Source organism: Pseudonaja textilis, chromosome 2, assembly GCF_049901715.1.
Source record: "Pseudonaja textilis isolate UNSWEBS1 chromosome 2, rPseTex1.2, whole genome shotgun sequence".
Classification (NCBI taxonomy): Eukaryota; Metazoa; Chordata; class Lepidosauria; order Squamata; family Elapidae; genus Pseudonaja; species Pseudonaja textilis.
In genome coordinates, this window is record NC_141991.1 from 82,264,488 (window position 1) to 82,369,824 (window position 105,337).

Consider the following 105,337-nt stretch of genomic DNA (forward strand, 5'->3'; position numbering starts at 1 on the left):
AAGGTAAAGGCAGCTTATTTTAAAGACGGTTGAAATACTGCAGTATAACTTCTCCAGATGAAAGCAAAAAAATAACAAATCAATATTTTAATTCTTCTTTTAAAATCTACAGCATGGGTGTCAAAACCGTGACATCACGTTGTTGTCACATGATGTATCGTGGCTTCCTCCCCCCCCTTCGTTAAACTGGGAATGGAGGTGGCCAGCATGTAACACATCCAGCCCGCAAGTTTGACACCCCGGATTTATAGTGTTCATTTTTTTTTATGCAATGAATGAAAATGGCAGTGGAAACACTGAAAAAAAAGAAACACATAGCTGGCCTGCTTACAAGTCAGCCTCCATCCCCATACACGATGAAGAATCATGATATCATTTGCAACATGATCTGTGATGTGGCCATTTAAATATAGATCTCTTGCATTCCTTATGAGGCATTTTTATGAGAGAAAGATGGCATATATGCGAGGTAGTGCTTTTTCTTTAAGAGGGAACAAATCGATTAGTTAAGCAGATGAATAATATGGCCTATATTATCAAATCATATCTAACCCATTAGTTCTTCACAACTGGTTTTTAAAATATAGACTACACATAATTTAAAAGAACCATGGTGGTGCAGTGATTTGAATGCAGTACTGCAGGCTACTTCTGCTGACCGCCAGCTGCCTGCAGTTTGGCAGTTCAATTCTCACCAGGCTCAAGCTTGACTCAGCCTTCCATTCTTCAAGGTAGGTAAAATGAGGACCCAGATTGTTGGGGGCAATATGCTGACTCTGTAAACTGCTTAGAGAGGGCTGTGAGGTATTGTGAAGTAGTATATAAGTCTAGGTGGTATTGCTATTGCTATGCACCAATCATGTATTGTAGTGGTATGTAGAAATTACCTTGGGATGAAGAGTCGCAGCCAGGGCAATGGTTGGTTTAAAAAGGCAGCTTAGCCCACAGCAAGAATGTGAGTGTGGCAAATGTCATCGAAGGGACCTTTCCTAATTTCTTGGGCTGCAAATGCGGGGGGGGGGGGAGGGGAAGAGAAATTTAGTTTCAGATTTGCAAGTCTGTTAATGTAACCTCACAGTAGAGTTAATTCACCTGAGTGTGCTTCTTGTCCAGACTATTTCCATGAGGCTGATATATATCAAGTTTAATATTCTACTTTTATTTGGGGGGAGGGAGGAATTACCTTCGAGTCAGCGTTGATTCCTGGAAAAACTCTCTGGATAAAACTTGGTTTTCTTGGCAAGATTTCCTTCCTAGGGCTGTGAGAAGATGACTGGCCTAAGGTCACCATGTTGGCTTTATACTTACATCAAAACTAGAACTCATGGTCTCTGGTTTTCTATCCTAGTGCTGTAATCATTGCGCCAAATTAGTTCCAGTATTTTATTATATTAAAATAATTTATATCAAGTTTAACATTTTATTAGATATATTGTATTTAACATTGGCTTCATAAGTTTAAAATAAGGTGTGACATAGCTTGGTTATTCTGATGAGGCCTTAGAGGCTGGAAATCTATGATTGTGTTCTCTCTGGCATTAGGATTTTTTTGGGGGGGTGGAGGGTGGAGGCAGAGGGTTAAATTAATGATAGTTACTGGTATTATAGATAGGTTGTCCAATATTTTATTTTTATTTATTACATTTATATGCCTCAATTTATATTACTGATTTCCTTTAATTATATTGTTTTCAGGCTAGATTATGAACATTGAGATTAGAATACCCTTATATATCCACTCTTTTAAAAAAATATCAGAGTGCATATGCACAAACGACAGAAATGAGGCTTACACACTCATTCAGTGCTTTTCTATGTGAAACAAGCAATCCAAGAGGAGAAGAACTGATTTTGTTTGATATATTTAATATTAGGTATGTGCTTCCACTCAGGTTTGATGTCTCCTCCCGACTCTTTGATTTGCACCAAAATATTATAGATCATATGAATTGAAGATGCATGACGGACTTCATACAAAGCTAGATTTGACAAATGTTACTGATTTTTTATTATTATCTTGCACTGTTTGTCTGTTGAAAATCCTCTCCTAATGACGATATTTGGTATGATTCTGAAGTGATATTCAGCCATGAGAAGTGTAAGAATATCCTTAAAGATTTCATGCTTTTGTTCTGGAACTGCTGAGAGCATTCAGCTGGCCTACAAGGCAGAGCATATTTTTTAAAAAATTAGGCATTTCATTCTTTGGGGAATTCTGTTTTCTCAATTAAATGGGATTGCCATGATCAGTTTCACACACCATGCCTCTTTCAAGATTATTGTAAAGCTGTCATTGTTGAGAGTCAAATAATTATTTTACATCCTTAAACATATGTTTGAATTTTTCTGCTGTTCTGGAGAAAAGAAATGGCAGAGTTTGCTCACAAGTTCCTCGATTTTTCCCTTGCTCCCATGATTAAGAAAAGATACAAGTGAGGTCACTGGGGCCATAAAGTGAAATTTTTTATCTACCCTGGAGAGGCAGAACCTCTTCAATTTATACCAATTATTGTACTGCTACAGTGCCAGACTGCCTTCACCCTTAGAACTGAAGTCTCTGTGTGTGCAGTTTTGTAGACAACTGTGAAGATTAAAAGAAAAAAAAATGCCACTGAAGTTCTGCACTCAATAGACCAGGCAGCCCAGGATTAAAGTTAATTTGGGAGAGGAAGTTAATAGAATAGAAAGAAGTTAATAAGCTTAGATTCAGCATTCTGCACAAGAGGAAAAAAAGCCACTTCAAAAGTGTTTGAACATGTAATGAAAAAGCAGAATTTTATTGTCATTTTGTCCATTGTTCAGCATTGCTGTAAATGGCTTACATTTACGGCAGCTTCTATACAGAGTGTGGCTTTGAATTACCAGAACAGCAAAATTTAAAATGAAAATAAATGCTTAACAATTCCACACAAGATTTTACAGTCCAACATTTTCACTGATTATGTTGAAAGACACTGTTACTACAGTTATTCGGCATGAATAAAAAACTACAACTTTTGTTTTAAGACAGGAGTCACTTGTTTTAATTCTTTTTACACTGTTCAAAATTACTGTGATAAAAATAATGAAAAAAGCTTTTTTTTATTAATGCCATACACCAGCTTATATCATTTGTCCCCATTATATATTTTTGTATAGTATACAAAATAGAATGTTGACAAACTGTTGAATCCGTGCTATTAACTTTGTTGGGTGGAGTGGGTGGGAGGTGACAATTTTCATATATGTGGTCTTTTATCAGAATAGCCTCAGAGGGTTCTTTAATTTAAAAAAAAAAACGCTCAATATGAGGCTCTGCCTTGCCTGAAAGTATTTTTCAATGTAACAGGGATAGCATAAGAGCCTAGTTCACTTCAGTGTGAACCAGGCGGTAGGTGAGGCTTGCATATGAAAGAGGGTGAAAATTCTGGTCCCCTTTCTATAAAATACTCAAGTGCATACTTCAAATTAAAGTGGCTTGGCCACCAGGGCCTTGCCACCCCTTCTCAAAAATTATTGGTCTTAACCCTATTACACTCAGAGGTATCTCAACAGACGTTGAAGAACCATGAAGAAAATATATTTCCATCCCTGCTGTTTCAGCTCCATGCGTTTAATACAATAAATCTAGTATTTTTGTGATCTGATTCTCTTCTGTGTGTATGAGAGGAGGGAGGGGGGGCGGGAGGGGAGGGAGAGATAGATTTTTAAAAGGTTATTAGAATGATAAGGGCAGAACATGAAGGAAATGTACAATATTTACTTTATGAAACTGCACTACTAATTAGGCCTACATGTTTTTAAAATGAATGAATTTGGGTGGCTCTTCAGAACAGAGAGGAAATGAAAATAGTCACTGGTTCAGTTTTGCAAAGGTTTATACACAAGTACAAAAGGAAGCATGCATGCAGCGGTCTAAAGGGCAATTTCTACAGCCTTCTTGGCTTCTACTGTACTTATGCAAGGGGAAAAAAAATCTTTGGACTGTTTCACTTTCCTTTGGCACAAAAGGAGCACCTTCTGCAGATAAAATGATACTTCTAAATCCAACATTGTTTGATAAGAATATGTGCATTTTTCTCTGCAGTTCCTAGTCTTCAGGAAAATCTACAGGAATTATAAACACAAGATACCGTGCCTGCATAATTCACTCCTACGTATATAAATAAAGTCATACCATTTTGTACTTTTGTTGTGTGAGATCTATTTGATTCAAAGTAGGTCACCAAAGCTCATTCCCTCCCCAGAGTATAGAAGGATTAAATTCTTTGCATCATAATGTTGGACTCTTTACCACCATGGAGAATTAAGATCTGACAAACTTTTTGAACCCTAAACAAATTGTATGATTCTGGTGTTCCTAGGCAATGCCCATCACTTCAAATTCTATTCATAGAGATTATAACAACACATCTTATTTCTCCATTCTCTGACTTATCCTTCCTCCTTGTCCTAATACGAAATTATGAAGCTTAGGAGTTTTTAAAGGTAGGTTGGCACTTGTTTCTGTATTTGTGTTCATTTTGTATTTCTCTGGTTTTTTTTCCTATCAAATGAACTTTTAGTTTAATCTGACTGGCAAGATTAGCATACTAATCATAGACACATTTTCTTAGGAATTACTTCAACAGGTAGTAAAAGTTAAAATAAGGATATTAGCCAAATAAGCTCTTCCTTACTTTAGCATTTCATCTCTCCAATGCCTGAATATATTCTATGAAAGATTATTCCTACCAATGACCTTGTGAAATGTTAGCATACCACATTCATATTTAGTGCTATCCAAATCATTTCCAGGTCATCATGATGTGACAAGGCACTGAAGAGACAGAAGTCATAATTTTCCCTGTTTATTTGCAGTGCTGATTTCCCACAGCACAAAAAAAAAGCCAAACAAAATCACATTTTGTTAAATGCTTATATATTTAAATGGCTTTTGTTTAAAATCATTTAGCACATTTAAACTGAAATTTTCTAAAATCAGCATTTCTGTTTAAGAAATTCATAAATTCAACAAATATTTTACATAGAATAAAAGCCTCTTTTCAACCCAGACTCTTTTTCTTCACAGACACAGGATACCTCACTTGTGTTGGTAAATCATCACCTCACACACACATATTTGTTAATCACACATTCCTAGCTTTCTTAAACTTTGCAGTGGGGGTGAAAAAATTTAATACATGTCACTTTCCAAGTATAATTTCTGGTATCCTCGTGTGTTATCTTTCCAGGAGCATTTTTGAAAGTAAATACTGAAACCTGTTAGTGTTAACCAAACACAGTCAAAATAGATTTTCAATAGTTTGCATACTATTGTTAAACTATTCACGGATGCTTAAGTAAATGGCTAAACATGTAAATCTTTACAAGCTTATTCAGTAGCACAGACGATGTGCCGGTTTCTGGTAAATTGTCACTTGAGCAGTAATACTTGAAACTGCTACGTGAATAGCACCTGAAGAGAAAATCATGCAGAATGCTGGCTTTACACAAAATGCTATTCCAACATGTGGTTTCTCTGTGGCTTAGTAGGCTTTGTAAACCCATACAGGGATATCAAGGAAACATGGCTTGGTTTTGCTATGTGAACCAAGCAAACTCTGATCTATTCAATAAACCATGGTTAAGCAACTGGTGATGGAGAAAGCTATTTTCCCTGTGTGACAGTCAGAAGAGGATTATGTGAAACGGGCATCTCTTTTGCTTTGTTTATGGTTTGTGCAACTGCATGTCAGGGTTATCCAGCTGTTTTGAGAAAATTCACAGCAGCTGTTCACAGTTCTTAATTCTGGAACTGCACAGATACCATAAAGAAATCTTTCCTTTCATTACATTTTCTATTTTACTCCCAAGTACTGAATACAGCACTCAGGAGATTTTCATGTATAAGCCTCACATTTTAAAAGAGGATTAAGACAAGACAAAAATAGCTCAGGTAAACCTCTTGTTTTACAAGGAGCAATTTTGTTGAATAATTAGAAATGTACTTGACTTTGTTCAAACTATGATCTATATTTACATATTGCTGGTACCTATATGCATTTTATTGCAAAATTGGTCTGTTTTGCTATGCTCAAAGAGAGAATATTTAAAAGCAATCACACAGGTTGGTGGTGTGAACGTATATAGGCTAAGGCATACATGAGCCCACTATTTCATTTTTTTCCTTCTGTGTGTTTTGTCTGTAAAAGTGTGTGTTTGTGTGTGTGTAGGGCTTTCATAAACCCACCCAGATTCTGCAGATTAAATTGGGGAATGTGGGGGACCAAACACATAGGTTGGATTATCATATTTAATTTCCAACCCTTTTTTCTCTACAATGATCTAATGGATTTACATTTCTGCCCCAGGAGCTTCCATTGAATATGGGTAAGTTCATTTAGAACGATAAGGAAAAGAGAAATAACAGAAATGCATAATAAAATTAGAGTACCTCTTAGATACTTCAGCACAATGCTGTGAAGACTAATACTTCCAGACAAACCACATTTTTATGGGTTATCATATCAACACATTTGTGACCCATAGAAAAAATATACGTGTCATGATAAAGCAATCTGTCATCTAAAAACCTTTCTTATGATACACTATACAAGCTATTATACAATAAGTTGATAAACTGCATTTAAAGCTGTATTAGCCCTTCCTTTTTTCTTCAAACACTATCAGATTATATACATTTGAAAGTATTAAACAAAATTGTATTAGTAACATATCATGTTATGATTGTTAATTTTTGTTAAGCATTTATACTTCTTGCTTTATTTTGGCCACTTAAAATATTTTTTGTTTTGTTTTTAATGTTTAGAGTGGCATAGTATTTTAAATTTACTGGAACTTCTTAAGGTGCTCAGAGGATGGGCTACTACAGCTTACAAACTGTTTAAAACAACAAGGAAAAAAAGCACAAGACATACATGGTTGTTTTATGGCACACTAGGAGTTTGATAGAGAAGGACTGGAGCTGTACAGAGACCAAGTACTATTCTAAAGCACAAAATCAGCCATGGAATCTTGGTGTTCTCCAGATTGGTTCACTTGAGCAAGAGAGTGAAAAACGGAAGTGAAGCCATATACAAGTTTGGATTTTAATTTTCCATAAAATTTTTTTCTTCTTCTTGTAGTTTGGTCTATTTTCTTTTCTGGATAAAGCTAAAAATCTTATTCGAATTAAAATCTTTTAAGAACCATTAGAAACATATACAGGGTAGAGGTACAATTATTTTGTAAATCCTGGTTTATATATATATGTGTGTGTGTGTGTGTGTGTATTCCTATATAATGTATGTATATGTGTTTGTGCGTGCATGTATGTATATGTATGCGTGTATGTGTGTATACCACCCATACATGTACAGAGAAATGTAGTCATCAATTTCTAACTTAAAATGGAGTCAGGTTTTGTATACATTTGCCTTCAATCCAGTGTGCAATCTAACAACAGAAACTGGCTTTTTTCAGCTTGCTGAACTGCTTTATTGGGAATCAACATAGCTATACTGCAAGAATAGGTGGGGTTTAGACTCCAGGGGACCTAATCCACTGGATATGCACTGCCCATCATATTAAGTCTGAAACTTTTCACCCTACTTTCCAGCAGTTCTGATCACATTTGAGGGAAAATATTTCCCTTTGGAATCTACCAATTCTGAGATCCCAAGAGGTAAATTTGTTATTTGTTCTGAAAAATATGAATAGGCTACCAATACTGTTTTTTTCCTACATACATACTTTAAAAGAACAGGTTCTGCTATGTCTGAGTGTCCAATGAGAACAGATATGCCAATTTCTGTGCACATTGATTTTGGTATGCACGTTATAGCTGCTCTGGATTGTGGCCATTGTATATATAATATACACTGATACACATTGGAGTACACACTTATATGGCAATAATTGTGTATGGAAAAATTTAATTTCTCCATGTATAAGTAAACTTTTAAACAATAATGCATATTTTCCTGAAAAGTTTCCTGATGGGCAATCAAGACTGATATTTTTAATGTCAATCCAGCCCAAGATTCTTACAATTATGGCTATTGCATTAAATGCAAATATCTAGGCTGCTTTAAAAAATGTTTGTGTTCATTAACACTTGTTTAAGACAAAGCTAGTTTTCTAGTAGCTCACAGAACATGCATGACCAATATCAAAAAATAAGCAATTCCAGTGTTCAGATTAGATTTGGAATACATTTCAATTCCCATTCCCCACTGAAGAAGGCTGAATTATAGACCAAATTTAGAAGGGTTATTAGGACAGTCATATTAGACAAGCCACCTTATATTCATATGATTATACTTGAAGTTCATTATCTAGAAGTCATTAAGCTATGAGCTGCCCCACTTTAAAAACAGCTGTACAATAGGCATCTTGAAGTTTTACAAAAATTATGTAAGAAAAAATGAGCAAGCTAGTCCACTGTATATAAAGGTAAAGGAAATTGCTAAAACCAGACAGTAATAGCTATAAAAGGCACAACTTCCCTTTTCTGATATACAGTTGTAAACTTTCCTCATGTTACATGCATAAATCAAAAATGCTACTTTAACTATACAAAACAATCTATACCAAAACAAAAATCTAGAAAAATTTAACCAGCCAACTGCAGAAACTCCTAGCAGAATGTTGACAATGCAGATTCCAAATTTGACAATGCTGCTTTTGATGCATTCTATACTGCCAGCATGATGGTATATATAGAGGAAAAATTCCAAGCCATACTTCTTTCTTTTTCTTTCTTGTATTCATTCGGTTGAGGTGTCTTCTGAAAGCTAGATCTTGGCCCTCTGTAAACCACATGTAGTGCATAATTACAAAACAAAAACAAAAATACCTAATATAGGTACAATAACAAAATTAACAAGTCTCTTAGTTTATAAAAAAGAAGTTATAATTTGACTTTTTTTTTTTCTTAAGGCAACCTTTCTGTATTAAGGCAGTCACTTCTGATGAAATAAGAGCTTCTTGATATTCCCATTTGAATATTTTGGTAACTGATTGCTGATGATTTCTGCCAACATTTCTGGAAACTCAATACTCATGGATTTATCCAAAAATGTTTGGAAGCAAAAAGTTAGAAGATTTTCAACCACCTGTAAATGATAAGAAGGAAGGATGAAGCCAGCTTTTTTCTGATATTACTGTTGTACTCTAAAATATTTTAAACATATTTTTAATACAACAAATATGTTTTGCTAGGCTTGAGTGCTTATGTAAAAGACAGTATTTGATGTACACACATATTCACATGTGCACACATACAGAATAATAGCAAATAAGAAATGTATTTATACTGAGATATTACCTCAAACACAAAGCCCATTAAATAGCAAAAGTCTGGACTGAACAGATTCATTATTTGTCTGCATTCTATTCTGCATTCCATGTTCTCTGGGGCAGTACATCAAGAATAGGGCAATTATTTAGGCATCATGTAACAATAATCAGAACAACATGGTTTATCAATCTACTTTGGTATCCAATAAACTGGAAACCTTTATTTGAAATGCAAATGGTAAAATATAATAAATTCAGTTCAATATAATGGTCGTAAGAAAATTCAAGTAATGTGCTTTTCTACACATCCTAGCTTGTTATATTGAGAAGCAGAATAACATGCAATCTAAATATATATATAAATAGCCTGCAGCTGGTGTTCAACTTCTCAGCAGGGAACTGCTGTTCAATAAGGATTACAATAGCTGGGATCAATAAATGTAAGTCTTATAGCTATGCTACATTCACCAATGCTATGCATTTTAATTATTTTTATACTCGCTGAAACAATTAACAAAGGATATGACCTTCCTATTCTTCCTTCAAATAATTCAAACATCAATGCATACACATTATCTTAGTTAAAATTTTCCTATTACATTAAAACATTATCCTTATTGGTGAACCAATTCTCTCCACATTTTTACTGACTACACTGAAACAATAAATAAGTACATATGAATAAATCTTACATCATGCATGGAGTCCAAAAGTTTCGTCAGTTGGTAAAATCGTTGCCAGTTCTGACTAGAGTTTCCTTCTCTCTTCACAATGGCTTTCCCCAACTCTTTGATGTATGTCATACGAATTTCATCAAAGAGAGCCTGACTCCTCAAGCCCTCCTTAGGAACTGGATTAAGATGACAGAATATTCGATTACACGTTACCATTTTACATTCACAATAACCAATGCAACACAAAAATGCTCTGACCTGTGCTCAATCATCATCAGTGAACACATGGATCATACATGCATAGTAGATTCAATCTCTGCCTAAAAAAACCGCGTACTATTGACCAACATATATCATTAAATACTCTGTAGCAATCTGTTTCCAAATATAAATAGTTATTGGTTCTTTCATTTTTATTCCTTCATTCATTGAAATTTATGTTTCTACTGTATTTTGAAAAAATGAATCTCTTTTTCAAAGAATCTCTACAAAGTAGCTTCATTGTGGACAGATTTTGTCAGGTTCAATTAAATTATGCATTTATTTACAAAAGGAATGGGAAACTTATATTCAGTAAGATACTGTTGGTCTTCTCCTGACCCATGACCTCTGGGCTCAGACGAGTGGGTCAGATAATTTATTTTGAATTTTTTGTGCAATATAACAATTTGTCTAATCAATATGAAATATATTATATATACTGGCCATAGTCGAAATTCCACTTACAACAAAACTAGAGTCATCTTAACAACCAAGCACTTTAATAATTTCTGAAAGTAAAATATTTTCTGTCTGGCAGAACTTCTGCAACCTTAATCATCAATCATAAAATAAAGAATTTCAATATTCTAGGAAATATATTTATAACGGATTCATTACTCATTCCTACTGATTATCTTTAGACTTGTAAGGATTGAGCAGTAATAGAGAAAAAGCACAGCAACACTTATTTGGATTGAAACTAGGTTTCATATTTCCCAGATCGCTGTTCAAAGATGAAGATGGAGTCGCAATTTGCAAAATAGACCAAGATTTTTTAAAAAAAGCAGTAAAGGCAGAAATAACCACTTACTTGTAGAGAGAAGGAGCAATGTCTTCATGCAGAGATATTCTTCATAGGAAACCTGAAGCCGGGCTAACTCATTAGTAACCATCAGTAAACGTTTGCATTGATCATACATGCATGGGAGATTCATTCTCTGCCTGAAGAAAGAGCACACATACACATTTGTATGGTTTGTAAAAAGAAACTGATAGATGTCATGAATAATTCAGAAAGTTGAATAAGTTATATATCTTCAACCTTAATATTTTTTGAACAAAATAGGACATATGGCAATGTGCCAATACTCTCAAAAGAGACTGTTGTTCAACTAGTTTGGCCGCCAACTATTTACCATGTTTATAAGCTGTATTTACAAAGGCCTCAAATAGGACTTAAGAGTAAATGTTTTAAATGGACTTTGGACAGCAACTTATATCAACTGGAACTTCTGGACTGCTATCAAGAGCAAGCTCACATCAAGCATCTTACAGTAATCTAAACTTGAAATGGCTGGAAGATTTAGTAACTGCAGCAAAAATAGACCAAAAAAGGTTCCTGCTGGCATACCAAATGAATCTGGGAAAAGAACTCTCATTTGTTTCTTAAGGTGCTAAACTGGGAGTGATCCCTAAGGAAGTAAACTTCAGAGGGAGTACAGATAATCTCATCCAGAACAAAGTGATTGCTCTACTTAGATTGCCCTTCCCCCCTCTCAACAATACTTCCATTTTGTCTGAATATTCAGAACAAAAAGATTCTGCCAGACTGTGAGGAGCCTGGATCAGAGTAAAAGCTAGAAAGAAAGATTCGTATCATATTTCAATTAGGTTACCTCTTCCAAACATTACAGCATCACACATGTACTCTAAACAGAACATGACATAGCTGGAATTTCTCCATTTCTCAAAAGTGCCTTCCAGTTCTTTGAAATACTGACCACTGGTAGTCCTCAGTTACCAACTGCCTTGTTTAGCAATTATTCAAAGTTACAACGGTTGAAAAAAAGAAAAGAAAACCCAACTCTCCTATTTATAGCCACTGCAGTGTCCCCATGTTCCTGTGATCGACAACTGGGTTTTTTTTTAAAACGAGGTGGTATTTTAACGGTCACAGCAGAGAAGCCAGCAGTAAAATCGCACGTCGTGGTTACACAATGACCACTCTTAATGTATTTGCTTAATGACAGTAGCAGAACTGGCACTGTAAGTACAGTGCAGTCACATGAACTTTCACTTAGTGACCACTGCCTTTAGCACTGGAGTTGCCAGTCCCAATTGTTGTTGGTAAGTGAGGACTACCTGAATAGTAATGGAGGAAGCAAGGGGAGGGACCGAGGCACACAATGTGCTGAGCTTTCTTAGTGCCTAGGCAGGTGGAAACTGCTGATGTATCTCTCAACTCTGAAGAATGGCAGCCCCTGAATGAGTAGCCCATTTGTTCTTCTCATCTATCTTGAAAGAGCATCCAACACTTTCACCTGAAACACAGCATCCCAAGTGAAAGAGGATTGTTAGATACCCTTAGGGTAATCTAGAATAAAGGGGGTAACAGCGTGTGTTCTATTTCCTCACAATAAATGTTTTAAATTATTTTTGCTTCCTTATATTTTAGTATGGAGAAAATCAACAAGTAAGGAAATTTTTTTTCTATCTTCTTTTCAAACTAAACTTGACGCAGTTAAAATGTTTACTCATTGCTGGTAAAATTGTTTTATGACTATAAGATTACAGATGTTTACTGAAAAAAAATCTGCATTATCAGTAAGTAAGTAATTTCACTTTAAAAAGAATTACTGAAATATATTCTAAGCTTTAGTCTCCATTTGTAAATTGTTCCAACATAGCTTATGACTTGGTCAGAGAAGAGTAAATTTGATTCCTTTCTTTATTATCCATTTTTTTTGCCAATTACACTGCCAAATCTGCAATGTCATTACAATTTCCCTTTTCCTTTTTTTCTACATATATTTGTTACTATATTAAAATAATACCAGATTTTCATGAAAACAACCATTAGGAACAATATTCAAACCTGTTTGACCAACTTTTATCTTCCTTAAGAATCCCTAGTTTGTATTTATTTAAAGTGTTTACCTGCCTCTATTTGAGGCAGTTTACAGATTCAATATATTATCACAAAAACCATGAAATGGGAAGTGACAAGCTATCCCTGGAAGTAGAAAAGATTGAAATAAGACACCCATTAAGTTAAACCTCAGAGTGGCTGTTTGTCCAGATCTTTCTAATTCAAATTTTATGCAGTATGCCACTCTGATTCCTTACCTATTCATATAGGCTATTGTATTACCTCCTTTTAGCAGAATTTCTGTTTCTCTAGTAAAACATTATTTTAACTAGCAGTCTATATGCAGTTCTGTGCCTTTTATAGTATAAGTTAATTACCTGAAAAATTATTTGACTAAGTAACAGTTTTCAAAGTGCCAAGAAAACTAAAAATCAAATTGGTATTTGTTTTAAAGATAGCCAACTGTATCCTTTTCTTCATGGAACTTCCTTTAAAGACTATTTGAAAGTTGTAATTAGTTACAGCAGCCTTCTGTCAGGAAGCAAAAGCCATTACAGCCACGTACACTGCTTTTGTAAGCATTGCATTAGCTTCCAAGTACAATTCAAAATGTTGCAAAGCATTTCATGGCTCAAGACCAGGTATCTCCAGGATGAGTTTTTGGAAATTTATAGATACGGACAAGGAGTTAAGTGCTGACTCACTGCAAGATACGCATGATGCTTGTGTTCCTGTCTGGGGAACACAAGCACTGTGCGTATCTTTTTTTTTTTTAAAGAAACAGTTTTATTAATTTTAACAACAAACAAAAACACATAAAACATAAAAACATCATCCTTTCCTTCATGAGTTTACAGACAGTGTATCGGTTGGTTTACCACTTTGTTTTGTGCATCCATTTCATAGTCTCCATTGTAGTTATATTACATAATAGCTCATATTGTCAATCAACAATTATATAGCCTGATATCATTATTAAACAATCATTTGACTATAATTTTATTGATTCATACTTTAAGCACTGTGCGTATCTTGTAGGTTAACTTCAACTACATTTGTACAAAAGTGTAAAGTCATTGTGCTACTAGAGAGGAATGTGGAGGGCTTGGAGGCACATTCAACCATATTAAGATTCTTCATGAAAAACAAACAGTTTATGAGAAAGGCAAAGGGATGTCTATAAAAAGAACACAGGAAAGAAGGTGGAAGGAGGGGCCTGGGAAAGGAAGGATGACAACTTGTAATATGGATGACCAAGAAAACCAAGAGGTGGTGCCTGTCACTGGCAAATCAATTCAGTCCTTCCCCTGAGGGATGATTCATTTCTGAAGGTTTACAATCAACATTCAAGCAAAAAGGAAGGAAAGACGCTTGGGTTTCCATAGATATGAGGAAACTAATGTCTGTTCTGAAGAGAAAAAGGTGTGTGGTGGTGATAAATGTCTCAATGTTGAGAGGAATGGAGGTAGCAATTGTAGGAGAGATACTGAATCAGGGAGAAGGGTCAAATAGGGACAGTCTAGAATCCCTACACGGGCACGAGACAGCTTGACACTACCCCCCCCCCACCCACCCAATGCAATTGAACCTTATCTGGTCTTACTCAGGTGCAAACCATTAGCCTGAAAACATTCCTGTGTATAGGCTTGAGCAACAAATCAGCTAACTGAATTCTTCATGCGTAGACCTGGTTGTTTCGTGCCTGAAAGCAATCTGCAAATCAAACATGACATCAAAAGAAGAGTGTCTTTTCTCAGATCTAGGATATGATGAAGAGGTGAACCCAATTAATTAAACTACTGATGGATCCCATCCTTCTGTTTCATGTTGGAATAAATCATACTTAAGAAAGAGGCTGATATGACACAAGTTGTAACTGTGCAAGTTATATGGAGGACTGGCCTGTTTGAGTCACTTTTCAAACAGCTGAGATGGTCATATCCTCTTGAAACTTTGGCATGGCTATCTTAATGATCTTCTTAGTTTATCTGCAGGCACAAAAAACCATTTAGCAAAAAAAAAAAAAAAGACAGGATAAACTCTTTGCCACCAATTTTTTTGAATGTCTTCTAGGAAAGTATAGAGACCTGAAAAGTATTTATGGCAAATCTTTAGGAAAAGGTGACTACCTCAAAAGGATTAAGGTTTGCTTATGCTTCACTATACTTTTGCACAGACTACTTATTTTCTTTTGAGTAAAAAGAACAAATTCAAAGCATGCTATATGATAGAGAACCAATTAACAGTCTTTAAGAAATTACAATTTAAATAATGCTTTATGCAAATATACATGGGTAGTGATAAGGAAATATTAAGGGAATTCCCGATTTAATCCAGCCTTTTTTATTTCACAATTTAAAACAACTTGATTTAAATGGATTTATCCTGATTTTTTTTTTTTTGAAAGTATTTAAGCTGTGCAGTTACTCAAGGGGCTGAGTGGTATAGGTAGCAAAGAATGTCTGTTGTGGAAGAGCTTGATCTTACCATAGAAAACTTAGCTTCCAGAATGCAACTGTTTTCACAATATATTAAAACACACACAAACTCATATACTATGTTTAGGATCTTTACATTTTTATTATTTTAATATTAGCACTATTTAACATCTGCTGCTTTGTCTTTCATTTTTAAATTTTATTTTATTTTATTTAAAATTTTATTTTATTTTGGGGTTGAAAGGAAAGTCAGTCAAATAAATAAAGATCTGCACGTTATTTCTGTTTTAAAACATTTTTTAAACTTGGTAACATTCCTAAAGCCCCATACTCTGTTACTCTGTTTCAGTTAGCAATATTAAAGGTGCTACTAATAATTATATTAAACTTTATTTATTGTGGGACTTAGAAAGCAACAGTTTATTGAGGAAAGGCATGGAAATTCAAGACTCTTCACTACAATGAAAATAAGAGTTGAAAGATGTTAAAGTAGGATAAACATGTCTACTGTAGAAACGGATGAATCGGGTTAATTTTAGTTTCACTCAATATTTTCAAGGAGTTTTTCCCCATCCCATTTCTATGTTTTTTATTTATTTATTTATTCTTTTAAAGACTATACAGAAGTCCAACACAATTTTTAGAATTCGGAGAAGAGCAAATTCCTTAATACCCAAGACTGCAACACCTTCTTCTAGCAGTTGTGGCTATCATCTACTAGGATAGACTGCCACATTTTGAACCAGTTGCAGTTTCTGAGTAATCTTCAAAAATGACCTGTTGAAAAAGCACTTGTAGGGGGGCTTGGAGCTCGCATTAACAGGTGCTTGACCTTATCTAAAGGGCACTCCACCCCCTTCAACCAAATCCATAGGCTGAAATAAATTCCATTTCACATGGCAAGACATTTCCCAATTACCACTTCAGAATTTTTCCATAAAGAAATAAGGCTTGAGTGAATTAGAACAACTTCATTAGTGCAGCATTGTGCAAACATGTCACAGAGGCATGTGGGCAGATTTTTCTGTTCATCTTTCCATAGGAGGGAATGTGCCTCCTTGAATGGCACTGCAGGATAAGCCATTGATGTGCAGAGGGGAGAAAAGTATGTACACATACAGTATATGGATGTTTTTATATACAGATGGTTCTCTCTTAATAGTGGCCACTAAGTGAATGGTGTGTGTATGTGTGTTTGTGACGGGGGGGAGGGAGGGAGGGAGAAGCTGCGAAGATTACTGGTTCCTGCCATTCCATTCAGATGAAGTTTTCTTGTTCAGTGTCTCAAGCCTAACCCACCCACCCCCCTTTTACCCCCTGTAGAGCAGATTGCTTAACAAGTTATCTCTCCCTGAGCTTCTTTTCTCCAGAGCAGTGATTTCCTAAAAATGTACTAACAAGATAATAAACTCAGCTCTGTGAACCTAATGAACTGACTAGAATAGCAGGCTCAAAACAGCTGCCTGAAACTGACCAGACCTTAATCAGGTTGGTCCTGGAGGCTTTTGTTGTAGTAAATGCACTCACTAGTCTGAAAATATTTTTAATTACTATTAATTACTATTGTACAGCTGTGTGAAAAAGTCCTGCACGCTTTCAGTTTTAAGCTGTATTTACATGTTTAATCAACTTTTCACTCAGAAACCATGCAAAATTAGTACTTTGATGAAAATTTCTGTAGTTGGATTGAGATGCATACTTTTTATTAATATAACCAAAGTCTTTTAAAGGTTTTGAGCGAGTTTATGTGCTAAAACAAACACAACTTGCATTTTTGAGAATGTTAGGATTGAAAATAGCCAATCAGCAGTGAAGTTTGGCTGACCAATCAAAATGCACAGAGGCTAAATCTATGAGCCAATCAATGTTGTCGTACTCTCTGACCATAAATAGGCATGAAAAGCATCGAGAAATTTAATTTAGCTCTGGCTGCGGGCAAGGATGAAGGCCTTTGCTTTCACCAGTACTGAGCAGCAGCATTGCATCATTGTGTTTCATGAAGAGGGTTACTCCTGCACAGAAATAGCCAAGAGAGTGAAATGCCATCGCACAACAGTGAGCAGAGTGGTTGAAAAATATCAAATAACTGGTTCAGTTGATGATAGGCTCTGCTCTGGAAGACCAAGAAAGTTGACAAAATGGCAAGATTGGACTCTGCAACACATTTCGATGGCTGACAGGAAGCTCACCTCACCTCAGATTACAAGAATTTGGGGTGAAACGTGATGTAAAAGTGTGCACAAGCACAGTGCATTGCAGACTGATTGCCAGAGGGCTCAAAGGCTGCAGGGCTCGAAGTAAACCTTTGCTCACAGACGCTCACTGCTCTCATTGACGTGCGTGGACCAAGAAGTATGCCAGGTGGACCAACGAACAGTGAGCCAAGGTCATCTTCAGTGACGAGAGCAATTTCTACTTGACTGGGAATCAGTGCAATAAGTATGTCAGAAGATTTCCAGATGAAGAATTTAGGCCGTACTGCCTGAATCTATCTGTGAAGCATCCATTGCATGTGATGGTCTGGGTCTGTATCGCTACTTCTGGGATTGATCGGATACAAATCATGCAGGGAATCATGAATCCCAAGCAGCATGTTGAAGTCCTGGAAAAGACCATGCTTCCTTCAGCTCAGCAACTTGTAGGGAAGGACTTTTACTTCCAGGATGAGAATGCTCCTCGTCATTGAGTCTGTCCAGCAGTGGATGAAGAAGGATGGTGTTCAACTCCTGGATTGGCCAGCTCAGAGCCTGGATTTGAACCCAACTGAGAACTTCTGGGCCAAGATTGGTTACGAAATAATCAAAAAGCATCCGAAGATCAAGCAGGAGCTGATTGTATCCATTATTGCAGCCTGGCACCACGTTGTCACCAAAGATCACCTGCAAAGGCTTATACAGTCTATGCTGAAGCGATGCCGCCTGATGATAAGCAATAAGGGCTGGCCAATTTCATATTAGTAACAATGTTTGGTTACCTAAACGGTCCTTTTCAGAGCCACAAACAATAAAAACGTTAACAAAACACTAGCATCAGCCTTAGTAATTGCAACATGTATGCCACTGGGTATGCACCAGTTAATCTCTTTTCATAGTCATGTAAGCATGCATTGTAAGCATGCAAGAAAATTCACAATCTCCATCCAAACAGCACAATTGTAAAACAATTGTAAAAAGCTTATGCTTTTCACTTAAAAACCACCAGTATTTATTTAAATATAACAATATTTGTATAGCAGTTAGCATAAAATATCATAGAATCAATGGCCTATCAAAAAAATGTCATAAACCGTAAAGCGTACAGAACTTTTTCACACAGCTATATTTGTGAACAGTAGCTATCTGAGGCACTTGCTAAATGGGGATTACCTGTATTTTTTGTGTACAAAACTACCCAATCAACACAAGAATCTAAGGGGCTAACAGTCAACAGAACAAAAACAATAACACATTAAAACAAATGTAGTAATGCATCATAATGTGCCTGGAAAGATCCCATAAAATTCACATCTGATCATCACACCAAGATTAATTAGTGCAGCATCCTGATCCAGTATGTGGCGGAGAAGTTTCCTGTCCTCTAAATAAGGGGTGACAAAAACTCCAAATAGGAAGTGACAAAAGCATGAGTGACAATATGTATTTATCTCCCTTAGCTTCATGGTTTAAACTGTGTAGCTGTTTTAGGTGACCAAAAAAGAAGGTTCAAGCTCAAGAAGACCTAAACTATCAGACAATTGCAGCTCACATGCTAGTACGGAGGTCTGCAACCTGTGGCTCTGGAGCCACATGCAGCTCTTTCGGCCCTCTACTGCAGCTCCGTGTTGGCTGATACTACCACTAGCTGGCCCCTCCCCGCTCTGTCACTCCTCCCTGGCCTGAGAAGATAAGGGTGATGGTGGGGGAGGAGATTTGTTCCATATTCCAGAGCAGGTGGTGACTGGGTGGGATTGAGTGACATCACGTTGGCCATGTCCACACAGTCACACTGGTTGTTAAATTATTGGCTCCTGGTGTTTTCTTTTCTGTGGGAAATGAGTCCAAATGGTTCTTTGACTGTTTAAGGTTGCAGACCCTTGTGCTAGTAAGATAAAGTCCAAGATTCTGTCATCCAAATTTCACCAAAACATGCAGCAAGAACTACCAGATGTACAAATTAGTTTCTAAAGAAGTAGAAGCATCCAAAGCCACATGATGAACATCCAACAGTAAAAGTAATGATCATCAATGTCAGAAGCAGAATTCAAGTTATTATTGACCAAATTCTGGAAAATGGTGGCCACTAGTTAGAAGTAATTAAACATCACCTAATTAAAATAAACACAAAGTATTTTTATTGATATTATATTACTTACTCATTAATGATCAAATCTGGAGCAAAACACAGTAGACTTCCATTAGACTGTTTATATGATCGCCATCCTAGAGCAAAAGCCATCAGAAACATCCACGAATACTGCAGTAGAGTCATCTGGTCATCTAGATGCAAGTTTCTGAAGCCTGTTTGAAAATAAAAGTGGATCCTCTGGACATTATAACTGAAGTGCTGCTTACCCAAAGTATTTTTTTTTCATATTCATAATGGTTTCTTGAGAAATTACTTGTTTAAAGGTTTGTTTAAAAACCAAAAGTGGGGAACCTGCTGCAGTCTTTTAACTATTTTCAAACGTCCATTGAATAGACAAAGAATGAATTCAGCCTTTTAAATAAGAGCAATTATTCCTCTGATTTTTTGGGAGAAAGAAGGAAAGAAAGAAGTGTCATGAGGTTCCCATAGATTATCTTCAAGGTAATGCAAACTATGCCAAAAGCAAACGAAGTCACTCCTCCCCCCATCAACTCTATAGTAGGGATGGTATCACTTACCTGGTATTGCCTTTGCCCATTTCACTGCAGCAACCACTTGTCTTCCACCTAACATATTGAGAGTTGACATTATGCGCCAAGTTGTGTCTGGTATTGTGCTGTCATAGCCTGAAAACATCACTTCTGGCTCAATGACTTCCAGTAGGGAAACTAGGGTAGGAGTCAGCTGTGGCAGTGAGGCAGGAACTATAGCTTTGTTTGTGGGATTTTCAGCAGTATCCCTTCCTGCAGGCACGCTGGATTGTTGAATTCCTTTTATTTTCTTTTTTGTCTTTCGTGCTAGAATGTTATTAGAAAAAAAAAATAGAAATGCAAAAACATAAAAAATATTGTTTCAACACCAAGGACATTCAATTAAACTTAAAGTTTCATTTGTATGAACAAAAGATGAAACCAGCAATTATATTTTTTTAAAAAAAACACTGCATGGGGAGAATTAACGAAGCAAGAAACGAATAAAAATATTTTGTGTCTAGCAGTTACAATAAGCTCTTCTAATAATAAATAATTATGAAACAAAATGTAAGAGACAGCATAATCTAACAACATATATGCTGGGCATCTTTTATTAAAGAATAAAAATTTGAAACATGAATTATACAAAACTGAAGACTGACTGCTGTACAGTTGGACCAAAACTCAAAATGTTCTTGTCAATTCATAATACTTTACTTAAACCATGGATAAAATGTGCTAGATATAACTGCTTAAATTATCGCCTCACGAATAGTGGTCAGTAATTTGTAAAGCAATTATTTCATCAGTATGACTTTTCACTTTTTATATACATAATACTAAAAACAGAATATTAATGCATGAAACAGCCATCTCTCACTAAACAATTAGATAGGAAGACAGAGATCCAATTTTTTTAATATATGGTGATGTAAATTATATCACAGGAATCACACACTGGTATGCACATTTCCCTGATCTAATTATTTCTTTTACCTGGTTATCTGCCAAGTAACAAATACAAAAGGCAAAGAGATGGCCTTTATGTAGTTCCTGTTATTATTCATCATAAAAGGATCTGTTATTTATTATGTAATACCAAGAGCACAAAGTACAAAAGGTCCAACCAATCATCATTACCATTATTAGTTAGATGCCACTCATTCAGGTTCAGCTTTTTCTCTGCATGAAAATACGATTACCATCTTGACCTCTCTTCAGAAATACTTTGATTTTCTTACAAAAATGTTCCAATAATATCTTTGATGGCACACACCCTTTTTATTCAGATTCAATGTTGTCTTCTTCCCTGAGATTTGACAATTGCATTTTTTCTACTTATCATTTGATTATGGTGCATATTCAAGGCACATAAGTTTCTTCTTGCAGAGAAGAGTCAATCTTTATTTGGTTCAGGGCTGCCTGTCAAGAGTTTTCTTTTCATCCATGGTATTCTTACTCTCCAAATACAGATCCTTAATTTGAAAATACCTCGTTCTTTCTCTTACTCTTCTTCAGGGTCCACCTTTCACAATTGTACATTTCTACTGGAAAGATCATTCTTTAATTATTCTCATCTCTTGGAACATTTTCCTTTCGTGATCTTACCTAAATTTGTCACTGCCTTCCTTTTAAGATTAATTTCTCTGCTTTCCAGCATGCAGTTCCTTTCTTCTTGAGGACAAGAAAATTAAAGCTAGTACTGTGCCTACCTTCTCTTCTTTGTTGTAGACACTGTCACTAAGCATACAGTATATTATTTTTTGTCATTTCATGTTTAATATTATTGTGATTTTTCACTTTTCAACAAGTCGTTCCAGTCTTATTATTTTCAACTAATAAAGTAGTGTCTGCATATCCCCATTCTTATTGTTTTAAACCAGCAGTTCCCTATTCTCTCTGGCAATTTCTTCTGAACCCATTCTTGTAATTTATTCTCTGTGTGAGTTAAATAAATATGAAGAAAATATGCATCTTTGTTTCACTCCCACTCCTAATTCAAACCATTTCTCCAAATTAAGTACTTATGGTAGCTTCTTGTTTATTGTAAATATTCCTCACAAAAAATATAAGTGAATTTTGCCACACTCATTAGTCTTAAAACATTCTAAATTATGGCTTCATCGACATAGTTAGGGGATGTGCTATAGTAAGTAAATCTATTATCCATGTTAAATTAGCTCTATTATCCATGTTAAGTTAGCTAAGGCGGTCCTACATTTTCTGAAACCTGTTCATTTATTATTTATGTATCAAATGTCTACATCAAGGGTGTCAAACTGGTGGCCCATGGGCCGGATGCGTATATGTGCAAGCCATGCCCACCCCAGTTCCACGAAGGGAAAAAACATTGCAAAACATCACGTGACGGCAACATGACACAAGTTTGACACCTGTGGTCAACATTGTCCACCTCACCTAAGTGGCCGGTTTACAATTAGCTTTTCTTTCTTCACATCTGGTTCTATTATTTAAGAGTTTACAAGTTTCCTTATGTTAGGAATTAGTATAATGGTGCAGTAATTTGTGCATTTCTTACATCTCTCTTCTTTAGTATAGCTGTACACACTGAATTTTCCCAGTTGTTAGGCCACACAGTCTTGCTCCTTGTTAATATGAAACTGCTTCTTTTGTAACTTTAAACTATTCAATGGGAAATTTTATCTATTCTTGCAACCTTCCTATTTGACAATAGGCTCACTGCTTATTATATTTCACTTTTAGTAGAAGTTATCCCTGACTATATTGTTTCACTATTTATAAATGTTACTAACATTCAATATTCCTATCTGGAAAGGCTTTCAATCTTTCCATCTTTCTTTATTCCCATTTGCCTCTATTGGTTAACTTCCATGATTACTCTTCAATATTTTTTATCTTAATTTTTTGAATGTTTTTTCTTTGTATTTCTGTATTTTATATTTTGATAAATTAATAAAAAATTGAAAGTTATTTTTCCAATCTCCTTTCATTATTTGTTGACATTTTTGATATTATTGTTTGTTATTTGAGAATGGAAACTTGCATCCACTCACAATGCATTTTTATTGCACTAGCTTGTGTTCTGTCCTATTCTGATTATGAAAACAGCTTGTTAAAGCCACTTGGATCTTTTTTGTTTTGAAATTTTGGATTCCTCTCTCATCCTTCATTTTTCATATTTTTAAGGCATATTATGTGTGTGTTTGAGGGGGCAGAAGGGGAGACTGAGTACTGAAGTTGAAATGGAGAAACAGTCCTGCCTTAGGCATGAAAACTGGCTGGCTGACCTTGGACCAGTTACTCTGTCTCAGCCTATCATATCAGGCTCAGGTGACAAGCTGGTTAGTCAATTCTTGGGGCAGTCAATGGATCAATGCCTGGTTGATCCAAAAAAGTTGACCTCACATTTGCAGAAAAAAAATGCTAGGAAGAACGAAAGTACTGGTTTATTTTTATCCTTGTAGCCTATATTCTCCATGGAGTATCTTGCTGACACATCTACTTTACTGTATTTAATTAACAAGTTTAATCCATACATCTGACATCAACAATTCATGGTCTGTTCCAAAATTGGAAGAGGTTTTGCTAAGTGGATTGCATTTTTCCATCATCTGTTTCCTATTATGTAGTCTGTTTGAGTCCAACATTGCCCATGCAGTGACAATGTATTGTGTGTTTTGTCTGTAAGCTAAGGCAAATGTGTATAGTGTATAGTCTACGTAATCCGAGGCAAATGTGTATAGTGTAGTCAATGTAATCTGAGGCAAATGTTGATAATAAACAAAAAATTCTTTTTAATAAAATTCTATTCTCCCCTACATCAGAGCTAGCCAACCTTTTGGACCTCAGGGACCACCAAATGCATAATTCTAAATCCCAGGGACCACTAACTGGTTATGTGAGCGTGGCCTAATTTATGGGTGTGGCTTGGTGGTCATGTGACTGGCTGGGCATGGCTTGTATGTAAATATTATAAATATTTATATAAATATTGAATGTTTTATATAAAAAAGAGCAACTTTTACCCAAAATCAGGCAAAGAAGGCAGGCAGATTGAGTTGCTCACAAAATCACAGATTCATTTAGAAATCTATCTATCTGCCATTGGCTAGCTCAAGCAAACTCAGAAAACTAACTCACAACACACCATGTATGTAAATATTGATTTTTTTATAAAAAAGCAACTTTTATCCAAAATCAGGCAAAGCAGGCAGATTGAATTGCTCACAGAATCATTGAGTGATCTATCTAACTGCCATCGGCTAGTTCAGTTTCTCAAATTTACTTGTCATGAGTCTGCACTGAATTTGCTTGCAAGCAAACCTTCAGTCCTAAGGGGGGTTCAGCTGTCCTTAGCTAGAAAGCAAGAAATCCAACCATTTCCTGCTTCCTAGCTAATCTAAATCTCCCAGCACAACAGAACAGCTGATGGTCGGAAAAAGGAAAAATATCAACTTAGCAGACAACTTTTCCGGGTAGTGAGTGAGTAGGCGGGGAGGGTTCCCGCGGGCCATGTGGGCTGAGCAGCCTTGTGTTTCTGCGCAGCCTGGATTAATTGCTTGGGGGGCGGTGCTCTGGGGGTGAGATTTCTCTGCGGCCCACCAAAATTTTCTCACAGTCCGCCAGTGGGCCACGGCCCACCGGTTGGCGACCACTGCCCTACATCATTGCATCTACTCAGCCTATTCCTTCTTTTGATTCCCCTCCTTCCACCATTTCAACCACCCATACTAGAAATAAAACAATTCCCTGAAGTTGCCTGATGTATCTCTTATAATTTGCGATAACATTTTTCAATGTCTTTCTTTTGTAGGTACATATATTTTCCAGAAATTAACATTTAATGAAATCCACTAATTTTAATACATGCAATCCTATAATTTATTAATAACTTTTAGCCAAGCATATAGCGAGTGGTGGAATGGGTCTCTCACTTGTTTAATGTATGGCTGAAAACTGTGTGTTTGACAATAGGAAGAATGTTGTCACATTTGTGTTAGAAGCACTGAGGCACTTCCAAGCTGAAAGGATTAGTCGGTGACATCACCATTGCCCAGGGGAAACTCAGTTGGGGGTTTCTTTCATGTCCCTGGCAGGAGACAGAACGAAGGACACCCCATCCCATAGCAGCACTTGGGTTCTAATGCGGACTTCCTAACTTCCAAACCAGCCTCCTGTTCATGTTAGCTACTATGCTCCTTATGAAATGTTATATTACTGTGTCCCTATAAAAAAGAGGAAAGGCAGTAAGAGTGAGTAAAGCATCTACAAGAATATTATTTTGTCTGATAATAACTCTGGCAGAATGTTGATAAAAAGGGTACCAAAATTGACAACTACCAAAATGTATCACTTAAGGAATTGATGAGGTAGATATGTGGCCTTTGTTAGGAATATGAGTCACCTAACAGCTATTTGGGTTAGAAATATATAAACCAGGATAAACATTTTAAAACTGTAACTTTAAGAAAATGCAAAACTGTAATTAGGTGTGGTTTCTCAAACGGCCATAAGATGGAGCCAGAAACCTGGTTTGTTTAGTCTTAATCTCAGAAGAGAGTGTGTCTCCGTCTCTGTTTCCTTCTGTTGGAAAGTATTGCCATTGCTCCATTTCTTCTAATTGATTATTACTGGATTTAATGTAAGTCTGATACTGAACTGTTTTTGACACTGGAATATGATATTTGGATTATCCCTGGATTGAAAACTGACTGATTTAACTTGTGAATGATTTTGGATTGCTTATTTTGGACTTTGCTCAAACCTTTCTGGAAGTAAAAACTTACATTTACTATACGGTGTATCTGTGTGCTGTGTGTGTATTATTCCAACACTACTCTCTATACGTCTCCCTGTATGCACTCATTCTTCTAACGGGGAATTACCTCAACAGCCTTGGGCATGTATTAAGCTTTTGTTTGTTGTTTTACCTGATGTTAGTCACTCAGAGTCACATTTGCAAATTGTGCAACTTTGTAAACTGACTGAAAGACCGATTAAATAAATAAAGCACAATATGATGCTGGGCAGGAAATGTGCAAATGTAACTTCTGCTCTTTAGCAAGTCACTAAAGGATGTATGGCCGTGAGAAAAAATATGCATGTTTGCTGAGTTAGAGAAAATCTATGATAAAGTGATTAAGTTAGCATTATGGATATAGTATATATAGTTATATGGGTATGGAGTTGAAGGTTGGTTATTCAATATGGTAAGACAAAAATACAGTAAGAATCAATGGAATGCCTAGCAACTGGTTCAACAATGAGCCAGGAGTAAGACGAGACTATGTGATATGCCCAGGGGTTGCTTGATGTATTTATGGAACATGTACAGTATGAGGAACAAATCTGGTGAAACTAGAAGTCTGTTTATCCATCCATTAGATTTATATAGCCACTCTCTCACAATCAAGTAGCTGTTGGTAATATGAGTGCATGTATAATCATGCTATGATTTGTAGTGACTGTGTTTGACAGAAAAGCGAACACAGCAACTTGTGCAGAACTGATGAAAAACTAGAGCAAGTTTATATTGTCTTGTACTCTAAGTTAACTAAAACTGTTCACTGAAGATGGAAAATTAGATAAATTTTAAAGTGTAAAAGTGACGTTAGATAGAGAAGTGTGTATTATGAAAACTGAGTTGGGAGGAACGTATCAGCAGAAACTAAACATTAAATGTAACAGGAATGGGATTTTTAAATATCTGTGGTAAGAGAAGAAGAGATAGGGTTAATAATGAATGAGTGCAGAATGAACATAGATTGAATATAAACATTAATTACCATGATGTTGTGGTGATGGTGGCTTTCATAGAGAAAGAGAGTATGAGGACTGAACTGCAAAATCTCTCTCCCTCTCCCTCCCTCCCCACCCCCCCTCTCTCTGTGTGAGAGAAGGAAGAGTCCATAGTCTGAGAACAAACAAAAATGTTATGGCTGGATAAGATTGATAAGATTCCTAAAAGAGAGAGAATCAAAACAGTGTTATATGAAATGGTAGAAATAAAAATGGCTTGCAAAGTCAGGAAGTTACCAGTAACGTCTACTATTTCAGATGAAATCTAGATTATAATTTTCTATTATATTTCAAATATAAAATATATAATTGCTGCATAGTTTTTTAAAGAATAAAATTACTGCACAACTAAAACATACCAACGTATAAGCATTATTTTTAGAAACCCAATCATGCCTTTAGCTTTGATCTAATAAATGTAATGAATTTGCCTTTCAGTATTTATATCATAGGACTAGATTCTAAATTTCATTCTAATAGCATATTCACTCTAAATGTTTAGCTACTCTTGAGCTTTATTTTGTTCTATGCAGCTTGTTCTTAACACAGTTAAGTATAAAGAATACAGGCCAAGATCATTAAAAGTTATTTTATGTCTTTCCTGACAGAGCAGTATTTCAGAAAAATGTAATTTGTTTTGCTATTTTAAGTTTCAAATCACTGTGTTAAATAATTAAAAGGTTAAATGATATAGAATTTGTAGTTTCATGTATATATTGTAAAAGAATTTAGCAGAACATGCAGAATTAACAGAGAATATACATGTTCCTTCCTTAGTGTGTATGTAAGTATATGTTTGTTTATTTATACCTTGATTTTCTGCTGAGATAAGACTCAAGGCAGCTAACCATTTTTAAAAAACATAATGCAAAATATTAAATTTAATTAATGCCATTCTCAACTAATATTTAAAAAGATGGTGAAAGTGCTATGTCTTCACAATTCCTTTAAACGCTGACACAACAGGCATTAAATGAATTCCTGAGAGATTGTACTGTAGGGCTTGGAAATGGTACAGGAAAGGCCATTTCCTGCACACCAGAAGAAAAAAAGTCTTAGGCAGTAAGGTCATCTTTTAAAAGGGCCTCTTCTGTAATTCTCAATGAATGGACAGGTTGGTAATGAGATAGCATACTGAGTTTTTGCACCAACTACAATTTCTAGACCCATGAAAAGTATACTGAATATTCCAAATGGACAGTCATAGATCACTCACTACCTCTAGATCTGGCTAAATCAGGAAAAATTTCTGCCAACTCATCAAATGTAATTGTGCAAAAGTGTACCACCCCAGAGTTCTCAACTGGCTTTTAATGAAGAATTCAGTAAAAATCAAAGAGTATTCCCAGACTATCTTTGGGGGGAATAAACTCTATCCAAAACAGGCTGAATCTTCACCGCCCCCTTCTAGTTTTTTATTTACCAAAAGTACCATCTTATTTAGATTTCAGTTTGTTATCTCCCATTATCAAATATAAGTAGTGTTCAGAGGTGTCAATTGCTATCTTAGAGCTAGATGGTACCCAATTCCCAAAAACTCTGAATGACACCATGACAAAACTGTAGTTTCTTAGAACTGTTCCTCATCTTTGCTTTCGTCTTACCCTTCAATCAGGACAAAACCATGTGGCTATGAAAAGCACTGCCCCATAACCTATTTTAATTGGATCTTGGCCTCCATGGGGAAGTTTAAGAGAAATGACTGGCAGAATTCCTGCCATCCTCTCCATTCATATCTGTATAAACACATAGTGAAAATGGGCAAAACACCCAGTTGCACATTCAATAGCAACCTTGGTATCTAGAATAGCTATCCAGAGCATCCATTTCATGCCAGGAATAAAGTTACGACCCTCCTGCATCACTGTGTGAAGTTTTCTGCAGTGGAGTAACTGGTAAAAGGAAGAGTGAATTGACAGTAAGTAGGCAACATTCAGGAAATAAAAAACTGAACATGAGAAGGAGGGGGAAGAGGAAGTAGGGAGATTTAATGAAATCTTAAGGTGAATCATATGGACAGACACTGAATTCGAAACGGAGCCTTTCTGCAGATTCATTAGTAATTTGGTACTTTATAGACAAAACAGAAATAGTATGACTATAAAAAAAGTGTCAGTTTGGCGTAATAGTTAAGGTGCTTGCCTTAGAAACCAGGAGACTGGTGATTTTAGTCCTGCCTAGGGAGGACAACCAGTTGGGTGACCTTAGATCAGTCACTCTTTCATCCCAACCCACCTCACAGGGTTGTTGTTGTAGAGAAAATAAGCAGAGAAAAGAATATTATTATGTATATCCACTGTTCTGAGTTACTGATAAAAATAAAGGTGGGAAAAATATAATAAATAAAAATATTTCTTGCCAAACTCCGTATAAGAAAAAATAGTGAAAAAAATAAAATAAAATTCATCATAATTTTACCTCCCAATCTGTGTAGCTTGCTTACCATACTTATACAAAAGAAACAAGTATATGCTAAAACATCTCCTGTTCTTCCACAATCTATCAACTTGAACCCTAAGTCTTTTTCAATGAAATCCCCAAATTTTAACTTCTAGAAGATGTAACATTGTGAGTAACACATTTATTTGTTCATTCAATCAGCATACGCCATACCATATGTGGAGGCTGAATGGTTTTTAGTATTAGTATCAGGACAATAAAACAAAAATCTATTAATATAACCATAAACAATTAGTCCGATGCTAATTCAAAGTAGCAATCAAAGTAGCACTATTTTGCTTGTCTCAAATATCTTTTTAACTACCCATATTTTTTGGCTCCCCAAAAGCTTAGTTGGAAGAATGAACAGGATATGGAAAGTTAAACTGTTCCAAAGGAGTGAAGTCACCATATGAGCTGAGGTCACTGAAGAGGACATTCCCTCAGTAGACCCTCTTTTCCATATTTTATTTGATAGGCAGATTCAACTTGTACCCTTCTGGTTGTAATTTAAATTGTTACCCAGAGCTAATTGTAGGATGTATTAGTGGTGTCATGTAGGTGAACTTTGTTGCACTTATTGTCTACCTGAATGGCTCCATGTGGCACCAGCTGAAACTTTCAACCACATCCCCATGTAGATTATACTTTAATAGCTGACAAAGGCATGAATAATTGTGAAGAAATGGATCTAGAAAGGTCACAGCTAGTGCAGAAGATGCAATTGTGCAAAGCACATGACCACAGCTTCCACTTGCTACTAGCTTCCACTTTGTGGCTGGAACTATGAGTCTGGAAGGAGCCTCGAGTTGCAGCTCCCATTCAGAGTAAAAATGACTCTCTCCCCAATGACTCAAATTGGTCATTCAAGAAGGAGAAGGACCACTGAAGAACAACATCTCCCTCTCCCAATTCTTGTAATCAGTCCAGGGAATACCTTGGTAAATGGTATCAAAGACCACAAAGAGTGCAAAAGAATCTGTATCCTAATCCAGCCAAAGGTCCTCAACAGGAGTCACCAATGTAGCATCAATCCTCCACTATGCTTGAAATCTAATTGAAAGGGATCCAGGTGATATATTTCATCCATAACTGTAACTATAGTCAAAACTATTTTCTCAACAACGTTCCCAAAACAAGGTAATTTACAGACCAGTCAGTGATAATCTAGAATTATCAGCAGCAAAACCAAACTAAAACATGTTAAAGCAACCATCCATCCCCACATAAAAGTGGCTGCTGTTTCTATAATTCAATTAATAATAACAAAGGGGCTGTTGCACAATTTAAGCTGAATTTGAGCTGAATTTGAGGGTCTTTCAATTAGGTTTTGTTGAATAAAACTATTTTTTAAATCACTGAATAATGTCCAAAGCTCATGGCTTGGTGCACATCTTTAACATTAGCAATTTACATATATAGAAAATCAGGCTACAATTGTTTAACATAGAAAGAGAACTTCAGTACACAATATAGAAGACAAGGAAAAGTTTAAATTATGAATGCAAAAAAATGTTCAATTCTATCAAGAATAATGCAGGCATATAATAAATACAAGCTGTAATAAATATATACCATAAGCATTAGAACACAGTGGTCATTAGTTTAAGTACCTTTCCTGCAAACAATTTTTACATCTGAATAGAGGCTAAAAACTCATGAAATGTGGCCTAACCTAACAAATATGCAGTATCCTAAAATTCAACATATGATGCATGGATGTCCGAACAATGAAAACTCAATACACATAATTCATCTAAGTGGATTTGGGGAAGAATTCATGAATAGCAACAGATACGACTAGAGCAATGTACGCAGTGCATACCTGGTTTAAAAAAAGTTAAGTAGAAAGAAAAGAGAAGCAATACCTACAATCCTACTCCTATCTGAGCAGTAACAAAAGAAAGTATTAGAATTTACCTTCAAGGTTCATCCCAGCTTGAAGACATTTCCGGTAGCGACAAGCAGGGCAGTTCTTTCTCCGAATTTTATCAATAATACAATCATTTCTTCCAGCACAGAGATAATTGTGCTGTCCTGCATTTAAAAAGAGGAGAAATTATAGTTAGAAACAAATATAAATGCTGTCAAATGAGAAAAGGGAAGAAGATGCAGCATGTATATTATCCATCCAAATAATACATTCATAAATTTCTCCAACCAAGCATTAGAAATTCAACATGTATTTTTTAAATGTTGTAATGATGTTGCTGAATGGGATCTAGCACTAAAAGTAATCTAATTTCAAGGGTAAAAATCAAAATTAAAAAAGTTAGCCATACCATAGAAACTAAGAATTTCATGTATTTCTCTCTTCTGGATCTGATCCAATAACTGAATAGAGGAAAACCCAAAGAGAACTCCTTTATATAAGGAGTTTACAATTGTAACATTCATTTGTTTATTATTTTATAAAGTTTTATAGAGATTGCCCAATATTGTTCTATATGTTCATGTAGTTCTCGAATTACAACCACAATTGGGAGTAGAATTTCTATCATGTTGTTGGATCAGTGAATCACTCCAGTCATTAATTTGAATCACAAGGTCATTAAGTGAATCCAGCTTTTCCAATGGACATTTTTGCCAGAAACTGCCAAAAACAGGCTGCAAATTGTGAACATGTGACTGCAACTGATTGCAAATGTGTGCTGATTGCCAAAGGCCTGAATTGCGATCACACGACCATAGGGCAATCAGGTTACTTTTTCATAGGTGTCACAACTTTGAACTGTCATTACATGATTGGTCATAAATTGAGAACTACCAGGATTTCTCAACAAAAGAAAATATCATTAAAATATTATATGTGATTACTTTTACTTAATATTTACATATTATTTTATATGTGATGAAAATATCAGATTATCATCATGATTATGGCTGTTTTGTGTTCCTTGCAGTACTTAGAATAGAGTTTTCTTCTATTTTCTTCTATTTATTATTAACAGATGTTCTACAAAAAAGCTTTTGTTAGCATAGAAGTTAAAAACCTTTTGCCACATACACAGAAGGACCAGCAAATTCTGTCCATATTTGGCATACCTGTATTCCTAAGTATAATATATATATATATATTCCTTTTCTTCCCATGAATGACTGCAATCTCCTTTCCCTTCATGCATACAATTAAGGAAAAGGATATATCAATAGGTAAAGTAAAACGGATTCTGCATATATCTGTCCCATCTTTCTAATCACATTCCATCTTTGACTTATGGAGCAAAGCTTTCAAGCCTACACAATGTGTTTTGTAAAACTTACTACAATATGGATCTATGGTAACCACATAAAATATATCCCCCCCCCCAAAAAAAAAACCCTGGCTCAGACATTATATCTTATTATCCATTTGCATCTTTTTCCAGTAGTGCAGATAGTGTGTCCTTTTAACATCCAGAATTCTGAAAAATAGCTTGTCCTATCTTGGAATTCTAGACTCTGCAGTCTATGAATGTGTGTGTGTGTGTGTTTGTATTTTGAGTCAGCACTGAACTTCTGGAGGCTGCAAGTGCTAGTTCCTGTAGTTTTCTTGGAAAGATTTTCAGAAAAGATTTACCGTGGCCTTCTTCCTAAGGCTGAGAAAAGTGACTTGCCCAAAGTCAACCAGTTGGCTTCATGCCCTAGGCAAGACCAGATCTCTCAGTCTTCCTGTTTCTAGCATGGTGCCTTTAACCACTACACCAAACTGTAGACAAATGAAGGCAAGACTCTCCCAAAATGAGAACACTGACCTAAGTCAGAGGCAAATAAACTATATGTATATGGCCATAAGGAACAACAGAAAAGAAGAAAAAATTGTCAGAGAGATGCAGAATGGGAATACACAAAGTACCATATTTCTCCCCTTCATCCCCTTTTGCTTTTTTAGCAGTCTAATTTAGTTGTTGCGGTGTAATATGCCTCCAGATCTCAAAATTGATTTTATTTTCACCCCACCTTTACTGATTTTATAAATAACTCAAGGCGGTGAACATATCTAACACACCTTCCTCCTGCTATTTTCCCTACAACAACCCTGTGAGATGGATTGGGCTGAGAGACAGTGACTGGTCTAAAATCACCCAGCTGTCTTTCATGGCTAAGGCAGGACTTGAACTCATGATCTCTCACTTTCTAACTTGGTGTCTTAAACACTAGACCAAACTGGCTCTATAGTTTAATACTGGTTTTATTGGAGGCTGGCAATTTAATTCTCTGAAGGATTCTTTAGGAGCAAAAGTAAAAGAACTTGGGGATTCCTCATTACTTCTTAAAAACTGGGTTTTGATTTATTGCCATGAAAAATAATTGGTTAAATAAATAATATTTAACAACTATGCATGTCCATGTTCATCCATATATACAGTATCTCACAGAAGTGAGTACACCCCCTCACATTTTGTAAATATTTAAGTATATCTTTTTATGTGACAAAACTGAAGAAATGACACTTGGCTACAATGTAAAGTAGTGAGTATACAGCTTGTATAACAGTGTAAATGTGCTGTCCCCTCAAAATAACACATCACACAGCCATTAATATTATCCCGGCAACAAAAGTGAGTACACCCCTAAGTGATAATGTCCAAATGAGGCCCAAGTAACCGTTTTCCCTCCCTGGTGGCACATGATTCGTTAGTGTTACAAGGTCTCAGATGTGAAGGGGGAGCAGGTGTGTTAAATTTGGTGTTATCACTCTCACTCTCTCAAAAAGGTCACTGGAAGTTCAACAGGGCACTTCATTGCAATGAACTCTCTGAGGATCTGAAAAAAATGAATTGTTGCTCTACATAAAGATGGCCTAGGCTATAAGAAGATTGCCAAGACCCTGAAACTGAGCTGTAGCACGGTAGCCAGGACCATACAGCAGTTTAACAGGACAGGTTCCACTCAGAACAGGCCTTGCCATGGTCAACCAAAGAAGTTGAGTGCCCATGCTCAGTGTCATATCCAGAGGTTGGCTTTGGGAAATAGACATATGAGTGCTGCCAACATTGCTGCAGAGGTTGAAGGGGTGGGGGGGTGGGGGGTCAGCCTGTCAGTGTTCAGCCCATATGCCACACACTGCATCAAATTGGTCTGCAGGGCTGTCGTCCCAGAAGGAAGCCTCTTCTAAAGATGATGCACAAGAAAGCCCGCAAACAGTTTGCTGCAGACAAGCAAACTTAAGGACATGGATTTCTGGAGCCATGTCCTGTGGTCCAAAGAGACCAATAATAAACTTGAAATTCTAGACCTAGAAAACCTAGAACTATGCCTAACTATAAAATTATATATTGCAATGTCCTACCTGTCAATGAATACTTCAGCTTCAACCATAACAATACAAGAGCACACAATAGATACAAACTCAAGATAAACTGCACCAAACTTGATTGCAGGAAATACGACTTCAGCAACAGAGTGGTCAATGTCTAGAATACTCTACCTGACTCTGTAGTTTCTTATAATCGCTTGACAAAATAAATAAAATAAAATAAATATTTGGTTCAGATGGTGTCAAGTGTGTGTGGCAGCAACTGGGTGAGTACAAAGACAAGTGTGTCTTGCCTACAGGCAAGCATGGTGGTGGGAATGTCATGGTCTGGGGCTGCATGAGTTCTGCCAGCCCTGGTGAGCTACAGTTCATTGAGGGAACCATGAATGCCAACATATACTGTGACATACTGAAACGGAGCATGATCTCTCCCTTCAGAGAGTGAGCCGCAGGGCAGTATTCCACCCTGGTAACAACTCCCAAACACACCACCAAAATGGCCACTGCCTTGCTAAAGAAGCTGAGGGTAAAGGTGATGGACTGCCCAAGCATGTCTCCAGACCCAAACACTACTGAGCATCTGTGGGGAATCCTGAAACGGAAGGTGAGGTGCGCAAGGTCTCTAACATCCACCAACTCTGTGACATCGTCATGGAGGAATAGAAGAGGACTCCAGTGGCAACCTGTGAAGCTCTGGTGAACTCTATGCCCAAGAGGGTTAAGGCAGTGCTGAAAAATTATGGTGACCACACAAAGTATTGACACTTTGGGTTCCATTTGGACATTATCACTTAGGGTGTACTCACTTTTGTTGCCAGCAGTTTAGACATTAATGGCTGTGTGTTGTGTTATTTTGAGGGCACAGCACATTTACACTATTATACAAGCTATATACTTACTGCTTTACATTGTAGCTAAGTGTCATTTCTTCAGTGTTGTCACATGAAAAGATATACTTAAATATTTACAAAATGTGAGGGGGTGTACTCACTTTTGTGAGATACTGTATGTAATTTCAACTGCTTTTTTAATAGTGCCTCTCTAATTATTAGAATAAAACCAAAAGTGTATTTTTATAACTATGGAAAATTTCAGTTTAAGATATCTATCAGTATTTTTTCCTCAGGAAAGGAATGATGCATTATGTGCATTGTTTTTAGTTTACATGAAGCTGGAAATACCACAGTAAACTACAGCAAGGCCAGTTTGAGACATCTAGTTTTGAAGTGCTGCTTTAAGATATATTGATTTTACCACTTTAAAAGAGCAGGGAGGAAACTATTTGGGTTTTGGAGTATATGAAGTGGGCAAACTAAAACCCTTGGAATTTTTATAGAACCAAAGATTCAAGTATAAGCAAATCTTGGCAGCAAACTAAATCTAACTATAGCTTTTAAAGACCAGATTCTTTCCAAATTGAATTATGCAGCAGTATTAAACATGAACAAAAATAACAAAAATAAGAGAAAGCAATGAATGAAAGCAGACCTCTTTTTATCAGGGTCAGAATAACAGAGTTGGGAGGGACCTTGGAGGTCTTCTAGTCCAATCCCTTGCTCAAGGGGGAAGTCCTATACCATGGGTGTCAAACTTGTGGCATCTTATTGCCATCATGTGATGTTTCACATTTTCCCATTCACGGAGCTGGGCTGGGTGTAGCCTGTACATGATGTGTCCGGCCCATGGGCTGCCAGTTTGATACTCCTGCCCTATATCATTTCAGACAAATGGTTGCCCAATCTCCTCTTAAAAACCTCCACTTTTGGAATACCCACAACATCTGGAGGCAAGTTTAAAACAATTAATTGTTTTCCCTATCAGGAAATTTCTTCTTAGTTCTAGGTTGGTTCTTTCGGTGATTACTTTCCATCCACTGTCACACAAACTTACGAGAAAATAATGATTTCTTAAAAATAAAGGGAGGGGGTAAGGTATTATCTCTGAACAATGAAAGCTGGTCAAGGCGATTAGGGAAAACTGACAGAGAAGGGATATTGGAGATTCTAAAATATAAAAACAAACCATTCTTTCCTGATTCAGTTTAGAGGGGTGTTGGTAAATTTATCTGTGAATGCCCTTTCTATCTATGCTGCGAGAGAGCCCAGGATGGGTTGACTCCTTCTTATAATGTCATTAAGCTGAGTCTGTACTTGTATATAAAAAGCCAGCCCCTAGGAGAATTCCCAGCTTTGGCGAAGATACTTGACAGACTGAAGAAGTGTCTCTGAAAGCAAACAATCCAATGCATTAACATGCCTTACCATCTCCGGACGAACCAAGGGAGGGGCTGGGCTCTCTCACAGCATAGATAGAAAGGGTGTTCACAGGTAAATTTACCAACGCCCATTCTCCTCCATGCTTCAGCAAGAGCCCAGGATGGGACATACCAAAGCTTGAATGTCCACGGGCAGGTCCTCGTCCGGCCAATCACTCCGATGGTGGAACCACTCGCTGAAGAACCCATCAGCCGAAGGCCACCATTGCCGAGGCAAAGGAATCCAGACGGTAGTGTCTGATGAAGGGAGGCGGGGAAGTCCATGTGGCCGCTCTGCAAATCTCTTCCAAGGATGCCTGGGTGGCCCAGGCGGGGCTGAAGTGGCCGCACTTCTGGTAGAGTGCGCCGTTAGACCACATGGTACCGGAAAAGCCACCACTTTGTAGGCTTGTGTGATGCTAGTCCTGACCCACTTGCTAATAGTAGAAGAGGCTTTGCTCCTCAAGTGAGAAGGGGAAAAGGAGACAAACATGGCTTCTGTCTTTCTAAAAAGGAAAGTGCGCTTGATGTAAATTCTAAGAGCCCTTCTGACATCTAGAGTATGCCACTTGTGCTCTAAGTCATGGTGTGGAAGGGGACAGAAGTCAGGTAACACAATGTCTTGGGACTGGTGGAACCAAGTGTTAACCTTTGGGATAAAGGAGGGGTCCAGACGGAGAACAACCCTATCATTGTGAAAGATGCAAAGATCCTGCTTGACAGAAAGGGCGGCCAGTTCTGACATGCTTCTGGCCGAAGTTATAGAAAAGAGGGAAACTACCTTTAGAGTTAGGAATTGGAGAGACACTGTTCTAAGGGGTTCAAAGGGGGGCTTCGTAAGGGCATTAAGAACCAAATGAAGGTCCCATGAAGGATACCTGTGCACTACAGGAGGGTGTAGGCTGGAAGCCCCTTTCAAAAATCTCCTGACAATGATGATGGTGATGGGACAAGGAAGGAAGCGAACCCCATGAAAGAACTGAGGAGAGCGCTACTACCTGGCGACGTAAGGTATTGGGGGCTAAACCTTTCTCCAAGCCATCCTGAAGGAATCTAAGAATCTCTGTCAATTGGGCTGAGGAAGGAGAGAGATTCTCCTTGAGGCACCATTGGGAGAAAACCCTCCAGGTGGCATCATAGAGGCGCCTCGTAGAAGGTTTGTGAGACGCCTGGATGGTAAGGATAACCCCCTCTGGGAGATTTGCCTCCCTTAGCCGCTGCCGCTCAAGCGCCACATGGTCAGTTTGAGCCACTGGGGCTCTGGATGGATCAGGGCCCCTTGGTGCAGTGAGATGAGATGGGCCGGGATCCTCCAAGGGGAAGCCAAAGACAGGTTGACCAGGTCTGCAAACCAGGGCCTCCTTGGCCAATAGGGTGCCAGGAGAATTAGCTCCGCTCGTTCTGCCAACAGCTTCCGTATGACCGCCAGAATGATGGAAAGAGGGGGAAAGGCATAGAGGAGACCCATGGGCATTTGCAACAAAGAACATTGGTTCCCTCCGCTCCCTGGCAAGGAAATCTGGTGAAGAATCTGTTGACTTGGGCATTTTGAGGAGTGAAGAAGAGATCCACCTCTGGAGTTCTGAATCTGAGGGAAAGATCCCTGAATAGGGACAGAGGAATGGACCATTCTGCCTGGTCGACTAAACTCCTGCTCAGCCAATCGGCTTGGGAATTGTCGACTCCGGAAATGTGATCCGCTGAGATCAACAGTAGGTGTTTCTCTGCCCATAACCCCAAACGTTCTGCCATATTGTCCGTCAACACGAGAACATGGGAGCCGGTCACCGAGGATCTGAAATGCTTGAGAGAGATAGCTCTGAGCTCTAACCAATTTATGGGATGGGTGCTGTCTGATCTGGACCAAACCCCTTGAGCTATCTGATCCTCCATATGGGAGCCCCAACCCAGAAGGCTGGCATCTGTGGTGATTACTAGCCTGTCTGGTTCCTTGAATTGGAGCCCCTTCCAGAGGGACGGGGAGAGCCATCAACTGAGGGACCACTGGGCCTGTTGAGAGAGCAGGACCTTGATTGATGAGTGCTTAGTTCCCACTCGTGCCCATGGGACGATGCCAATACAGGAGACCATCTTCCCCAGAAGTTTGGACAGCAGCGACAGTGGAACAATCTGCTATTGTTGAATCTGGCTGATGATCTCTGCAAGATTTTTTCCATGATCTGGAGACAGGAAAACCTGGCACAAAGTCGTGTCGATGACTGCTCCCAAGTGTAGCAGTTTGGTCGTGGGTGAGATGGCTCTTCTTGGTGTTGATGGAAAATCTGTGGCTTTGGAGGCAAGACAGGGTAATTTGTAAGTCCCGATGGGCTGATGGATGGAGGAGGACATTATCAACATGTCGTCCAAGTAGCATTGGATCCTCACTGGAACAGAACGGAGTGAAACCACCAATGCTGCTAGAATCTTTGTGAAGACCCTTGGAGCCGATGAGAGGCCGAAGGGAAGGGCTCAATACTGGAAGTGGGTATTCTGGTAACAGAAACGGAGAAACTGGCGATAATGAGGCCAGATGGGGATGTGGGGGTAAGCCTCCATGAGATCAATGGAAGAAAGGAGGTTGCCCTCATGAACGCTCTCTAAGATAGAATGCAGTGTCTGCATTTTAAATCGCCTGTATTTGACAAATTGATTGAGAAATTTTAGGTCAAGGATGGCTCACCACCCCCTGAGACTTTGGGAACAACAAAAAGATGAGAGTAAAATTCACGTCCCCATTGTACAGTGGAAACTGGCTGAATAGCCCTTATGTCGAGTAGGTGTTGAATGGCCGAATTCATAAGGGCTCTGTTTGAAGTATCCCGTGAAATGGGACAAATGAAAAAAAATTCTGGGGGTGATGATAGAAATTCCAATTGTAGCCCTGACCTAACAGTGTTGAGCACCCAGGCATCCATCATTGACTCCTCCCACTTGGAGGCAAAGAAGGCTAAGCTACCTCCGATGGGTGGGGAGAACGAGGTTTTACTTAGAGCAACGGAAGCCCCCCCCCGAAAGGGCCATTTACCAGCAGAAGGTTGTTGTCTGCCAGGTGGTTTTTGACGTTGAGAATAAGCCCTCTGTGGCTGAGGAAAGCGGGAGGTGGACTCCGCCCGAAAAGAGCTGGGCGATAGTCAGCTTTTTTCCCTGAGGAGGAAAGAATTGTATGTTTATCTCTGGTCTCGATGAGATACAGCTCTAGAGCCTAGCCAAAAAGCTTGTATCTTGCGCAGGGGGCAGAGGCCAGTTTTCATTTGTGGCGTGACTCTGCCTGCCAATTTCGGAGCCACAGAAGCCTTCTTGCCACCACCGAAGATGCCATGGCCCTTGATGCAAATTTGGCAGAATTGAGGGTGGTATCCGCAGTGAATTCCGCTGCTGCTATAATTTTGTTAAGGTCCTGATGAGATCTGAGGTCAGAGGCAGGCAATCAGTCCTGCAGTTGGTACAGCCATTCTAGAGATGCCCTCGTAAAAAATGATACAGCAGTTGAAGCCCGAACAGCCCACGCAGCTACTTGGTGGCTGCACTTGAGGGTCTGTTCGGAATGCTTGTCCTCTGGTTTAAGGACATCCTCTGGCTTGGTGGGAGTGCCAGAAGAGGAGAATGATGCCACAACCGGAGTGTCTACTTGTCTGAAGATGATGGACGAGGACCTGCTGAAGGGGAAGCACACTGTTCCTTGACCATGTCGAGAAACAAAAGGGGAGAAGGCAAAACCTCTGTGTGTACTACTGGCTTGGAGAAGAGCAAGGTGCTGCTTCCTCAGGTGACAACTTGGCAGTGACCAGGGCCTTGCTAAGTAGGGGTTTAAAGCAGGCTGGTTTAAAGACTAATGCAGAGGAGGGCTGATCTGGACAAGAGTCTTCTTCCTCTGAAATATTGCGATCACAGACTTTGCCCTCTTCACACTCTGAACGAGAGGAGCAACTGTGTTCAGATGTGGAGGCACCCTCTTCCCCTTCATACTACTCCCATTCTGCCTGTGAAGAATGGACCCTGAGGTCTTGGGGTCTGTGGAAATTTTGTTGTGGAGGTACGGAAGCTATAGACTGAGAAGGGGGAAGGGCCTGAACCCTTTCCAGAGGCTGAAGAATCTGTTGAAAACCTTCAGCCAATCCCTGCCTAATGGCTAAGGAAACAACATCTTGGATTTCCCTGGGCTTGTTATCAAAGGTAGTGGAGGGCCGAAGGCCAGCTGCAGTGGGCATGAAGGTGGCTTCCGGCCTGATTTTGGAGGACTGAACTCTGGAGGGAAGAGAGGGGGCATAGGGCCCAGAAGTTTGCTGGAAATATGGCCCAGACCTGTTGAAATCCTGAGGCTGTTCCTCAAATGCCTCAGGGGACCATATGGGGGGGGGAGGGGAGGGTGTCCAAAGCCTCCATGAACAACTTCCCCTCTCCTGGGGGGGGGTCTTCTCTGGAAACCCTGATGTTCAGCTGGCTGGGAAGCCTGTTGCAGTTGCCCTATCATTTGTTGAATAGTCTTGTTAAATTGTCTCTCTAGAGCTGCATGTCTGCGTTTCTCTGCCTTCAACTCAGCCTGGGTTGTCTTCTTAGGGGCTAGAGTCTCAGCTCTGATTTCTGCAGTCACTTCCCTCTGAGCAGTAAGTTGTCTGCATCTTTTCCTTTTAGTGGGTTGGAGGGCCTGTTCCACTGGCAGGGAAGCTCTGCATGAGCACTGTCCTGATCCATTTTAAAATAAGCAAGGCTCAAGCGTTGAGAGAATGGCTCTCAAAAGTGCTTAAGGATGGCAGAGGGTGGAACTGGGTCTTTGGAGCCCTGAAAATGGCTGCCAGGTCACTTAAAATGGCCGCTCACCTCGTGTCTGAAGAGACTGCACTTAAAGATGGCCCCTGCTCGTCGATGGCTCTGAGAAGTGAATTTCGCTCCTGAGACTACTGCAAGCCCCAAGCAATCAGATCAGCCAGAGAACGAAGAGATCGCCTCCCACGTGATCAGTTGGCTGGCTCTGTTATCAGTTTGCCGATCAGTTTTACAATTGGACAAACTGCGGCTATGGGGAAGGTCTCAGACGCTTCCCTGCTTGCCTAGTAGTGCTTGGGAAAATGTTTATCCCAACATTGCAGGAGAATGGAGCCTCGCTCTCCTGAAGTTGCAGCTGCCCGGATCCCTGGGAGCTGATTGAAGCAAGGGTAGCTTCTGTAGAAAATCAATGAATAAAACGCTAACGCTTTCAGAGACACAGCTTGTGACTTAAAGAAGCTGAGTCAAAACTGGGGATTCTCCTGGGGGGCGGCTTTTTATATACAAGTACAGACTCAGCTTAACGACATCATAAGAAGGAGTCTATCCATCCTGGACTCTCGATGTAGCATGGAGGAGAACTGGATTAGAGGGCATAAACCTGTTCAGCTTTTTCTTCAAGAACAGAAGAGGTTTCTAAACATTAGCCCTCTGAAGATTTCTGAACAAAATACCACAAACAAAGCAGCATGATAGATTCATAATTTGGAGATCCAAAACAGCAGTCAAACCTTCTCTAAATCTTCTGTATATAGCTCCACCTTGCTTCAACATTACTCCACAGAGTTGCCTTCTCTGCATCCATAAATATGACTAGAGGACTGCAGATGGGTTGCAAAGTAGATACAGGGAAGTTTTAAAGCAGCTGCATTATGCTACAGTAGTAGTGTAATTCTCCTGCATGATTTATCTTGCTACTTTTTGTTTGAACTAGAATTCTTGTCTACTTTTATAATAAGCTAGTTATTTCTCAAGAAAAAATAGTTCTGAGATTATGGATTTGGAAGAAAACACTAATTACTTACACAATAAAATCCTAGTGACTCAGAAGGTAATAATCATATTACTTCTTACCTTCCACAGCTCTTTTGAAGAACACTTTGCAGCTGCCACATGTTAGGACACCATAATGACACCCAGAAGCCTCATCTGAGCAAACAAGGCAAAGCTTGGGAGGTGGTCCCGTAGTTGATGAAGAGGTAGATGGTGAACTGCTCACATCAGATCTTACTCCGGGGCTAAAGAAATATTTCAAATAAAATTAAATTTCAAAAAGGAATCAAAACACAAGGAGAGTTATATGAATATTTCCAAAATTTAATTTTCTTTTTCATTCTGGAACCAAAAGGCAGTTCAGAAATAAGTATATAAAATAAATTTTATTTCTATTTATTTCTGAATTAGAAAGGAAATTTGCTAGGATTTTTATCTTCGCAAATACTGTTAGAATATCATCTAGAATCTACCCAAGACAGCTTTAATCTTTTAAAAGCATTGTCTTGAGGCCATTAGGAACTACAGAATTCTTCAATATGTACACATGATACTTTCAGAGAGATAAAACTACAATGTTTTCTTGAGGAAGAAAGCATTACATAATTACTGGCACAGCAACAACTGGAACTGAGCTGGCTGTTGAAGGAAGTTAGAAATTCTGATGCAATCATTTCCATTAAATGAAAGTTAACATTAAAGCTATACAGCAACCTGAGTATTTATTTCTGAGACATTTGCTCTGAGTTAGAAACCAGATTCAATGACCTTCCAATTGACACTAAGTTGTAATGGCCAAAATACTTATTGAAGCTATAGAGCATATTTGAGGAACCATGTTTTCTATGCATCTCACTCCACTTTAAATAATATGATTGAACTTACTTTAAAATACAATACTTTCATATGATTTCACATTAATCAGCAATATAAATTCTTTTTTACCTAAACCTTCCTATCCCTGCCTTAATACAGTATTACAGATCAAATATATGAGCACTATCTTCTACAGTTTATTTTTATCACAAACAAGGTCAATAAGGTTTACCTTAGCCCTCTAAAACAAGATTATGGCAGCAGCTTACAAAATATTCCCATAAATATCACCCAGAAAATCCCAAGTTTATTTCTGACATCCTAAAGTAAACTAGAAAACATTACAGGTTGTTTTTGGTTAACAACAGTAATTGGGACTAGAATTTCTGTCACTAAATGATATGGTTGCACAGTGCAACATCACCTGAATACACTGCTTAGCCATCGTAATTCCAGCAGTTCCCACTGCCATTGTTAAGCAAGGACTTCGTCCTGACTTCCTCTGGGCTTCCATTAGTCAATGAGGAATTAGGGGCTTGGGATGACTGGTACTGGAAGCAGGAGAACACATAAGCAGCTATACACTAACCTAATGCAACGCTGTACCCCCCCGAGAGCAGCATGGTATGCAAGACCAAACCACCCCAAGCCCAGCTGCACAGCGGGAAGAACCCCCTACACTCATGGATTCTGTTCCCAGAGGGGCTCTTTTTGTTCTTTGCTGTCTTCTTTTTCCTGCTGCTGCTGAGGTGTGTCCCTTTGCAAGGAAGCTACTAGTCTTTTTCCTGAGATTTCACAAGGAAACTGAAGAACCAGACCGGGCATACTACATCAACTTGTGGGAACAAGAAGATGGGGGCAATGGAGCACACGATGGAAGGACCTGTAGAGTACAGGGGGCCAAAAGGGCAGAAATGGGGGGAATTCAAAAGTGAATTGAAATGCCTCTGAATTTTGATCAGGCACACCAACTTTGGTGGACAGTGTAAATATCATTTAGCACTGTTGTAACTGCAAATTGTAGCTGAATGAATGGATGTTAAGCAAGGATCTCATGTAATTTTTAGCAGCAGTCAATTTAACAGAGAAACACACGATGCAAAATTTAGCTGTGTAGAAATGCTTAATTTATGGTCTGGTAACATGTAACATACATGATACCATCAAAATATTACAGTAAGAGAAACTGGAGTACAGACATATATACACATCAGATTTCAGGGAGTCAATGAAGAATGCTGCTTTTCCAAAGTATCACTGGAGCCACCCTTTACCACATCTCTATCAGGCCAAGACTGAGTAGTGACTGGGGCCTGGGGACTTCCTGGCCCGACAGGAAGAGGTGTAGCAAAGATTGATGACGCAGTCTCTGAGCAGAAAGGCAGATTCAACCCAATGTGTGGATTCTCCCATAGGCATGCTGGAGAATTGTCAGATCAATCAAAGCACAGGAAATTAAGAGCTTTTCAGAAATAAGATAACTGAAAGTGCAATCGCATGCTATTCTAATGAGAAGAAAAAATGGAGTGGGGCAGCTGAGAAAATAGCTGGGGATGTATAGGAAGTTCTGACTGAGTTAAAGAGTCACTTAGACGAAATGGAAGATGGGCTTATCTGTAAATAGCTAAGGAAGGGAAAAATCAGAAACACAAATTGTGTGTTTGAATTATGTCAACAGGTAAAAGAACGGATGGATCCACTATTTGGGAAGGTTAGTAAGAAAATTATACATGACAAGGAAAAAACAAAGCTCCTTTTAGTCTTTTCCTCAAAAGGCCCACGTTATCAAATCGACAAAGTAGAATAAATAACATAAGGAAAGAATGACAATCCCAAGGTAAGTAAAAAGATGGTTAGGAGTATCTGGCTGCCACAAACAATTTTAAGTTCAAGGACCAGATCAATTATATCTAAGACTCCTGAAGGTGCTTGTAAATACCATTTTAGGAGCCACTTTCTTTGCCTGAGGGTAGGCATAGCACCATAGTAATGGAAAAGCAAGTGGCAAGGAGGAGGAGAGGGGAAGAAACAGGGGATAAAAGGGCTGTACATCTCCAGAAGCACAAGGAAAGGTATAGGGTACAGAATGACAAGAAAAAATAGAACAGGAAAGGAAAGATCAATTTGAGAATATGTGGCAAATACTAAGTACTGTGAGAATTCCTCAACATGACAATACCCTACTTCAATTACAAGCTTTCAACAGAGAAAGGGTGAGGCAAAATGCACACAACTTGTATGATATAATATTTCTCTTTAATATTGGTTCCATGGCCAATGTGTATTTGATTCCCTGGAGAAATTGCCAATTTCTGCTATATGAAGGAAAACGTCAGGATAGGCAATTATAACCTCTGCCTAACAAATTTCTCAGTTTACATAGCAATGATGAACCTATAGCAGACCAGTTCAAGAAAAACATCAGATAATGCAACTGACTTTTCCAAATGGTATTCTTTGGTACCAAAAGCATCTTTCCAATGAGGAATGGATGGAAACTTTCTATGATTACTCAAGGGCAGAATCATTACATTGGACATTTAATGCCAGACCCCAACAAGCAAGCCAAATGTATTTAAATTTGCTTCATGGATCCTCAAGACAGCATAGAATTGAGAATGGGTATACTCCACAAAGATGGAAATCAATGTGAGATTGTAAAGATATTGGAGAAACAATTGTGACAATGAAACTCATACAACTGTGTCTCCTCAACTTGCATAGCTTTGAATATATACATTTTTTTCCTCTTGGAGATGATGGTTAGTATCATCAGCTTCAAATGACAAACAAGACACTAATGGCAATGCGTCACTATGCATTGAATAACAAACTCATGAGAATGAGTTTAATAACCTTCTAAGAAGAGGATGTGTATTTCAACACTACCTGGTTGACATAGCTGTTTAAGAATTAAGGTGAGAGGCTGAGTTACATGTGAATGAATCAAGCAACCTTGAGATCAACAACATACAGACACCTGACTGATGCACTGAATGATAATGATTTTAGAAACATTGGAAGGTGCATCATCCTCTCTTCAACCTTTGCTGATGGACCATAATATATGATGGAATAATGTCAAGGTGACAAGGTGTATATATGGAAATATGACAATGCTTCATTTTTTATTACAATGGCATGTAATCCAAACTGGCCAGAAATATAACAGAAACTTTTTTTTAATCAGCAGTCAAATGGTCAGCCAAAATTAATTGTAAGAATATTTTATTTGAAGAGAAAGTTGTTCACAAAGTACCTCACTGAAACATGTAAAATATTAATGTGGTTAAAAATGACATTGTCATGATTCCAAGAATTATGCCCAATATTCAGAAGGGGAAGACGTCCCTCTTCAGGGAAACAGTTTTCAATGCAGTCATGGAGAATGTGCTGATTTATCTGGAAAAAGTGGTATTCCAGCATGGTTCAGCTGTACGTAGCTTAAAGCCAAGAGGAAAAAAAAAAGCAAAAACATTACAGTATTCCTAGAGAATAGCAGATCAACTACAAATATTGTCAGTAAAAGCGTCTTTAGTAAAATAAAAAATATTTATATTGTTACACATCTTTCTTCTTTCATAAAATGCTTCCTTTATTTATTTTAAAACTAAAGCAATAGAAATCTGCCCAGTAATCATTGTTTTTCTGTTTAAATAAGGAAATATCTCTGATGATCCAACAACTCATGGATTATCCAGTAAATTTTAACAAGAATCTAGTGGCCACCTCTTATTAAAAAAATTAAAAATAGAAGTCACATTACTTCATACACATTCTATGAACTATTTTATTAGCACATTCTCAGATGCTAAGGTCTTGAAGATAATCCTCAAGATATTTATGGACAGATGGGGGTGGGGCGTGTATTTCCAAGCCATAATTTTTTAAAAAGATTTCTTTCAAATCTGAAACTATGGCTTTTGGGGAGTTTATAAACAGATTTATAATATTCTGAAAGTAAGCATTCATTGGTGCTCTTGTGTGTGCAAGAATTGAGTACTTATCAGTGAGCATATCAGCCTTTAAAATGATTTGTGAAGTGCTTAGGAATTACTATCTCTGCTAGAATAAATCAATTATATCCTGCAGTTATTAACTTTTCAAAGTGCCATATATTACAGAATGTGCTATTAAAGGTTAGTTTTGAGCATTTCCTTTACTACCAGCCACAGGAAAAAAAACTGGAAGAACTTTTCTTTTGTAAAGTTTAGGGTAAGTGAAATATGAACTTTGTATTTAATTCATTATACTCAGGGAAGAAAGTACTTTACATAATATAGTTTTTTTTACAATATTTGCATATATATTTACTTCTACAAGTAGATATAATCACGTTGGCATTTCTGATAATAAACACTTTATCAGAAGATATAATAATCATCCTGATCATGGTTGTCCTAAAAGTGCTTGAAAGACAACTGGACTTTCTGGTTTTCTCTGAAGACGTTTTGCTTCTCATCCAAGAGAGCTGAAGAAGCTTCTTGGATAAGAAGTGAAATGTCTTCAAAGAAAAATGGGCATTGTCTTAGCTGAACGCCATTTCTCCTTGACGGCTAGATAGGTAAGGCATGGATTGCTCTTGTCCTAGCTGACTGGACTGAGTCTGTCAAAAGCTGATTAGCTTAGCTCCGCCCACCGTGGAGGGTCACTCCCAGCTTTCAGCAAAGACAATCCCAGCTTTCAGCAAAGACATAAAGTGCTCCAGCAAAGACATAAAATAACAGACAGGACTGCCTCTGAAACACAAATGAAGACCAGGTTATCAGCCCCACCTCCCATCGGTCCACATCCCGGAGCAGATCAATCAGGGTGGGGCTGACCTATCTAGCCTTCAAGGAAAAATGGCGTTCAGGTAAGACAATGCCCATTTTCCCTTGTAAGGCTGCGATAGGTCAGGCATGGCACATACCAAAGATGGATTGTCATCGGGAGGGTTCACATCTGGTCCTGGTCCTGGTCCTGATTGCTCTCTGATGACTCTTTGCAGAACCCTTCTGCCAAACACAACATCCACTGAAGTGAAAGAGTCCAGATGGTAGTGCCAGATGAAATGAGATGCGGATGTCCAAGTGGCTGTCTTGCAGACCTCTTCAATTGAAGTCTGCATTGCCCAGGCTGCTGTTGTAGCAGCACTGTGAGTAGCATGAACCATAATACCCTTGGGTACCAGGAGCGAGTGACTCAAGTATACCCTGGAGATACATGACTTGATCCATCTGCTGACTATACATGGAGTTACCTTACACACACACACACACCAATGTGGCAGGTTGGCAAAAACAAAATAGGGATTCCATTCTGCGGAGTTCGGAAGTCCTTTTGATATAAATCTTCAAGGCCCTACGCACATCTAGGGTGTGCCAAGATTTTTCCAAGTCACGATTTGGGACAGAAATCTGGAAGAACCAATTCTTGTGCTCTGTGAAACAAGGTATTGACTTTAGGAATGAATGCTGGATCCACCCTCAAAACCACACGGTGAGATAGAGCTGCTGAAGGGTATTGGGAGAAAGGCCTCTATCCAAACTCGCCTGTAAAAATTCCAAAATCTGTGTTACTGAAGCCTCTAGAGGCTGAATCTTTGAACACCAAAGGTAAAAAGCTTGCCAAGTAACGTCATAGATGCGGATGGTGGAAGGTCTCCTGGAGGCCTGAATGGTTCTGACAACTCTGTTGGATAGTTGGGTGCATCAATCGCCAAACTGTCAGCTGTAGCCACTGGGGCTCTGGATGAATCAGGGACTTCTGGAGGAGAGAGGTATCTTCCTTAGGCAAGGATGAACTATTGGGAAACCCATTAAATTTGCGAACCAAGGGCGATGAGGCCAATAAGGAGCCACCAAACTAAATTTGCCAATGCCTTACGCACCACGGCCAACAGCAGAGGCAAGGGAGGGAAGCATACAACAACCCCTGAGGATACCTGCTGCGGAGAGCGTTGGTTCCTTCAGCCCCTGGGGTAATAAACCTAGTAAAAAATCTTGGTAATTGTGCATTTAATGGAGTGGCAAACAAATCCACTACAGGAAGTCCAAATCTCTGAGTAATTTGGAGAAAAAGGGAAGGATGCAGCCTCCATTCAGTCTGGTCAATAGTAGCTCTGCTGAGCCAATCTGTTATCACTGCCAGAAATATGTTTAGCCTGGATGGATAGATGTCTTTCTGTCCATATACCCAAAGCCTCAGCTTCTAATATAAGGGATTGGGACCTGATACCTCCCTGCCTGTTAATGTGGGCTTTGGTGGCTACATTGTCCGTCATGATAAGACATATATGCCAGTAACCTGTTGACTAAACAAACAGCTCTGAGTTCCAGCCAATTAATATTGTGCGCCCATTCCTCAGTTGACCATATGCCTTGAGCTGTATGTGAAGCCAGATGAGCTCCCCAACCCGATAAACTGGCATCAGTAGTGAGGATGAGTCTGTCCTCCTACCTGAAGGACAGACCCTTGGAGATGGCTTAGGAGAGCCACCAATGAAACACCTTCTTGGGCACCCTGACCTTCATCAAGGAGTGACTCTTATCTAATTTTTGATGAGGTAAGAGGAATCACTGGAGGGCTCTGGAATGGAGCCTGGCCCAGGAACCAATGCCTATGCATGACACCATCTTACCTAATAGTTGAGAGAGGTGAGCCAATGGAGTGGAACCCTCTCTCCGGATACCTCTAGCTAGCAACTGCAGGCTGTCCTGCCGTTCCTGGGAAAGGAAAACCTGTCAATAGTAGCTTCCATATGAAGCAGATAAGTGGAGGGAGTAAACTGACTCCTTTTAACATTTATTGAGAAACCAATATCCTGCAAAACTGAAATAGTAGTCTGCAGGTCCCTCCTTGCCCCTTGAAAAGATGAGGATAAGATCAATATATTGTCTAAGTAACATTGCAGATGCACCAGAAGTATATGCAGATGCACTGCCAAGGTAGCCAATACCTTTGTGAAAATTCTAGGGGCTGAAGATAACCCAAAAGGGAGAGCCCTATATTGGAAATGATTTCCCTGAGAGCAAAAACATAGGTAACAGCTGTGGAAATGACAAATGGGAATATGTAAATAAGCTTCTGTCAAATCAATAGAAGTGAGGAAGTCCCCCTGCTTAATGCTCTCCAGGATAGTCTGGAGAGAATGTATTTTAAAACTCCTGTAAACTATGAATTTATTGAGCTTTGCAAATTGATAATTGCTCTACACACACACACACACAAATGAGACCTTGGGGATAACAAAAAGTCTGAAAAAAAATGTTGGTGTGCAGGGACCTTTTGGATGGCTCTAAACTCCAGCCAATGCTGGATGGCTGATTCCATTTAAAACCCAGGCGTCTGATGTAATCTCCCCCCATTTGTCAGCAAAATAGCTAAGTGCCCGCCAATGGGGGAAGACTGAATGCTGTTAGCGTTGGCGATGGTATGGGCGACTTCCTTCTCCTCGAAAGGGCCACTTGCCTGAGAACTGTTGTCTGCCCTTGCCTGCTCGATCTGACGGTGGTTCAGGCTGTTGATAAGGAGACTTGGCAGACTGATGGAAGCTGGGTCCCAGTTCTGCCCTGAAGGATGGGTGTCTAAAGTATGGGGCAGGCTTATTCTCTGCCCTCCTGTAGAGTGACGGAAGCACTTTCCTCTTGTCCTTGGACTCCACAAAGAACGGATCTACGGCTTCCCCAAATAGCTTGTCACCTTGGACCAGAGTCGATGCCAGCTTCCATTTTCTTCTGCCTTCAGTCTGCCAATTTTGCAGCCAACACATGCACCTGGCTGTGAGGGAAGCAGCAATGGCTTTGGTGGCAAACCTGGCTTTGTTGAGTGGCATCTGCTATGAACTCTGCCGCAGCTACTATCTTATTAAGATCCTGATGAGTTCAGATATCTGAAACTGGGACCCTGTCCTGTACTTATTTGAGCCGAAGCAGGATTCTAGCTGTTTCTGTACCACCTTCAAAAAAACCTTGGGGAATGGTACCACTTCCTTCTTCATGGTAGGCTCATCAAAGCGAGTATCTGATTTTGTGGGAGGCTGATCGCCAGACTCTTTGTCATCCGCATCTCTCAGGTTGGCTGTATTTTGAGCCTTGAAGAGCAAGTACTTGAATAACGTAGGGTGGAACAGGCCTGAAAAAACTGGAATTTCCAGAGTTAGACCTTCATCATCTGACAGGTCAGACTCCTGTTTATCTATTTTCCCTACCAAGGAGGAAGCAGCATAAACAGATGGAACATAAGCAGCTGGAATCATTTTCCTGAACCAAGGAATCCCATTCTGATGCCCCCTGTTCACGAGATGGAAGCACAGATGCCTCTGATACTTCTGAAGAGTGATGGATAAACCATTGACTGCGTTTAGCAATTCCCTTTTTGATAGTTCTATCAATAGCTGCATGTTACCCGGGATCTCCAATTCAGAAGACTCAGCACGTGTGAGGGCTGCAGCAGGTGTAAATGTGGCCTCCACCCCAGGCCTACTGCCCACTTGCTCCTATCAAGGTTCTGGCCTGAAGCCTCCTTGTGGATCTCCATAAGGCCTTCCCTTAGCAATAGGATGTTGTTTGGTGTCACTTTTACCTGCATTTGGGGACCAAACTGAAGCCATGGCCCTGGGAGAAGGACCCGGCTCCTGTTCCTGAGGACCAACTGCACTGTGATGAGAAGCAGGAGAGGTCTCTTTGTCTGGAGATCTGATCTTTGAGGCTTTTTGTACCTTGGCAATTTGCTTCTCTGGGGCCTTCTGCCAAATAGAAGCATCCTTCTCCTCCGTCTTAGATGCCTTCTTTGTTAGCATGGCCTGCTTCCCTTGCTTGCTCCTTGGAATCAGAGTGGAGGAAGTTGCACTGTGGAATTTTCCTTCTCTGGAGGCCCTGCTGCCTCTAGGGGCGTCCGCCATCTTGAGTGTAGGAGGCCTTTAGCAGATAATAGCCCTGTGCAAGGAGGAGAAGTACACGAAGGGAATTGAGGTAGGCAATTTCCTTTCTTCTTACCCCTTAGCTCCAGCCAATCCTCTTCAGCTCTATACAACTTCAATAGGATGTTTTGACACTTCCTACTGGGACTAACACCCATTGGGGACTAATAGGACCTAAGTTATAGACCAGACCCGGCCTTGAGACCTAGACGGTTGGGTCTATCTCAGAAAAAGGGACCATCAGAACTTTAAGAAATAGTGCCTCACCTTTTGTAGTCTTCTGGACCAGCTGCTTCCAGAGGCCAATGGCCTAGCACTGGTCCCTTGGCACTGGAGTGGACTGAAAAAGTGGACCGACTGATTCAAAACGGCCATTGCCAGCCATGAAGTCCTCCCCTTCACCGTGGAGGCCCTAACAATGGCCCTGTGGCAATCAATTGCGTACGTCCTGGCTGAGCACTGAGTCGAAAGCTGGGAGACGCCAGCCACGGTAAGCAGAGCTAAGCTAATCAGTTTTTGACAGACTCAGTCCAATCAGCTAGGACAAGAGCAACCCATGCCTGACCTATTGAAGTGTTACAAGGAAGAACCAGAAAGTCCAGTTACCACTTGAAAAAGCACCTTTGGGAAAATATATATGCTAGTTTTCCGGTGTCAGAATTGCTGCACTGTAATTTCTATCAGACTAGTATGCAAAGCAGGAAGATAGAAAGCATATTATCTCAGTAAATTCATTAATTACTTGTCTGTAAAACATTGTGTGAAATTATCACGCCACATATACATCCAGTTACAGTTCAGGAATACTTCCTGTGAAGTCAGAAAAGGGATTACAGTAATTCAACCACAAAACATTTTGCACAATTCTAATTGTAATTCTGGTAATGTCTCAAAGTATTTCATTTCTTGGGTAACAAGATAAGAATAATCCAGAAACAGTTCTACAGATGAATGAAGAAATTTTTAGTTAATTCCTGGTTTGATTTCTCAATTTCTTATGCCAACAATCTGAATAAACAAAGATAACACAAAACCAATAAGGAATAAAGTAAAATGCTGACTAACACTCTAACAAGCCATAATTCAAACAAACCATGATTCATAAGTCAATTGTGGTTTCAAAATGTAGTTTTCTGACAAAACAGAATTCATATTTTTGTTACTGTCGTGAATATTCACCTTAAGCTAAGTCAAAAACAATTATTATTATGCTTGGAACTGTATGCAAAAAAGGCTGAGATTCTTTATTCTATTCTTGGAACTTACAAAATATTAATACCAACATTCCATTATTGAATATACAGGATTCAAAGAGCTCCATGTTCAGACATTGCAGCAGTGGCCACATTTTCCTGCCTGACTGTAGATTTTTTTTTTAAGTAATTAAAATATTATGACAAGCTGATATTTTCCTAATAGTTATTATTCAAAAGAAAGAAAGAAAGAAAGAAGGAAGGAAGGAAGGAAGGAAGGAAGGAAGGAAGGAAGGAAGGAAGGAAGGAAGGAAGGAAGGAAGGAAGGGGTTTGCAACTTGGTGCTAGTAAAAAGGTACATATTTAGTTTATTGGGAATAAAGAGAGATTTTAACAAATAGATAAAACGACCACCAGAAGGTTCATCAATTTTTGTTTTTAGCAAATGGATATTTTGTCTCTGGATACTTGTTATCACAGTATTTTGTTATGGCCCACAAATTTTTTTTAAGGTTTCAAAAATGCCACTTTCAGGAAATGTTTGGAAGTAGAGCACACATGAGGAGTTGCATTATTTTTCAGTTTTAAGGCAGATTTTCATGAAGTGGATTTTGGACGCTCTGCAGAAAGAAGTAAAAACACATATTCTGTTTGAATTACTGAATACTTTCAGTGGTAGGAGGGATTGTAAAAAAACTTATTCCAGACTGAATTAGCAGATTTTAAAATAACAAATGCAGTTCAAAGTAAGCAAGGGCAAATGAGTCATATTTGTTGTAAAAATTCAAATTTTATGTATGTATCAATGGGTCTGAATTGGCAGTGACTCATCCGGAAATGGATCTTGGGAATCAGTTTGGGTAGATGAATCATATTCCTAAAATAAAACTAAACATATATTGAATTGGCATTATGATTTGAAAGAATAAAACTGCCAATATAGTAATGATTTTGCACAATATAACTACAATTGGAATATCCTGATAATTCTGCATATAGACAATCCTCAACTTACAACTATTCATTTAGTGACCTTTCAAAGTTACAATACTGAAAATGTGACTTATGACTATTTTTCACACTTACGATGTTGTAGCAACCCCAAGGTCATGTGACCAAATTCAGATACTTGACAAATGGCTCATATTTATGACAGTTGCAGTGTCCTGGGGTCATATGATCAACTGTTTCAAGTCTCTGACCAGGAAAGTCAATGGGGATTCACTTAACAATTGTGTTACTGAAGTAGTTTACTTAATAACTATGGCAAGAAAGGTTGTAAAATGGGGCAAAACTGTCTTGCTTAGAAACAAAAACTTTGAGCTCAATTGTGATTGTAATTCAAAGACTACCTGTATTGGAGATTTGGTTAAAGTACAAAAAAAAATCACCTGGGAGGTATAGCAGCTTCCCAATTTAGTTGTTTTTTTTTTTAAAAAAAAAAAACAGAATAAAGCAGCACAAAGTGAAGTAAAATTATATCCATAAGAAAAACAAAGTTATATGAATTATAAGATTACAAATACACTTATTTTTATCCTGCCTTTATTATTTTAATAAATAATTCAAGGCAGTGAAGATATCTAATAATCTTTCTTCCTTGCATTTCCCCCACAACAACAATTCTGTGAGGTGGTTGGGATGAGAGAGAGAGAGAGATTGCCTCAAAGTCACCCAGCTAGCTTTCAGACCTAAGACAGGACCAAAACTCACAGTATTACGTACAATTATATTTTAACCACTCTCTCTAAAGTTGTATCATGACTCTCCACTTTCTATAATCTTGTCTAAATCACAAGTCATTTCTTTTTATTTTTAAGCAAAAGGTCCACAAGGAGTTTCCAATCAATAATATAGATGTTATCTTTAGTTTATCCAACTTAGCAAGATATGTTAATTTCACCCAATCGTTCCTCCATAGTGGATTGTATGGAATCTTTCCATTTTTGTCCATATAGTAATCTCTTTGCAATAACCATATATACCGTGTTTCCCTCAAAATAAGACTCTGTCTTATTTTATTTATTTTTTGCCACCAAAAAGGCACCAGGTCTTATTTTCGGGGGATGTCATCCACTGACTAACCTCACTTGCGCACGTCACCGTCGGCCTCCTTTTCGCTGTCAAAGGTCTTCAGGAACTTCTTCTTCTGCAGCCGGCAAGGCTTCCCTGAAGGCCTCTGCAGTGGATAACAGTTCTAGATTGATCCAGAACTTTGTTATCAGCTACAGAGGCTTTCAGGAAAGCCGTGCCAGCTGCAGAAGAAATGGGCCGGCAAGGCAGGTGTCAGGGTGTGCGAGGCCTGGTTACAACTGTCCGAAGGTAAACAGTAGGGCAGCTCCACCCCTCCATAGCCTAATTTTTACCCAGGCACTCTGGAATGGGTGGGGTCTTAATTAGGGCTTATTTTGGGGGGTGGGGTAGGGCTTATATTGGGCATACATGTAAAAATCAAGCTAGGATTTACTTTCAGGGTAGATCATATTTTTGGGGAAACAGGGTAGTATTAAAATAATATTCCATGATTTTTATCTCTGTATTTAATAATCATAAAAGGAATAGTTTTAACTCATTTAAACTTAACTCTTTTTTTGCATCTGTCTTTACACAAAGGGAAAAAACAGTCCAACTATCAAAAACAGCACCACAAAAAACAGATTAGGAACACAAGATAAAATAGGGAAGAAAATGGTAAGTGAACACCTGTCTACCCTAGATGAGTTAAAATCACCAGGACCAGAGGGATTATACCCCAAGGTTCTGAAAGGAACTGGCAGTCGAGATCTCAGAACCACTGAACTATATCTTTCAAAGGTCCCAGAGCACCGGGAACTGCCAGAGGACTGGAAAAGAGCTGATGTAGTTCCCATCTTCAAAAAAGGAAAATAGATCCAGGAAACTACAGACCTATCAGCCTGACCTCAATACCAGGGAAGATTCTGGAAAAGATAATCAAGCAATGAATCAGCAAACACCTAGAAGCAAACAAAGTAATAACCAAAAGCTAACATGGGTTTGTTAAAAACAGATCATGCCAAACTAATCTTATTGCATTCTTTGACAAAGTGACAAAATTAGTTGACCAGAGGAATCCTGTCGATATAATTTATTTGGACTTCAATAAGGCATTTGATAAAGTAGACCATAACCTACTACTAGATAAAGTAGAAAAATGTGGATTAGACAGCATCACCACCAGATGGATTCGTAACTGGCTGACCAACTGCACTCAACGTGTAGTCCTCAATGGAGCTGCATCTACATGGAGGGAAGTATGCAGTGGAGTACCCCAAGGCTCTGTTTTAGGCCCAGTACTCTTCAACATCTTCATCAATGACTTGGACAAGGGGATACTTGGGGTACTTATCAAATTTGCAGGCAACACCAAGCTGGCAGGAATAGCCAACACTGCAGAAGATAGGCATAAGATACAGAACGATCTTGACTGACTTGAACATTGGGCGCTATCTAACAAAATGAAATTCAATGGTGAAAAAAGTAAGGTTCTACATTTAGGCAAGAAAAATCAAATGCAAAGGTACAGTATATATGTGGTACTTTGCTCAATAATAGTAACTGTGAGAGGGAGTCCTAGTGGAAAACTATTTAAATATGAGCCAGCAGTGTGCAGCAGCTGCCAAAAAAGCCAACACAGTCCTAGGCTGCATAAACAGATGGATAGAATCAAGATCACATGAAGTATTAAATACCACTTTATAATGCCTTGGTAAGGCCGCACTTAGAATACTGCATTCAGTTTTGGTTGCCACGATGTAAAAAAGATGTTGAGACTCTAGAAAGAGTGCAGAGACGAGAAGCTACTTAGAACTAAGGAGAAATTTCCTGACAGTTAGAACAGTTAATCAGTGGAACAACTTGCCTCCAGAAATTGTGAATGCTCCAATAGTGGAAGTTTTTAAAAAAGATGTTGGATAACCATTTGTCTGAAGTGGTGTAGGGTTTCCTGTCTAGGCAGGGGGTTGGACTAGAAGACCTCCAAGGTCCCTTCCAATTCTGATATTTTATTTTGTATCTAAATTTCCAGTTCTGCTTTTAATTTAAGATTCTCTGTATCTATGTAGGCATTTGAATCAAAAACTTTGTAACCTTTTTACATGTCCACCAATCATGATAGAATGTTTCTTTCCTGTTGCTCATAATATACATTCTGCCTGTATTCATTCTAGATAATTTCTCTGGCATAATCTACCAACAATGCATTTTATAAAAATTCTCTTCAAAATCATCACATAAGTGTTTATTTCAGCATTTTAACTAGATATTTTCCCACTGATCAAAGGTAACTCTTCTATTTCCTTCCTTGTTGGGTTCCACACCCTTGGGATTTTCTGCCCCATTACAGCGTGTTCTATTTACCATGTCTGAAGATTGCCTTTCCAAAAGAGTGCCCAGTTGATGCAATAGTCTTCCTGCATAGGCCACCGTGCAATATTCTGGAGGTGGACATCATTTACATCTACATGATCTCTCAGAAGAGTGTGATTTTCCAAAACTGAGATATTGTTAAGAATGGTGGGCACATCCAGAATGTGACATGGTTGAGTTTGACATCCCTTCTCTAGTTTTTATACTTTTATTAAAGATCTGGGTAAAAGGTAGAGAAAATGCTTACCAAAGGAAATAAAACCAAATGCACAGATAAAGAATGGTGGAAACTCTAGCTTGGTAATAGTAATTATTGAGGTGTGTGTGTGTGTGTGTGTCTTAGAACAGATATTGAAACTGAATATGAAATATATAGATAACAGCTGCTTTCTCTTCCAAATAGTTGCTTTCTCTTTCAAAATGAAAAGACTTTTCTACTGATCTATTACTTCAACTGAAAAATCAACACTTGAGTCATTCAAGGCTTTTTAATGTGCATACAAACTTGTGCTGAACTGGTCTGATGCAAATGTTTTGCTACATTTCTGCAATGCTATGATGTGTTATGTAGATTTACTGAGAAGATTCTACCATCCGATTCTAGCTTTTGCTTTACAGGAAACAAATTCAAATTACAATATATGAAACATTTTCAGGTACTGTTTGATAGGGTAGGAGCTATAGATATTTTGGATTTCAACTCACAGAATGCTAGATTATAAACCAGAGTGCCAAATTCATAAAGACAATTTTTGCAAAGTAAAAATAAGGTTTGAGTTAAAAATTAAAACCAAGCAATTATTTTAGAAAAAGAAATATATAAAGTGTACTCTGCAATTCTAGGTAAGGCAAAGTAAAATAGCAATTTGATATGTTCATTCACATTTAAAGCATCTGAAAATATTTTGTTCAATAACTCACTCAGTAACTCCTAAGCAGAGGATTAGTTACTTTGAGGAAAAAACAAAATGTATACAAAACCAAAGATTTATTTGGAATAAAAATCTTAAGTTTATAATGAGCTATTAAGAAATTCCTCATTCTAGCTTAAACTAAGAATCCTCTGTTTTGAACTTTATATTCACTTTAATCTTGATCTAGTTTTAAGAATTTATAAGCACGTACAATTATCCCTGGTTTGTGTCCAAATCCGCGATAAAGTCAATTCTTTGAAGGAATGACACAGACACGAAGGTATGGAGATTCTATTTACCACTAATTTATGTTTATTTGAAATGGGTTTTTTTAATGTTAAATTGATAAAATATAAGCCAGCAGGCAAAGAACAAAGGAAACCCTGGTCCTAGGCTTTGTTCCATCTTTCAGAAAGCTCTTATTAAAACCTCTGGTAAAACACATGGTTTTAGAAGGATTAACATAGGAACCAAATTTATGGTTGTGCATTTAGTGTAATAGTTAGGCAATATGCTTTGTGAACAATTCCTATCTTGCTTATACCTACAAGCAGACTTTCAATTTGATGAATTTCAGAGTATATACAGGAAACATTTTTGATATAGTTATGTGTTTCATTCACAGCTTCAGGCTGGCATATAGTCAGAAATTGATTAACAAGCTGAACTAAAAAAGGAATATTTTAAAAATACAGCAAAGAGATAAAAGAATAACATAAATTTAGCAAAACTAAAAAAAATGCTTAAGGACTTTAACATCAAATCATAATGTACAAATCATCATGCCAAAAAGATAGCCTTTCACATCATACCATTTACAAGTAGTTCTTGAGTTACAGCCATTAGTTCAGTGACTGTTCAAAAGTTATGATAGCACTGACTGAATGGTACAGCACTTATGCCTGAGTCCCCAGTTACAGGTGGTACTTCATTCCACAGAATCAAAATTTGGATGCTTGGCGGCCCACCTACACTTACAACCTCAGGAAAGTTTCAAATCCCCCTAACTGCCTATCTACGCCACACCTCCACCCCCCTGCACTCGAAGGTCCCTGCTGTCCTGTGCTCTGCTGTCCCTAAGATGATCTTTGCTGTCTTCTTGATCCTGCTGCTGCCATATACTCCTAGCCCGGCACTTCATGAGACAGCTATTGGCTACCTGAAGCTGAGATTGTGCATGATGTTTTCCTTGCAAGGCCTCTGAAAGAAGGCCTCATCTGGCCAGCAGCTGCCTTGTGAAGGGCCAAGCCGGGAATGCCTCATCAGCAGGAGAAGCAAGAAGACAGCAAGGAGAGGTAGGTAGATAGGTAGCAGAGCACAGGGCAGTCAGGGGTGGCAATTGTTGGGCTTTGCACTATGTTACTGGGCTATGGCTTCTCAGGCTGGGAGAGACGAAACCAGAAATGGCTTGTATCAGGATAGGTCATAGCAATGGGGAATGCTAGGATTGCTGTGGCTAAGTGATATGCCAACGTGATGTTGAGCTTTATGATTACAGACCCTACAGGTAGGCCTCACTTACAAATTGCCCTGTTAACTAACCGTTTGAAATAACTTGTGCTGAAAAAGTAACTTTACAACAGTCACTGGTCCCCACAATTACCTGATCAAGATTTGGACACTTTGGAACCAGCAGACATTTAACACCATTGCAGTGTCCTGCAGTCACGTGATCACCATTTGCATGCATCACAGCTGGCTTCCAACAAGCAGAGTTAATGGAGAAACCGGCAATACAATTTCAAGTCATAGCCATGTGATGTCTCACTTAACTACTAGAGGTGATTTGCTTAACGACCACAGTCAAAATGAGGTTATAAGTCTACTCTGGTCACATGATGTCTTGTTTAATAACTGTGTCTCTTAGGTTGTGGCCTCTTAGGCCTCAATTGTGATCGCTAACGGAAGAGTAACTGTACTGCATGAAAGATTCCATTTTCCAATATTTGCAATATACAGTTAAAAATTCTTATTTTGGATTGTTCTTCTATCAAACCCTAATATTATTGTACCTTTTTAGGAATGGGTCATCAGTATTTGCAAGTATATAAATAACTTCTATGCATACAAAGAAAGCTTTTAATTTCTTTTTAGTTTCAACAGCAGAGGGAACTGTGAGTATACAGAGGAGGTAACTGAAATGCTCTCTTGAGCATACTCCACTGGAAATCTGGGTTTAGTCTGAATCCACTAAGCAACCCTTAGAATGCAAGTAGTTTTTGTTTCACGTCCTTCCATAATTGGGCATTTATTTATTTCCAGATTTCAATAAAACCACTGGTTCACTTAGCAACTACCCTGTGTTCATTTAACAATTGTGCCAGCCAGTTAATGACCGCTACAAAAAAAACACTGTAAAATTGGATTGGTCACATGACCCATGTCTTACAACTGTGACAGGTCAGGACTGTGATGGGTAAACTCCACTGTACTGTACTGTTAACATAGCTACAGATGAATTAGAACTGTTCATTTATGTTTAAGAAATGTTTCAGCCAAAAAGTTAGCTAATACAGAAATGAAATATAAATAAATACTTCACTATATTGCCCTAACTGGAAGTAATCATATTACTATATTTAGGGCATTTAATTCTCAGTTTTTTAATAAACTGTGAAGTAACTACAGACTCAGCAAGGAATCTTAACATTTTTAAAATAAGATTTTTCTATCTCAACCACAAGTCTAGAAATGTGATGTATTTTTATTTCACTTAATAACAAGATTAGTTAAAGCAGCTGGTATAAGACCTATTTGTTATTTAAAACATTTATGGCCTGCTCACTATTGAAAGACTTCGTGTTGTAAGTTGTGCCGGTTGTTAAGCAGGTTATCATTTGACTGCACCCAATTTGATCTTTTTTTTGCAGCAGTCGTTAAACAAATATAATGTCATTGAGTAAATCCATTGCCTGCAATGGCCATTTTTTGACAGTAACTTGTCAAATAAAGTCAGTTTCTGGCCAAAAAAGGTCATAAATCACAGTCACATGGCTGCAGGATGCTGCAAATGGCCATAATGTGGGCTGGTTGCTGAGTACCCAGAATGCAATCATGTGATCAATGGTTGGGTGAGTAGGAGGCCATTGGAACTTGGAATCCGGGTCATAAATAAACTTTTTTTGGATCTCTCCTAATTTCAAATTGTCACAAAGGAATAGGTTGAGGGGGCACACCAGGAGTACTCTCGGGAGTATTTTCACTCAGAAGTATTTTCCAACAACAAAATTCAACTGGATCAATATTCTTGCTATCCTGCTTCTTCAAAGTCCAACTTTAGCTTCCAGGGAGTGTCACAGAGAATATCACTGCCTACACTATCTAATCTAATCTATAAACACATCATAGCATTTCACTACTGTTTCCAAGACCTTCATGGTTGCTCTTTCAAGTGCTAGTCTGAGCACTGAGTACTCTGAGTACTAGGCACCACATTTTTAGATTGATTTGGAGAAACCTGAACAGATTCAAGGAATTTCAAAGAGGAATCAAGTGACTAGAAACTACATCCTGTGAACAGACGTTGAAGGAGTTGGGTCTCCTTGGCTCAGAAAAAAGATTACTGAAGGAGGAATGATAATATCCTTTTAATACATGAAGAGGAACCACTTAGGAGGGGTTTAAGTCATTTCCCCTCATAATCCAGGTGCACGTTTCAGAATAATGGATTCAAGTTATGAAACAATGAAGACCTAGTGGACTTCTCTTCAGTGGAACTGATCCAATGGAGGTTAGATGTCCATTAAGCTAGGATGTTTTAATTTGAATCCTTGCACTAACAGGACCTGCATTCAATAGCCTACTGACTTATTCCAATTCTATTGTAGGAGATGACAAAGGGTGAGCCTGAGGGATGGGTCAAATACTCTGTCAGTTTCAAATCCCTTCATGTCCACAAGAGATCTAAGTATAGCCCACCTTGATTTCTGTTGACTCTTAAAGGTAAAGGTTCCCTTCACACATACGTGCTAGTCATTTCTGGCTCTAGGGGGCATTGCTCATCTCCGTTACAAAGCTGAAGAGCCAACGCTGTCTCTTATTTATATGGTTGATTCTTATTTATTGCCAATTTGCTTTGACTGTTAATAATTCAGATTCTTATAGAGAGCTTAAGCTTGAAATATTTGAAATGTCTGGGTTCCTGATTTTCCTTGCTTGATATCTATTATTCCAAAATGCTACGAAGCAGATAAACCAATCTAGGCAAACAATTCAAAACTCAAGACAATGTAAGACATATACAACACTACTTTATAAATCCTCAGATTACTAATTTTGCTTAATATAAGAAAACAATTTTAATAATAAAATTAAGATGCCAGTTTAATTCATATATTTGAATGGAAAGCAATACTAAAGGACTGCTTTTTGCACATACCAGCCTGCTGCTTGTGTAAGGGCCGGCCAGCCACTTGCACAGCCCAGTACCAAATGGGCCACGGCTCAGTAGTAAGCTGCAGGCCAGGGGTTGGAGACCTCTTATCTAGACAACAGGATGAGGATACCAAACCCTCCATAAATCTAAAGTACAACACAACCTATAAAAAGTCTGGACAGCAGTGTAATACACTACTGGTAAAAAAAGAAAAGCAGGCAACAGGAATAAATATAAACAACCTGTAGACAATCTTTCAAAGCTGATGCCTTCCTACTGTTTATATTGTCCAGAAACAATAGTTTTCCATATTAACTAGATACTATGACAATTAGAACATATCTGGGAGACACAAGACAGGAGAAGCCTGTTGTATGAGTTAAGACTTGTCCTGAAATGCCCAAGCTTCCTTTAATTCCTATACGTCAAAGAACAACTTATCACATGCATACATTAAAAATCCATCACTGGCAGCAAACTGTTTAACAGGTACCTCAGGCTACTTACTATTGAGTCAGCAAGCTTTAATATTTCGCTCTGGATACCTAAAATGTGAAATAGTAATAAATGATAATACAGTGTCCAAAACATTTCACACATTTTAAAGAGCTTTACTTAGAAGTACATTCAAGTTTACTTAGAATTACAGCATCACAAGTATTTTAATAATCAAGATAACTAAAGATAAAGTTGTAAGTATTTTTAAAATTATCCACTCCACTCTATAAAACAAGATTTTTGATGATAGTACAGGGAAGGGGCATTTTTAACTTTGGTGCATGGCAAGTTGGTTACAATAAAGCAAAGAAACTGATTTTTTTGCAATTAAGGGCATCATCTCTTAATTTCTATATGGTTGTACAAAAATATACACCATCAAATAACTAATCAATTCTAAAAAAAAGTTTGAATAAAAGTATATTGTAAATTCATTCAGAGTTTATTTTCAGCAGGCTCAAACTTGAAATGTATTGTCTGCTGAAATTAAATACAGAATAAAAAATATTGAGATTTAAGGCTTTCATTTTGCTACTATTGTTTTACTGAAAATGAAGTTTAGAGGTTTTGTTTTTATTCCTATGATCCAGATGTATGGATATTGCATCAGTTGCCTGGAAGAAACATTACCTGATAAAATCTAATTGTGGAGAGAATGCTAATAAAATACCTTCAGAAACACTAAATTCCCAGTTGCTAGTTTTTCATAAATATGTTTAAGTAGGTATGAAAATATTAGAACATATGGAAAAATGATTATGATGGGAACACAATTGTAATGAAGACTATAGTAAAACCTATTTATTAATTATACTTACACCCTGCATAATTTTTATTAAGTCAATGTGGCATACTTGTTTCTTCAACATTGCATACCGCAGTCAAATAAGGTAAGCTGAGATAATGACTGCTTAAAATAACCAAGTGAATTACATGGTATAGTGTGGAGCAGAATCTGGCCTTTCAAGTTCTTGTTGCTAAAATTTACAATTTATTATCAATAGTATGTTACATTAATTATATAAATAACGGGTCAGAAAAATAAAAGAGTCACTGGGGTATCTATTTAAAATTTAGGTAGAATCCATTTTCTGACCTGATGCCATATATATTTATCCTGTTATCTTGTACATAATAGCTCTATCCATGTTTGCTATAGTAATATATTGCTCTCTAAGAACATTATTCTTGTACATAAAATACATAAAAATTCTTTTTCTCTACTTATTGACTCTATAATTGACTTTGGGGAAACAGCAAAATGTTTGTCATACAAAAGATTTCCTAACTAGATGTTCTCCAGATTTCCTGGGCTACTAGTGATTACCGTAGATAAAAATCTAATACATTTGGTGGCCATCAAAGTTAAAGAAAACTAGTTTTAGAGTTTAACTAACACAAGAATCTTATTGAATTCTTATTGAGATACAAGTCATTTTGCATTGAGCTGACTAGAATGGCCAAGAATGCTTCAAATTTTCCTTCATCTTCTGATACCATCATATGGTGAAGAGTGGATCTGTCTTATGATTCCAAATCCAAGAACATGTTATTATAGTCCATTAGAAATAAAATTCAGCAGATCTAAAACATGCCTTGATTCATGCAAATTACAGTTAAGATTAACAAATTATCATTTGTATATGAAGAAACAGAAAGTAGAATTCTCAATGAAACAGAAAGACATGAGAACTATAAGAGTCGGAGAGTCACTATAATTTATTCTTGTGACAAAATTAGCCAATTTGCAGAGATGTGTGTGCAAGGTCCATAATACAAATAAGAGTAAATGCATTATAAAATAAAAAGCTTTGGTATTAAGTGAGAAAATTTGACACAGGAAATTAACCCTAGTAAGAGATATTTGTCAATAATATAACAATGCCTGAAATAGTGAACAGGATATGAGAGCAGATTGCAAATTTAGATTTCAACTAGTCTAAATAATAATCCACACATATGCACATACCAATTAGCTGGCAAATTAACTTTTTACAAAAAAGCAGCAAGGAGGTTTTTTTAGGATTTGAGGCACTGCTTATATCCAGTTACATGTACCTGTACATGTTACATCAAATCTACCAGAAGATGCATTTTACAGCCCCGTCTACTAAGGACTGTAATCTGCTGCAGTCCAGGAAGAGAGTATTTTCTATGTGGCGCCTGACCTGTAGAACATCTCAAGAGCTTAGAATTGCCCTAGGCATCTATCTGTGGTGTTGAACCTGTCCAATGATTGTACTGAAAAAATTATACTCTTCTGCTGATCATATTTTTATGTTTTCAGTATGTTCATAATAATATTTAGCATGGTTTTGTGTGTGTGTATATAGTTTATTGGGTCCTTTTTAAGAACTATTGTATCCAGAGTCATCTATGGGAGATGGTAGCCATATAAATTGAATGAACAAATAAGTGAATGTATATTTACATGTAAGTACATTCATATTGCACGGCTGTAGCCTCTGAGATGCTACAGGATAAATCAGAGGTTAGAGCGTTCTGAAAGCTTCAACTGCATAAGGGGCAAGTTGGTGTCACATATTCCTTTCTGCCAATTGAGACTGGTACACAACAGTACAAAACCCAATGTTAAGAAGGAAGCACTGAAACACAAAGCAGGGAACACCTGGGGAAGGCTTATAGCTACAACAGATTCAAAGTTTTTCCTAATCTAACATTGCATTGCATCAGCTCAATAGCTGGTATAATCTCCCTTTCCCCCATAACACTCAGGAAGAAAGAAATGCTTATTGAAAGGAAAATGCTAGCAGAAGACTCCAAGCAAAGAAAATGTTACATCCCTCTATCACTTTAATACTGTTGGACTACCATGGAAGGACCTTTGAAAAATGAAGCATATCATGTTTAAAAGCAGGATTACACTAAAGTAATATAAATTATATATGATAAATTATTTATTATCTTGATCTACAGAGACTGCCTGGAGAAGTCTGCCAGTTTTCATGGCCATGTTTTTGAAAATGGTCTACCATTGCCTTCTTCCTAGGACTGAAGAAGAGGCTGGCTCAAAGTCACTCAGCTGGCTTTGTTACCAAGGCTAAAGTGTATAGTCTCCTTTCTAACTCTGGTGCCCTTATTCACTACACCAAACTGGCTCTCTTAAAAGAAAACTTCAGTGCATTTAAAAATTGTGCAGGCAAGTACAGCATGATTTAGCACAATCTACTGCATCAAACTTGAGACATAAAAAGGATCCTGAAGTTATAACTTTACTGTAATTCAAGTAAACATACAGGTGGAAGCATGTCATTTTTCTCAGTCAGTTCACTAACTGGGACTAATAAACAGAACAGTAATTGTAATTTTATCCAAAACATACTAGTTGCTGTATGTGATATGTGTATTTATTTGACAAAAAAGTCTTGTTTGTATCGTCTATTTTGTCTATCACTTTAATTTCTCATGGAAAATTACAATTTCAAACTCAATTCAATGAAATCCTCATCTAAAATAAACATATATTTCTACCAAATGAGTTTTTTCTTCATTGATTTCAAGTGGATTTTCTTATTTTTAAACAATCATATATGCTATAACTTACCACTAACATCATTTACCATTGTTTCCTCCTGTTCTTTCAATTTTTCCATGACTAGAGCCCCCTTTCTTTTTTTAAAGGTTATGCAATGCATTAGAAAAAATATAAGGTATAACATGAGAGTATTTATAGAGACAAAATGTTAAAAAGTTTCACCTTTTGCTTAGCTCACAGGCTACTGTAAAAACTATTCCAGTCTATGTCTTGCAGACTGCCTCCACATATACAGGTAGTCCTTGACATACAACAGTTTGTTTAGTGACCATTCAAAGTTACAATGCACCGGAAAAATTGACAATGACAGATTTTTCATACTTACAACCATTGCAGCATCTCCATGGTCACACATTCAAAATTCAGATGCTTTGCATGTGAGTCATATTTATAATGGTTATGGTATCCTGGGATCATGTGATCACAAATCCATTGGGAAGCCAGCTTCACTTAACTGTGTTACTAACTTAACAATTGCAGTGATCATGTAATAACTATGGCAAGAAAGGTCATAAAATGTCTAGACTAATGAAAAGAAGGAGTAGGGGTGACATGATAGCAGGGGTTGCCACAAAGAAGAGGGAGTCAAGCTATTCTCCGAAGCACCTGAGAGTAGGATAAGAAGCAATGGGTGGAAACTAATCAAGGAGAGAAGCAACCTAGAACTAAAAAGAAATTTCCTGAAAGAACAATTAACCAGTGGAACAACTTGCCTCCAAAAGTTGTGAATGCTCCAACACTGGAAGTTTTTAAGAAGAGATTGCATAACAATTTGTCTGAAATGGTATAGGGTTTCTAACCTAAGTAGGGGGTTAGACTAGAAGATCTCCAATATTCCTTCCAACTGTTATTCTATTCTATGACATACTTAATATTTCCAGCAAGAATAATTTAAAGTTTTTTGGCAACTTAAATACAAGAAGAGCTTAAACATTCATGGGCTACATGTATCTTTTACATAACAAGAGATAATTTCTGAAATACAAAAGAAACATACATTCCATTTTCTAAATGTGGCCTTTTTAGTTTTATCTCAGAATAAAGGACTGGAAGTCAAATATGTATCATTGTTTAGAAAAAAATATTAAATCATATCAATAGAAAAGTTTATTTAAGACAACCACATAAAAATAGCCTTAGTTTAGTACACTGTTTAACATACAGTAGTAATGTTTTACCATGATTGTTCCTTATATTTTGTTCGTGTTCCCAATAAATGTATAAGGAGAAACAAAGTTGTTCCAACTTGCTGGTATTGATTTCCATAACTTCACAAATCTGAACTAGTCTGAAATTTAAAAGTGTGTAGGAAGCACAGTCTATTCCAAAGCAATTGACACACTCAAGAATCACAATAATCTCTGCAATGATGCTCAGCTCCCATATGACTCATAATCTCAAATAGACAAACTCTAACATTTGATATTGAAATATAGAAATATTGAAATATTGTTGCTCTTTGATCTTTTCTTGTTACCCAACTAGCTAACATCTTCATTGCTAGAATGGAATGGAGTTTGCAAACTAAACCTTGCACCAAGGACTCCACAATTCAACCCCAAACCATGTATATTGTCTTCAGTTGATATGGAAATATTATTGTAGTGGAACATCAGATTTGTATTTTGTATTCTCTAGTAAAATTATTCTTGTTTTTCCAATTTTATTTTTGCTTTTCCATTTAATCATTTATTTATTTCTATTTTTCTTACATTATTAAACAACTGCAAGTTCTTGTTTACCCATTATACAACTGTAAGCTCTCCCTGAGGTAATAACTAAATAAAAAAGAACTCAATATTTTAATGCTAGGAATCAACAGTGATAATCTTGAGGCTCAGAGGAGTTCTTATCAATAGCAGCAAGACATTTACAACATAACACCTTGCTACTGAAGTATTTTTGTAGGTTTTTATTAAAATAATATTTAAAAATAAACTAGAGCAGGAAACTGGGCAAATACTAATGTACAGTACTCTATCTGAAAGTATCTTATTGCCTAGAACAAAAATATAAAATGTAAATTTTAAGAAGTGTATATAAAATCTGATCTAGAATTAAGTATTCCCATTTAGATAAAGTAATCAAAGTTCCTATTTTAGATGTTTCTACTCTTTTATAGAAACAGATGCACCCATAAAATAAAAACATCCCCCAAGTAAATATATTAATTACTTGAAATAATATATTGGAAGAAACAATTCTTGTCTTGTATTAAGAAATGAATTTGCTTAGTTTAAAAGCTGTGTTAACCACAAGTTTCTTTTACAATATTCAAAAATAGAAAAGTTTTATATCTTATCATACCTTACAATTCAAAATACCAAATTAATAAAAACGTGACCCACTTCCCAGAAATGGAAGAGTGGTAATCATGTTTTCTTAGACAAAACCACTATTATGCTGACTAGTTCAAATTGCTAATTCCAATTTACAAAAGCTCATTTCAACGTAAATATATTTAAATGTAATTGGGATTTTAAAAATTGAACTCCACTGTTTATTTCCACTATCTATTTATTAGCAAAGTAGATATCTTGATGGAACATGCTCATCTTCTAATCCTAAAGCTACACCACATGTTGAAGAATGCTATAAAACAAATTTAGAGAAGCACAGGAATGGACAGAGTACAAGGTGGAAGTTCATTTGCAAACAAGTGATTAATAATTCTAGTCATTATTATTTGAACCATATATAATATATATTCTGCTTCCATTTTAAAAAAATAAACTAAAATAAAGAATATATAATGTATAAGAAACATTTTAATTTATGTTTTATATTAAATATAAGATAAAATCGAGGTAAGAAAAATGGGATTTCAACTGAGCAACAAAAGGTATTTGGAATTCATACACATTTCTGAGACTTTAGACACACCAAATCATTTAAAAAAATATTTAGCATAAACCTCCTAAATACAGGTGTATAGCTTAACTACAAAACTATAACCTGTTTAAAGGGTATTCTTTTTGTATAAATTTTTACCAAAGAATGATTTAAGCATCTTATTTACAGAATTTCACGAGATTTGTTGTAAATTTACCACATAACACTCATTATAATAAAAATATGAAAAGTAAGAGTTATAAAAGGCAACTTGCAACAAGTATGTACTATAAAATTGTTTCTATTAAGAGATGTTTAAAATCGAATAAATATGAAGCAATATACATTGTACTACAAATCAACCTTCTCTATATAGCGATAGTGTCCAAACCATTTCTTCTTTTCCTCTACCACAGTAATTGTCATGAGTGAAAATAGAACATATAAAAAGTAGAAAACTGAAGCACGCTCTGTGTTATTTAATATCTGTGCTTATGTTCTTAACAAAGACCAAAAAAGCAAAAGAACAAAATAGTCCAATGAAAACTGGATTACTATATTCGATATACAATACTTTAATATTTTATTCTAATAACAAACTCACATGTAAATTCTATCTAGTAATATAAAAATCCAATGGAACTCAACTTTCAAAGGAACAGCGAGTTTATTAAAAATAATAAATGCCAACATTTGTTAGAAGCAAATAATTAAGTTCTGCAGAAATTAAAGATAAAACTTCTGTTAGAATATAGCTGCCCCTAAATCGCTTAAATATAGATTAAAACATTCAATGAAAAAAATAATTTTACAGGAAAAAATGGATGTAACAATATAGAATAAATTTGTTAGATGATAGCAACAAAATTTATACTTCTAAATCTGAATGTATATCCAATATTTCAGTGTCAAAAACCCTACTTCCCATAGCTTAATCTGCACATCATCCTAAATTTACTTATGTTGAGTATTAAAATTGAAACCCTACTACAAAAATCCTAAGCTTTATATTTTACTGGATAAAATGAGTAAAGAATAAATAAATAAAATAGATTTTTGTTCAATAATATCACGAGAACCAATACAGTATTGAAATAAAAACTGAAATTGAAATGAAAATTGAAACTAATTCATTGTCTTTGGTTAAAATGTAACTTGAATGGCAAAATAGCCATTTATTGTTATTTTTTCTCCTTTATTATCATAATTATAAAATGTAAAATTGCAATGACGTGCCCGCACTGCAGATAGCCTATTTTTCAAAGAATTAAATGTTTTAACTGAAAGGATAATAAACATGAACATATTATAACTACCTTTATATTACATAAAAGCATTCTATTAAGTTTAAATAGAAAAAAACGTATCTTACCTTGAATATCCATTGGAGAAGACAGATCTGTTTGAAAAATTCAAAGCCCCCACTGGTTTAAGGGCATCATCTCCGGATCCCTGGCATCTATTCCAATTTTCTGAACTAGCAGGATGAGATGGAATGGCATTGAAAACTGGTTTCTTATCCTGCTGTTGAGTGACAGACGCAGTGTTCAAATCATAGTGGTAAACTTGTCCTCCAGAAGTGCTAACACCATGAATAGAAATGGCAGATGTTTTATTTCCAATCATACTTGATCCAGAAAAATTAGCTTGGCAGTAAGTTGTGCCTATTTTCTCCTGCTTTATTACTCCAGGGGTACACAATTCAATAAAATCTTCTTTTTCAGTTTTCACTTGTGGCATCTGAATTGTAGAACTTGACAAAAGATCCTCACATTCATTAATATTAGGCTTTGTGTCTGGTAAAATGGGAGGCTTGCAATCCTCCATTTCATTTCCTTCCAAAAGAAAACTCTCATCCCCACCAAGAGGCGAAAGCAAGCTACTTTCATCCAGAACAGGATCCATTCTCCAAGGACTTCCATTTGTTTCTCTTCCAGGAGACACTGGTGGCAAATCAAAATCTTGCAAAATATCAAAGGTGTTTTGGTCTTCCGAAAAGAGCTTCAAGTTGCCACTGTTATTGTCAACCTGGCCTTGCGTTAAAGACCCTTGATTTAAAGTCATAGCTGGGAACTCTGGTTCCAGGGATACATCAGTAGATGCAACTCCCTTTGAGCTTTCTATCAGACTAGAGGATTTATTCAAGCTTGCTATGCTTTCTTCAAGGAGTCTAAAATCTGTTTCTCCAGAGGAGAGGCTGATTTGGCCTTGCTGAGGAAATCCAAGTTCATTTCCCATTACTTTTGTATCAGTTTCACCCATATACAGTCCCATTGAAAGTGACACTGCTTTGGAGAGATCCGGCTGCGGCACATTGCTTCCTAACCCCTTTGGCAAGTCACACAGAACAGGTTGCTTGGAGTCAGATTGAGATGAGGCAGACAGAGCAGATACAGGAGTCTTGACAGAAGCACCACCCCTAAAGGATGGATGAAAGTGAGCACTTTTCCCTCTTTCCTCCCCTCCAGTGGATTTTAACGATTCTTTGGGCTCCATTATTTCAATACTAATAAAAATAAATAAAAGAAACCATTATTAGCCTGAGATCAGAAATGTAAGGATTTACAAAGTACTGGCCCCAAGAAAAAAAGAATATTAAAAAGGTACGGCTTAATAGTTTTCAATGTCTCTTAAGTAATATTTCTAATACAAAACATCCCAATTGCTGGAAAGTTATCTTAATTTAACCAAATAATATTTGTCTAATACAATCAAATCACAAAAAACAGAATAGCTATTTAATAGAGTATTTAATTCATGTCAAATTAAAGACTGTTTATAAATATTAAAACAAAAAGTACCTTTAATTTGTATACTTTTCCTAAACTATTTTATTTTCAAGAATCTCAGTCAGGTCTATTCAAATATTGTTGCATTTGTATCTGTCACAACTTACAAATCTATTCATCATCCAGGTTTCTCTGTATGATCCATTGACTTAATTTTCATTAAAAAAAGAAATCTTACTATATTCTTAATTTAGAAATAGAAATTTAGAAATAAGATCTTATTCTTAAAAAACTAAACATATTTTTAGTATTTAGTATTTAGATACATTTATGTATCCTTAACTTCTTTGCACAGATTTTGCAAATTTATGAAGCCTAGGGTGTTTATGAATGGCAAGAAGGCAACTTACAATAAACAAAAAGGCAACATATACAAATGACACAGCCAATTCTGCAATATCCTCTTCAAAAGTTGCATGAAACTTTAAAAATTCTTTTTGGCCTTGACAAAAAGAATTGTGCAATTTTAAAAGATCCACACTATATCATAGCTCTAAAGGAAAAAGAAAAAAAGAAAAAAAGAGGGAAGGACAGAAAAAGAACCGGAGTTACCACATTTGACAAGTTTCTCCCCTTGTCATTATGTGACAGACAACGCCAAAGGGATAAATCTATCATATGATTCATTTGCTGGAAGTGAAAAAAGCAACTCCAAAGATATTTAATCTTTTTTGAGTTGAAATTCTCTTCTTGTAAAGATGAAAAAAAGAAAGAAAAAATGTGTCGGGACCTGTTGAGCATTTGCCTGGCACGCCCACTTCTGCAAAATAACATCAGCCCTTTGCTTAAAAAAAAAACACAAAAAAATTCTAACCAAGTCCAAGTTTTCAACTCCTTGTCTGTTTCCAACCATGGGGCCGCCAAATAAAAAAGGGGAAACCAAAAGGAAGGTGATAGCATACTTTTAAAAAAAGTGAACATTTATTTTTTTAAAAAACCCTTGCAAATAGCCTTAAAAAAAAAAAGTCGAGGGGAAGATAAAGTAGAGGGAGGGAACCATTACATAAGATTTATACTACTTTTGCAGTGCAGTCCCATATACGTCTTTCAGAAGAAAGTCCGTTTGAATTCAGAGTCCTTCACAAAGTAAATAGATACAGGATCGCAAATTTAAAATCGTTCCATTCCAAGAAGATACCCTATTTTGGACAGTCTCTTAAGCCGGATTAGAGTGAGCCAAAGATGGTTGTAGAACAGAATAGGAAATCATTCCCCCACCCACCCTCGCCTACACTATACACATAGGCGCATACATATATTTAAACACACACCAGACACCCTTCTCCTTCGTCCCCGTTTAATGAGGAGGACTTTAAAGTTAAAGCGACTCAATGGATCGAGGGGATTGAGGGGAAGGGGCTCCCACCCTTCTCCGGCCTCACCACCATTCGGCAGCAAGCCGCTCGGTCTTAATGGCGGGAGGGCGGGGGGAGAAGGCATTACTGACAGGGTGGAGGGTGACCTCTACAAAAAAAAAAAAAAGCACTCGGCCGCGCTTCAGCCGTGCATCTTCCCTTCGAGAGGGACAGAGCCTAAAAGTAGAAACCATTCCTCCCTCCGGCCCACACCTAGGAGAGAGCGCGGGGGGGGGGGGGGGAGAGACACCCCTTACCGTATCCAGTGGGGGCGCTGGGAGTCCTCCTAACCACCAACTTCCATGGCTCCAGCAGGCAGCGAAGCAAATAAACAACTTGGTGGGGACTGGAAGGAAGCAGAGTTACGGGGCGACGGGATTGGGTGTGGGGTGGGGGTGGAGGGTGAAAGCAGCCGCCTCTTTGCAGATGAGGAGGTAAGCAGTCGGCCCCCTCCCTTTCCTCCCCACACGCACTTGACAGGCGGACCCGCGCTCACACACACACACACACCGCCGAAGCCCCTCACCTGCTCCTCTCCCACCCACCCCCACTCGCGTGCAGCACACGCACACTTCTGCCCCCGCGGTTAATTAAAGTCACACTTTCTCTCTCTCTCTCTCTCTCTCTCCACGTCTCTCCCGCCTTCCCTCCGCCAGGGCGTCCCGCCCTCCCTTTCTTCTTCCCCTCCTCCTCCTCCTCCTCTTTTTCTTCCTCCTCCTCTTCCTCCTCCCCCCGCCAGCCACTCCGTCTGCGCTCAGCTCTACGGTTTGTGCCCCAGCCACAAAATGGAGGACGGCGACGGTGCAAGCAGCAGCCGCAGCAGCCGCGGCAGCCTCCGCCCTCCTCCTTCTCCTCCTCTTCCCCCCTCCCTCCCCTAGACCAAGGAAAGAGAGCAGAGACGCGGCAGAGCGGGGAGCCCGCGCAGGAAAGGCGGGCGCGCGCATTGCGGGGCAGCCGAGGGGGAACGGTGCAACCTGTTGACTGAGAACAGCAACTGCACCCCGGCAGGGCCTCCTCCTCCTCGTCCTCCCCCCCATCTTCTCCAAACGTGCCCCTTTCCGCTAACACTTTCTTTTTTCTTCTTCCCTACCTTACTTTCTTTTATTATTATTATTTTTTCGGTTTTGTTATCTTGCCCGCTGCAGCCTTACGGTTTTTTAAATTATTTTTTGGGTTTGGTTTTTATAAAGCAGCGTGTTGATTTAGAAGTCGAACCCGCTGCGTTTTTAAAAGGTAACTGCGGTGAGTGACAGGCAGCCTTCGCGTATTTCACTTACGAAGAAAATCCTGATCAACCCCGTGAACTGATTTTTTTTAAAATCAGGTCTGGGCTGTTCAAAGGAGGGGGTGAAAACGAGCGAACGAGGGGACGACGAAAAACAGGCAACAAACAAACCTTCAGAGAGGATTGAAGGGCCAGCGCTGACGCGTTAAGCCGAAGTGACAGGAAAGGATTTCGGTATTTCCTAGAAAATAACACTTTTTAGAACTGTAAATTCAGGGTGCCATCTTATATATGCGTTATTAGAAAAAAAACCAAATCTACTTAAACAGGTGAGATTTTGGAGGGGGGGGGGAAATGTATATAAATTGTATGCTATACAGACAATTGTTGGCTATTAAATGACTATTAGAGGAGCAGGCCTCTCCATTACATGTCTCATTTTAAAACAGTTTTCAATATTATATATCAACAAAAAAACAACAACCAAGTTCTGCATTAGCTAGTGGCTTATACAGCTCACTTGTAGGATATATGGGTCCAATGAAAACAGACTGGAGAAAGACATATATGAATTTCTGTGCATATAATTATCAATTTGATATCTACCTTATGCATATTTTTTCATGTGTCCGTATGCAGACACATTTCTAGAAATGTATGTATGTATATATGCATGTATGCATGTTTGATTCAATTAAATTTTATTTAATTCAATTTAAGGTACATAAGAGTTACGAAAACACAGACAGCACTGTTTTGAACCTAGAATGGCTTCCTCAGATGTCCCAAGTTTGAAAAGACAGTAGTGATCTGGAAGTTTAATTTAAGTTAGCATTAAATAGTTCTGTTCTGCGTGTAAAATAAAGCTTGGCTGCTTTGAATGAATCCATGCTTGAATTTTACCTTTGTAGTTTGGGATTGGATTTTTTTTTTTAAATAGAAAAAACAGTCTAACCAGTGCAATAGCAGGAATTGACAATACCATGCTGTTTGTAGGTTAGATTAGATAGGGTTAGATAGGATCAGTGCCAGAATGCAGGGAGAAAGATGTAGTTTCTAAGCACTAGGGGAAAGATTGAAAGATCCATGTTCATCACCCGCTTCTACTTTTGTACAGTTTGAAGACTACTTGCAATTGCCTGCTTACCTGGTAAGCAAACTTTACCTGATAAATAAGTTACTGCTGTTTTTTATTTTCATTTTCATTATTTTGCTTAATAAAAATTAGACCGTGAGTTATACTTCATGTTTTGCATTGTTTTCTTTTATAGCAGATAGCCTGCAGGTAAAAACAGGTAAACAGGAGTAAAATATAAGCATACCTTTTAAACTAAAAATCTCCATGGCACTTCACAAAAGTTTGCTCATTGTTACCTCTTGAATCCTTTGAAACAGAATATTCTAAACAATTTCTCAAGCATATTTAACAAATGGAATTTCCTTCTATTTTTTTTTTAGCATTCTTTCTTGCCATCCATGCAATAAAACAATAATTACATTCATCCAATCGTTAGGCAGATATGCTGGTTTTACATTAAGCAAGTCACTATTCACTTTCATTTCCTCTTCTCCCAACTTTATACACATCTCTGCGTCTTCAAAAATTGAAGCCATTCATCTGGGAGCTTGTATCTAGACTCTTCATACATAGTAGGTTAGTAATAGATGCCAGGGAAATTGTATGCCAAAGTCTCTATGGGGAGGAGAGGGGATGTAATGTCAAGCTAATTTGTTGGCTGAAAACTTGTCATGCTGCTGAAGAATCATTGGCATTGAAATTGCTTTAATTTGAGCATATGAAAAGTCATGGAGCAGGAAATGGGTCATTTAAAATAATCCATAATGCCCAGCTGGCCAGTTATCCTGGCAGAGCAGCAACACATCTTTCTTTAAGGAAGATCTCTAACCATTTGTTGTGATGTCATTCTCCCCTTTCGCAAGGAAAAAGAAAATGGAAGAATTGCCTGAAGATGATCTAGCTGAGCCTGTACATATGGATCCTGCTCTTTGCTGAATGAGATTTGATCAGATAAGGAAAGAAGCTTCCTTCCAGTCCCAACAGTTTCCTAGAGTGAACCAAATACCAAAAAAAAGAGGGAGGAAATTTCCAGTTGCAGAATAGAGATGGAATGAGTATTGTAAAGTAGGGAATATTCTGGTTTATAGGATAAACCATCCACCAGCTTATTCTGCAAGCTAAGAATGCAAGAAATGCAAGTTAAAATGATGAAAAGAATGTCTGAGTGTAAATTTGTGAGAAGCCTGTTCCAAATTGTGGTCAGTTTGGATTTCCTTTGAGGAGATGGCACCTTTGCTAAAAGACTTCTTTAATGGCCAAAAATATCCTAGTAACTTTCATGTAAATGAATTGTTGTAAGTCAAGGATTACCTGTATTAGCAGAGTGCCCTTAACTCGGACTATAAAAGTGCAGATCCTGAGGGAAAATGGAAAATGTCACCCTGATTTGGATGATAGAGGGTTTTAAAAAGATTATTTCTGTTTGAGAAGAAGAAAAATTTGTTAGTGTATTGGAATCCCATTCAAAATGAACCCCCTTCTTGGTAAAATGAATCAGTGGATGTAGTTCATGCAGCAAAATTAGGAATAAGTTTATGATAACAATTGGCAAGCTTCAGTAAAAATTGTATGTCCTTGATAGCCTGCGACTGAAAGGAGATAAACGAAGGTAAAATACAGGACATTTACAAATGCATGGCATTTCTCAGATTCAACTCTTGAATCATTGATGATTTTTGCTCGTTGTCACCTCTTGAAGAAAGCTCTCAGAACTATATATTATATTTTAGCGTTTTCATTTGCTTCTGTTTAAGGAAATATCGTAGCCCTTATAGTCCCATATGGATATATCAAAAAAGCCATATCTTTAGTGCAACATAACAGTTGTACTTACAAAGGTGTTGAAGTATGAACACCAGGCAAATGGGCAAATTGTTCTATTAAACTACTAAAAGTGCATAATTTCATAAAAAATATATTTCAAAAATCACATGAAAACTGAGAAAAGGTATGTTACACTGCCGCAAATCCAAATTTCTCATAATGATAGTCAAAGGCAATAATCAACTTCCCTTGATTCATTGAAAGGGCTATTCAGATATCAAATAGTCATGGAAAGGTATTGATGACATATGCTGACATATCCTTCAACATTTTAATTCGTAATAATTTTGTAAGCCAAGACTGCCTGACAGGTCACACGTTCTGATTGCAGCACCTGCCAGCTGTTCATGGAAAAAGGCAGAGCTTTTCAGGAGTAGGAGGAAGACATTTGAGTAATGAGAGAGTGACAGAGGCTGATGGGAGTATTAAAATAGGTGGAGTTCCTGATGAAGAAATAGTGAGTCATCATTTCACATCATTGCTCCTGTTCTTGGTGAAATTGAGGTTCAACTGATTGGATCTCATTTAGGAGGTGACAATATTGAAATACCATTCCAACACCTACACTACTACTGACCGATAAACAGAGCTTGATCTTATTACTATATTAATTACCATCCAATCACAAGATTTCTGATAACCTTTATATAAATGTTCATAGATGATCCTTATTGTAATGTCCATTGGACTAAGTAGAGGTCCTCTAAAACAATGGTCTCCAACCTTTCCGGCTTAGTGGACTGGCAGAGGAGGTGGTGGTGGTGGGGATTCATTTTCAATTCTGCTCAGAATCTCAGCAGAAGACAAATATGCAGTTTTGTGTACACATGTGCTGAATGACTGCACAACTTAAATAAAACTTGATGTCTTTGCTTAATTATATTCTATATTAACAGGCTACGTCATCTCATCACAAAATTAATTTAGTTGACCTTTTTTCTAAGATGTGTTGTTTTCTTTCTTGAGGCCTCCTCATTGTTTTTCATATAGTTCCTCTATTCATTCAACAGGGTTTTTTTTGCAACCATGGCTTGTCCAATCAACTAATTTTCTGAGAGACACATTTTTTGAAAGAATGTCATTAGAAAAGATGCTTTATTCAATTAAATAACCTGCACCCAATGGAGGATTCAGTTAGAATTTATTTTGTACAGCTTCTCTGTCCCTGATAGTCGTACATTATGCAGGAACATCTGAAGCAGAGTCTGCTATAGGTACACATGAGGTTTCAATTATTGCTTGATTAGCTTTGCAGTTTGGGTAGTAGCTTCAGTGAAAAAGTTTCCCATATACAAATAGTCCTCCTTTTAATATTTGTGTATAGGAAGTGATGACACCAATCTGGTTACAATCACACTGAAATTTCATGGCTTTTTCCCACATGAGTAATATGCAAAGTAGGCCTCTTCTAATTCATTCTTTTCAAAACTTCCCTTCCTTTTCACTTTTCTATTTCCACATTAATATTCTGTTCCTCCTCCGTGTTCATATACTTTTTCTCAATCTCATCTACCTCAGTTCCCCCTGTCTTCAAGTTCAATTTTTTTTTGCGTGCAGCAGCAACCACACAGACACTTTTTATTGAACAGGTGGGCTGACTAGCAACAGGAAGTACAAAGTAAATGTCAAACCATAATAGAAGTAAGTTAAACAGTAATAATAAATGAATAATAGCATAATTATAGTAGCTTTAAAGTAAATGAATGAAATCACAGACCAATCTGCAGATGTGCACGTGTATGTGTATTTCCATACATTTCAATGATGGTGGAAAGTCACCAGAGAAAAGGCTAAATGGGCTTTTTAGTAAGCAATCTTACAGGATAGAATTACCCAGAAAAAAGCCTTTTAGATAACTGCCAAAGGCACGAAAGGTGACAGAAAAGTACTCCTGATTAAATTTAAATATCACAGACTTAGAAGAGGATTCACTATGTCAAATACTCTGGTCTCTGGTAAAGCTTTGTAGATTACATCAGAATTATAGCCTGATACTGCTGTTAATTAATGAAATATGTAATGGTTGTATATTAACCATGCAGTTGTCTAAAAATACACATGTTCCAGGTTAACAGCATTTATTACACATTTATTACTATGCTACATTTAGTAAAGGTGAACTGTAAAATGAACTGCTTGCCACAGTTCCCACAAAAACTGTTCAATGATTTTATAAACAGCAGTGCATGAAACTATATCTAACATATCTAATAGTGGCACTGATATTTTTTTAAAGTCTGATTGACCAGCAATTTGGAAAAGAAATAATTCTTGGATACTGCCAATAATATTTATTTATTTCCTGATAATCCTAGTGAAGATACACCAAAAACTCTCACTTCAGACACTTCTGTCTCTCACTACAGAGACTGCTTATCATTACACTTTTTTTGACATATCTTCCTGAAATCTTCCTACCTGCTGCATTTCCATAAGATAACTCCATCAAGAATTTTGTTTTTGCATGGCATGAGAGCAACAATGATTGATGGTGGTAACTAACTTAAGCAGCAGTGTAGATTCTCTTCTCCCTCCTACCTGATACTTATGATGGAATTACTGTAGCAATTCTTTAATTTTTAATTTTTTACTGGCCAAGTGAGATTGGGCACATATAGAATTTATCTTCTGTGCATAAGCTCTCAGTATACAGAAAAATACATTCATTAAGAATCATAAGATACAACAGTGATAGTCATAGGATACTAAATAAGCAATCAAAATCATACTAGGAAACTAAATAAAACATAATGTAAAGATACAAGCAACAAGGTTATAGTCATAAGTAGAGAAAAAGTATAAAGATGCTTAAATAAAAGATGCAGAGATAATGGTGGTTGGTTCTTATGCTCCCTTTCATGTAGTTTGAATAATAATAACAACACTTATTACTGAACAATTCCTAGGTCCTTGGTTAGGACTCAAGCTATCAACCAGCCCCAAAGGCTGTGATTCTCACTAACGATTAACTAATAACAACAACAAATTATTTTTTTAAATTTTTTCTTAATTACTATTTCTTAATGGTAACCATTTACAGTGGTATTTTTACCCTTGCATATTTTTGAAAGATTTTAAAGAAATTGCTACAATTTTGCTTGTCTATTTATTTTATTAGGCTTATATGCTCTTCTGAGTGGCTTATAAACATATATAATATATACCTCTTTACCCTTTACGTCCCAAAGGTCTGCTAAAATAAATAGTTCTTGATGGCTTTATGAAATTTATCAAGGTTATAACCCATTTCATGTGAGGAAGAACCCTGTTTGAGAAGCCCTGACATAGGGAATCCTTACAGGTGGCATTTATGAAGGATGAGAACCTGAAAGAAACCTTATATTACTGACTTCAAAGGACAGGAAGATAACATTGGGTAGAGGCATTTCTACCCTGAACCCATGAAGGGCTTTACATACATCAACGAGCACCTTGAATTGCACTCAGAAAAAAATGGTAATCATAGCAGTCCTCGAAATAGAGTTGTTACAAACTGCATTCTGGATCATCTGAAGTTCTGGGTGGTCTTCAAATTTAGTCCCATCTACAGCACACCTGAGTAATCTAAATGGGAAATAAGGCATAAGTGAGTGTGAGCAAAGCCATTCAGTGCAGAAAAGTTCATAACCAGTGAATAAGGTGGAACTATGAAAAACCCCTCATAGTTGCAGCTCCCATCTGCTCTTCAAACAGAAGCTATGAGCCAGGAGCACTCCAGATTACAACCCCCCCCCCCCAAGTCCAAAGGTGAAGATGGGATCAGAGGACTTTTCCACTCAAAACCACTGATTTACTGGGATTGAATTTGAGCAATCCAGACCCTCACAACCACCAGGCACTGGAGCAAAATCTTCACTTGTGTCTTCTGTTTAGATAGAGTCAAGGTAAACAGCCAAATTACTTCTATAGAGAGAATGATAACTTTGACACATCTAGGCAAGAACTTTTACATAAAGGGGAGTAATACATCATTCAGACCCAGCTATTACTTATTCAGTCAGTGGCAGAAATTCACAAACACAGTGCAACATAGATTACAGGTGATTTCTTTTGCTTGGAGCATGCTACATTGTACATCAGATGTACAATGAATAGTTATTCAAAAATAGTAAATAACTTCTGCACATTCCTAATTATGCCCAGGAAGTCAAAATGATTAGTTTTAAGAGGTATTTCTCATTGTATAGAGATATTAAAAGGAGTATGGAAATAAATATACTCTAAACTGAGGATTTTTTGGTGCTCTCTGAGCGTGGTTGTTACCTAATGATGTTACCTAATTTGGGTAATGAAACATCTGCAAGAAAACAATCAAATTTGGAGAGCTCCAAGGATCCCTCATTTCAACACCGAGTTACAGATATTCTAAACCAGTGGTTTAGAATATCTAAATATCTCAGATCAGCAGTGGTGGGGGGACTGTATGGTTTCACACATGCACCTGCCACTTGTGCAAACGGAGCTTTGTGCATTCACATGCTCACCTGCTGCTTGTGTGGCCTGGTTCCCAATAAGCTGTGGACTGGTACCAGTCCGTGGACTAGGGGTTGGTGACTCCTGCTCTATAAACTATGACATTGGTCATAAAAAATAAAAGGAAATAATGAACATGAGTTAAAAAGTGGAAATATAAACCAGTGAGGCCAATACTCTTCTTCATAATCAGAAAAATTTCCCACTGACTGATTTTGTCTCCCATGTCTATGGAGATTCTCAGTTATCCAGGTCATGATTGTCCCAAAGCTGTTTTTTCAAGAGGCAGCTGGACTTTCTGGTTTTCCTTTGAAAAATCAGAACGTGCCTACCATCCCTGTCTTATTGTTTCTTTTTTATTCGTATCCATTTCGTGTATTCATAACCATGCTTATATCTATTATCTAATACTTGCTTGACAGATAAATAAAAGAAATAAAAGATGTTTTGCTTCTCATTCAAGAAGCTTCTTCAGCTGGAAACAAACTTCAAAGAAAAAAACAGAAATTACAATTGCTTCTTTTAAAAAGCACCTTCGGGTTTAGTTTCCAATGTTGAAAATTCATCCCAGTTAATAAGGCATTGATAAATTGTGAGATCATAAAACCGATTTAAAGACAAAAGTAATCATTTAACTGTTGCACACTCCTTTTTAGTATAGCACCAAAAGATTATTTCTGGGAAAGTCTCATTGAGAGTTTGTCTGTAAATCACACCAGCTATAGCCTTTCTTTAATAACAGAGCTTGATAAATGAAGTTCTGTAATTAGGTTTCTGTTTGGTATAACTGTTGAATTGTATTAAAATATTTTCATACAAGTCACACAACATCACAAAATCTGTTGTATCATAAAGCCTACAAACATGAAATTAGGCACTTATGGAACATTTGCTCTTTGCTTCTAGGTGCTCACTAAGAAAGGATTTTTCAAAATGACCATCAGAACCTTAGTATTTCATATATTATTATTAACAAGCTGTGATGCTAAGGAGTTCTACTCCCGCTCCCCATCTGAAAGAAAATCTGTTCTAAATGAAAAACACAAGCAGAGGAGAGGAGTTTCAGTTTCACAGCAGCAACCAGTTTTAGTACGGAACAGTTGATCTAAGCCACACCCAAGCTCCTTGCTGTCCCCTTGCTCACACAGCAAATACTGTTTCAATTTCCGTGTTTCAGTTTACAAACAGCCCTCAACTCTCTCACTCACTGACAGTATGCTAGCCAGATGAATACCGATGGATGCTGGTTGGCAGAAGGACAATTTTTCCCCTTATTTTCCTCCCCAAAAACTAAGCCTGATCACATAGTTTCGTAGCAAAGCGCGGGTATAGAGCTAGTTTTAAATATACATTGAATAGAATTGAATATATTTCTGAAGTTATACTTTGAACTCTTAATGAGAAAAGTTCTAAAATAGAAAACCATAATTCTGTTGGTGACACATGATGGATCTTGGAATGCAATTAGAAGGTCTTCACGGTCTTCCTTGTTCTTGGTCTCATCAACCAACAATTCAGCAAAATTATTTCATTAATTGATTCCATAACCTTCTGCAATTATTTTACCCATGATGGGGATTATTTCATTTTGGAGTTGAGGCTTACTGTATTTGACATTCACACTGATCCTTAAATTTGTTTTTACTGTTTCTCATAGAAAACTGAAGTACTGTAATTGCAAGAACTACTTTCATTTACTTTTAATTTTTCACATCGTTAGTTAATCCTGAAAGACGATTGACAAACAACAAAAAATTGAATTGCTTCAGCAATATGCTTTCTATAGTATATTTTATTTTCTATAACTTCATTGTACATTTTTTTCCCTGAAGGGTTTATCCTTTGTACTTTTAAAAAAGGTTAATTTTCACTTTTTTGCTGCAGAAAATTATCGGTTCCATTTTATGGACTTGTGACTTTACATGTAGGGTTCTCCCCTCCCCTCTGCCCTTTGCCTTTTTTCTGCTGCCTGTTTCCTGTCAACTTATCCTGTCTTAGAAATGCTGAGTCAGAGCTTACAACAAGGCATTTCCTCCATACAAAACAAAATGCAACATCTCCACCAAGTGAATACTCTGACATTCCTGTGATTTGCAAATCATGTGCAAATGGTCAGAGAATGACATCTTTGGATATGATTTAGAGGTCCCTAAATCAGATGATACGTAAAGAGGAAAATACCTATTTATTTATTTGTCTAATTTATGTAGCCATCCGTCTCTATGAGTTGATTTTCAGTTGAGTTAAAGCAGCTGATAGAAGATGAAGGGTTAGATTCTTTCTAAAGCAGCTGATAGTAGATGACGGGTGAGATTCAGCATTTTCATCTCTTAAAGAAGTTGCCACTTTTCCTTTGATAGTAGTTACATGATTAAATTTATTCTAGCGAAGTGAAGATGATTTACTTTAAAGTCACAATAAAGGCAATAATAGAGCTGAATAAGGCTCTGCATTTAAGAACGAAGTAAATATTGAATTTTTAAAGCTGCACCTGTGCCAGAAGCTTCACAGTTTACCAATCTTATCAATGTCAAGCACAAAATCATAGGGTGCAGAAGCCTGGGCTGACTTTATGATCACTTCACAAATAGGCCGGTAAAAGTTGATCTTTTTGTCTTTCTCAAGCATTTCTCACAGAAATATTATTGTGACTGGCAACAGTTCAGCTGCTCCTGAATGTCTACAGTGGAGGCAAGAAGAGCAAATTATGGCATAGGTCAGGAATGTCAAACTCACAGCCCGTGGGCCGAATGCGTCATGAGCTGGCCATGCCCACCCCTAGTTTAGCGAAGGGGAGAAAAGTTGCGATATATCACGTGACGACAACATGTCATTGCGAGGTTGATACCTGGCATAGGTTATTGTGCAGATCTCATGGTATCATCACAGCTTTCATCATGCAAGAACCTAATTTACACCAGGACATCATGGGACTCAAGTTATATAGTCACCGTGACTATTGTTTCAAAGGCCTGTGATAGTGGGGCTTTTCTTTCAAAGTCCTTTCCAGCAGTCACTTTGCCTAGCACTTTTTCTGCCCTAATTATTTGTTTAAAAAATGGAGAGCAAGGTGGAGAAAAAGTAGGGATCTTTCATCCACCTAGAGGTTTATGGTTTTGCATCTGCAGTTTTTGTGAATGAATTAAAATTATTAGAGGAGAATATCTCTCCCAGTCAGAAAATTTTATTAATTGCTGGAGAACCATGAAAACTTGGGTTTTTGGCATGCTTTTTGAAATAGCCACAGCAAAAATAAAAGAAGTAAATCCTTGGTCGACGGAAACAGTATCAAGAAAAGAGCTAGTTTCTGCTGTACTCAGTTACTTCTGCGATAAAATTTTCTTTGATAAGTAGATTGTAAACTTTAAAAAACTTCAGCCTTTAAAAGTGTGTGGTTTTATCTTCTATCCAAAGTACTGAACTATTGGCAACATCATTTGATTCCTTAAAGACAAAGTCCTTTATTTGTGGCAAATAAGTGAAATAACCTTTGTATTAACAAAAAAGCATTTGTGCTAGGACTACTGATGGTGAAAAACTTTTGATGTCCATTTAGAGACAGAAAATATTTCTTTTGGTGGTTAGTATTTTTTTTCCCCAATCTTGAAACATTTTCTCTTGCCTAGGTCAGTCATTGCTTTTTGTGTTTTTTTTTTTTTGTAAATAAATTGTTATCCTTTTGAACTGTAATTCTTGGCTGAGTTAATCATTTCCCCTTGCTGCTGTGAAGCTAATGAAAACCCCTTTTTTTGTGAAAATCAGGGCGAGAATGTGAGCTAATTAGGTAATTAATCCCTATTTTAAAGTTAGAAAGATCAATTGCATAAACCAGAAAAAACTACAGTGCATATGTCTGCTATACATGTACCATATTTTTTGAATCTTAAATCTATTTTGAACTTTTTTTTGCCTCCAAAAGAATTTATATACCCGTGAGAATATAAAATTCCCAGAAACACCATTGGAATCAAGTTTTACAACTTTATTAAAGGGAATCTGCTGATTGGGTAATGCCTAGATTTTTTTAGATTTATTATTTTTAACAAATATTTCTTCACATACTAAAGTTCTATCAGATTAAATTCTGGAAGACTGAGTTGGAAAATTCCATCATCATGTGCTTTATCACATTCCTAACAGACAAGAAGCAGCAGGTGAAGCTATGCAGAATCATATCTGATACCTGTACTTTCAGCACAGGGCCCCCCCAAGGCTGTGTCCTTTCTCCACTTCTCCTTATATACCAATGACTGCATGTCAAACGATCCATCTGTTAAAATACTGAAGTTTGCTGATGACACAACAGTGATTGGTCTCATACGAGACAATGATGAATCTGCATACAGACAGGAGATTATACAACTTGCCTCGTGGTGTAACCAGAACAATCTGGAATTGAACATACTCAAAACTGTAGAAAAGATGGTAGACCTTAGAAAAAGCCCTCCCATACTACTACCTTTTACAATACTAGACTACACAGTATCAGTAGTAGAAACCTTTACATTTCTAAGTTCTACTATATCACATGACCTAAAATAGACACCTAACATCAAAAACGTCATCAAAAAAGCACAACAAAGAATGTTCTTTCTGCACCAACTCAGAAAGCTCAAACTGCCCAAGGAACTACTGATCCAGTTCTACAGAGGAATTATTGAGTCTATCATCTGCACCTCTATAACTGTCTGGTTTGTTCTGCAACCCAACAGGACAGACACAGACTTCAGAGGATAATTAGGACTGCAGAAAAAACAATTACTACCAACCTGCCTTCAATCGAGGACCTGTATACTGCACGAGTCAAAAAGAGGGCTGTGAAAATATTTACAGACCCCTTACATCCCGGACATAAACTTTCAACTCCTTCCCTAAAAACGACACTATAGAGCACTGCACACCAGAACACCTAGACACAAGAACAATTTTTTCCCTGAAAGCCATCTCTCTGCTAAACAAATAATCCCCTCAACACTGTTCATTTATTACAAAGTCTGCACTACTATTACTGTTAATCTTCTCATCACTCCTTATCACCCACCCTCTCCCTCTTGTGACTTTATGACTGTAACTTTGTCGCTTGTATATTTACGATTTATATTGACATTTTCCTGGTATGATTTGATTGCTTATTGTAATATCATTAAGCGTCGTACCTTATGATTCTTGACTCTTGATGAATGTATCTTTTCTTTTATGTATACTGAGAGTATTTACACCAAGACAAATTCCTTGTGTGTCCAATCACACTTGGCCAATAAAGTATTCTATTCTATTCACTATATTCAAAAAGCATTAGAATATATAAACATTTAATTATAAAATATTAAAAGTAATAGCTAAGTGTTAATCGGGAGCAGTGGTGACCAACCAGTGGGCCAGGGATCACTGGTGGTATGCAAGAAAATGTTGGTGGTCCGCAGAGAAATGTCACCCCAAAGTACCCTCTAAAGCAATTAATCCAGGCTGCGTGGGAACACAAGGCTGCACTGCCCACATGGTCCATGGAAATGCAAGGCTTGTGTCGCTTACATTATGAATAACATGAGGTAGTGAGGGGAGAGGGGAAAGAGTGGACGAGGAAAACTTGTCCTGGCCACCAGGCTGCTTCTTTCTTCCTCTGCTTTTGGCTGCAGGCAAGGAAAGCAGCAAAAGTCTTTCTTTCTCTGCTCCAAACTCCACCAGAAATGAGTCTTTAAGACTTTGCAAGGCATCCTGCTCCAAGAAGCTGTGCCGGCGTGACCAGTCTCACAAGGACTCATTTCTGGCAGAGTTTGGGGGAGAGAAAGAAAAACTTCTGCTGCTTCTGCTGCTTTCCTTGCATGGAGCCAAAAGTCTCTCTCTCTTTCCCTCTCCCCCTGAGAATGGAACTGGAGACGGTATCCTGTGATCCCAAATAAAGAATGATTGATTGGGAGGAAAACAGGGTGGGAAATTTTCCTGCAGACTTTTTTTTGGGATTTTCCCAGGGTCTCTGGTCCACAGGATTTAAAATTATGAGTTTGGTGGTCCCTGAAGTCCAAAAGGTTGGCGATCTCTGATCACGAGGATTTCATTATGTGTCACTCTAGCACTGCCCAATCTGTTTTTGTAGACTTGGTGCTCACAGTTGTTATGGATGCTATGACATTCTGAAATGACACCAAAATATTAGCCTATGTAGGATATCTTTTTTTTATCCATCATCTCATCTAATGTGCTAAATGAAACTTGATATTTTTTCTTTTAATAACAATAATCCCAAAGTGGGAGATTTATGTTATCAAAACATGGAAGGTTTTCTCTAGTTCTTTAGAATAAAATTTAGGACATTTCCAAGGGGTTAGAAATAATATTCAAAAGAAGGTAAGATATTATTTCAGAAGATAGCACTGGGAAAAACTAGCAGATAGTTCAAAAACTCAGATAATATATAATAAGCAAGAAACAAGTGTATATTTTTGGTAGAGAGTTGATCGGTTTAATTAAGGAGTACAATCTTTATAAGATCATCTTTAGAGGTGGCACACAAATTAAATGCACTGAAATGTTATGAAAACATCTGGTATCAACATGCAGAAATGAAGAAACATGTAATACAAAACAACTTCTGGTTGGGTAAATGATAGATTGGAAGGGACTGTCAAATCCAATCATGTTTGATCTCCATCAGTCTTTAGCCAATACACCTTTTTAAATTATTTTTCTTTAAGATCCCAGAAAGAGGTTTTGAGAAAAAAATTATTTCAAGACTATACTGTAATTGGTTTAATAAAAAAGTATAACTATGAAACGTATTTTCAAAACATATGAACTTAAGTTAACATGACCTTGTATTCAAACCCAGTATGTTTTGCAATATTATTAAATTGATAATTATTTAATTGCTATAGTTAATTGTTATTTGAATTGGAAGCAAAGAAACAAATGTTCAACTGTTAGTCTTACTAATACAATTTAAATATGGGTGGAATTCCAGAAAAATTGGAGGAGAGCCAATCTTCTCTTTTTGTGAAAACCTAATATGTGAACTATTAACTTGCGGGAAGGTTATCAGCTGGTTATCAAAAGAACATACTGAGTTCCACCTCTCCTTTTCAAACAGTTCAGCTTTTCCATTTATTGTAAAGTTTCTCATATGTATTGTAAGATAAAACTGGGAAAAATAGACTCTAAAGCTTTTATTGGGAAAGAGGATAAAAGTCCTAAAATATGTTCTTTCCTGATTACACCATGTAAGTTAAACAAGACAGAAAAAAAAAGAACTTTTCACCAGAAAGAATGGCTCAGGAGGAGATCTTCAGCATTTCAGTAGTAGCCCAGTGGTCTTTATGTATAAATTTGCAAGCAGATAGTGATATTGCAGATGCAAACTCTTATTATTATTTCAAGTCTGGTTGAAGAGGACTAAAGCTTCCCATAGTTAGTTAACAGCCTGTTTTCAGTTTTAGACTGTCAATGTATGTTTATATTGAGTTCATAATTAGATATACATTTGGAGTCTTTTTTAAAGTTAAGTTTATTTTGAAATATTTAAGGAATAGAATAAACAAATTCATACATACACACACACACACACAGAGAGAGAGAGAGAGAGAGATAGGAGACATGGCTACACAGAAAACAAAACATCAACAAATAACAGGACATATAATAAGACAATCTGGCCTTTTGCTTCAGTTTCAAACTCTTTTTATTCTGGAGACAATTATTGAAAGAAATGTGTAATTATGTATGCAGATATAGCATATCCAGATTTAGAAATAGACTAAAGATATAGCAAGAATTATCTGCTGAAGGCCAAAATTTGCCATGCCTGATATATTTCTTGATTGCCAGAAGAATAAACATGAACCTTAAGAATGGAGGGTTTTTAAGACAAGTGACAGAAATGGAAATACTTATACAGAACTTAAGATCCTATACATCACATATAAAAATTGCTATTAAAATATGACTTGGAGACAGAACAAGTTAAAGGCTATATGACAAAATGGATGCATAATTTTTAAAAAACAATTACACTACAATAATAGGAACACTTGTGGAGAATTCAGTAAGATTTATTCCAATCTACAATTTATTCCAATCTATAAAATGTTTTACAGATGGTATAGGTAGTCATTACTTAATTCAGTGACGATTAGAAGCTATAACAAGGTTGAATAATGAGACTTGTAGTTACACCTATCATATCATACCTGATGTCATATGACAACCAGGGTGCACAATCATGTGATAACCATTTGCAGCCTTATAGCTAGCTTCCAAAAAAGGGGGAAAGCCAGCAGGAAGTAGTAAGTCAGTTAATGATTACAGCTGCAACTGATAAAGTTGGGCACAGTCACTTGATTTTTCACTTTATAACAATAATGGATTTGCTAGTCCCAATTGCAGTCAGTAAATGAAGACTTGTAGTCCTCATTTTGGACCCTGTCCAAAATTACAAAAATAGATGGAAAGAAGAAATGCTTGCTCAGGAAGTTTAGTACAATCTGCTTTACGATGTAAATACTAAAATACTCTATATGATATAATGTTAGAATACTATTATATATTAATGCTGTAAAATACTAACAATACAACTATGTGGAAATGTTATAGCAATCACTGTATTTACAAGTTTAGAAGCTCTAGTGTTATTATGATCTCATTCATACATGTTGGTCATGGATGTGAGACCCAAGTGGCATGTTGATGTAACTTGAATTGTATAATCCAAGCACCGCAAGAGTATGTGATTATTCAAAAGTGATTTGTCACCAAAACTGTAGATCAAAATAAAGAGGTAGAGTTGATATGTTAACAAGGACATGCATTACTATGTGTTCAGTGAACCAGAAGTCGGCTTTTCAGCTGCTTAGTTGTCATGGTCTTTATCTGGAACTTCCTTTTCTTGAGAAGCATTTGTTGCTACACCAGGTAAATATGAGAAGATAGCATTGAAAAAGCGAGAGAGAAGGAGACCATAGGGAGGGGTGGGGGGAGAGAGAGAGAACAATAAAAATGAAACCATGAAATAAAAGTGTAGATTGTCTTAATCATGATTTATTTAATCAGAGTTTTTTTAAAATAAACCACAGTTGGCTAGGTTTATTCATACAATATGCCGATCCAAAGGAAATAATGTTTTGGTTTAAGGTGATGTTTTCACTTAGCCAAAGTTTATGCTACAGGATATTTAAATGGAGTCATGATATTATAAAGGCTAATTATTTACTGGACCTCATATGCCACTCCAGTCCAGGAGAACTCTATGCCTTGTAATACTCAGAAGGACATAAGAGCTGAGCAATTACTCTATTGCCATGAAATTGTTTTGAAGCCAGATGAACAGAGAAGGGAATAAGATCTTAGCAGGCATGCTTTTCAGCCCAGAAGTCCCTGCTTGCCAATTTCCAGAGACAGGATAGTATTTCAGAGTGCTGAAGACATCTGGAAGAGGAATCAGGGTGTGTAAAGTCATCTCATTTTTGTCCTTGGAAAACATCTTTTGGTGTAGTTAGAAATTACAAGCGTAGGGTACCAATGAAGAATGTTTGCCCATTGGGAAGTAAAGTTTCAGTCAAATAAAGCTGGGCTAGTTTTGAACAGGTTCTGGGCAATTTGCCAGGAAAATACTGAGCTGGAAGACTTGGGAGCAGTGGTACAGCAAATAGTGGCAAGAGAAGGGATAGGATGCAATTAGGTATGCAAAAAAAAAAAAATCATAACTCAACTAATGAATAAAAATCGGTCCTTAGCATTTGCTCCACGATGACATAAAACTTTTCCTCAATGGTTTATGAGAAAAATCAAGAGTCCATGGTGTTATAGTTTTATTTAATGACTTATTCATTAAGGTAGCTATAAACAAAATAAATAGGACTTTGCTTAAATCAGCCCATTAGTCCTTTCAGAACTGTCAAATCTATTCTAATTGAAACTTCTTATCTAGTTCTTTTATCCAAAGCTAATGGAGACTGAATCTGAACCATTATTGTTAGTTATTTGGATGTATAGTATATACTTTATCACAGAATTGGTCCTATAAGAAATGGAAATTGTTGCTCAGATAAGCATTCAAACATTATCACATCTCTCAAAAATCTCCCCTCAGTATTGTTTGGATTTGGAAATGAAACATAACAAAGTACTATATAGTATCTTCCATAACAGAAGTCAGCCACTTGATTAGTTTTGCAGTATCCCTCCATATGGTACATTCCAAATCAAGGTACTCCGTCAAAATTTTACACATGCCCCAAATTTATCATTCTATCATAAAGAAAAATGGAAAGGTAGTCTTAAAAGAATAACAATTACTAATTTAGATTGTGCAAGTTGTTAAGTGACTTCGTTGGAGAGTAATTCATAATTTCCTGTGATGGTTTATGAAAACTGCCTCAATTTTCCCCCAGCAGGTTCTGGATGCAAAGTGATCCACCAGTATGGCAAACCATATTCTCCAATTCCATAACTTATTCCCAGAAGAAGGTAGAAAGCATCTTTAATTTAGACTCATTCCCCTCCCAAACAAACAGGCATCATCTATTGAATATATTCTATGAATAGAGGCATTCTGAAATTTTTTTGTTTGAGCCAAGGTAGGGTGGTTTGGCCATAAATCAAAAACAAAGCAAACAGTATCCTTTACAGCCCCCCCCAGCATTCGAATGAATAACATGAAGACTTTATACCAACGCTCAATATAAGTGGGTAACAATATGCTACTTGCAGTAATGTTTATCTGACCTTGATGGAATGTTCTGCAGAAATAAATTCCTGTAATAAGGTACTGAATAATACAGATGAAAATCTCCAGCAACATCACAATATAATAAACTGCCAGGAAGAACTTGCATTTACCAAATCATAAGTGCTTTCTGTACGTTTATCTTTATAAGCTGAAATGGTTTGTGTAACAATTGGTTTATTTTCTCTATAGAAGTAAGGCATTTTTACCCTCACCTTTTGGGACTTGGTCCCATAATTTGTATTTCATTTTCTATTCTCCCCACTGGCCTCCCCAATGAGGCCAAAGTGTAAAATTATCTCTAGCAATTTTGATCCAATTTTTGTGAATTCGGAATGCTCAAACTTACATATCTGCTAACGGGGATGGGGGGAAAAACCCATTCCAACTTGTTTACAGTAGCAGAGAGACAAAAGGAGCACAGGGTGACTTTAGTTGCAATATTAAATATCAACAAGCCCCACATTTAGTACATTCAGTGGTCTTAACAATTCTCAATAGAGCAGATAAATATTCCTCTAGTCCTAGAGTTGCCAGAAATATAGCCCTCAGATTACACCCTGCAAAATAACAATTCAGACCTCTAATAAGAGCAATATGTTCTTCTCCTAGTAGCCCAAGCGTTAGAAAAGGGAAGAACAGAGACAAGAGTTAAACAAAAGTGGGTATCCATAGCAGAAAAAGAAGTATGGCATTCATCTTTGACCACATTCACCACTAACCAGAATGTGACTCTGCCAAATAATGCTGGCAAAGTTCAGTATGTTTTCTGTATTCCAATATTTGAAGGGCTGCTACACAGAGGAAGGGGTCAAGCTATTTTCTAAAGCACCTGAAGGCCAGACAACGAATAATGGATGGAAACAGAGGTGGTATTCAACAGGTTCTGACCAGTCCTGGAGAACCAGTAGCAGAAATTTTGAGTAGTTTGGAAAACTGGCAAATACCACTTCTAACTGACCCTGCCCCCATCTATTCTCTCCCTCCTGAGTCCCAGCTGATCAGCTGAGTCTTCCTTTGTTCCCCTGCACAGGAGAACAGAGCTGGAAAGCAGGTTAATTGGGTGGGAAGGGAATGGATTTTTGTAGTAACCTTCCCCCATGAATGGGGAGGGAATGGGGATTTTGCAATATCTTTCCCCTGCCATGCCCACCAAGCCATGCTACACCCACCAAGCCACGCCCACAGAACTAGTAGTAAATTTTTTTGAATCCCACTGCTGGATGGAAACTGAACAAGGAGAGATTCAACCTGGAAATAAGGAGAAACTTTCTGACAATGAGAACAATCAACCAATGGAACAGCTTGCCCTCGGAAGTTGTGGGAGCACCATCACTTGAGACTTTCAAGAAGAGATTGGACTCATCTGTCAGAAATGGTGTAGGGTCTCCTGCTTGGGCAGGGGGTTGGACCACTAGATGACCTACAAGGTCCCTTCTGACTCTGATTATCTGTTATCTGTAATCGTTTAGTAGCCGTTTCCAATTTGGGAAGGCCTATTATACCCCACACCTTTACTACATCAGATAAAGAACACCTGAGATGAAGCTCATTATAAACATTCCTCTCCTCTCCCTTTTTTTCCTTCAAACACACATTCTGGCCACTGTCTGCTACAGTGGATAACCTGTAGGACAGGGGAAACCCAACTTGAATTCTTTAGCCATTGAAAATATTTGGATGGACAAGGTATTCTGTCTCCGCCCAACTTCTAAAATTGTGGAGGAAGGCTGTAGGAGGATTTGCTATGGACATCATCCCACATTTTTTGGTTTCTTTTTCTGGAGGAAGGGAAGTGGATGTAAATCTAACAAATATTTTACAGATGCTTTTGGACTACGAATATCATTTACTCAGCTTGGGAGGGGGGCATATCAATAGTCATTGCTGGACAATAAATAGTCATTAATCAAACCTGTTACCATTTCTTATATTGCTTTGCTGGCCTCTTGCAGTTATTTGGATCTTTGCAGCTTAGATATGGTAGGGTACCCTAACTCTTTAGCTCTTGACAGTAAATGCCAAAGGAAGAACATTCTTAATGATAGGTTGCACTCAGAAAAATGGGGCCACTTGCAGTGTTGCTATGCTTTATTCAGTTTTCTGTTATTAACAGTAATCAAGAAAAAAAGTTTTTCTTCAAGAGAAATCACCTTTAAAAAAAATATTGTTCCCTTGAATAACTTCCTTGAATGTAAGGAAGATTATATTCAGTACTCTGAACTACTAGAAACTATTTCTAACCAGATTCCAAAAACTATCAAGGTACAACTATTACTTAGCTGAATAAAGCTATTGTCAACACTACACTGACCTCAGTTTTTCACAATCATAATAAAGGAAGATAATTAGGGTTTGCAAAAGGTTAAATTCTCAAAAAAGGCTGTTTTGAAAGGCTGGGAACAAAATGCCTTGTGTTTTGGAGTTATATACTGTGTTGTTTTAACTCTCTGACATTCTGAAATAAGCTTTAAAAACCTGCAGCATTACTATATTCAGTAATAACCATCAGCATAGAATCCATCCTCGCGACCAGTTGCAAAAGCTAATTCCACTGAAGAGAAAAGTATCCTTCTAAATGCATACAGAGATGGAGAAATAGTTGTAGACATAAGAAAAAGGCTGTAGCTGGTAGATAGATTTATGCTGATTTTGGAATTCTCAGCTATAAAGAAATTGTTTTTCACAGATTGCAATATGTAAATGTGATAAAAGAAATAAACATTGTCCCTGTTTGTGTGCATTGGCTTTTCTTTTCAGGCAGTTCAACAGGCGAAAGATGTACTTCGCATGTATGTACAGAGATGGTTGCACCAAGGTATGCACAGTCCTCGTTGGAATGCAACGTTACTTTTCTGGACCACACCCCAATGCAGCCATTCAGAACACCAGATTCTTTCAGTGTAGAAGCTTTATTATAAACTGCTTGGAAATCCCGAAGGTGCTTTTACAGGAGCAACTTGACTTTCTTGTTCTTTCTTTTGAAGTGGTTTCACTTCTCATCCAACAAGCTTCTTCAGATCTGGCAGGATAGTGGGGAATGGAAGGATTTATATTCCTTGCAGACGACTGGTAATCTGCATCCTTTTAGTGGGTCATTGAAGCACTTGGAAATTTCCAGAGGGAAAATTGCAGATTACAGAAACCAGGAGCACTACTCAGGTGACCCTGAGGACACAGATAAACCTCCAAGAGTGTCAACAACCCTCTAAAAGGATGCAAATCTCCAGCCATCTGCAAGGAATATAAATCCTTCCATTCCCCACTATCCTGCCAGATCTGAAGAAGCTTGTTGGATGAGAAGCAAAAGCTTTTCAAAAGAAAAAAAAACCCAAGAAAGTCTATTTGCCTCCTGAAAAAGCACCTTTGGGGCAACTTTTCATCCAATCATCAAGTGAATATAAAATGGAAGTGACTTTTTTGACCTACCAGAGAATTAACTGTAATAAAAATGCTTAAAGTTTTATTTAAGAAATAATCCCCTTGACCATTTTTTCTGGAGGTTGATAGGTAGTTGGCATTTAGCATACACTACTAACCTACCTAATTTGTTACTATAGGTTGCAAAACGAAAGAGCATTGCCCTTTTTCCATGTCCCAATTTCTCAACTTTGAAGTTCAGAAAAAAAACCAGGTGATGTTTTCTTCTGAACTTAATATTTTTCACTTTGTGTACCTCACTATGGTGAAAAATGGTGGCCCTTTAAGCATTTTTATTGCAGTTAATTATCTGGTAGGTCAAAAATGTCACTTCTAGTTTATACTCGATGATTGGATGAAAAGTTAGTTCACCCCAATTCCTATCCTCCTGGTTGCAGAGAGGAGTCAAGGTAGGTCTATATGAAAAGAAGAGGCTGCTGTTTGGATGAGACTCGGAAAGTTAGAGAAAAAAATGGAAGTATTGGGATTTGCTTTTTCATGGAATGTGTAAGCTTGGTCTATTTATGCTCAGCCTCTGTTTTTGTAAAATATCGGTAAAATTCCACTAAATTCTTGGCAGGGAAATGGAATCAGACCAATGACAAAAAGGTGTAGTAATTGTTCTGCATTTACAATATGTAGATTTATCATTCTACCTTGAACTTTGATTTTTATTGTCATCATCATTGTTTTTATTTGCACAGAAAAAAATCCAAGTTAATAATTTCTGATTCTGAACTATGTGGCTTAAAACAGAATGTTTATTCTGGCATTCTTTTATGAAAAACCCCAACATATTTGTAGAAGGGGTATCTGCAGTACAATCTTAAGAATGTTTGGTCAGAAATAAAGTCTGTATTATTTAGTAATATTTCACTAACTGAATTCTGTGCTAAATTGCACTATCATGGTTGAAATACATAGAACTGTAGCTTCAGCTTGATCTTTTTTCTGTAGCTGCAGCTAGATTTTTAAAGTAAAATGTCTTCTTATAGTGATTTTTCTGTGTTAGTGTTGGCAATTCATTATGTCCTTAGAGATATCCTAAAAATACAAGTGCATATATTGTTGTTGTTATGAATGATGTTAAGAAAGACAGATTAAAATATCTAATACCCATTGTATCATTGACTCTAATACATTAAAATGAAGAAGAGAAGAAAAAGAAAAAAGGAACAATCTCACTGCAACCATAGAGTCTTTACTACCAAGATTTGCAACATGTACACACTAATATACTGTCTATGATAACTGTCTATGATAAGTGCACCTAACATCATTTTCAGCCTTGGCAGCTAAACATTGGGAAAAAAACCTCTTACATCATTACCCATAATTGCTCATAAAAGAAAGATGCATTTAAACATAATGCCATGGAAAAACAACAGCAGTTCTCTAGAAATGCATCTCATCCTGAGCGTTTGGTTTTGCAAAAAGAATAAAGATAAATATTGAAATAGGCAGATTTACAGGGTGATCTCTAATCTGATGGCAATCTCCAGTTTTGTCTTGGTAGTTCTGTCCTAAAGACTGATGGTTGGATTAACAGAGTGCCTTGCTGGTAAATGCCAGAGTTGTCTACAATAGCCATTACTTTTGGTGGTAGATGAGATTTGGCATATAACATTGAAACCTGGTTGAGCAAGGGCAACAATATTGCCACATCAGAAATTATCCAGCTTGGATTTGAGTTCTCCACTAGCTTTGAAGCCAGGTTAAGGAGGTCAAGTGGCATTGATCTGTTATGACGACTTACCAACTTACCAGGGTCACGATTTTTGGAGTGGAGGTGTAAATGCCCATGTATTATGTTGGTTACTAAAGACAAGAGTTCTGCTGATGTAGTGGCCACCTGATTGCCCATCAGATTCCTTACTTTTACTTCTGAACCTGAACTGACAATAAATAAGTCTCTTGTAAGTTGTTGGGGGATTTCAGTCTCCTACTAAAGCTAGAATGGGAAGGGACCAGAAGTTGATGATCTCCGTGGCAATTATTTCTCTCATAGTGTGGATCAAACATACATAGTTGGACACCTATTTTAGACATTGCCTTTGTTTTAGAGCTGTTATGTGATCTGGATGTGGAGGATATTGCTATCGCTATGACTCTATGACACTTTGCTGCATCTCACTTATATTGGACATGCCATATAAGGGGGATTCACTGGACAAAACAATTATATGTGGAGGAATTTGTGGTAAAAGGAAACCAGGTCACCAAGAACACAGTAGCTGGATGCAATCAAAGCTGGCATCAGCCAGAACATAGAGAAAACAAGCAGTGCAAGATTGGAACATGTGGAGTGACCTGGCCTTTAGAATTGCCAAGAGTCAGACACTGATGAATGGATTACATCATCATCTTCATGACACTTTCCCATAGTCAGGTCACATTCTGGCCTGGGTGCAATGGGTAGCTCCCTGTAGCTTCTGCACTGCAGGATCAATTTGAATGATCTACCCTAAATGTCTCATGGAACTAGATTTCATTTATTTATGAATTCAATTAATATGGAGCCTCACTTCAAATATATTACTCTGTGAAGGTAATAATATTACCCAATTGTTTCCAAGAGGCATTTGGGGAGTTTACAGACTTGTGGTTGACAAATCTACCAAGTGTCTGATTCACTATTAATATAGTAGACAACCTGAGCTCTTGACAAAACTCTTCCTGAGCAGTTTTTCTCTTTCAAACAATCTTGAGTGGTCCCAAGGTTCACCAAGGCCTCTGGAAATAAAATAACAAAAGCAACGTCTAGAGTTCTGGTGGGAAAACAAAACTCTTATAGAAATAAGAGAGGAAAAGTGCCTTTGCTTCTCCCTTATTGCATTGATATATTACTCTCCAATGGTTCAGTTTGGGTGAACAGTTCCCTGATGGCAGAGTCAACCTCAAGAGCTTCTAGCTGGTCATTGTGACTGTGGGTGCAACACCTTGACTTTACACGGTGCTATCTTATTTGAGATTCTTTTTGGCCTTTGAAGATATGGATAGGGTATCATTTACAATGTTCTCTGCCGCCTGTGGGTTAGAAATCTGCACCATCATCTAGCACCATTCTGATTTAAAAGAACACCCAGATCCCAGAAGTCTACAGATGTAGTTAGTTTTAATTGTTCCATCATGTCCAGCAGTTGGCGACTTTATAGGCAAGTGCTTTCCATGTTACCTTGTCAAGTACAGTTTCTTTCAGTTGTTGGATGTTCATCTTTGTATCAGCTTTGATGGTATCAAGCCAGTGAGGTTTTATTTATTTTTTGCTTGCCCCCTCTCCTTGATCCATTCCTAGCATCACTTTTCCAATGAATTTGCATGCGTGACATGGCCAAAATAAATCAGATGTACTCTTGTGCTTCTGATTTTTCTTTCTGGTTCCTAGGAAGTTGTTGATTACTTTGAATGAGCTCATTCATTCAAATCACAACTTCCTAGAAACCAGAAAGATAAGCCAAATAATTTTCTTTGAGTTAATATTTGTGATTGTTATGCCTTCCATGGTAACACTTTTACAAACAGGTAAGCTTTCACGCCATCTTTTATGTTTAACTGTCCATGACATGTTTTCAAAAATACAAGTGTGTTTAATAATACATGTTTCTGGCCATTGGAACAGACACTCCTAAAAAGATGTGGAACTGAAGTAGAACTAACTGACCAATAAATTCTGGCAAGCCAGCCTGAAAAGTTTTACTCCCCTCTCCATCCATTGATTGGTATAGGATTAGAAACATTTACTGTAATTGACAGATGGAGAAAACGGGTGCTCTTCTAATTCAATGTCAGAAGATCTAGCACATCCCTTTCTGTATACTGTAAAATCATTTCTGCATCACCTGATTTTCAGAATGATTTTGGTCAGCCAATAATGGAGATCTGGTTTATGGAAAAGTTCCTTTCCTGGAAAAGAAAATTATGTGCTAAAGTACAGGTGTTTTTTTTTTTTTTTTTGCATGAAGCAAGTGCACCATCTGTTATAATATAAGGTTACATTATTAACAGAAGAATGTGAAATAATGATTTATGAAACTCAGAGCCACAATAGAGAGCTCTAGATTTGTAATTACTGAAAAAGACTGTACACAGCTTACACTGGTTTGCAAATGCTAGATCTGGAATTTGTCAGATCTTGAACACAATTGTGCAATTGAATTGCATCCAACCTCATCTTTGTTTTCACATCAAGGTCCTTCCACTGTCCTTGTCCAACCTCTTGCCTTTGTAAGGAAGTTTTTCAGATAACATATTTAAAATGTCTTATTTGACTGATTTCCTTGATTTAAAGCATGGTTTTCCAACCTTTTTGGTTGCCTGGGTCCCACTAAGTAAAGAGAAATTGTCTTGGGCAGCATATAAAATATATGTTAATGTATATAAATAAGAAATAATCAATTTTTAATATTTTTATTATCTTGTGTGGTTGTATTACTAGCTGTCCAGGGCCACGTGTGGTCTGTAGATTATGCATTAGGCACACCTGATTTAAAAGAAAAGAGAAGGAGTAAGCTTACCTGTCTACCTGCCTGGTTAAGTAGCCAGCTAGTGGGATGGGCAGAGAGAGATTCCAAGGCCTCCTGATAAGTTTGATTTTCTCTTTCCATTTTCTTTTTCTTCTAATGTTAATTTCTCTTTTAAACAATAAAGACTGGATAGTGAAAATGTACTCATTCAATTGGTAATGATTTATTAATTCAATGAAATTCATTCAATTAATATTACATGTATTATTATATCAATGGGTTATAGGTTGAAGAATTGGAAGGATTAAACAAATAAGCATGTTATGCCTCAGGACACCTTGGTTTCTTGCAATGGGTTCCAGGCCAACTTCTAATCTGCTTTCACAAGTCCTCCTGATCAATATTTCAAAGAGATTATGACAACCATCAATTTTGTAATGATGAGTAGTACAAATATATTTTCAATTAGTAAATTCAAAAAGCAGAACTCTTTACATGGTTTTGCCTGGTCTCTATTAATCAGATGTTATAAAATCCTGAGAGGTCTTAGCAGAGGCTGAAAAACGTAATGATGATGAATAATCCTTACTGCTGACTTAGAAGTGGCCGATGGATTGTAATTGGTGGGATATTTTTAGTCTGCATGCATGAGAGGCAAAGGCATGCAAGAGGAAAAAACAGCAAGTTCTGTTTTAGGCAGAAGTAACTTGGTTCTGTTTTAGGCAAAATGCAGGGATTTCACATCTAGACTTTGTCTCACAAATAGACATGTTTTGTTTTCATAACAGAACACTCCTCCTCTGCAACTGCGGAATGAAGTGCAAGGTTTGAGTTTTCAGAAGAAAATAGTCAAGCATTCAAGATAATGTGTTTTGAGTTTTTTTCCCCTTTAACCAGGCCATTGCTTCCAAGCAGTCCTTTAATAGTTTGGACTAGATCAGAAGTGAGAAAATTAGAGATTTAAAATGGTTACTATCTATAGCTTGCAAAATTTCTATTGCTCACTGAAACCCTCAGCTGAAGATAGACTTTCTTTCATTTTAAAGAACAGTTCTTAAAATTCACCATGCATGCTCTCTGGCTAGAAAAATGAAAAAGGGATCCAAAAGATCAATAACAAAATGGACAAGAACAACAAGAACAATAGCAGGACAACCTAAAGAAATACAACAAGAATGCAGCTTGAGTAAAGTAGGTGGATACAGAAAAATAAAGGAAGGTAGAATGAAAGAACTTGTAATAACAGCAGAAATGGTGGAGAAAACAGCAAAAAGATCAAGAACTGGCCAGCATCAGATAAAGATGAACTACATGGTTTTTGGTTGATACATGTGACTAGTTTGCACCTATTCATTGCCAAACAGTTTAACACCACGGTCTCTCAGCCCAATCCAACTCACTGGGTTGTTCCTGTGGAGAAAATAGGGACTTCAGAAGGGTGGAGAAAACAGACAAGCCTCTGCCACCCAACAACCAGACTGAAATATTATTGATTAGAAAGAGAAAAAAGTCTACTAATACTAATAGGTGCCCTGGATGCAATCCCAAAGCATCTGGAACATCACTTGAGCAATAGCAACAAAATCACCACCAGTCCATTGCAAAAGACAGTTTTCCTTGGAACATCTTTAGGTGTCCAACTGGTTGGCTTGCCAAGGTTGCATTGAGTGAAGAGGAATTGTCTTGCACTGCATATAAATATATATAATATAGTTCATGTGTATAAATCACATAACAAGATTAACAACTTACAATTTTGGGGGGCCGTGTTATTTGCTGTCCAGGGCTCCATGTGGACCACAGACTGGGAGTTGAATATGCCTGGCTTACATCTTACAATGATATCTTTAATACCATCAAACAGCATCTGTCCATCCCAGATTTTTGAGAGGTTTTTGATAGGTTGATAAAAATACCAAATCTAGTCTTAAACATCTGTCTGATTGTGCATCCACCACCACCATCAATAATAATGCTTGATTTGACAAACCTTCACAAGGAAAGTTCCCTTTGTAATTTGATTGACAGAAAATCATTTGTAGAAATTGAATTTCAGCATTAAGGAAGTGACACAGTGCTGATGAATGTTGAAATGGGCTTTGGCCAGAAGCTGCAGTTTGAAATGAAAGCAAAGAAGGTTTCCAGGCAAGTGTATATTCATTGTCAATATCAGAAAACCCTTCAGGAATGGGTCGTAAAGGGAGCCACAGTCAATTTTAAAATTAAACCTTCTGTATTGCCTTTAGACTAGCAATGGATGAGAATAAATACAGTCTTAACTTTTACATGCATGTAATTCCTAAACCTAGTGTGAATGTGCATCTCTGTGTTAAAAATTGGATTGTCTGGAATTTTCTGATGTTCTTTGAAACTTAAGAATTTTGGAAATTTGAGTAAGTAACAAAAAATAGGCACGTACAAATGCTGGCAAAAATACCTATTAGAAAAAGAATATATACCATTACAGCATGCTAAGGAAAACACACATTCATTTTTCTACAGACTTTTTCTTTGCTAAAGTCAGAAACTAAGGAAAAAAACAAATTTATGATAGGAAAATGAAAAATTGGATGAGGTCACAACAGGCAGATTTCCACAAACTGCATTCCTGCATACTGAGATCATGCCTTTCAAGACAGAATAGTTTAAAAAGAAAAAGAAAAGCACTCACCTGTTAAACATGAGGTTTTATTGGAGGAGTGGAACCAGTTAAATCTTGCCTAAAATAAAGTGTTGCACCACACATTAAAGGTGAACAGATCCTCAACAAAAGCTTTTAAAATGCTAATTTGTCATCATAACAGACAGTGCTCTTCACCATCAGTTCCATAGAGATAAGACCTGTGTTCCCCTACTAAGAGCATTCCAATTGGTCTTATAATTCCTTTTAAGTTGCCTAATGAGAGAGGTGAGTTCAGGTAACCATGTTCCAGACCACACAATGTTTTATAAATTAAATCTGTCACCTTACATAGCACTTAGAGCCAAATAACAATGTAACAGGATAGCAGTATATAGATCGCTGGACACAAACACGCCTTAAAAAGTAGGGAGTTTATTAGCCACGACCATAGAGTATATGAGGCATGACAAGAAACATAAATTATATACCATATTTTGGGGAAACAGAAATTTTGCTTGTAAAACTAATTTTTTTGACATAAGCTGATCAACCATACCATGTATCACATCTTGTACCATAATTGGCATGTTTAATGAAACAAAGGACCTTATTGGTAGCTGAAGCATATAATATATCTCAAGGCTCTAGGATTATGTGAATCAACCAAACACCAAGACATAAAGGTTGCAAGATTATACTTGCATTTGAGATTTGAAGACAATGATATTGATCAAAGGCCACAATGAGGAAGCATCATAATTTCCTCAATTGTTTCAGTTTCCTTGATAGAATAGAATCAAAATAGCAAGGGCAATAGGCACCTGCAAACAAGTAAACTGTGGATTGCTGGCTTGTTTATTACAATATAGAAATACTCTTTTTTAACCCCTTTGAAGCTTGAGACAGCAGAGACGAGGAAAGTTTAGCAAAGAAGAATTCAGACTGCCTTTGAAAAAGACAGGCTAAATCCCTGCAGAAAGTGTTGAGTACAAAAAAATACTTTCAAAAACGATTTCAAAAGGAAACTCTTTCTAAAGAAAAGTCAACACCACTGGCCACCCTCTTGTCACCACTGGTAGATTAGGCTGCCTCTTTTGAGAATCACTCATAATCCGCTGCTTATGCAGTGTTTTGTTTTTAAAGCAAGAAGGATGAAATAAAGCCAGTGTTTT

General features: G+C 37.4%; 1 protein-coding gene and 2 long non-coding RNA genes across 6 annotated transcripts; 1 reads left to right on the forward strand and 2 right to left on the reverse strand.

The window, feature by feature from the left end:
* Positions 1–3,271: 3,271 nt before the first annotated feature.
* On the reverse strand, positions 3,272–74,738 carry NR3C1 (nuclear receptor subfamily 3 group C member 1). The gene is made up of 9 exons (XM_026696418.2): positions 74,603–74,738; positions 71,574–72,707; positions 42,811–42,974; positions 31,400–31,516; positions 20,306–20,584; positions 19,795–19,939; positions 11,008–11,138; positions 9,954–10,111; positions 3,272–9,077 (listed from the first exon to the last, which is right to left on the reverse strand). The coding sequence occupies exons 2-9, from the start codon at positions 72,695–72,697 to the stop codon at positions 8,925–8,927; spliced, it is 2,271 nt and encodes a 756-aa protein (XP_026552203.1). The 5' UTR covers positions 72,698–72,707; positions 74,603–74,738; the 3' UTR covers positions 3,272–8,924.
* Positions 74,739–75,134: 396 nt separating this feature from the next.
* LOC113433713 (uncharacterized) lies at positions 75,135–79,349 on the forward strand. 3 transcript variants are annotated; one of them, XR_015741743.1, is made up of 4 exons: positions 75,135–75,587; positions 75,670–75,899; positions 76,688–76,720; positions 77,512–79,349. It is a non-coding gene; the product is annotated as an uncharacterized LOC113433713 (long non-coding RNA). The 3 variants fall into 3 exon arrangements; XR_015741742.1 differs by having other exon boundaries at positions 75,135–75,578; XR_015741741.1 differs by having other exon boundaries at positions 75,135–75,899.
* A 2,137-nt stretch (positions 79,350–81,486) lies between these two features.
* Positions 81,487–104,308, reverse strand: LOC148126937 (uncharacterized). 2 transcript variants are annotated; one of them, XR_015741745.1, is made up of 3 exons: positions 104,214–104,308; positions 103,533–103,652; positions 81,487–82,036 (listed from the first exon to the last, which is right to left on the reverse strand). It is a non-coding gene; the product is annotated as an uncharacterized LOC148126937 (long non-coding RNA). The 2 variants fall into 2 exon arrangements; XR_015741744.1 differs by lacking the exon at positions 81,487–82,036 and adding an exon at positions 103,140–103,230.
* Positions 104,309–105,337: the final 1,029 nt, after the last annotated feature.

What these genes read in the sequence shown, in the direction of transcription:
- NR3C1 (XM_026696418.2), bottom strand. Translation starts at nt 72,697, where the DNA reads ATGGAGCCCAAAGAATCGTTAAAATCCACTGGAGGGGAGGAAAGAGGG. An exon ending in AGCTGGGATGAACCTTGAAG is followed by an intron (nt 20,585 to 31,399) that starts GTAAATTCTAAT and finishes ATAACATTCTAG; the next exon opens with CACGAAAGACAAAAAAGAAA. An exon ending in TTTTGGACTCCATGCATGAT is followed by an intron (nt 9,078 to 9,953) that starts GTAAGATTTATT and finishes TATCATTTACAG; the next exon opens with GTGGTTGAAAATCTTCTAAC.